We start from the raw sequence: 120,436 nt of genomic DNA on the forward strand, positions 1-120,436 counted from the left end.
GGAGCCCTGAGACATCTGCTCTGAAGCTAAGAACCTCCCTCCCCCTTTGACACTGCCTCCTTCCTTTTACCTTTCTCCACCTTCCTTGTCCTCTCGCTCTCTCTCATCACTGTCAAAGTATTAAGATCAGTGCTGTCTGTCATTCCCACCTTCCCTTACTGTCATGTACCATTCCTCCCGTCGAGTCTTACACAAGGAGCTTAGAGCTTGATGGGACTGAATCCGATGTGCCATCAGATCATCGAGCTGCAGAGGCGCCTTTGAAAACTATCCCAATTGCTCAGTGGTGGAACTCATTAGTGCAAAGGTGCAGCTGAATGATTTCTGTGTTAAAGCATCATATCATCACTTCAGTTAAACTGAAATAAAATATATTTAGTTAACTTAGACAAGGATATTGAATAAAGAGGAAGAGGCACAAAAGATATTTTTAAATCAAACTTCACACATATGGGATATTATTTTATATATAGATTATATTTCATTATATTTTTGTGTTTATTTTCTTATGATATTTCCAAATTCAAAACTGTACTTCTGAGAAAGTTTTCTCTCCTTTGTGTTCGTGTTCTGGCTGGCAGAAACGATGCCACCATGCTCTCTGTCTTTCATTTCCCACATGTCTGTAATTGGCTTTGAGAGCAACACCTGATCTTAGGAGACAATCCTGCATCCTGCATTTATAGCGCAACAATAAAGCCTTCTGACACATGTTAATCTGGCCTGACACACACACAGAAGTCCTGGATCACAATATAGCAGATACAATGATAGGAAGCTCTCCTCCACATTTTGCCAAAGGGGAGCAATGATATTCTCTAAAGCACTGAAGCGTGCGTGTGTCTGTGTGTGCTCACGCAAGCTTCAAGTCAGGTCAAACTTCACACGTGAGATCTGTAAGCTTCACTAGCCAAGGTGAGTTCAAATGATGCGACCTATTCTGGTAAGTAGCCTGACTGCCTGTCTCTAAAGCAGCTCCGCCTCTGCCTCTACACTTGACTCCGTAACTGACAGCTGTAGTGGAAGAACATTTTTGCATTCACTGATCTGATTTTTTTTTTTTTTTTTTTGAAACAAGTCCATTTCACCTCCTTGGACAACAATTTTTGGAAAATTTTTCCCAGTGGGAATAAAGCCAACCAGACCTGTCTATTGTTTCCCACCTCTCACTGCTCTTATCCAATTAAAAGAGCACTTCCTCAATAGAGTGGACTGCTGACTTTACCTCACGAGCAAAAATGTTGCCCTCAGTGAATTAGTTGGTCCTCATGACCACTATAAAGGAGAAGTTAAATACCTTTAGCAAACTGCAGTACGCTTTTTTTTTTTATACCAAACTTTTCCACAAACCTGAACTAGACATTGACATTGACATTAAAAAAGGAAAATTACAAATTGTGACGGAATGATTTTGATAAAAAAAAAGGTTTTGTTTTTTGTATGTGATATGCACATACTGTATACATAATTACTGTACATATACTGTTATTTCCACTCAATCTTCTCTTACATGCAGCCCATTTCCACTTAATTTAAGTTTTTTATTCTGTACTTCTTAAGTCTCTGTAACTTCTATTGCTTTTGGAGCACCTGAAATGAACCAATTTTTCACTGGAGACCAGAATGAACTTACTCTCATTTGTCTTTTGTTTTTGTGACTTATTTGCATTTCCACAATGTAAAATAAGATACTGTCACAACCTCAGATTTTTTGCATAGGTGTTTGGCCTAAGTGAAAATCCTTAATTTGGGCCACAGCTGCTATATTAAGAGCTATGTGAAATCCTGAAAAGACTAAACTCGTTATATAACCAACCAAGATAACCTTTCTCTCCTTCTGGGTAGGCTTTAGTACATCGCCTGCAGAACTTGAAATAAAAATAAGTCTCTTGGCATGCAGAGGAAACCTCAACAGACTTTTGGTAGCTTTGTTGGGTTAACTTTGCAATTACAACAAATAAATAAGATCTGTCACTAAAGGGAGTTACAAAGCAAGAACATTAACATAGGCAAAGGCCTATACATCTGATCCTAATTTCTTCAGCCCATTAGATGCTGTAATATTTTTTAAGGTAAGACGTAGCAGTGAAAGGTAAAAGTGAAAGACGAAACATTCCTCTGTGTCACTGGGATCAGCAGCAGCTTATCAGCTAAAGCACTTACCTGAAATAGCCTGGAAGTTATATACGAGTTAGAGAGAGAGACCCTTTATCTATGAGCAGGGACAACGGCGATAATGGATAGGATCAGCAACGGTGTGAACATATATATATGAAATACATGAAATACATGAAATAATTAAGTAATTCAAGTTGCAAGTGTAGAATATATATAAAAAAAAAAAATAAAAACCCACGACATGAGTTCATATGGACATTGGCGGTAACATAGTGTGTTTTACTATTTCTGTCCATGTTCATTTTGGCTCATTCATTGAATAATGGAGTTCTGTTACATCGTCATGAGGATCGTGATATCAGTGACTGAGATGGCTGTTAATTAGCTTTCTGCTGCTCAACCTCACCAGCCAGCCTGCACAACAATGACACAAGAGGCCTAAAACCTCTGTCAGACAGACAACTTTGGATAATCCTGACTCTCCTCTGACTCTCACAGGCAGAGAGCTAGATTTCTTCCAGCAATTTATTATAACAAAAATGGTAAAACTGCTCAGAGTTCTGTTTTTTGTTTGTTTTTTTTTTGTTTTACATTAATTCAGGAAAAAATATAAATGATAATTTAGTCCAACACCAGCAACCTTTCAAAAGACAGTTGTTCCTGCCTTTCCATGACACTGCAGCAGTCAGAGACAGACTGGCTCCAGTCTCGCAGGCCTGTGATGATATGTATGACAGAGGAACAGCTCTACCTAGTGGTTCAAAAAACACATTACTTAAATATTTGTTAACAGAAGTTACCATTTGTCTTTATGTAGGGGGAAAAAAACTTACAGACAGGAGTCTGTTCAGGGAACGATCTGGTTGCTGAGCTCTGAAATCTGAAATGTGGCCGCTAAACAATGTGATTGAATAGCCCTGCTGTAGACTGTACATAACCCACATCCAAAATTCAATCTTCTTTATTTATTTATTTATTCTTTATGGTAGGGTCTCTGGTGTAAAAAAATGTATTGCTTAAAAAAGGTTTTAAAAAGTCCACTTGAAACTGCATTATAAATTTTCTTTTTCTTTCTTCTTTCTTTTTCTTCTTCTAAGTTTCTATTTTTGCTACCGACTATTTGGTTTCAGTTCACCTTCAGGTGAGCTGAAACTTCCTTAGTCATCACAAGAAAAACAGATGATACATCTGCATTTAGCATCTTGAATTCAGTTTAGATGATCCTAAATAGTTTAAGACCTAAGATTATGATTACACTGATCCCTGAGGTTGTAATACAGTATACACTACTCTAATATTTGTACTTGTATGACTTAGCACCAGGTAAAGGCCAAAGTAAATAGATTTTTGTATACGATTGAAAATTGGCATTTTATTTGAAGGTTTCATGTTTTCAGATCATCATAGATTTTTCAGCATTCTTGACATTTCTTCACATGCTAAGAGCTGTAAGCTAACATATGTCACCCTGAAATAATGGTTAGTGGGCATTTTGATGGTAGAAAATGAGTTATTAAAAAAAACAAGGCTGAGCAACATGTACAAATACAGATCAAACTTGACTGGGTCAATTTGGTACTAGATCGTGGCAGCTTCAGCACTTAGCCCTCTTTCCATAGCTGTCCACCACCGCTGGCACAACACTCTCGTCCTCCTCCACGTCCTCCGTCACGGTCTTACCGACCAGCTGGAAGATGTCCTCAGCTGCCACACCCATTGGATCAGCCACTTTTACTGTCAACATGTCCAGAGTTAGAGCGGTTCCTCTGGGGATCTTGACCTTTGCCACCACGGACTTACCCAGCTGGTACAAAAAGACAGAGCAGAGTAAAGTAAGAAAACAGAAACAATATTTAACTTTTTTGAGTGTTTTTGTGTATTTTCTTGAAGAAAGGAACTTTAACCTTATCGTGGCATGGCTTTTCACAAGGTAACATCTGCTTGAGGGTGCTGCCCAGTGCCCTCTCCACCAACCGGATGGAGCGGACCAGCTCGGCCAGCTCAGAGGGCTCCAGCGAGGCAGCATGGTCACTTCCTTTCCATGTTTTGTCCAAGGTTATATGACGCTCAATGACCTTTGCCCCAAGAGCTACAGCTGCTACTGAAATACTGATTCCAGACTCGTGGCCTGAATACCCGATTGGAATATCAGGAAATTCCTTCTGATATTCCTGTTTTGGGTGAGACAAATGAAAGACTTCATATTTAAGCATGCTCTTGTCTAAGAGTGAGGATCCCGATAAGGTTCAGAAACATTAATAAAACTCAGTGGTCATTGCCGTGATTTTTTAACTGTAAGAGCAACCAACGATGAGTCAAATTTTCATGGATTCAAATTTATACACTAGAATTCAAGTTCAACAAGATTAGGCACTAATTCCAGTTTGGGTCTGATAAAGAAAATTATTTATGAATTGAAAAGTGCTAAAAAGATTATTGTACTTCAATTTTGTTGTAACTCAACAAATATTTTTTCTATTAAAACACTGATTTTTAACTTTATGAATGTAGAGCCATACACATAGCAGGTACTATGTGCTGTGAACATGGTATAGCTGCTCACATGAAGATACACAGAAAAAGGACAGGCCATTGTGATCACTTTCTACAGTGATTAAATTGATTATATAGTTACATAGGTTGAGTATATTTGGTAGGATTTAATTCTTTTGTCCTTACAGTGATCACTCTGAGGTTGACATTTTCAGGCTCCAGGGGGTAGGCGCTGGTGCACTGCAGTATAGCAAAGTTCTCGTTGTGCTCCTTCACTGTCTTGTAGACCTGACGCATTGTCGCCATGGACTGCATCCCACTGGACACCACCATGGGACGTCCTGACACACACAGGACAGAAACGTCATGTCTACCATGTACAGAAAATAAATGCTCTGGGATTAGTTTATTTTTATCTCAGCTCATATATAAAACATGAAGGAAGCACATTGATATGGAAAGGGGAGACCTCTTTGCTTACGGTTGACTGCAACTATTTTTCATTAATATAAAAACAATTTTCATAGGTCTTGAGTCTTCAGTTTAAAATGCATCTAATGGCTCGGTCTCATGTTTGAAACATTTTTGCAGTTATGGCCATTCACGCTCACCCTTTTTTGCTGTCTTCTCCAGGTAGGGGAAGTTGTTGGTGTCTCCAGATCCCACTTTGAAGAAAGGCACATTGAGCTCATGGAGAAACTCCACAGCCATCTAAAAAAAAAACAACAAAAAAAAAAAAACAAACTATGGTTAAAATGAAACTTAAACCTGACTACAACGTCATGAAACCTATTGAGCTTTCTTACCTCGTCCATCCCTGAGGCAGTGAAGAAGATGCCCACCTCCTCTGCATACTTCTGCAGGTCCTTGTATTGCTCATGGCTGAACTCCAGATGACGCTTGTGTTCACCGTAGGTTTTTCCCCAGGAGTGTTTGGTGGTGTAAGGGCGCTCCAAAGCCTGCTTGTTAAATTTGTACTCCAATTCACTCTTCTGGAACTTGGCACAGTCAGCACCACAGTCCTGTGAAAATGGATATAGGTGACTGCAAAAATTGAGTCAAAAATGAATAAAAAAATTATGCATGTTAAGGATCTCCCCTGATTCACAGCATATATTACAGCCCTGGTAGGCTGCACTGCTGTAACACTGAAGTAGAAATAAAAATAAAAATAAAAATAGGGGCATTTCACTCCACAAAGCAGCTGAAGGCTCCATAACTGTTTCTTTTCTGTAGCCCTGAAAACATACTGTCGTTTTGATGAAAGGGTAAATTAAACAAACTGGTTCATTCATGTTGTTGAACTGAAACAGGAATGTACACAATCCATATAAATACCACATTAAATCCATATCAAATCAGACACCAAACTCCATTAAAAAATCTGTCAATTTATCATCGTCCACCAGAACTCTGTATCCGACGAAAGAAACTCCTTCAGAGCCAAACTACACACAACTGGGACACAGAATGGAGCATTGCGAAGTATTAATTCAAACTTGGAGCCCAAGAAAGACAAAATAAACCAGAGTACATTTTACTCCAATTAATGACTCGGAGGAGAAACTTGTGGCGGCCAAGATGTTAAATTTGTCATTTTTAAAGGGGAGTTCAGCGGGCGGTCCTGGCTGTCACACACCCCTCTGTGTGCAAACTCTGTGTGCAAACCAAGAAGGAAAACATCCAAAATGAAGCAAAATGTTGTCGCTCACTGTGCGGTTTCAAACCTTTGCCATCTTGATCATTTTCTTGGCAATCTCTATGTCTCCCTGATGGTTTTGTCCAATTTCGGCAATGATGAAGCACGGATGGTTTCCTCCGATCATCCTCCCGGGACACAGCTCAAACTTTAAAGGCATTTTGTTCACACAAAAGTAAACCAGGAACGAGCCGTAAAAAAGTGACTTTCCACACGACCGGCCGAGCAGCAACACCGTGACGAGCTGTTCCTGTTCAGACCAGACCGGAACCACAGGTGGGGTTCACATCCGGGACATCGGACGACTTTCGGAAGGAAACGAGTCAGCGAAGAAATGAGAAGATTTGGTGTCTTAAAATTGAAATGAGTCCCCAAATTTTGTGAGGAACACAAGTTACACATAGGTAATGTGAAACCTCCTTATGTACAAAAACGACGCAAAAATATATACAACATACGACTTCTCCCCGGCAATCGACCAATCATCCACCGGGAGCTGAGCAGCATCCACCAATCAGGTGATGGCTAAGGCACACACTTATTTACACGAAGAGAGATTGGAAAAGGCAACACAACACAACACAACACACACACACACACACACAAATACACTGTACATATTCAAATGTATGACAATTTTATTAGGGTTTACTGTTTGGGAAATTAAGCATGGACTGATGATGGTCGCAGGTTTCATACGTGGGCTGTGGTACATTGCTCAGTTTGAACATGGTGAACAGAAAGCAAACAGTGCAGGCAAGAAAATAGAGCTGAGCAGCTCATGAACAGCTCCCATTCAGGTGCACTGCTCTGTTCAAGTAGGCCTTCAGATGTGTTTCCCTTTGTTTCACCTTCACACACATGCCCCTCCCTTATTTTCTCACTCTGAAAATATGTTGTGCATTTCCCAGTTCCCAGTTCCCTTTCACCAGTTTTATCTTGATTTGTCTATCTAGCCCTTTTTTGGTTTCTCATTCTTCTTTGCCTTTCTCCCTCAACTTTTGTAGGGGATCCTTAATCTATCATGTTGGCCAAGATGCTGTCGTCCGCGTCCACGTCCACTTTGAGTTTCTTTCCCACCAGTTGCTGTATATTCTCTGGAGGGATTCCCTTTGGTTCGCCAACCTTCACTGCAAACATGTCCAGACTCAATACCACTCCACTTCTGATGGCCACCTTGGCCACCACCGACTTCCCTAACTGGAACCAGAAGAGGGAGGAAATGAATGAAAGCATTGTTACGTTAGTGAACAAACAGGTTGAACAATGTGGGCTGTACAGATTGGGCATGTTTGATTTTAATCTGATGCGACAGAACAATCACCAAATATTGAAAGCAGTGTGTATTATTTTACTATGAGTAAAATCATAAAAACTCCTGTGTTGGTCTTTTGGTGGGAGATAACCTTGAATAGTTTGCAAAGGCAATTTTTTGATCATTTTTAATCATGGTTATAACTAAAATTTGGTTACACTAAAGTTGAGGGACTTCCAAAAGCCAGTGTAAAAAAAAAAAAAAACAAAAAACAAAAAGAAGAATTTAGAATGACAGTAGTGAATAAACTTCACAAAGAAACACCAAAATATAAAGTTTAACTGACCCATTGTGTGCAAAATCTGGCAGCGAGCCCAGTTATTATACAGTCAGGTGATTGTAATTTTTTAAAATAGATTTTTCTATCAATGCAAAGCAAGTCGGCTCAGAAACAAACTGGACATGAACTGAAGGGAAAAAAACTTACCTTATCATGGCAGTTCTTCTCGCAGGGTAACATCTGCTTGACAGGGGATCCCATCGCCGTTTCCACCAGTCGGATGGCTCGGACCAGCTCTGCCAGCTCTGAGGGCTCCAGGGACGCCTCATGGTCATTTCCCTTCCAAGTCTTGTCCAGCGTCACGTGGCGTTCCACCACCTTTGCCCCCATCGCCACCGCGGCCACAGTGATATGGACCCCCTGCTCATGTCCAGAATATCCGATGGGAATGTCTGGGAACTCCCTCTGGTATTCCTTTACAAAAGAAAGAAAGAGTGAAAGTCTACGAGCCCACAATGCTTGTAGTGCGTGTTGTCACATGTCTATATCTCTCTCTAAATATAAATACCAACAGTGGTGCTGTATTGAATTGAGAAGATGACTTTTCATTTTTGTCAGTTGAGTATGAGGAAGTTGTCTGAAATTAAATGCAGAAGATACAATAAAACCATTCCCACACCTACTACAGCTCCTCACAGCTGATGAGAGACTGCGATGGAGAGTCGAAAAGTGATCGAGACACAAGACTCATCAAGATATAACTAATAATCTGTGATCATTTAAGTTATTGATGGGCTTATTTAGCGCATGTTTAAGATGTCTGGATTTAGAAGTCTTTGACTGCTACAAGATGAATAGTCTGACTGGTTGTAATGGGTCATTGTTATGTGTTGAGCTTTTAGGCTAATTGTTCAGAGATCAGAAATCAGACGGGCTGTACAAAGTCAAGTGAACAAAAATGACTATTTCCAACTGGAAAGGCTGATCTACAATAGTGATATACAGAAAAACGGAAAAATCATCATTTCTATGCATACATCAGTGCTGAGTTATTTTAGTCCTCTCCAAACAGGGAAGGTTTGTGGACATGGGAGGAGACTCTTACAGTGATCACTCTGAGGTTGACATCTTTGGGGTCCAGGGGGTAGGCGCTGGTGCACTGCAATAAAGTAAAGGTCTGGTTGTGCTCCTTCACTGTCCTGTAGACCTGACGTATTGTCTCCATGGACTGCATCCCGGTGGACACCACCATGGGACGTCCTGACAAACGCAGATCGGTGCAATGACAGTGTCAGAGTGGGACATGATATGTCTCACTGAACGAACAGCTTCACGTGTTTGTGTCTGTGGCTCAGACATGATGGGAGGAGAACTTTCAAACCTGACATGAGTATTTACATTTCTATTTTTTTCCACAAACTGCCCAGTTGCTTCATGACAGAGTTTCTTGAGGTGAATTTCTTACCTTTTTTGGCAGTTTCACCCAGATAGTGGAAGTTGTTGGCATCACAGGAGGCAACCTTGAAGAAAGGCACATCCAGCTCATGGAGAAACTCCACAGCCATCTAAATGAACAGAGTTAAGGCAGAAAGTCGCCATATTTATTCTGCCAAAATTCATAGGTTAAATAAAGTCTTGTTTCTTGTTATCAGCTTCCGGCTGTTTCCTATTTCATCTTCAAGGAACACAACAACGTGAATGGATTAACGTGGAGTCGCCATGACTGGACTGTGAATGAATACATGTTACCTCGTCCATGCCAGAGGCCGTGAGGAAGATGCCAATCTCTGACGCATACTTTTTCAGCTCCCTGTACTGATCATGGCTGAACTCCAAGTGGCGCTTGTGTTCACCGTAGGTTTTTCCCCAGGAGTGTTTTGAGTTGTAGGGACGCTCCAAAGCTCGCTTGCTGAATTTGTGTTCCAGTTCACTTTTTTGGAATTTAGCACAGTCAGCACCGCATTCCTGAGAAAATAGGAGAGATTTTGAGTGATTGATCTTTACAGCATAAAAATGCCCTATCTGCTTTACAGACTTTCACTTTTTAATTCACCTTTGCCATCTTGATCATTTTCTTGGCAATCTCTATGTCTCCCTGGTGGTTTTGTCCAATTTCGGCAATGATGAAGCACGGATGGTTTCCTCCGATCATCCTGCCGGGACACAGCTCAAATTGCAGAGACATGCTGGTGATACAGGTGAAGAGATGAGTGAAGAGCTAACCAAACCCACCAGGTGACGGTTGACTAATGACACGAAAATACAGGAAACAAGTGATAGTGATTTGAGATAAAATGCGCCTTTCACAATAAACCTGATGGTGCAGACACAGGCCATCCAATAGGGGTTCTGCTTGGCCACCGATCTTTCACTAAGCCCGCCCCCCTTTCTGACTGTTGTTTTGCCTGGCTGTTTAAGGTTTGGTCGGAAAATTTACAATCAGCACAAGCCCGGTGCCCAGAAAGGAAAAAATAAGAAGAAAAATAAGGGTTTAGAAGTTTCATAAACAAATATTTAATAAAGGTGGTGACGGTGAAGCTGGGAAACATAGAGCAAGGTAAGAAACATATTAAAAAAAGGCAGACTAGTGAAAGAATATAATAAAATGCCTCTTCTTCCAGACAAAAGCCTTTGGCCACGGGCACCTGTGTAGTGATACAGGCACCAAACATACCATTTTGTACACCACAACACAGCATAATTTGTTAAGAAAACCAAAGGCAGCACACTTCAAGTTATTGGATAAATAACTTAAGGCAAATTAACAAGTCATCCTGTATGATAGCAGAAGCTACAGAGTAGTTAACATCCTAACAAAGCGTGAACAGAGTTCAGAGTTCACCATTGTGTATTTATGACACAGGGTTGGGAACCGGACCCGGATCCATTTTGCACTCAAGTGACTGCAGTGATATCACGGCCAACTATGTGAGTGCATGGAGTGGATCTTCCCACTGCTATCAGATCATGAGTGTCCGTCAGGTGGAACAGAGACAATGAGCTAAAAGGAAGACAGAAAACAGTTGAAGTGTATTTAGTGCAGTGCAGTTATCACTGGAGGTAGCACATCCGCTATGATGAAACTGTGGAGCTGGTGCAGGTTTTTTCAGGCTGTCTGACAGTCTATTTTAGGAGATGTTTCATCAGCCTATTACCTCATGATTGTACTGTGTAACTGTTACATCATAGTATTTGTATTGGTAAGATATCGCCTGTGTTTTCCGCATTCTCTTGGTCAATGAAACAAATGCATCAAAATTTAACGTCTTTTCCTGCCGCTCATTTTGAACTCCCACCTGTTTCCAGGATTTCTGTGTGGGTGTGCTAGCGGCTGACACATCACGAGGTACTAGCAGTAAACTTTGCTGTCCATTAATGTTATCACAAGGAGAGGACTGATACTGTCAGGACATTAAGGGCTAAAACTTAAGACATCTGCAGCTTTTGTAGAACCAAACTTAAATTATTGAGTACCAAGTGTGAATGAACTGAATTTAAGAACCTAAATCATGTTGTCAAAGTTTGAAAGTTGCAGTTGCAGAGCCGAGCCACCCGCTCCCACTCCGTACCGGGGTTGTTCTCATCCAGATCTGAGATCATGGCCTCTTCAGCTGCCCTACATTTACCAGGGAAAAGGAGAAGGAAAGACACAAAACAGAATAGTCAGTGGGGGGAGAGTTCAGGTAAACATTGAGAAATGTACAGCCATAAGGAAGTCTTCTGCTAATCCCCAACAACGCCAAATTCTCGTAACACCTCCTGAGAGAATTGACTTGGTTATGGCTGGTTGTGACTCATTTGCCCAATAAATCATAAAGATATGTAAATAATTCTCCAAATTACAACTCGAGACAGATACATGCTGTGTATTATCTTTTCTTGGTGGATATTTGTTGGTTCAGCAGAGTCTACCTCAGGACAGGATAGTTCAATATTGACACAAACAGACATCCATCCATCTTTATGCTCAAAGAAACAAGCTAAACCTGACCCTAACTGTGCTTACATATTACTATACAGTCACCTGGATCCTCTCTGCAACAGGAAAGGACAGAACATACAATGGGATCCTCTAGTCTGACACCACTTTGGCAAGTGGTGTCAGATTTTTGGACCCCACTGTAAAAATCCCAAGAGGAAAAAATGTAGCTCAAAAAACCATTCACTTGGACTTGCAGCACTACATGACCTTAGTCATGCATTCCGCTGCAGCTGGAAAAGCAGACTACCTGACGGTGTGCCAAAGAATGGATTTAGTTTTATTTTGTGCGTGGAACAGATTAAATATAATCCTTCAATAGTCAGGTGTGGTTTTTTTTAAATTTCAAAATGAACACAGAAGCCATTTATACTACATGACTCACCACATACTTCTAATCAAAACATAAAAATGAAGATAAGACAGAACTTTAAAAATAAATAAATAAAAATGCATCAGTGCAACTACCACAAGACTTTTGAAATGCAAGCTACAGATTTATGGCTGAACAAATGTTAAGACCTCATCCCACCCAGCTTGAAAAACATTGTAATAACTCCACTGCCATCAATTATTTCTACCTGAAGGTTTTCTAGTGCCCACCCCACCTGGAGGCACAAACTCAGCTGCTAACTACGACACAGTACACAAAGCAAAATGGGGGATGAGAAGCGTGTGAACATTCACTGTCACAACCAACTACAAACACACAAGGGACTAAAAAGGACCACAACATCACAGAAGACACATTCTACCAAAGCACTATCTTGGCAGTGGATTTAGGCGTTGGACTAGTACACTGGGTGCCTTTAGTAGATAGTTAAAGCATAACTGTCTGGAACACAAATTAACTAATGTGAACAAAGTTCACCTTGAAGCGTTTGTGTATTTATCACATGACCAGGGTGGGGAACCTGAATCAATTTTTTTTTTTTTTCTTTTTCTTTGAACCGGTTCCATCACCTTTGGGTTGGCAGTTGGCATGAACCAAATTAGATTTTTGCCAACTGTGAAATTCTTCTTTCATTTGGGTGTGCCCGTGCACTCAAGTGACTGTGGTGACGTCACACAAGTCAGTCGAGTGGATCCACCCACTGGGTTAAATTTTTTCTTGGCCTGTAACTACAATATTGACAATATCCCGATAAAAATGTCATAGTTTCACCGCCAGGCCTTCCTTTCATGGTCTCTTATTTTCAAACATAACTTTTAACCTCATGAATATCAAATACGGAATAACAGGGACATACCGTTTAAGCACAAATCCCTTTTAATTGAATACTGGCTTAATAACATCATATATGTTGCTCAATTATTTAATAGTGTGCGTCGTCTCTACTCCTATAATGAGTTTCTAGAAGAGTACAATATCCCTGTGTCACCTGGAGACTATGCAAAAGTATTTGGAGCAATCTCTCCTGGTGTTTGCATGTTATTCAGATCTCAACCAAGAGTGGAAACCCGAAAATTACACCTGTTATCCTTGACTGACATGACAATTGGTAAGATTTGCTTGTCCTGCAATCACAGTAAGAATAATGAACTGATTAGGCCCTTGTTTAAAAGGGATGTCATTACAGTTCCATATGTGGTCTCATATTGGAATAAATTCGTGGAGCACACTGACTTAAAGAAGGTCTGGCTCTCACCCAAACGATACCTGTTGACTAACAAAGTCAGATAAATTTCCTTTAAAATAATTCATAGGCTTTACTCCAATGATCATATTGTAAAGAAATTCAAATGAGACACTGATGTGAAATGCACTTTATGTTCTGTGAATGTTGAAACAGTTAGTCATTTATTTTGGCACTGCCCCATTGTCCAAAGCTATTGGATCGATATACAATCGATATTCAAGCAGTACATTGAATCCATACAACCTTCCCTTAATCAAAAGGCAATCAAAACCATGGATATCTGTAAACATTTTGGCATTTTCCTGTAAGACTCTTATTCCCCCAGGCAAATTATGTCTTATTGTGCTTCTCTGTTTTATGTTGAAGATCTGCAATTTTAATATCTTTGCATAGTGTGACACTTTTATGTCCAAGATATGCAAACTTGCAATCTATGCTAATACAACAGACCCTAGTTTGAGGTCTGTGGACAGATTAAATTTGTTCTGCAAAAAACAGAAAAATTACGAGACAGGCAACAGGTAATGTTTCCTTCGCTCGCTTCTGTTACACTTTAATTATACATTTATATTTTAAATACATCTTCCAGATTTCTCCTCATAAACTCTGCCAGTTCACATAAGCATAATACAATTTCTTATCAAATAATAATGATCTCGACACTGTATGTGTTCTGTTACTCTTCATATACAAATGAAATAAAAATGCAAAATCTTTTGGAACCCGCATAACACATCAGATCCTCGACGCTGCCAAGCTCCTCCTGTAGGGGGCAGTGTCCCTTTATGAGTGTTCCCCCGAGAGCCGACTCCGGTATAGCTTCACTTCCGGTTAACACGTTCAGCAGACACACATGAACACAAACAGACTGCAGCTGTCACAAACGAGTCCCGAGTTTTGTCCTGAAAAGCCGTGAAGGCGGCGAAGACAACCCCCATCCCCCTTCATGTGAAGCTGTTGAACGAGCATTTCTATATTTGGTTATTAACGTGATATAACTTGGCCTATCTGGCTGTATTCCGATGTATTTCTGTTACTTTTGTGCACGTTAAGTTTCAGTTTAATGCTTTAGAAAGGTCGCTAGCTCTTATGCTAATGCTAAGGCGGTTTGTTCATTGTGCATTGCTGTTATATTTAGCTCATGCTAATATGCTCATGTAATGTTTAAAGATGCATTTCTTTTATCTTTTATGTCACTTGAAGTCTTCATTTGCCATTAAGGTGTGGTATATTTTATTTTTTGGTTGGAATTGCACTATTGAGTGTAAAAATTGTGATTAGTTTGATAAATTGTATAAATATAAAAATATTATTAAAAGAAATATTAGAAATATGGGTAAAATTAGATAAAAACTGGTTATTTAGTTTAGAGTTTTAAAAGGATTCATAAATGATGTATTGTTTTCAAAATAGCACTGTTAAAAATGGAAATTCATGAGTAATTGATTACATTTATGGCTAAAACTTATTGTTATTCAGTTTGATGTATTTGAATGTATTTCCTTGATTCTTGGTAGTATATTTCATGCACAAAACTGAGAAAGATGTTGGGATCTCATGAGAAACATATGATTAGATGAAGAACCTTACTCTGCACTTTCTGTGTAGGCAGTTTTTTAGTTTTTTGTTACTCTGACGTTCCAACAGAGAAATAGAGGAATTACTTATTTGGCGAATCCAGCCCATTGATTCCACGAAAGACACAACATAGATGGCGAGCCAGCCCTGCGGTTCTGAGAGAGAGTGAGAGAGTTGGAGACAGGGTGCTTGTACACATTCTGAGCAGATAAGATAAACACACTCTTCACCTACCCAGTCAGTCGGCGCAGATCATTGAATGATTGAGTGACACGAACACTGAACACATACAGTTGGATTCCTCCTTTCTTTCTGAACTGAACCAAGGCATCGAGTGCAGAGCTCATTCAGTTATTTCCTCATTATTTTATTTTATTTATTATTTCTTTGGCGCTTCATTTTGTTAAATAAAAAGGGCAGCTAAGCTGTCAATGTCATTGTTTATGTACCGGCATTAAAGTGTCGCCTGTTCAACGAAAACACCATCCACTCCTTTTTGTGAGTAATTACATGGTTTAACTCCTATCGGACCTAGAGTGATCTAAGTATTGTTTAACCTAAAAAAAAAAAAAAAAGGACAAAACGTGCTGCAATTCGGTTTGTTACTTACAGATTGACTGCACTATTTAGTTTTCAGGTAGCTGACTGATGGATACGATTCCACATCTAACATAAAGCTATATAACATTTGATTACTTTTCAAAGAAGAAAATAACAGCTAGCACTATCCATTTAGAAGAAACATTACATAAATCCTGCTAAGCTAACTCTCCTATAGAAGAAGTGAGATTCTGACTAAACGACGCTCAAAAGAAACTACTTAAACCTCTTGACAAATAAAACACATGCAGAGCTGTACATATACATAGCCTCTATGATTTATATATGTGGTTTTACGAGATAGTAACCTGCAAAGAACAGAAAAATGATGACAGGCAACAGGTAATGTGCTTCCTTTGCTCGCTTCCGTTCAACTGCGAGAGTTGAATACCATCCTCATCAAACCGACTCACTACAGAGGTGATGCCACCTTGTGGTGAAAACTAGGAATGTCCTCCAAATATCCATTACCTTAAGATTAAATGAAAAAAGTGTCTGCTGTCACGATAAACACATCAAAACTGAAACAATTAAACCATACAATGTGATCACAACTTCATGGGTGTCCTACTAATATTAAATAAAGTTCAGGTTTTTTATTTTGGTGTGGGGGGTGGATCTTCCCACTGCTCTCAGATCATGAGTGTCCGTCAGGTGGAACAGAGACAATGAGCTAAATGGAAGACAGAAAACAGCTGAAGTGTATTTAGTGCAATGCAGTTATCACTGGAGGTAGCACATCTGCTATGATGAAACTTTGGAGCTGGTGCAGGTTTTTTCAGGCTGTCTGACAGTCTGTTTTAGGAGATGTTTCATCAGCCTACTACCTCATGATTGTACTGTGTAACTGTTACAACATAGTAAAATTTTATTAGGGTTTACTGTTTGGGAAATTAAACATGGACTGATGATAATAGCAGGTTCCATACGTGGGCTGTGGTACATTGTTTGAACATGGTGAACAGAAAGCAAACAGTGCAGGCAAGAAAATAGAGCTGAGCAGCTCATGAACAGCTCCCATTCAGGTGCACTGCTCTGTTCAAGTAGGCCTTCAGATGTGTTTCCCTTTGTTTCACCTTCACACACATGCCCCTCCCTTATTTTCTCACTCTGAAAATATGTTGTGCATTTCCCAGTTCCCAGTTCCCTTTCACCAGTTTTATCTTGATTTGTCTATCTAGCCCTTTTTTGGTTTCTCGTTCTTCTTTGCCTTTCTCCCTCAACTTTTGTAGGGGATCCTTAATCTATCATGTTGGCCAAGATGCTGTCGTCCGCGTCCACGTCCACTTTGAGTTTCTTTCCCACCAGTTGCTGTATATTCTCTGGAGGGATTCCCTTTGGTTCGCCAACCTTCACTGCAAACATGTCCAGACTCAATACCACTCCACTTCTGATGGCCACCTTGGCCACCACCGACTTCCCTAACTGGAACCAGAAGAGGGAGGAAATGAATGAAAGCATTGTTACGTTAGTGAACAAACAGGTTGAACAATGTGGGCTGTACAGATTGGGCATGTTTGATTTTAATCTGATGCGACAGAACAATCACCAAATATTGAAAGCAGTGTGTATTATTTTACTATGAGTAAAATCATAAAAACTCCTGTGTTGGTCTTTTGGTGGGAGATAACCTTGAATAGTTTGCAAAGGCAATTTCTTGATCATTTTTAATCATGGTTATAACTAAAATTTGGTTACACTAAAGTTGAGGGACTTCCAAAAGCCAGTGTAAAAAAAAAAAAAAAAAACAAAAAGAAGAATTTAGAATGACAGTAGTGAATAAACTTCACAAAGAAACACCAAAATATAAAGTTTAACTGACCCATTGTGTGCAAAATCTGGCAGCGAGCCCAGTTATTATACAGTCAGGTGATTGTAATTTTTTAAAATAGATTTTTCTATCAATGCAAAGCAGGTCGGCTCAGAAAAAAACTGGACATGAACTGAAGGGAAAAAAACTTACCTTATCATGGCAGTTCTTCTCGCAGGGTAACATCTGCTTGACAGGGGATCCCATCGCCGTTTCCACCAGTCGGATGGCTCGGACCAGCTCTGCCAGCTCTGAGGGCTCCAGGGACGCCTCATGGTCATTTCCCTTCCAAGTCTTGTCCAGCGTCACGTGGCGTTCCACCACCTTTGCCCCCATCGCCACCGCGGCCACAGTGATATGGACCCCCTGCTCATGTCCAGAATATCCGATGGGAATGTCTGGGAACTCCCTCTGGTATTCCTTTACAAAAGAGAGAAAGAGTGAAAGTCTACGAGCCCACAATGCTTGTAGTGCGTGTTGTCACATGTCTATATCTCTCTAAATATAAATACCAACAGTGGTGCTGTATTGAATTGAGAAGATGACTTTTCATTTTTGTCAGTTGAGTATGAGGAAGTTGTCTGAAATTAAATGCAGAAGATACAATAAAACCATTCCCACACCTACTACAGCTCCTCACAGCTGATGAGAGACTGCGATGGAGAGTCGAAAAGTGATCGAGACACAAGACTCATCAAGATATAACTAATAATCTATGATCATTTAAGTTATTGATGGGCTTATTTAGCGCATGTTTAAGATGTCTGGATTTAGAAGTCTTTACTACAAGATGAATAGTCTGACTGGTTGTAATGGGTCATTGTTATGTGTTGAGCTTTTAGGCTAATTGTTCAGAGATCAGAAATCAGACGGGCTGTACAAAGTCAAATGAACAAAAATGACTATTTCCAACTGGAAAGGCTGATCTACAATACTGATCTACAGAAAAACGGAAAAATCATCATTTCTATGCATACATTAGTTATTTTAGTCCTCTCCAAACAGGGAAGGTTTGTGGACATGGGAGGAGACTCTTACAGTGATCACTCTGAGGTTGACATCTTTGGGGTCCAGGGGGTAGGCGCTGGTGCACTGCAATAAAGTAAAGGTCTGGTTGTGCTCCTTCACTGTCCTGTAGACCTGACGTATTGTCTCCATGGACTGCATCCCGGTGGACACCACCATGGGACGTCCTGACAAACGCAGATCGGTGCAATGACAGTGTCAGAGTGGGACATGATATGTCTCACTGAACGAACATCTTCACGTGTTTGTGTCTGTGGCTCAGACATGATGGGAGGAGAACTTTCAAACCTGACATGAGTATTTACATTTCTATTTTTTTCCACAAACTGCCAAGTTGCTTCATGACAGAGTTTCTTGAGGTGAATTTCTTACCTTTTTTGGCAGTTTCACCCAGATAGTGGAAGTTGTTGGCATCACAGGAGGCAACCTTCATCCTGCCGGGACACAGCTCAAATTGCAGAGACGTGCTGGTGATACAGGTGAAGAGATGAGTGAAGAGCTAACCAACCTCACCAGGTGACAGTTGACTAATGACACGAAAATAGATGAAAAAGAGTGACCACAAAAGTATAATATGATACTTCAATAAGATGTTAAGAGAACAATCCATCACTTTTCAACATATTTCCCTTCAGAAATTTTGGTCATGTGCGAAATTTTTATCTTTGGCCAACCACAAGCTTAAAAACCAAAGAATTTAATTTTATATTCTATTGCATATCAAAACATTTCCCCAGACACTAAACATGAGAAGTTGTAGGGAATGTGGACAAACAAAAGCACAGATATCATGCATATTTTTGTTTTATATAACACCACACGCAGAAAAGAAACACAATATGCAATATCATAGTACAAGATATACAGTACGATTTTGACTTTAGCTTCGTTGGAAGTTGAAAACCCATTACACTATCATCGCATCTATCTTTTACAAATGACACCCATGATAGCTTAAAGCACCAGTAACCGTCACACCATCTCTCTGATTATCTCAGCACAGGAAAAGACACAGCTCATGTAGACATATTGTTTTATGGCATTTTACAATTGTGTATCGATATAACAAAACATTTAGCATTCACTGGCAGCCATCTGGAGAATGTGACTCAGTTCTGTATTCAAATTACATTTAAAAAAAAAAATAAAAAAATGTCCCAACATGTACATGTTATTGCCTGTTCAAGTTCCATCATTTTGATAACTCCAATGAGCTGCCAATGAATACCTTTACTGAGCCTGAACTTCGCAGCATCAGACAAACACACAAAAAGCACACTGTATGCTGCCCAACAATAAATAAACTATCACATATTTGTCATTCACTGGACATCAGTCTGAAGAACGACAGGGCAACGAATTTCATTTCACACTTTTTACTGATATTGAAATCAAATGGACAATGAACACGCATGGTCAAGCAACAGCTGGCTGATTTTTTTTACTTGTCTTTAAAACCACAACTGTCTAATTTCAGTGACATAAATGTTTTATATACTGTATATATATTGCCTTCTGTATATGTACAAAGGTACACACATCAATTACAGTCATTCTCACACACACACATACATACACGTACACACACACACACACACACACACACACACACACACACACACACACACAGCTGAGGTTGAAACATATTCAAACGGGTCACAATTTATGTAATGACTGGACTTTGTTCACTTCCTGACTGTGGAGGGAGAGAGGCTTTTCAAAAGGAAATGCATAGATTGGAAAATTTAACACAAAATGCCACAAGCAGGCTCTACACAGTTCAAAGGACGTACACTGATTTTGGAGTTGTCTTAGAATTTGGTCCTTTAAAAAAAAAAATTATCCGGAGAAAAGTAAAAAAAAAACAACACTTTTCTTTATAAGGATGGGAAAACATGAGGTTGTATGTTAGAGGGCAAAACGTGAAGAAATCCATTTAACACCAATCAACCCCTGAAGTTCAATGAAAGATTAATTAGATTGACAGGTTAAAAGTTAAGAGTACAGCATGGTGGTAATGACATTGTCTGCCGGCCATGAGAAGCAGGTTGTAGTGTAGCCATCGGCCCAAACAAACATCAACCCTTCCCTTTGAGTGTCCCAACTCACCACCCTTACACAAGTGTTACACACGACCACAGACCATGAGACCTGGAGAAGATTTAATTGGCCTTGAAATCAGGTAAAAACCTTCTAGGAGGCAGAAAATGGTGAGCTGGTGCTTCAAGGTTAATCTCTACAGCCCTGTCAGGGGGAGCTTTATGGGGACAGGACCACTGGCTATAACTTTCCATTGGGGGGAGAAAATACACAGGGCTGTTTATGGCAAACAGATTTAGACAGACAAGGTACAAGTGTCCTTGTCTTTAAAATACATTGGTGGGACATCGGTGGTTGGTTGGGTTGGTTGGTTGGTGATGGAAGATTCGGAATGAGACCAAGCCTTGGGTGGCCTAGCGGACAAGTGGGGACTGCTTCAGGGAGATGAGGACGGAGCGCATGCGGGACACATCTTTGGCCTGCTTGCTGGACTTGGGATTGAAGTCGCAGAGCCGAGCCACCCGCTCCCACTCCGTACCGGGGTTGTTCTCATCCAGATCTGAGATCATGGCCTCTTCAGCTGCCCTACATTTACCAGGGAAAAGGAGAAGGAAAGACACAAAACAGAATAGTCAGTGGGGGGAGAGTTCAGGTAAACATTAAGAAATGTACAGCCATAAGGAAGTCTTCTGCTAATCCCCAACAACACCAAATTCTCGTAGCACCTCCTGAGAGAATTGACTTGGCTCATTTGCCCAAAAAAAAAAAAAAAAAAATCACGAAGATATGCAAATAATTCTCCACATTGCAACTCGAGACAGATACAAGCTGTGTATTATCTTTTCTTGGTGGATATTTGTTGGTTCAGCAGAGTCTACCTCAGGACAGGATAGTTCAATATTGACACAAACAGACATCCATCCATCTTTATGCTCAAAGAAACAAGCTAAACCTGACCCTAACTGTGCTTACACATTACTATACAGTCACCTGGATCCTCTCTGCAACAGGAAAGGACAGAACATACAATGGGATCCCCTAGTCTGACACCACTTTGGCAAGTGGTGTCAGATTTTTGGACCCCACTGTAAAAATCCCAAGAGGAAAAAATGTAGCTCAAAAAATAACTAAAGTCTGATAATTTCTTTTGGTTGGTTAAAAAGACAGTTCTGTAGAGAACTGACGGAGGGCAGTTTGTACAATGTAATGTTCTCTTTCCTCAACAAGACCCAAGTTTAGGGATGAAAAGCTTGTCCTTGATTTAAGAAAAGAACAAAAATGACTAGTGACATTTTTTTTTGTTATGATTGTTTTGTTTTTTCAACCAAGCCCAAAAGAACAGTAAGCACTACATGACCTTAGTCATGCATTCCGCTGCAGCTGGAAAAGCAGACTACCTGACGGTGTGCCAAAGAATGGATTTAGTTTTATTTTGTGTGTGGAACAGATTAAATATAATCCTTCAATAGTCAGGTGTGGTTTTTTTAAATTTCAAAATGAACACAGAAGCCATTTATACTACATGACTCACCACATACCTCAATCAAAACATAAAAATGAAGATAAGACAGAACTTTAAAAATAAATAAATAAAAATGCATCAGTGCAACTACCACAAGACTTTTGAAATGCAAGCTACAGATTTATGGCTGAACAAATGTTAAGACCTCATCCCACCCAGCTTGAAAAACATTGTAATAACTCCACTGCCATCAATTATTTCTACCTGAAGGTTTTCTAGTGCCCACCCCACCTGGAGGCACAAACTCAGCTGCTAACTACGACACAGTACACAAAGCAAAATGGGGGATGAGAAGCGTGTGAACATTCACTGTCACAACCAACTACAAACACACAAGGGACTAAAAAGGACCACAACATCACAGAAGACACATTCTACCAAAGCACTATCTTGGCAGTGGATTTAGGCGTTGGACTAGTAAACTGGGTGCCTTTAGTAGATAGTTAAAGCATAACTGTCTGGAACACACATACAAGTAAATATATATACACAAACACACACACACAAATAACTATCTATCGCCTGTCAAAAATAAGAGTATTTGGAGGTTCTGGTGTTTCATATTTTTACTTAACTGGTCTAGGCGGTAGCAAGGATGGTTAATGTGTGTGCTTTAAGGTGCATAGGAAAAGAAAACAGGGAGAAACAGTTTCACAAGTCAGAATTCAGAAGAGAGAGAGAGAGAGGGGAGGGGATGAAATGAAAGACAACAAAAATGGGCTAAACGCAGATGTTGAAAGCAAGCATGCAAAAGCAACATTTTCTTCACACTTTTTTTCATCACTGTTTTTACAGAAAAAAATATGTGCACTGCCTTTGGTTTGGTGAGAATGATATACACAGTCCACTGCCATATTTCTGTCAGTTCAATACAAAAGGATGTTGCAACCATGTGCATCATTTATAATACTTGAAAATTATTTTCAAATAGGTTGGGTGAAATAGAAACAGTCTAATTTCACAAATATTGTAATCAGTAAAGGGCAAAGATGCCTATCTGTATGCAGTTTTTTCACTCCTTTACCGTGTCTATTATGGTAAATATCATGTCCAGCTCCCACTCAATATAAAGAGTCAACAGTTTGTGCAGAGCTGCACTCTTTTCTGTCTCTCTCGCACTTGTTTTGTTTGTTTGTTTTTTTTTTTTAAACAACTTTTGTGTGGGAAGTGGTATTTATGCCTTTTGGGCACATTAGTTCTTAATAAATGGTTAAAACTGAGGCCAGGCAGTCTGCCATCAGAGCCTCAAAACAAACAGGATAAGTAAGTGGTAGGATTCTATGTAATTTCCATGATGGCATGACGGAGAATGAAAGGTAAATTGTTTAACTTAGGGAAATCCCCAATAGGAACGAATAAAAAGTTGCTAATGGGTTGCATTGAGGTGCATATGTTAAAAAAAGCAGATTAATGAAAGAACATAATAAAATGTCTCTTTTCCCAGACAAAAGCCTTTTACCATGGGCACCTGTGTAGTGATACAGGCACCAAACATGATACCATTTTGTACACCACAATGCAGCCTAATGCACAGACCACGTAATTTGTTAACAAAACCAAAGGCAGCACACTTCAGGTTATTGGATAAATAGCTTAAGGCAAATTAACAAGTCATCCTGTATGACAGCAGAAGCTACAGGGCAGCTAACATCCTACCAAAGCGTGAACAAAGTTCACCTTGAAGCAACTGTGTATTTATGCCATGACCAGTGGTGCGAGCAGTAAACTTTGCTGACCATGTTAATGTTATCACAAGGAGAGGACTGAGACTGTCAGGACATTAAGTGCTAAAACTTAAGACACTTGCAGCAAAATGATTTAGTACTAACTGTAAATGCACTGAATTTAAAAACCTAAATTATTATCAAAGTTTGAAAGCTATGGTTTTGAGGAGGTTAATTTAAGTTTCTGGCTTCAGTGCAGAAGTTGCACAAACTAGCTGTGACTGGGAATGTGGAAAATTATTTAGGTGAGTATTTAGGAAGCTTGACTTGTAGAGAAAAGAAACCATCAGCAAGATGACTGAGCAGGGAAATCAGACCTTAATTTGCAAGCAGCTACAAAAAAAGTTTAGGAGATGCTGATGCAAACACCACATCGGCTTATAAACACACAATTGCTTCAAATAAATTCTATAAGCATTAAAATCTCCTACTACTAATTGATAGATTAATTTTGTAAAAGTTATAAATATAAATAGCATTAAAAGGAAACAAAAACACTTTGTGAGATTTTATACAATTAATGTAAGCAAGTGATAAAAGTTGGAAACTTCTGAAATGTTCTTGCAGAATGTGTTGCTTATGAGATGAAGGGAAATGATATGCAAGTGAAAAAGTATAAGAAATCAACACAGGCACAGTGGTGAGGGAATAAACTTGACTGAAGAGCTTGGCAGTGAGTGTGTTACAGCATGCAGTCAATCTTTTTACTGAAATATTCTGATGGGGCTTCTGCTCACAACATGCAAACATCTGGGGTGAAAATGACTAACATTTGTTTTTTTTTGTTTTTTTTTTTTTTGGGGGGGGGGGGGGGGTTAATAATTAATATAAAAATTTAAACAATTACAAGATAGATGAGAAGAGAATGATTATCAACCCAAGCTGTTAAATGTGAATATTAAAGATGGGATTAAAACACAAGAGTAGGTTACTAATTCCTAACTAACTAATGGCAGGAAGATGTAATGAATGATCAGATGCTGGGGGATGATGATAATGATGATGAATAAAGGAAACTAAAATAAAAGATAAAATGGAAGAGGAGGATGTTAGTTGGAGCAACATACACATAACCAATGAGCTCAGAGAAGGGCTGCTTGTAGAAGTCTTCATCCAGCACCCTGGACAAACATCCGTCCAAACGACAGAGCAGCAAGTAGGAAGGAGAGAAAAGATACAGCAGTAAAGGGGAGAATAAGATGGAAACACAAGCATTATAGGTTACCACATAATATTCTGAGGCATTTCAGAGGTTAGGGGATGGTGCCAGTCGATTGTTAGCGCCCCTGATATTAATTACACAGTAACATGACACCATTAGTGCTTTGGATTTAAGAGAAATTATGAGTGATGAACTTAAAATGTTATCAAATTAAAACTTTCCAGCTTCCGAACTTAGTTAACCAACTGAATTGTGACTGCGCAGTATGCTGGAGCTATTGATAATTACAGTTTTATTTACCTGAGAAAACATCTGCTAATCCTTGATTCATATCAACTGAATAGTGCTGGGTATCATTTTGTTTGACTTATGGCAAGCCAATATGTTAAATATTTATAAATGCAGTTAATTTCCAGGAGATAGGAGAGAAGGGAATCTGTACTTTCCATAAGTGTGAAAGGTACAAATATTCAAGTAATCAAGTGACTGAATGATCAAAAGTAGTTTAAGAGAAAAAACATCCATATTATAAAATGAGAGAGCAGGAACAGTCTTCTTGCTAACAGACACAGAAGGTCACCAGATGAACAGACTTGTGGCTACTGTTAGTTTATTATTAATGGGGCAGCAGGGCTATATTACAGCGCAGGTGAAAAAGAGCATGAGCTTTTCTAATTCAACTACTTGGGGCCATGATATTGGTGGCTGCTGGAGGATAAACAGGTACCAACCATCTGGTTGTTAGTACATGTTAACTACCATGAGAGAAAACAATACATAACTATACTGGGGTGCTGTTATTTTAAACTTGTTAAGACTAATGTGCTGCATTTACACTTCAGCAAAGTAACAAACCACACTTATTTAAGGACTAATGGCATTTTAACCATGAGAGTTGTGCAAAATAGTTTTAAAAACTGAAATTATACTTTATTTAGTCCAATTTTTAACAAAATAACATTTCCCAAGCCAGCATGGAACAACAAAATTAACCCACAGCCTACCGAAAAAGCCTGTTGATTGTCTGCAACAATATGAATATATGATGAAGGAATTTCCCGTGTAAGGATTGAGGGTGGCTCAAACAGCACAATATGAGGTATGTGCATTCTTTTTTCTTTCCAAAATGACTTGTTACTTCCCAATTTTAATTCTATACACATTAGCATCACTTTTAGGCTATTATTAGATATATTGTTTCTTTTCACATGACAAAGATGACAACAGATCTCTCCCACCATATTTGTAAATTAACTAGCTGCCATTTTTTGACCTACATTGGCTTTTTAAAAAAAGTTCATTGACATGGTTGGGATTGGTGGAGAGTCAGTATAGCTTCAATCAATTCCATTCCAACAGGTTAGAAGATGTTTATGTTTTATTGGAAACAAAAATAACTGAGGACACATCAAGCAAATGTAACAATTTAATTCCTCTTTCTGAAACTATCTGGATTTTTAGGATGGATTATGAAGTCAGTCAGAAGTCAGTGCTTCGATGAATAAATTACAGAGAGATTAATCTCAAGTAATTGGATAAGGGCTTTTCCAATCCTAAGAGGTGACAAAAGGCATTTTCAAACTGGCAGATGTTTTTCATTGTGACTAATGGAATGTTTTTAATGAACTTGTAAGATATTGTTTTCTACTATTTTGCCTCTACTTTGCCTTTTTAAGGAGATACATTAAAGCAACCACCATGTTTGTTGGCAAAACTTTTGACTCCAGCCTGCTTCCTTGTCGAAAGCATGTGTTGCGTAACATTAATGAGGATGTAATTGACAGAAGTATGTGCGCAGGGACAAGAACATCCTTTCAATTTTACAATTTTTTTTTTTTTTTTTTTACACAGAAAAGGATCATCATGAACTATAAGATGACTGTACCTGTTATTGGTTTTGGTTTTCTCCAGCTGCTCATTCTGCCTGGCATGCCACTCCTCCAGCTCGACTTTGGCCTTCTCCTTCCACTCTGACTCCTGCTGGCGAGAGTTGGCGTCTGGAGAAGGATATGAACAAGGAGAGGAATGATGGGAAAGCAAGGGGGCAGGTGTGTGAGTTATGGGAGGAAAAATTTGCCATTTATTGTTTGGCTTGGCAGCATGTCTGTTTGCTGATTGTGTTTTATATGGACACAATGCTAGATTTGAATCTCCAACACATGGCACAATATAACCTTTACTTCTTCAGATTTTCAGTGAGAAGAGTTCATCTTGTCCTCTATAATAATCCACTTACCTAGCAACTCCAGCCTCTCTCTTTGCTCCTCCCTCCACTTACGCAGGCTTTCAGGTTCGGCTTGCAGTCGGTCTGCATTAGAAATTGCTGCATAAGCATCTGATGGACCGTTGCTCTCCTGAGAAACAAGGACAATGATGATAATCAGATGGAGGAAACCAATTTCTCAATGACATTTACAATTGTGGTGTAGAGAGAGTCCCTAATCCTAAATTGTACAATAATTCATCTTTCCAACTACTGCAAGGGCATTAGGAATGCGCTATTTTAGTCAGCCTCATGCACATGCAGTATATGCCCATAAAGTTTAGCTATGATGTTTGAGTGGCTTTTTGAAAACCAAATCTAGTACACTAAGTTATATCATCTTAGTTTCTCTCACAGCTACAAAAGGATTCCTGACAGTGCAAAAGGCAACAATTTTGCAATGACAGCACAGGAAAAGGAAGTTGGTGCAAGTTAGCAGCCAGATATTCAAACATCTGAGGTTAGCACAAATATCAAAATGCTTGGGTTCAAGAACTTTTGTTTAAATACTACACACAATTTTCATAAATTTGTTCAATGAGAAATCTTAAGGATTGACCCACAAAGTGTGTGGAAAATACTGGAGCACATGTCAAGATCCCATTGGCAAGTCTACTGTACACTGAACTTGTCAAGTCACTTACAGGAAAGTTCTAGTTTATTATAACTTTACTCTCATGTAGGTTATTGTCAAAGTAATTCAAATGTATAAAATGTCACATGAGGAGGAGACAGAGGTGCGGTGAAGGTTTGCCAATGTATGAATAAAACGTATAGTAAAAAAACTAATGTAAAACATTACCCCATGAAAGTCTCCATTGACAGCTCCATCTAAAGGGAGAGAGACAAGGAATATAACTGTTAGAAATTAAGCAGACAAGTAAAACCACAAAGTAAATAATTAAATGCATTTAGGAAAAAAAAAAAAAAAGCACAACATCATTGCATAGACTAGGCTTTGACTGAATGGGGGTGCCTTACTCTTACTAAGTCATCAAGATCTCCAGACACACAAACCTCGTAATGTCATATGTCAGCATTTCGGGCCAGCTACAATTGCTAAATCATAGCTCGGCTACAGCTTCAAGGAAACGAGTAGTGGACAAAGGTCATAAAGCTCCGTCAGCTTCCTCCGCAGGCCTTAAGGTTTGCTGGCAAACACAACTGGAGCTAAACGTCGCTGTCAGCAATGAATGGCACGGCCGAGCACCGAAGTTATCACACGTCTTCATTCATTAAAAACACGCGAGCGGAAGCTCTATAGCCGAAAGAAGATTAGTTTCGGTGTTGGTGGCTATTTGTCTTTATTAATTCATTAATTAATTTATTTATTTAGGATAACGTTGGATTGCGTCAACGGTAGCTATGTCCACTTTGCTAATCCGTTAGCGAGCTAACAGAAAGACCGTAAAACCTCAAAGACCACTCGCGACCAAATCACCTACTACCGAAAGCTTCAGCCTGAAGTAACAGCTAGCCATTTCGGGGTAATGCAGTTTAGCTGGACATATACTGAAGCAGACACCCACCGTTAGACTCTCCCAGAGACGAGGGGACCTCTCCGCTGTCCAAGATGCTGAAGCCCTCGTCGTTTTCAATCCCGGCGATTTCGCTCTCCTGCTGGGCCAAGAAGGCGGCCGCCGGGTCCTCCTCCGAGCCCACACCGTTCCCAGCGGCCGGAGCGTTCAGCATGTCAAAATCATCCATGTTGAGCGAGTTTGAAGGAGGATAAATATGAAAGAGGGAGCAGGTGTAGCGGCTGGCCGAAACCGATTAGCTCGACTGGAAGAAGGACAACGAGGAAAAAAAATGCAGACGTTGGTGAAGCGGAAGCAGACGAAGAGCCAATCACAAGCCAGAATGGGTGACTGATAGCAAAGAAGGCCAATCACAAAGCGGCTGCTTCAAAAGTGGACCAATCAAGTGCTTGACTCCGCCTGCATACGGGTCCCATGACCCGCTACGTGCTGTCACAATTGGAGGAAAAGTCCGCAGTGAGCGACGAGGCGAGATTCAGCTGCTGCACTTTCAACGACATAATCATCACATCCTTGTTCTAGTTCCATATTAATATATATCTGACTAAGTCATCATATACTTAATTAAGTTAAGAGCATAAGGTATCCTCCCAACTGTTTTAGTGTAGGCTGTGGCACAGCTCCCCACGCTTCCATGCTGTCATAATAGGAGTAGTGTTTCGTGCCAATGTCCACGATTAAGTTGACATAAAATGGTTTTAGTGCGAAAACTAAAAAATTTAATTTTGACATGTGACTTCTGATGAGCACTAGCCAAGTCTCCTGTTTTCTCTCTGCAAACTTGAACACTAGAGCTCAGCCTTCACTATATAGACATGGTGTTTAATTATTAACTAGAATTGTCTCAAAGAGCTCAAGTGACAAGAGGCAAGCACCTCAACTGTCAACTGTCTCAGTAGTACAATAGCATTTTAAACTACAACTACCACAATCACAAAATTTGAAAGTCAACTTACTCTGAGGCAAAAACCAGTGCAGCTAACTCTGAGAACCACAGGAGCAATAATATGCATCTAAGTGCAATTCACACATTATTTCACTTAGAGTTGATTGGTCTTCTGAATGTATTGTATATGTCGGTTAAATGATTTCGCTGCATTGTAATCGATGCCGAGCAGCACAGCAAGCGGTTAAAGATACATTAATAACTGACGGGGATTGCTGATTAAAAAGGCAAACAATAAAACAACCGATTGACACTCGTGTCATCTTTTGCTACATCACGTTTTTATGGTAGTTGTATTTCAGGGGTAGACATTCACGTCATTAAAATAACTGATCACCAAATAAAAAGAAAATTTTGTATCCACCAATTACAATCTTCAAGATGTTTATGGGGTGCAATACAAAGTTTTGAATGAACTCAACTAGTAATAGACCGATTAAAAAAAGAAAACAGTAGCAGGGAACACAAGTAGACGATTCAGATATTACAACGTTAGTGTAGTGCTGGCGCTGGATCCAATGCAATTTCATCCCTGCTGACCGCCAGAGGCGGTGTACCACTGTACATTCCCCTTCGCGCATGCGCAGTTCGATTATGAACACCGACCTGTGACCTCTGGGTGACCCGGAGGAGATCATATCTTCCGGTGTCACCTGAGGCTCGTTTCCTTTCTTTCCTCTCGCGCGCAGGTTGCTTTTGGAAGCACTGAGCCGCATTCGGCCCGCCTCACTACAGCTACCTTATTCCGTCGCTAGTAGTTCCGCGATCGTTGTCGGTCGGAGCTGCGACGGCGGTATCTTTGTTCAATTAGTTGTGTTGGGCTCGTGTGGACACCCTGACGCTCTCTCGTATACTCTTAGTTCTTTGCAGTTTACTCTGTTCTGCTTATTAACTTCCTGTCAGTGACGATGGCGTTCGCGCATCCTTCTCACGGCATATAATTTAGTTGCTGGAGCAGACGTTCTCTGCTCGCTTACCGAGGTGCCCAACATGGATTCTGTTAGCGGTAGCTTATAGCTTCATCCGCGGATGAGTGTGGTTTGTCAACCTCTGTTGGAACAGTCTGCGTGCGCCCTGCCTGTCCCCAGCATACGGTTGCTTTTTGTTAATTGTAGCATCAGCACGCCAATTAAGTTAATCTGTTAATTAAACTTGAGAACCCTGATTGGGTTAGGGCCACAGTCCAATGGCTTCTTTTTGTATCAGCTTGTGCTGCTAATTAATTAGTTTGGGCTTCTGCTAGTATAGGAAGTGCATGCACTCCCTGCCTTCAGCATGTGGTTCCCACACTTGAACTGTCCATCGCGTTTGCGCTCAGGTTGTCCAAGGAGTGACTGCTGATCTTGATTGGGTCCATTGTCTGGTACAGGTGGCGTACGCGCCCCCTTCCCCCCCGGGTCCTGGCTCGGAACATCTTGGACCCTTCCCTCATCAGGGATTTGCACTGGGACGATCCTGATCAACCGGGAGGGACATCAGTGATGTCTTTTTGATCTCTCTCTCTCTCTTTCTCGCCTGTCTTTGCAGTTCCTGACACACCCACCGACAATCACCTTCATTCGCTGCACCTGATTTGCTCCACCCATCTTCCCACCTAAGGCCCATTCCCCTATCATATAAATTCCAACTGGCGGGGTGAATCTGGCACCCCGATCCACGACATCTCCAACTGTGTGTCTGGTGGCTGGAGGACCCAAGCCACCGCTGCTGAGCTTCTGTGCAGACCCTGTCAGATGCACCATAATGAACGCAAGAGTGCCGTAGACTCGTCTCCATTATGAGAATAGATGGACTGGTGTACAAGTCGTGATGAGAACTCCGTGTGCTGCTCTGTGCCAACTGTCCTTGACTTCATCCAGTTCCTCCTGGATGAGGGTCGTTCTCCTTCAATGCTAAAAGTGTACGTGGCAGCGATATCATGTTGACATGTAAGGGTTGACAATAGCACAGTAGGGACCCGCATTCTTGTGTCCCGCTTTTTGAAGGGGGCTCAGAGATTGCATCCTCCGAGGGTCACGAGAACTCCACCATGGGATCTTCCACTAGTGCTGGCTGCACTACGCCAGCCACCAATTGAGCTCTTGGCACGAGCGGAGCTGAAGTTGATAACCTGTAAGACTGCATTCCTCCTGGCCATTTCTTCTGCAAAGCGTGTCCGTAAGCTGCACACCCTGTCTCAGTGACTCATGCTGAAGGTGGAAATCAGATGGCTCATGGGTCACTCTATGGCTGAACACAGCGTTCCTTCCTAAGGTTCTGTCCCGCGCTCACCTCAACCAGCCTATTCGGCTTGCGCAGGAGATGGAAGGGACAAACCTCAACTATTGTACCCACCCCACTTTGGGTTTATCAATAAACATACATTTTACGTATAGTCTGAGGCTGTTAATAACAGATGTTACTTTGAGATGCAATGCATTCAGCTACATGTTTTCAGTGTAAAATAAAAAATAAGCAGAAATTAAATATCCAACATTGTATGTCACAGTCTGTAGAAACAATAGAGATTAAGTATATCTCTGAAAAGGCATAGGCTAAATATGTTCCATTGGAGATCTCCATAAACTCTGATACTGAAAAAGTAAAAGCTTTTGTCCCAATATTCACAAGCAGGCACCCATCATAGTCAGCCTGTATATATTTTATACAGATTTTATCATGTATTTCAAAAATCTCCCAGAGCATCAACTTCCCTAGCTGGTTCATGCACAATTTCCTTTACCAACACTTTAAATAATGAAAACAGAAACATGTAAATGTAACAGTCATCAGCAATAAAAAATAGAAATAAAAGTGAGAAAGCAAGCATTTGTGGAGAACAGAGAGGAACAGGAGCTTGTCTCAGCAATATATTTGGTCACATCTGAAACAAGCTTTAATTTTTCCCAACAGACTTTCCCGTTAATCCCACATAAATAATGTGGTTGAATCCTGTCCTGTGCAGGTTTGCTTTGTAGTTTACTGTAAAGCATACAGTATGTTTCATCTAAAATGGTCTGGGGCTTCATTAAAATCTGCCAATGATGGTTTCAGAAAGTAGCGGAGTTTCTGTTCATTCAATGGACACAATTTCATACGTGAAGTTATTGCAGTTTGGCTATAATCGGCTCAACATCTGACCAAGAGAAGATATGATTCTCACAAGCGTGACATTTTCTGGCCATTATTAAAACTGCACTAATTTAGGTTGTAATCTATCCGGAAAAATACTTGAAAAATATTCATCTTGATATCCTTAGGCATCTATCCGAGCAGCACAGGTATAACGTTCAGTTCAGATTTGCAGTCAATATTGCCTCCTGGTTGTATAGTCTAAGACCATGCTAGCAGCCCCAAGTAACGCTGGTTCTTCCAAATCTGACGTGACAACTTTGATACTTTGGGCAGAGAAGAGGGCTCTCTCATTGATGATCTTTTGCACTGGGTCCTGATAGTAAGAGGCCAGGACTCCAGACAGAATAACCAGCGAGGGGTTCATTGTGTGCAGGATATTGACGACACCCACGCCCAAAGCTGTGTAAGCTGCAGTGGGAGAGATGAACACATAAACATTTATTTTGTCCTGATGTCTTCATAGCAGATTTCATGACCCTGCCACTACAAACAAATTGTAAGCATAGATACAATAGTAAGTATGTTTGCAAAACTTTTGCCCAGAATGAGTAAGATCTGTGTGAAGCCAAAACTATTAGATTACAATGAAATAAAACACACTCAGTTGCCTGAATTCTAAACAGAAGTGTCTGTGTCTGGTGTGTGCTCTGACCCCTGTTCAGAATGGCATCAGCTTTGGAGTTCCCCAGTCTAGCTGCGTTGATGAGGTGAGCAGCAGTGATTGGCTCTGAAAGCTTCATATCCATCCCTTCTACCTTGAGCAGGTCCTCTGAGAGAAACATCAACACACAAGTCACATTAAACAGCTTCAAATATGTGAATGAAAATGTATTAGAAAACATATGAGAAATCCACTTTAAAAACTATTCTTCATGCTTATGTAATATAATTTAAGACCAGTTCAACACCAACATGTTCATAACAACAACAACAAGAACAACACTGCCACAACCTGCTGCTACTTGATATCTAATTTAAGGGCTTTTGAGTTTTAATCCCACTCACATGCCTCTTTACTTTGGAGATGCCTGCACTACTTGTGTCTATAATATAGATGGGGTTGACAAACACGTTTACATGCATAGTTAAACTGAGCTATGGTTATAGCTCGATAAAGCCATGTCATCGCACATGTGTCCTTGTCCTAGTATACAGGCACGGGAGTGAAATCGATTCATTTGTTGAAATCATGTCGCCTCCTGCTATGATAGGTGGCGGTATGCACTCTTTCGACTTGTGCGTAATGGGTCACTTCCGATTGACCTATGACATCACAGACCATAACAGAGGTGGAAAGAAACAAAGACCGATGAGCTAGCAAGTTAGCAATTCAAAGGTAAACTGGCACAATGATGGACAGCCACCTTGTAAATTTGTACATAACTTCACCATGTTAGCCGGCTGCTTTTGTGTGACCTTGTCCGTTTGTGTTTATATTTTAAATGCCGTCCAACTTCTAGGTCATAGGTTCCAGTCTGATTGTTCGTATACATGCAGCAGTAGATCAACCTTCAATCGTGTTATCTGGGTGTGTCAGTCCCATAATTTTCACTTCAATTTCAGCCGAGCTGACATGTTTACATGTACTTTAAAAGGGTTAGGGTAAGCTATCATTCTTTTTTTAGGTGTCACATAAACGTGCTTAATGTGTAGACGGCAAACTTTTCTCATCTTTGACTGCTGTAGGTTTAATTGAATCTCAACACTTTCAATGCTGATTCATCCACACTTAAACCGACACTTACCGTCGTGCAGTCGTTTGGCCTCTCTTTGCAGGGCCATGCCAGATGCGTACGCCTCTAAACATCCACGACTACCACACGAACATTCTGGGCCATCTAATGAAACCATGATGTGACCCAGCTCTGCAGCGCAGAAGGTACTGCCATGGATCAGCTCACTGTTATGGATAATCCCCCCTCCAATACCTGCAGTCAGAGTCACAATATTTACTGCCTTACACTGTCAGACGATAGACGATAATTTGTCAATTGAAGCAGAAACAGCACAGCAAATTCAACAGGAGTAACAGATTGATGTTTTCTAGGCAATTTTTTTGTTTCAGAAGTTTGATCTGCCAATTCCAATAGACATTGCAATCTTCATGCTACAATATTAAGTTTGTTGTTCTGATTGCTTTTGTCAGTGTTCTTCCATGGATAATTTTGGCCCTGCAGGTACAGAAAATAGTTTGCTTTGTTTCCTCTTGCCATGTCTGTATTATGCACATGGTCTGTACTATTATCAGACGGATGATAGCCAATCACAACAAAAACATGCCTTTTGCCAATCAGTGGATCAATTAAAAAATGTTCTAAAAGCACAATCTTAAAAAAAAAAAAAAATAATAAATCTAAACACTTCTGAAATCCTGCCCCATCACCTGTTCCTGTGATGATCGTCACAAAGTTCTCCACTCCTTTGCCATGACCAAACTTCCTCTCAGCTAATGCAGCACAGTTTCCATCGTTGTCAACCCACACAGGTAAGTGCAGGGCACCTGAAATTGGTGTCCTCAAGTCTATGGAGGACCATTCCTGGATCAGCTTTGTTGAATGCAGGACCACACCTTCTTGTGGGTTTACACGCCCGCCAGTGGAGACTCCTGAGTGACACATTGTGACAGAGCTATGAAACACTGCTATTATGACTGAAGACCTTATATTAGAAGTGTGTGTATGTTTGTCTTTACGTACCAACACCGAGTATTCTACAATTGAAGGTAATGGCATCTCGCATAGCATCCAAACACATCTTTACTATGAGCTGCATTCTGGCCTCAAATGTCTTTGGATTGGGCTGAGTATACTTCTCTACTATCTTACCCTGTACAGAGACAGAAGAGGGGATTGACAAATACAATAATAAAATACTGCATGATTACCCAAAGGGCTGGTAAGGATGGGTAATTGAAGATTAAAAATATATTTAAAGACAATTCGGATCAAAATCAATAACATCTGCACACTGATCAAATGAAACAGACTGATGAATCACAAAGTGAAAAAATATCTTCATGAGTAGATCCACCTATCATCCTAACAAATACACATCCTACCTTCATGGAGATGATAGCCACTCTGAGGTTGGTCCCTCCAAGGTCGACAGAGAGGGCAGACTGCGTTTCTAGTATGTGGTCAATGTCCTGAGAGATGGAATCTCTCACCGTGGGGAAACAGAATGTTTTCTGAAGGGGGTCGTCCAGGTCAATGGCACGCAGAAACTTGAGAATACGAGGCACAGCGTTCCCATCACCATAAATGTTAGAGCTGAATGGAAACAGAAACAAACACTATTATTCATCATGAACAAAAAAGGCAATTAGATCATTTGTCATTAAATTATGTATCAAGCTCTTTAAGATGTAAAAAAAATAGATTGCTTCAGAGTAGAAAAGGTTTATACAAACTAAACCAAAGTTTCTTTAGACAAGGCTGTGAAGACCCAAAAAGAAATCAAACTAAACCGGCAATAACAACAACTCAAAGAAGTAGAGGTGTGCTTCCTCACCTTCTCTTTTTAGTGTGAAATCATGATAGACACATGACCACCTAATTATCACCGGGGGTCATTAACAATAATAAGCAGAGCAAAAACAATGCAGAAAAAAATAGACAAAAAACAAACAAACAAAAAAAAAAGTAAAAGAGAAACACTCCAGGACAAATGGCCAAGACCAGAATCCTGTTGAGACAAAGAAGCCCATGTACCAGGGGTATCTCTTTCCAAACTGCAGCTCCAGAGCATGGTAGATCTTATTGTGAGTATCGGCATCTCTGACATGAAGAACATTTTCACCTGGCAGAGAATGAATTACGTTATAACAAATACAGTTATTAAAACAATCAACCTGAGACAGATTTAATTTAACAGAAATGTATTTGCTTTCTATTGCAGAAATTTATCTTGACACCTTAGAAGCACTGATGTCTCCACAGTGATTTTTGAACAATAAGCTGTGTCTTGTGATGAAACCCAACCTATTATCATGGTGAAGGCAGGTTAACAGTTACATATTCATTTGCCTTACCTGTCTCTCTCCCAGTTTGCCTTGTTCCCAGGTTAATGACGGGTGTGCCGAAGGCCCCGGCCTCTCGCACACCACAACTGCTGTTTCCAATCATGCAGCCCGCGTGGCAGACCAGCTGGATGAACTGTTCGAAGGGAATGTGCTTCACAGCTCGGAAATTCGGATGCTGCTCAATGCCCTTTTTCCGCATTACGCGCACCATCTCCTTACTACCTGTTTACACAAGAACTGCTCAGTGATCCACTCTAGTGTTTAATCAGATCTGACCTTTAAAGAACGTCATCCTAATGATATTACTACAGACAAAACACTTATGTATGAGAAAACAAAACCTTAAAAACACAAGTGGGAAGAGTCCCTAAATGGACTAACCGGCATCAATGTTAGGAAAGAGGATGAGGGTCTTCTTGTTAAAGGAGAGTAGGGCATCCAGCATTAGTCCATAGATCTTAATGGAGTGCTGGATGTCTGTGGTGACAGGGTGCTGTAAAGCCACAATATAATCTTGCGCCTGCACCGAGTCACCTGCAACCCAAACAAACACACTAAACATCACATACACGAATACACTAATTTCTCACATTATATTTCTGTCCAGTGAGTGCATCCCTGAACACCTACCAATCCAGGCCTTGATAATATCCTTATAGTCCTCCTTGTGGTGAGTTGACAGCAGCTTATCATATGAGGGGCAGCCAGTCAGCAAAATGCGAGAGTGGTCCTCGCACATGGCAATTAGGTACTGCTCTGCCCTGCGTGTGCAGCAGGCATGGTAATGGGCCAGTTTACTTATGGCATGGCGGATTGAGTCATCGATTGTTCCACTCATCTGGGAAAAGAGGCACGGGTGAAGAGATATGTTGTGAATTTTTTTGTCTTGTGGTAAAAATTATGACAAAATTATATTGATGATAAAATTATCACTGTGTGAGAGCAAATAAAAAAATAACAGAACTTGTCTGTCATGAGGCAGACATTACCAAATGAACAAGCCTCCTTACCTCTCCCCCTTCCAAGTGTAGTATTCTTATGTTCATGAGCGCTGCAGCCGTAGCCAGAGCAAGTGCATCAAAACGATCACCATGGACAATCAGGATGTCAGGGCGCAGCCTTTGTAGGACATCAGGGAGCTTAACCAACGCTAGCCCAACACTCTCCACCATGGCTGCCTCGTCCTCTCCTCTCACAATGGTGTGCAGTTTTGAGCCAATGTCAAAGTCATCCTGCTCAATCATTCGAAAAGTATTTCTGCAGCACGACAAAGTAAGACAAAACCCTGAATAAATCATTAATCCAGATAACATCACTGTTTTAGGACGTCTGCAACAAACTTTTTTTCCCCTGTGGAAAAATGCTAGTGAACCAGGTACTCTTACCCATAGTCATCGATGAGATGTGACCCAAGCACTACAACTTCAAGTTCAAACTCCTCAGGGTGGGATTTGAGCCCAAACATGATGGGGGCGAGCTTGGAGTAGTCTGCTCTGTTGCATGTTGCCACAGCCACTCTCAGCCTTCTCTTACACTGCAAACACAGAAGCCATTTCTTGAATTGATTGTTGTCATACTCAACAAAAAAATGTGCCCCACTCTCCACTTGATGGCTGATAAAAATGACTCACAACAAACATCATTTTATATAAGAAGGTGTTCTATATGTATTTCTGTAACTTAACTAGTTAACTAGTTAACCTAACCTAACCCTAACCCTTATCACATAATCCTATAAAGTACAGGAAGAAAAACAAAAACCAGACAAACCTGATTTAGCGCCAACACCTTTTCTCGAACCGTCCCTTCTCTGCCCCTTTGCATTTTCAGATAGTAAAGTTCCTAGAACACAAGGAGGAGGCAGTAAGACACAGAGAAGAGACTGTAAAACATAATATTATTCATTACCATTCCAATCAAAACCGAACCACATCTCATACTCACTTGGGTCTTCCAAATATTCAGAGGCTGAAGCATGAAAACACAACAGAACTATGCTAAAAATGTTTTGTATTTCACATATAGATCACATGCCGTCTGAGAGTTTAGGAACATGCTGCAGGACACTGCTTTGCATGGCAAGGCAAGGTTACACGTTTACATTCTGGTAACATGACAACAGAAATATTTGTTGGAAAGGAACATTTTTCACTATAACTTTTTACTATTAAAATTATTTTATTTAGTTTTACCAATTGTTGCAAATGAATGAATATTGCTGAAAATATACCAGAGCCAGCCAAAAGGCTGCATTTCATTTGTAGATCAAATGCTACAAAATCAGCCCCAAAAATTGATGTAAAAGATTTGGCGGTGGAGAAAAAGGCAGTGGTAAGCATGTCACTATCAGCTCTGACCATCTTTCCAGCTACCGGGGTAAAAAACTGTCTCAGTGGTGGTCTTTTGTATGTCTTGTATGATATCCACTTCAACAGAGTGCTTCAGGCAAAGGTGGCGCAAAGCACAGGTGCTATTACTAACTTTGTTACTAACTGTCTAAACAGCAGTTCCAGCAATTATTGATTTAGCCCCTGATAGGTGAATGCCCGATGTCACAATATGTCCCTTACATACATTGGTAACTAAGGTCTCAGTGATGATTTAAAAGAGTCCTCTACATTTTGTCTTGTTGAGATCTACTGCTGTAAACGCTTCATCAAAACTCCACGCCCATTTGAGCACTTAAAGTCCACTTATAAATACTGTAAATTTGCCCAATGTCAAAGCTAGAAAAACTGAACTATTGTATGTATTATGTACATATTCAAGCCAGTGTGGTAAACTATGATGACTTCAAATTTCTGAGTGGATAGAAAGCTTGGGGGAAAAAAAAGGAAAAAAGAAAAAGATATTGCTCAAGTGAGCTGTGTTTCAGCTCTGGGAATAGGAACCAAGAGGTCATAGACATCGGAATGAACAAATAGGGTTAAAAAAAAAAACAAACAAAAAAAAAAAAACAGGGTGCCTGCTGTGGCACAAATTCCATCATGTTCTTCATGACAGGATCTATTGTTAACTACAATCCATGCTGCTCGCAATACTGTCACAAGATCATATGAGGAGTAAAAGAGCAAAGGCACAGCTTGCTAATGTATGCTTCCCTTATCTGAAAATTCAAATGAGTTCAGCTGCAAAAAAGATTCTGCGGCAGGGTACCAAATACAATGTAGCAATGTAATTTCAGCATTGACACTTTATAAAGCACATCACGTAAATTTCCAAGCTACCCAAAACATTCCAATGCTGAGGGCCAAAATGCTGTGATGATTGGTAAACACAGGCAACAACCCTTGTTGAAATTAAATGGTATCACCCAATAATCCGAAATGCTCATGCTTCACAGTGAGCTGTGGGCAGAATTTCAGTCATTTCATTTCATTGTTTTCTCAATTAATTTTTTTAAGTATCTTGTGCTATTGAGTTAATTAATAACCCAGAGAAAGTGCTGCTATTTAGTCCTGTTGAATCATTTCATTTCTTAGTTGTCTCTGATGTTAATGCTGCTAATCAGCTTCCTCATCATTACTTTAGTTCCTGTAATCATCCCACTTATAATTATACACCTAAAACTGCAAATGAGTTACAGAAAGGCTAGGACGGCATTAAACAGAATGAAAAATAGCTATTGCTTTGCACTATGACGACAGCAGACCTGTAAAGACATAGCATCACCACGTGAATGCTAACTCATCTGAGTCTATCGTATCTGTGCCATATACAAAAAAAAACAAACTCTTGATGTCTATCCTGTGTTTCACACCTAATCTCATTGGGCAAACTGTGACATCTACTCAAGCATGATAACTTAGCATCAGCAGCCAGCGTAATGGTATGGGGGGTGGGTACGCATGCAGAAAGCAAAGATAAGGATGACATCGCAATGGAGGCAGGGATACTGAACACACAGAATAAAGAGAGGAAAGATGGACAGGGGTGAGAAAGAAAGGATAGGAAAACAAAGGCAAAAAAATATGAGAGAGGGGGAAAAAAAGGCTGACTCACATGAGGGTTTGTACACAAGAAACCCGTATACTTTTCCATCCCACGTCTCTGTGGATTGCCCCTTTTCCAATCGTTCTCTCTCTCTCTCTATTTTTTTTTCTTTCTTTAGCCCAGCCGCAACAAAGGGAGGGCATTCATGAGCAGCAAGCAGCAGCGGAAGGAAGAAAGGAAGAGAGAGCGGTAGACTGACAGAGACTATAGCTGGGGGAGGAGCTGCATGAGATCGAGGTGGGCTGGTTAGGATTAAAGCCTGTTGGCTGTATACAAAAGAAAGAATGTGTGGCATCATGCCAACAGTAGCTGAAGGAGTTTCACAGTAGTCACACTATCATATACAACCTCCATGTATCTCTGACTACATCTTCTTCTGAAATGACAGATTGGACACAATACGCTTGAGAACATAGAAAATATTTGACAAATTCAATTGACTTAGTATATGCTAAACTTGGTGCTGTGGTGGTGCATCTATCTCTACTGCACCTTAATTTAGTTTCAGAAGCAGTGAGAACAGGAAACAGTCTTGTGTGACAACTATGAGAAATAAACGCAATGCAAAGCATTATGGAGTTAGAGAAGCATAAAATTCATAAAAATCATAAAAACAATATGTACTAATCTATTTTATTTTCCACTTAAACATCTAGACGTCAGGAAGGTGATGAAGATTAAAATTAGATGTAAATAAAATCAGGAAGACTGGAAGATGTAACAATGCTACTAATGCTAGGTCGCTATGGCTACATGAGAACAGCATGGCTTATATTGTGAAAGTAAAGGTGTCCAGTGTATTTGCATCCAGCCCTCTTTTCTTTGCACAAATCTAGCCTTTATGGAAGAGTGGATGAAAGCCAATGTTAAAAGAAAACCAAAGTCCCATTTGAAGTTTGCCAGAGGACATGTGGAAGAAGGTGCTCTGGTCAGATGAGACCAAAATTGAACTTTTTGGCCTAAATGCAAAAAGCTATGTGTGGTGGAAAACTAACACTGCACATCACTCTGAACACACCATCCCCACTGTCAAACATGGTGGTGGCAACATCATGCTCTGGCGGTGCATCTCTTCAGCAGGGACAGGGAAGATGGTCAGAGTTAATGGGAAGATGGATGGAGAAATCTTGGAAGAAAACATGCTTGAGTATGCAAAAGACTTGAGACTGGGGCGGAGGTTCATCTTCCAGCAGGACAAACATAAAGCCAGGGTTACAATGGAATGGTTTAAAACAAAATATATACATGTGTTAGAAAGGCCCAGGCAAAGTCCAGAACTAAATCCAATTGAGAATCTGTGGCAAGATCTGAAAATTGCCATTCACAAACGCTCTCTATCTGATCTGACTGAGCTTGAGCTGTTTTGAAGAAGAAAGCAAAAATTCCTGTCTCTGGATGTGCAAAGCTGGTAGAGACATTCCCTAAAGGCGGTTCCACAAACTATTGACCTAGGGAAGCTGAATACTGCACACTGCACTTAAAAAAACTTAAAAAAATAAAATAAATAAACGTTAAAAAAAAAAAAAAATTGAAATTCATGTATAATTTTCTTTGTACTTCACAATTGTGTGCCACTTTGTCTTGCCACTTTTGCAGGCCACTGTATCATTTCAAAGTTTCAGAAGTCCAAATGGGACTTTGGTTTTCTCTAAATAAACTGTTATCAAGGCTCTATGTTTACTTAAGAAGTTCAGGGACCTGCAGGCCCCTGCCTGTCTAAGGTGAAATTTCTATATTCTTTTCTCAAATTAATTCATTTCAGAGAAGCAAAATCAGCAAGAAAAGCCCAAAACAATAAAAAGAAGCCATGAAAGCCTTAAAACATGATGACTGTTTCCATGTCTGAGGGGGAAATTCTTGTGAAGTGGTTGTGTTAGGCCATCAGTGTTGCCCAGAGGGCATGGAGTTTATGATCACTTTTCAAAGGTGCCAATATCTGTCTCTCAGAGAACAGTACTTTAGTTTCTTCCTTGGTCCACTTGTTTAATTCGTGAATGATTCGTTAATTTTACTCTGGAGTAACAAATCATTTCTGTGGGTGATTTGTTCTTTTTTTCATGGTCCACGCATGCGCACCACAGGCTCAGATTCATTCGCGAACAGGTCTTTCTGCCACATAGTCTCAGTGTAGGAATGCCTGATTCGTTCATAACTCAGAAGTAAGGGTCTTCAGGTCTGAGTTTGTCATTGACTTGTCCCATGGCTGCAGTGTTACCAGCCTGAGCATTCCCCTTTAAGGAGGTAGCCTTGTGGGTAGTGCGTGTGTATGCTTGTGGAGAAGTGTGTTGGTCCCTCTCTCCGGTGAATGGTGTGAGTAACACCAGCTGTAGCCACTGAAAGCTTTATAGTCAGTGTGATCAAACTCATAAAAGTACTGTGTTGTGATATTCGAAGGAAGAAAATAGCTGAATAAAGCTGGTCCATGTGTTCAACTACTTCGCCTCTCCTCTTCCGTGTGTGCGAAATTAGCCTGGTTAGCCTGCTAGTTACGATGGTTACCAGCGTCAACAAGCCAAGCCAAGCCAATGCTTATTACTGGTTAGGAGAGCTATCCGACATTACCACGAAAGTTAAAGTTAGCTATGTAGCTATGGGATGGATGTTTAATTTGCCTCTCCGTTGGAACAAATTCAAAAACTACGGGTCTTCAGTGACCAGGTAGGCTAAAGTGAATAGCTATTATAGAATGAGAATTTTTCAATGATAGCAGAGCGCTCTGCTACCGGCAAATGAAGAAATCAGTAATTTCAACTTCAGTATGCTGTGGCCCAAAAGGGTGCTCAATAGTTTAATAAAAGCAAACTTGTGTACTTTATGCCAAGTGAAGCAAACCATGTTGCTCTTTAGTGTTTGAAAGCTGTGCTTTTTCAGACATTATTTAAATGTCAGCTACAGCACCAAACTGGTTCCTATGATTGAAATGAAAAAATTACTTGAAAAAAGATTTGTTCATTTTACTGGACAAGAGACCTGAGGCAGCAAGAAGCTGAACTGAACTACCCATCACTAGAAACTGCTGCTTTTCTTTGACTTGGATGGTTAATTGTATGTTTTGGCTTGCTGGCCTGTTGAAACAGTGATTATCAGATTATTCATAATCTTTTAATAATGGCCAAACCTACTGTGTTGTAACACTGACAGTTTGTACATTCATTCGAGTATTAGCACACATTCTGTACATTGTTTGAGGGACGGGGAATGTTCATAACAGCTTAATAAGCTTTCTTTATACAGGAAACTAACTAGGCGCACATCTCATTGTTAGTATGGTTGTGCCATACTAAAGTGAATACTTTCTTACCTTATGAAGACGTGTTTGCGATAATATCTGCCATCCTGAAAACGAATTACCTTACACTGTGTCATATCAAGGCGGGATACAATTTCATCTAAAGCTGTTTAAATGAAAAAACTTTGGGTTATCTCTGTGACTGGTGACCTGCAGGGTCTGATTGTATATATAAATATTTAGACATGAGAATCAGCTTGGGTCCCCATCTCATTAAAGATGAAGAGATTATGCTGATATCGCCCGTTGACAGACTCAGTACAGCAAATAGAAATGTGTACTGGAAGTTCATGTTGTGGCATCACTTACAACAGACAGACTGCTGCTTGATGTTACATTTGGCAGTTAGCTAGCTTCAGCTAAATCACTTAAAAACATTAAATATATACCTGTAAACTCACCCCCTCCTCAACTAGTGGTTGCAACGCAAAGGGATATTTCAGATTAGCCAAACGTCTGTTGGTTAAATCTTTATTTACACACTTCCACACACACACACACACACACACACACACACACACACACACACACACACACACACACACACACACACAAACAAACAAACAAACAAACAAACAAACAAACAAACACACACAAACAAACACACACACACACACAGTGTTTTGTTGGCAGATTTTGGGACACGCTGCTCAGGTCACCCATTCGATACAGTCAGCTAATGTTAGCTGGGAAATAACACCCGAAACGGCCAAGTTAGCTCAACTTCTCAGGCTCCTCCATAGCTAGCATCTTATAAGCACTGTCCCGGATTCACACGGAGAAAAAAGGTTACCTTGAATTATCCAGAGATGCTTTTCTCAGCAGTTACGATCGACCAGCGATACGATACGATCAGCTCTTTGCTTTCTTACTCTTCAGGTTTCATCAGTCACCGACAGCTGAAATAGAGGAATCACCCAGCAAAGTTTCCGCAGGACCACTACGGCAACACCGGATGTGCGTTGTGTGGCGCCTTGACAATAAAAGCTAACACAGACGAAAAGAAAAATGCATTTAAAAAATGATATTGGTCGTTTTTCGTATATCCTAAGTCACAGTGCTCTTGCATATTTTCCACCGATCTTCAATGAGTAATTAAACTGTAGATATCACTCATCTAGTGCGGGCATACGGACACCAAACCCTCTTTCAAGTTGTCATCGTCGTCATCAAGGCTTTATTTTCGAAAGCGAAAACAGAAGTGATGCGGCATTATGTTTAGCCCGACTTTATGCCACTTCTCGGCTACGTCGGGAAACCTGGCAACGACGCCGAATACCACGAAAATGCGCATTTCCCATTCATGTAAATGGCAACGTGGCCTCTTGTGGACTCCACTTTAAAGGAGAAAGTCACGATATTCATACATTTGCATGTTAAGTACAGATAAAAGATCTTAGCTGTCTCTACTCTATGTCAACAATAGCCTATCATTTTAAGAATGGCTAAATGTTCACAAATGAAGAATAATAAATTATTATTCTAAATGTGTTTAAAAGCAGTGTGTAATCTCTATCTGGATATGGTATGAACACATGAACGCATGTATTGTGTCTGAAAACAAGTATCCTCTCCGAAGGTTATACTCATTTGACCTTGATAGGCAGGTTTAACAGCATCCATTTTGTCTAAGACAACAATCTGTCACAGAGAAACACATTAATCCAGGCTGAAAAGGAGTTTCACAATGTAGCCACAAAGCAGTGGTAGAAGTAGGAGCATTTTGTGTCAGTTTAGGCCCCCATGATGCCTGCTGCTATTTTATAACTGTGCTGCATTGCAGGGCTACTTCCCCCCAAAAACATGACTTGGGTTTGATAAGAACTGACAGCTTCATGGTGGTTTGGAGTCCTGAGAGGTGGCTGGATGGAGGAGGTTTGGGCTTGTGTTTGTGTTAAGAAAAAAAAGAAGTGTCGTGAAAGAATTAACTTAAAGTTACTATTCGTTTGAGGCTGGTGCTGAGAAAGAAAGAAAGAGGAGACTGTTGACAGACCAATAGTTAAGTGTGTGTGGAGGTGAACAGAGATGGGTGGGGTGTCCTGTATATTTTGGTGTGTGTCCAAATGTTTCCTATCCTCATAGTCATAAAAGACTGCTATTTATTCCTGGGCGTGTGTGAGTGCATGTGTGATGGGAGGAGAGATAGTCTTTTGTCAGAGCCTTTACTTTTAACTATCACACAGCATCACAAGACTACTGCCAACTGTCTGCTGCCTGCTGACATGCTCAGTTATTGTAAACTACAAGCCCTGTTAAGTTATTTAGATTGTATGACAACATTTACATTCGTAAACATAAGGAACGAATTTAGTGGCAGTTCATAAAGACACATCTACAGTATTACAATCTGAAATGATATGGTTTTGTGTTTTTGTTTTTTCCCTTTGATAATTCATGTTCATTACACAATGATAACATTGGGGTTAGACCCCAGTAGTCCATCAACTGATGAATAGACTGACAAGTATAACGAGTTTGAATGGCATGCAACCCTAACCCTCAACCCTTCCAAATGATAATAAGCTATTCTTACGTGTTTTGATAAAAAAAAACAAACAAAGAAACATGGATCATAACAACAGTGAGTCTACGCTGATAAGGCTCAGAAACAACTTCTCTAAATATTTGCTTCATATTTGTACTTAGATAATAACAAATTTATTTTACTTTTTGTAACTTGTATAAAATAAGATCCAAAAATATATACTGTTACTATGTGTCACTAATCCTGAGAACAAAAGCAAGAAGAAACTCCTCAACAGCTCTAAGCGGCCCTCCCTGCTGTATAATTGTCATGTGATGCAGGATACAAAGAAGACATTTCTTTCTCTCTCTCTCTCTCTCTCTCTCTCTCTCACACACACACACACACACACACACAACTGAATGTTGCAGCAGGATAAAGAATATCCCAGAATTAGTTTTTTCTCCTAACCAGATTTGGGTGCAGTGAGCATCTTGTTACTCCTGCTCAGCGTGACCTTTTTAGACCTTTTACTGGTCATGCTGTCTCTCTTTTTTTAATCACCATTCTTGAGTTAGCATGTCCCTGCTGAAGATAAACCCCAAAAAGACTCACTTAAAGGAGCAGCCAATACTGGAAGTTCAAATTGTCTCTTTCTCTTGTTTTTCTTGGGAGATTTGGTGTCTCTGTCTCTTTTTCATCATCATATTCACCTGAAAAACACCAGGAGGAACAATTATGTTACACTGCCTTAAGTAGAGTGGAAGGATGATGATGCTGGGGCTGGTTGATATGATAGTGTTTATCCTTATTTCCTTTTTATCATATGTACTGTATAAATATGAATATATTTTATATGCTCTCTGACACTTTCAAGCATTTTCAGAGGTGACTAGCAGATCCAGTGACCCTACATAGCACAACTGTGACTGCCTCACTCATTTTATTGAATCAATTAGATGGACAAAGAAATGTGATCCTCCAGGGAGGAATATTAAATCTGGTAAAGACAATTGAGTCTATGTCAGTCAGTCAGTCTATGTCAGCCAGTCAAGAAGAATGCAGTTTTTCTTCATGTGAGTCTTTAACACTATATATATATATATATATATATATATATATAAACACTATATATATATATATATATATATAAGTCAATAAAATATGAATGTCCTCTGACAGACTATTTGTTTTTCTGTGGGTTGTTTTTGCTTCAAAGGTGTAGGACAAGAGTGAGAACATCACTGGGTTGGTTATGAAGATATGAAACTGAGTTGAAATTAGCATTATGTTTAATTCAGACTTTCACTTCTCTGGCATTGTCACTTATGTCACTTCTCTGATTCTCAATCATTCAGAGTATTGTATTCATTGCAGAGTGGAGTTTCTTCATCATTTAATGAGGAAAAAATATTCATAAATGATTTACAACTCAGACTGTTATTATACATAGTAACTCTGGGAATTCCCTGCATGACCAAACATACCATGTAAAAAATTCTTTGCACTTTTCTATGTTGTCCACTGAGGGGCAGCAGCATAGCCAAAAAGCTTATTTCATTGCCATCATCATGACTGCAATGCAAGCCAAGGTCTCTTTCAAGGACACATATCATATCTGCAAAGTCACATGTTAAGCAGAGAGCGGCTGTATGGGCGTTTTCAGTCGGAGCAAACACAGTTATTCAGATCGAGAGAAACGCTTTCGGCATAGATACTCACTGAATGCCTCTAAATGTGACAATAATTCCTACTCAGCTGTAGTTGCAGATATGTGAGGATGAAACTTTGAATGAGAGCAAAGGGAAATTAGCAGCATATGAATAATAAAATTGTGGACAAAAGGATTTTTTTTTGTGCCTGTGATGGATGATTGGTAGATGCAATGGCTGCCACCTGTTCTGCTGTAAATACGGTTTTCCTCTAATTCAGTAGTAATATTTTCCCTGTGCTGTTTATAATTAAAAGTCTTTCTGCTATTCTGAATGAGCATGTGTAGTTTTGTATGCTAGAAAGTGTGCAGGCTGTGAGAGTTGGCAGAGCCGACAGAACTCCCTCAGCCTTACCCTTTTATACCCATCAAATATGCATGGCCCCTGTGTGTGCATATACTACATAATGTATTCACAGATTTCCACTGCGCTGGAAAGCAGGCTTCATCAGCAATTTGTGTGTGTGTGTGTGTGTGTGTGCACGTGCCTCTCGAGGACAAGACAGAAAATAATCAATACACACTGATTTGTGCTGTTCTTCGAGTAGAAGAAGAAGGAAGTAATTTAACAGTTTCAAAGGAGACGCAGAGAGAGGTACTGGGTGGCATGTCAAATATGTATGTGTGTGTGTGTGTGTGTGTGTGTGTGTGTGAGCCTGTATTTTACAGAAAATCTAAGCCATGATCGCAATACACTCTTTTTTCTTCCTGTTTTAACTGTGTCCAATATACTTGCAGTGTATAAAGGAGACTTTTCCAGCAGTCCAATCCAACCAGAGGCAGACACACACACGCACACACGCGCACACACTCACGCAGGCACACCCTTTCTCACTGGACATGAGCCATGGGTGCTTACTGTAAGGCTGCTCAGTCAGCACAATATAATCACCAATGGGATGGATGCATGTGTGTAGCTGTGTTCTTGTATGTGTTTGGGGGTGGGGGGGTGACGTAAAATAAAAGTTAATAGGATGACTGGCTCATAAAACTACTAACTATGACCCATGGAGTATTGATCACTGCACCAAGACCTGCTTTAATCAGCACACACACACACTCACAAAGGGACACCTGCTCCAGTTCCCTATATTGCTGATGCAGAGTCTCCTTCAGTGTGAAAATTCACCGTTAATGAAACAGTAAAGCGATTGATGGATTAATCTTTTCATTAATCACACTTTGAAGCTCTCACTGCTTCAGAAAGAACTCTAGAAAGATATTTAGCACATTATTATTATTATTATTATTATTATTATTATTGTGACTCTGAGGAACATGTGTGCTAATGTGACTGGTTTGCCCAGCCAAGTTGGACATCAGAGGGTTTTCTAATTTAAGGAACACCGTTTTCAGCCAAATACTCTCAGCTATTAATTAATATGACTTCACAGATAAATACACACACAAACAAACTCGCCTTTGTCTTGTTTATGCGCTTTATCGTGCTTGTTGGCTGTTTCTTCGATGAGCCAATGCTGATAAAAGTGCACACATGTATACACATATACATATGCATGAAAGTATAAAGACAGATGACACAGACACACACACACACACACACACACACACTGTGAAGTAGGCTCTCTAAAAGCTGGGGGTGGTAAATTTCATATCTCATGCATCGCTCTCCATTCTGGCTCTTCTTCATCATCATGTTTTCTCTTCTCACCTTACTCAGAAGTATGTTCAGCTCTGCAGTCAGTCCAGGTTTTCTACTCTGACTTCGATTCAAACGATATCAGTTTGGGCACTTCAGGTGTGCCTTTAACACAGGCGCAAACAAGCTTTGAAGTCCAGTCGGATTTGTGTCCACCATAGAGCCATGAAAAGACTTGGATTCGGCGGGTGCCAAGCTCAAACTCAATCGAACAGTTTGACTGTAGAGAAACCTTGTTCAAATATCAATATGTACAATATTTTACTCTGTGAAAAAAAAAATATGCAAAGCCTTCCACTGTTCAGCACCCTATGTATTCAATAGCATACAGTAATCCAGACATAGAGATTTGCTTTCTGACATTTACCCGAAGGGCAGAACCTGCCAGAGGTGCCCTGCAAGAATCTGCCTCCAGTGCACTTTGTCTCCTCAGTTAAAGATGAGACTTTACTTCTATTTGTGCTTCTTTTGTTTCTCTTTGGGAGGGGACGCAGCTGAATAGGGAGTATCAATACATAACAATATGCTAATGTCAGCATTCACAGCAGCATGTGAGCTCACTCTGACCCCACTGTCATTTTAAATTCTTGACACATCCTCAGATATTGTCATTTGAGCTGCTTAAATCTGATGAGCTGAAGTGGCGAGTCATTAATGGTTGTGAGCCACATACTCATCTAATTTTCACTCTGTGTCTCTATTTTATTGTGTCCAACTAAAATTGCAACAGAGTATGTTATTAGAGTTGCATCCAAGGGCATTCCCCTCTGCTGCCTGACAACAGTTTGACCACAATAACTTTCTTAAAATTCTCGAGTCCTTCTTCAGACAAGCATAGAAGACAAGGTTATTTTGTTTTCAGTCGAAGTAGCTTCCCCTGACCCCATTACAGTTACTAGGGCAGAGCTGCATAACACTATTGCAGAGCTAAATACTTAGTTATAGGTTTTATTGAGATGTGTCTACAATCTGCCCCGAGAAATCCAAATCTCTACTATTGCTCTCTGCTGCACTACCTTTATGCTGATATTTGGTTTTGTAGTAGGCGTTAATCCAGCTCCCACCGTCCTGTCACGTTCTTCTCTTCACTGCATTGCTCCGTGACAGTTCTACTGCACTAGCTTTCTAGGACATGATGCGCTCCACTCTGGATGCTTTCCAAGTGTTTTTGTAGAGGCGAGTGGGGGGCCCAGCCTCCTGCAGCATTTTATTCCTATTTCAGACAGGTACAGGGGAAGATGTAGAGGCAGCAAGAGGATTCGCACTCCTCACATGCTGCAGTCGAAGGATGTGGACAGCTACTGGGCCACGATGGCACAGTGAGGACACAAACTTCCCACCCCAGTCATGTATTCAACTGACAGACGGCACAATGGTTACTGTTCTCATACACCTGCTGCACTGTAGCCATGCTGCGAGAGTGTCCCCAAGCTGCAGCCTCCATTTCCTTTTGTTCCACTTATCAAGGGCAAGTGAGGAAATCCAGTTAAGCATATGCTGTAACCTCAAAGTCTTTCACTTGTTTATGTCATCCTCTATCTTTTACACACAAGCCAGCATTGTCTCCTCACACTGGAGTGTTTCCAGTTGTCACACTGAGCTGCTTCCTTCACCACTCCTTCATTGTGCTGTTGGACCTCAGGGAGGAAATGATCTCTTGACACCACAATATGTCCTGCTCTGATGTCACACCTGAATTAAAACATTGTGAGTCCAGCAATGATTATATGCATGAGTAATTAAAGGAGGAGTCAATCTATAGATTACGTTTGGATTAAACATTTTAAAAGATAATAACATCAACTCATTCCTAGGTAAACATTTGGGAGGACAACTGTGTGTATGGGCAGTGGCCAGTTGTGGAGTGATAATGGTTCTCATTATTATTGCAAGGATATAATGCAAACTCATCTCTATTGGCCCAGGTATATTCAAATACATGGGACAAAATGCGCACCCATAAAAGAATCCTGCGGACAAATTGTATTGCTGTGGCATGGAAAGAAAAAACATGATATCGCTTGTACAATGAAAGTTATTTATAAATGGAAAAATATGTAGTTCAATCTACATGAATGGCTGGTCTAAATGTGTTGTGAAAAAACTAAATCTAATCTAGCACAAATTGCTCTTGATGGATTATGGCTGTCTCCACATGAACATATTTTGCAATATTGTTAAATTTTCCAGGTTTAAGAGCATCTAAATGAGAATAAATGACTACACAGAAAGAATAGCTTCTTTGGAGATTATGTTGCCATTTATTCCGCAGGCACAAGAAGATCTCATTTAAAATGTTCTGTCTTCTATACAACAATAAAGGACCACAAATTATGAATTTGCAAAGCTTCTTTTTTTTTTAAGTAGCCACGACACAAAGGACAGCATTCATTGTAATGTTATAAGTGAGACTCTACATAAAGGGTTCCACATATTTATTCAGATTTACATTTCTTTTTTGTGTGTGTGCATTTGCTCCAGGATAGAAAATTGGAGTAGGATATTAGCTTTTTAGTTGCTGCACTAATAGTTCTCAATACTGGCCTTTTTTGTAATATTGCACTAGCAACTGGTTTCAACTGTGCTGTATGGACACTTCATTACAATGTTTTGGAAAATTTATATCAACAGATTTAAGAATATTGATTGCCTCCAAAACATAGTTTTATAAGTGTGTCTAAGAGCAGATATGTATTTTCTGCCTATTTTTTTTCTCAGGGTGAAGGTTAATTAGCCAGAAAAATAACTCTCACACGTTGATATAAATAACCTTCTCCTGCCATCTGTTTTCAATATATGTATCATATGTACATATGTTACATATCGCAGTTTTCTTAAATTGGTCACTGTGAAACTGGGAATGTATCCTTAGAAACTGAAAGCAGAGCAAAATGAATATAGTAGTATTCAACACTCTGGTTTGTCTTCACTTTCTTTTAAAGTGAGAAATAACCCATGTCTTAACTTATAGAATCCAGTTGTATTGGAAGAGGACTGCAGTTAAATTAGCAGCTGTGATGGAAGGAGCAAACGAAGGAATCTGAGGAAGCAATGGAATTAAGTTTTATTTAAATAAATTATGGGCAGATCAAGGACTAACACAGAGGAGGCAGGACCAGTGAAGCTAAAGATGGAGCAGATTTCAGTTAGATTAAACATATGCAAGTGAGTCTTTTATATCAGATTATTCACTTTTAAATAGAACATTATAGAAGTGACCAACACCCCGATTATATTCAGGTCCTTCCGCTGTGCCTGGGTGATGGATATTTAGTTTTATTTGTGCCAACTCTCCTGTGGCTCTGCACCACACACTGACACACACACCTGTGGTTGTTAGGAGATGAAAGATAAATCTGAAAAGTCTTTAAAGGCATCTAGATAATCTGCTGTTCTGTATGATATACAGGCTATATACCCTCAACAAGTCTTTCAGCCTTTCAAGTCAGTCAGTCCTCCCACTGCATGAAACCGTGAAGCTGCGATGCCTTTACGCATTGCAGCAGTGTACACCTCCCTCTGTCTGGGATTTCAGAGGTCCTCTACGGGTTGATGGACACACACACACACACACACACACAATTACATGCAATCCCTCCTCCTCCTCTTACTCTATCTTTTCTTCCCTTTGCCTCCTACTTTCCCTCTTTCACTGTCTCTGGGGATCTCAGAGTGCAGCAGGAATGATGGACAGCAGACTAATATCCAACGCTAACAACTCCTCCCCTCTGACTTCACAGAATAGCCTGACAGAGGCCACTGTGCCCTTCAGACGGATGAATATGACCCACTACGGTGTGGAGGAAATTGTTGGCGATGTTAAAGCTTAAAAGCACTGGAATAAATTTGGGAAGAAATGAGATGTGGAATGGTGAATATTGCAATCTGCACATTAAAATATAAATACCATGCCTCTGTGTTAAAGGGAAAGTCACATCTCAGGCACATCACATCTTGTTCACCTCCCAATGCACAGATTCAAAGGGGAGTTTCATTCACAGAGGTCAGACAGGCACTGTCAAAAAGGGTTGAATTAACAGAGCACTGCAGCTCTTATTACAAAACATGACACCACATGAATTCATAAATGCATCACAAAATTTGGTTCTGTTTTTTTTTTTTTTTTTTTTTCCAAAGATGTGAGCATCATCATGCAGATGATGTCTTCATCATCATGCAGATCGTTGTAGCTATGTTTAATAACAGGCAGGAGAGGATGAATTTGATGTGGAAAGATGTGCTATTTTGGGACAGTAACTATGTGGAAACTTGCTTGAGTCTGCAGGGGGATAGGGCGAGAGCAGGGATGTCATAAAGGTTTATCAAAGAACCTCCTATTACAGATGTAAAATCTCAGCAATAATTTCTTCCCACAGCTGACCTATCTCCAACATACAAAAATCTTCATGTCTCCTGGAACATATTATTTCCCCTTTGGTTAATACTTAAACATGAAAAACATGAAACGTGTAAATTCTGATGGGTCAGCAGGCACTCATGGTTTAGAATAGACTACTCAGCAGTTCATACACTGAAGTGCATCACCAAAATAGTTATTTTGATTTTTATTCTATTGTGTGCGATTATTTTAACCCCACTAGTTTTGTTTCAAAGACATTCCTTTGTAGACACAACGAGCAATGGCTACCAAGCCTGCAGCATCCAGTGATGAATCCAGGATTCATCTGCAGGGGAGGCACCTAAACACAATTTGTAATCAACATAATAATGTAAAAAAAAAAAAAAAAAAAAAAAAATGACAAATATGCCAAAGTAAAATAATAAACATAGTAAGCAATTTACAGTGTAACCAGTTAACTGTGTTGGCAAAAAGCTGAAGTTTATAAGTGATGAATTGACTGATACTTAAAAATACCTTAGACCCAGCGGCATAACCACTGGATCTAGTTAAATTAGATTTGTTTGTTTTTCAATTCATTTAATGAAAAAACGAACAAAAAATGTTTGGTTGTGGCTCTGCCATATGTAAGAACAAAACCAGCACATTTTTACAAACAACCTCTCTGGAAAAGACAATGCAACAATAATTGCTTTGCCTGTTATTACTTCTGGATTGCTGCTTCCAACTTCAACGCAAACATCGCAGGAATTTCTAAATGTTACAAGAGCAGATGTGCATTGAGTACGTATGGGAAGTAAAAATAGAAAATCCTTTGGCTCCAACTAATCAGACTCTATCAGGGTCAGATTTAGTGAATACTGTCACTGCATTAATCCCATTTAGTAAAGGTTAGTCTGTTTCCAAATATACGTTCTTTAGCTAGAATTTTTATGTGTATTATATAATACAAACTCATATAACTCATGCAATCTCATTCTGCTGGCTTTGCACTTTATATGACAAAGAAAGAGCTATGCAGCGTTATGTAAACCACTACATGCCTTCAGTCGTTGATAAATCAGGAGTCAGAGGGGGTATAGGGGCCATAAGGGAGGGTTACTGCTGGCCTTCGTTATTCATCAGCGCCACAAACATGTGCTTAACATATGATAAAATATAATAATTAATACATATAGTGCAGATATGGTACAAACATTATCTGGGAAGTTGCTGAAAATAATAGTACACAGATAGCATAAATATCAATACAGCAAATAGGTTTTATGTAATGCTACCAATAGTAGGTAACCCTGAATGGATGCTCTCAAAGGCGAGTGAGAGGATTTGCAGACACCTGAATTGCTGCCTTTTTGCTCCATTCTGCCTCAAGAAATAGAACTCAAGAAAGAAATAGCACAGCAGCATTAAGTTTGTGTCTTGTGACATAATACACCTTTCATTTGACTGCAGCTATGACTAAAGGCAGAAGTTCAGCATTCAATACTGCGCCCTACTTCAACATCAGCTCTTCCTCTTTGTCCTCCCTGCAACAGCTTCGCAAGTTCAGATGTGGGGAAATAGTTCCATGATGGCCCTCCAAAAATTCTTCTGTTGCACTAATTAGACTTTAACATAGAGTACAGTGATTTGGATAAAAGACCTCTGGTCTTTAGGGCAGCACAGCGGCGTAGTGCTGCTGCCCCACAATAAGAATGCCGTGGGTTCGGCTCCCAGCCTGGGGCCTTTCTCTGTGGAGTTTGCAGTTTCTCCGGTCTCCAGTTTCCTCCCACCATCCAAAGACATCATGTTTGGGTTAACTGGTGACTTTAAACTGTCCATAGGTCTAAATGTGAGTGGTTGGTGGTCTCTGTCTGTCTCTGTGTGTTGGCCCTGTGATGGACTGGTGACCTGTCCAGGGTTTACCCCGCCCTCACCCAGTGTGAGCTAGAATTGGCTCCAACACCCCTAGAAACGGAAAAGTGGTAGAAGATGGATGGACAGACTTCTGGTCTTTATAATGACTGCTTTATGAGGTATTAAATGATTTAATTCATCATATATGCTGTTGTTCCTGTATTTTCAATTTTTTTATAGAAAATGTGTGGAGGATGGTGCTTATCATAATGTTTTAATAGTTCACTCAGTCCGTCAGTCAGCACACCATTTGGCTGATGCTAAAAACAGAGCTTTTGTGCTTTCTTTTTAAGGCCAGTTACAAAGTGTTAGCATGCCAACCATGCACAGTGACATAATACATGCTAAACTTCAACACTGTCTATGTGAGGATGTTAGTGAAATGAAGTTACTTCTATGGCTTGTCTTGAATTACTGAACTAAGTAGAACTGTGTACATTGTCACCGGTGATCTTAACTTTGTTTGTGGCGCTCATGTCTCTCACTGTGCACCTAACAGAAATACCTTGATCAGAAGAAGAAAATCAGCCCCACAGTGTTTTTCATTTGACAGCCCTGCTATGTTAATTTGCCCTTTTTGGAATGGCACGCAGTCCCTGTGGGGCTCTGCCATACATATTTTGGTATAAAATGCTAATGTGGTCGTCAAATAGCATTCATTAAAATACTTTGTGTGTTTTGCAGGCTGCAACACCATTATTGTAGTCAGAGTCTCTTCAGTTAACTGCTGTTATGCTATGACAGCATAGATTGGTAACTTTTTTCTATTTTGGCACATACTCATGGTGAGTCATTACTTGGACACAAACCACACGCTAACATGCAGAATACTGAGAACAAATTAAAATTATCAAAGAAAAATAAAATGCATAAATCACACTTCACAAAGAGAGAGCACAGTACAGGGTCTCGGATTACCACCTAGCTGTTTGCATATTGTGATATTCAAAGTGTGAAGTCTCTGCAGAAACCCAAAGTGAAATGTCAAAATAACAGAAGTTTACATTCATAGAAAATGCCTTGTGTAAAAGCTTTGGCCTATTTTAACGCAACATTGGTGCTAGATATCAGGTTAGACTTTTCAAAAGTGGATATTGGTCCAGAATGAAAACTTGTTACCTTCAAACTAAGAGAGTAAATTGCAAATCACATGGATAGATTAAAAAAAAAATAAAAAAAAAAATATATATATATATATATATGACAGTCATGTTGGTGGACAGTTAGACGACAACAATGTGTGGATGTATGTGTGTGTGTGTGTGTGAGAGAGAGCATGCATGCTGCTGTTGTTTTGAAGCCTTCTAGGCTATAAACAAGGTGATGGATGCTTGTCCCAGCGGATGCTGACTGGACACAGCGTCCCATGTCTGGATTAATTGATGGAGGATGGAGCAGTCTAAGCTCCCCTGTGTGTGCTCTTCCTCAACCTGTCTGCCTCACTCTCTGTGTGAAGTGTAACAATGTTACTATGTTGAAGCTAGAGTGGGTTTATTTTTGTGCTATAGGTCCAGTACAGTATCACACACAAGGTGAGGTTCATTGTCTTTGTCCTGCATGTTTGCCCTCCATCTGCTTACTCTGTTTGTGCTTGCTTTGTAAGTAGGTCATTGTTTGCTAACCACAGCACCATGTCGTTGGCAAAAACACCTTGATATGGTAATAGCTTATCAGGTTTTTTTTGTTGTTGTTGTCGTTGTTTTTGTTTTTGTTTTTACTTTTTTGGTCCCTTGTTGTCATTCGTCAGTTACAGCTTCAACATTTGATTTCAATCGTAGTTTTGATTGCTTTTAGCAGTGTCAATTAGTTGTTATAACACTTCATGATCGGATGTCTTTTCGGCCATTTATTGTTGTGGGAAACCAAAGGAAGGGCTCCAAAAACGTATGTATAGCTGCAGGGAAATCAATAGGCACACTTACAACCCCCCAACATTTACTATAGTTATAAGAATCTGGGAGTTTTTACTAACATCCATTCGGGTGAAAGAGTCAGCTAACACTATTACTGATTTTGTAGAGCTGTAGCCTCAGCTGAGACTTTTCTATCAGGCCAAAAAATATATTTTTGAGGGAATCTTGAGATTTTGCATTACAGTTACACCCTTGCAGCTGCAGTATGGATAAAAAGGTTTTGAAATATATTAAAGGTCTGATTATCTGCGAGAAACCTGCACTCCCTCTTATAATCACTCTGGCTAACAGCTTTTGAGCCTTGATTGTCACTTCAGATTTTAGAAAGGGGGTTTTCAAGGCAATTTGGAGGTGATGGGCTTTCAAAGAGGTATTTGTACTTTACATTATTCCCTGACTGACAAAAGAACCACTTTTAATGGAGCTGTGTATGGAAATAAGTAAGAACCGCCAGAAACAAGCAGAGGAATGGAAGAAACAAATGAAATGCAAATTTTATAAAACACTTGTCTTGTTTCCAAAACAGCCAATGGCAGGATGTACTGCTAAACCAACCAGGTCAGCAACAAACAGACACACAGGTGGATTCATTTTATCAGCTGGTGGTGGAGACCAAGCCAGAGTTAACAAGAGAGTGAAAATTAGGCTCTGGAAACATGACTCCAAATGAACACTTGCTTCTCTCTGCGCCTGTAACTGTTTGCTAACACAAACACTACAACAATAGGCTACATATTATTATACTGGCAACCTGTTCTGCAGGTGAAAATATCAAATCAGGATCCTTTAAATCTTCGCATTACATGTAATTAAAACAAACAAACAAACAAAAACACGTTAATATAAACAAATACATGCCTGTAAGATTCTCATTTAATACTGCACATCGTCCTTTGATATAAATACTAAGTTGTCACCTATATGTGCACGCTGGGAGCCGCTGGACTACTTTTTGAAAATGTTGAATTTGGTGGCTGGTGAACGTTTGCAAACTAAAAAAGAGGCTCCACCGGGGTGATGTTACATTGATGTGATCCCTCCCCCCCCCTCTCTCCCTCTGCATGCTCTCATCTCCTCCTGCAGGGAATACAGCCTCTTCCTCCGCCGCTGCAGCCCGACTCTGACACAACCGGCATGTCTGCAAGCTGAGAGCCAAACCTTTCCTTCCCTTCAGACGCACAACTTGTCTTTTCTCTCCCTGCCGCAGAAGGCGGAAAATAAAGGCGGTTGTAGCCTTGTGACGAGGCTCTCTCTGTTTTTGTTTTTTTCTTTGCTAAGGGATAGAGGACTTGGAGGAGGATCTGAAACAAGGTAAACGATGCTCCAACAGACCTAAGATAAGCGATGCTTTACTGTACGGGACAGGATGGAGATGGTTGGTGCACTTGGTGAAAGACGCCGACGCTGATCAAAAATGTTTCGTTTTTTTTTTTTTTTTTGTTGTTGTTTGTTTCTTCAAAGAAAAGAAATCCAGCCAATTGTACGTGTAACGTTTTGACTTGTGAATACAGTGATTGTGCATGCAGAGCTCTGGCGGTATTCCAGAAATACGTTTAACAGCATTGAGACTGCACCGAAATGCTGCACCGCGCCAGAAGCAGCGAGTTGATAGTATAAAGGGGTTCATGTGAGGGGAAAGTGATGCTGCTGCAGATGATGAGGAGGATGGCGATGATGATGCTGGTGATGGAGAGGAAGGGAACCAGGAAATGATTTGAGGACTGAAGACGGCTGGTGCAGATTCGATTTTGGAGCGAATGAAAATGACACACACACACACACACACACACATATATATATATATATATATATATATATATATACATGAAAGCTTCAAGCTTCAAATTTCTGTTTTGCAGAAGGAAAATGCTAAAATGCAGTAAAACTGTTTTTCTGGGAGAAAGAGTAAAATTAAGTTTCTTTTTTTTTGGCAACTCCCGGTGAAATATCACCGACTTATTAAAAGCTGAATGATATCATAAGATACGTATTAACTCCTTAACATGAAGTCTCTAAACTCACTATTAAGCACTGCAGGCACTAAGCCCCAGCAGCAATGTCATAGAAACACGGCAATATTCACCTTAAGTTATAAATTGATTTTTGAGCAGTCCCGAGTCACTATAAATCCCAAGTTGTAAACTTGCATATAAGAGCCACAGATACACTGTAAAACATGGTAGGAAAGCAGATCTTTGAAAGCTTTATCTTGTCATCGGAAGGCGCTTCCAGATTTTGTGAGGTAATGCTCCCTAAGGATCATGTACTGACACAAAACGTGTCTTCATTCGCACATCGCTGACCTTGTCTTTGCTCCTTCCTTCCTTTTATTTTTTCCTTTTATCTAATTCTGTGATTCATTTCCATAAGGACACATCACAGGCAGTCAGCCAACGTCAGCATAAATCCACATAAGATGGAGTGCAGTTGTAAATCCAAGGTGCAGGTCCTTTAACAAAACTCAGGACATGGAGTGGTAGTGGAGGCCAAAGCCATTTTAACCCAGTTTAGTTCATTTTCTTGGTGGTTGAAAATGCAAATGAATACCACCCAGGATGGAGAATTAATGTGACTTAAAGTATATGAAGATATTGACATTATTGGACTTTTTTTTTTTTTTTTTCGGTGCGTGTGTATGCCCTTTCCCAAATGAGAATCTCCATCGTCACTGTGTTGTCCGAATGAAGCGTTATCATTGTCATCCCCCATCCCATTAAGCGTGTATATATAAAACCCACTGGAGTGAAACAGCATGTCCTAACAGTGGTATTCATGCAGTCACAGCTTGTGTATTCTCTGTCCCCTGGCTGCAGGTCTGTCCCTGATAACGTGACCAGTGAAGGAAGAGAACACAGAATTGCTTCATCATGAATTTTGTAATGAAAGCTGCGCTCGGAGGTGAGTAGTCTGTTGGGCTGGAGGTTGATTTAACAGCACTGCAGTGTAAAGGATTTAGAGGGATTTTTAGCAGCAATACAGCTCTAGTAGTGGCCCGGTAGTTATATGGGCACTGCAAAGTGATAATCCATCCTGCACCAAACTACTGACTTCAAACAGCGGCTACGCATTCAATCTTTCTTTATTACCGTCTCCATCTTTTCAAAACCTCTCAGGGCAGGGCATGACATTAAAAAACATGTGGCCACTCAGGATTATTGAAACCTGTTCACTGTTTGTTGCTCTGCATCTGCTGCCTCCATGCCTGAGTAGGAAAGGACCATTGCTGATGAAATAGGACACGACCAGCAGCACCAATAGTTAGCGTACACCTATCGGAGTAGGAATGTGCAGAAAATGTCACCTTCTCGGGACGGCAATGGCTTTTCTTCACTCTTCCATCCTTGTCCTGTCTATAGTTTCTAGGCGTGGCGAAGGCAGATTTTTTTCCTAATTCTTCATAAAAGTTACTGCATCATGGGGTGTTTATGTGAGATCATTAACCAAATCAAATTTTTTGCCAAGAACTATAATTAACATTTTGTTGTTCACAAGACTTTTGTCCTTTAAAGCCTTCAGGTATTATCCTTCTGAGTATTATCTTAGCTATTATTTGTCCCCTAATTAGTCTTCATTATAGCCCTGTAATTCATTCTCCTTGGCAGTTATAGCTTTAAGGGGAGAGGCAGGAAAGCAGCACCAGCAGTTGTACCGTAGCAGCCGCACACACATGCTGGTCAGTCGTGACAGTGATGGCGAGCCGTGGTTGTCCAGGTTACTGAAGTGTTTTGTGGTTACAGTTGGGATGTAGAGTTGAAGCAGAGCCCCTGCTCCTCATTGGGATGCGGAGGATGTGAGCGCTGCCTCGTTCTGAAAAAGCTGCTGTGCCTTGTGTCTGCGCCATGAATTCTTAAATCAACTGCATTGCACTGGATGCTGGCTTTACTCCGCAGAAGTCAAGCAGCACTCTGCCAGTGGACTTTGGGAATACATTTGACAGTGTGGGTGTTTGCTTGTGTGAGTGCGAGTCTGTGTTCTGCCTGCACCGGAGAGATGTTTTATAGATACAGGGCAGCGAGTGTGTGGTAAACTGTATCTCCAGGCAGGATAAATAATGGAGGCTGCACACGCCTACTTTATTTTTGTGTGTGATGGAACAGTGCGCAAGTGGAAAAGATCATTCTTATGATGTACAGGTATATGTGTGCAATAAACAATGCTGTCAAAGCATTTCTACATTTGTTGTAATAGTCCTTTGGTTCTGGTCCAAATTGAATGACTTGGACACAGTGACCTCTTTCCACAGAAATGTCTGCAAAAACACTTTGCCGATCACCAAAGCTCTCCTGGGAAAAAAATCCAATAATGAAAGAAATCAATTAGCCAGGTAATTAATCTGCTGAGCCATCACCCTTGTTGCCAGAGGCTGCAGTCTATACATCAATGTGAGTGAAATATTCTTTCATCAATTAAGCTGCATCATTGGGTGTCCACAGGGTTTTGCGGTTTAAGCCAAATCATGTCCCCAGTTTGATTCTCGTTGAAAACAAGATACACGTCAGTCTCCTCTGTCCCTTCCCAAGTTTCAGGCCTGGCTTCATCGTCAACTATCAAATACAGGCAAAATAAATGGAGCAAATGTTCCCCTGTTTCAAACTTACAAAGGGGATAATCATGATTGTATTAGCTGCACCAGGAACATGGTTCACATGGTTTAAATGGTGCTTCAGACTTTTTTCTACCAATATTAGTGCATACATGAGGGAAATCAATGTTATAGATAATATAAGATAATAAGTTACTAGATTCTAGATGAAGTGTAGCATCGGATATGAATTATTTTGGATGCTTTAATATTCAGTCTTTATAAATTAATGACACACAATGCTTCTTTCTTCTTCACTGCAGGGGCTCCAACCAACAGTGTGATATAGAGAGAGCAACTCTCTCCAGTACTTTACTGGCGATTTGTGTTAGAGCACAGATCACTATGATACTATGGGTTGAAAGAAGACACAAAACTTCTAATTTGACACGAGACTTGGTCTGACATAAAATTTTGGAGTCGGGCACTTACATGAACCTTCATAAAAAAATAAATCAAGAGATCTGATTGGCTCAGAGGTGTTATATAATAAACATATATAACGACAATGACATTGGATTTCTTCAAACAGAACGGTATCACTCTCTGACTGAGACGGTGGACAACATAAAAAGAAAAACAAAAGTGGTAGCTAGCAGGTATTTAACAAGACTGGAAATGTAAGCTAAAAATGGACACCATGGGAACAACATTTGGCACTAATGAAAGAGCAAGTAGACAAACGGAAAAAAAAACAACCCAAAGTGATTAAATAAAAATGTATGGTAGCTTGTTTCACTGTTGCATAGCAACCACCATGCAGTATGTGCAGCCAGCCAGGAGGACCTACCCTTATATTTCTTAAAAAAATTATATTCATGAAGTAACTATAACAATTTTATAAAAGCAGTACCTAACTGCAGCTGGTGACATGCACTTATATCATATGAGGGGGTCATTGGACCAAACAGCACCCCTTATCATATCCTGTCATCAGCTCTGACCTAACTGATTATATATTATCCCAGTTTGATAATTTGTTCGTTTGAGTAAGACAATCCGGTCAAAATTTCAGTTCATCCAGTTCATGAAATAACTGCAAAACTGATTACATCAGCATCTGCTTCATCAGACTTTTTGAGTGTTGATGCACTGATATCCCATTTACAATGAATTGAGTTGTAAAGTGTGAAATAGTTTGAAGTTTGAAAGTTTGAAACAGACATTTTAACTAGATAAAACACATTTCTGGAAACCTGTGAAATTACTCTTTAGAGCTGCATTTTTGTGCAATGCACATTTGTGTGTTTGTAATATGTAACAATGTCACATATTAAAAACAGCATTATGGCAGCCATAGAACTAAAGTAAAATAAACTGGTTGGCTACGGAAAGTTGAGAGAAATGTGCTGTTAAAAAAATTCTAAATATAATATAAATAAAATAAAAAAATGAATGAACTTTCTGCTGCACAAGTTACAATAATACATACACAGCACACCTCATGTTTATAATATTCGTAACATTGGCATGCATGAAAAACTATTAATGTGCGAGTTCACCATTGTGTTCTGTTCAACCAGCTACATGATCTGTATCCGTACTCGTAAGGGGCGGGACTTAAATAGGAAGTGGGCGTGGTTCACACAAAAGTTTAATTTTTTATGCTGAAACTGATATGGGTTGGTCAGAAGTTGCTATGTTTACTGTAAGCCTCAATATATTTTATTTACATCTTAATTTGTATTACACCAAAGTAAGATGAGCGAGCCGACCGGGAAATAAACGTGAAGAAACAGCGAGAATGAGAAACATGCATGAAGCATCGCTTCTGTTACGAATCAGGTCTTTACCACATAACCCAATAAAATGGGAAACGTTTTGGTTAAGAAAAGCTATTTTATAATGATGATGTAGTAGTGTGGATGTATCTTAACTTTTTAGCGCTATCAGGTTAAATGATCTTACCGGGGACTCCATCAGGTAGATGTAAATATCCGGCCGTTCAGGGGGATCACTTCTCCATGAAAATGAAGGCAAACAGAAGGGACAGTGAGAAAGACCCACTGATGTGAGTTTTTCAAAGTACAGCTAACGTGTTGAAATAATCCTCTGCCTTGTTGAAATAATGTTTTAAACTAACCACAGGACAGTGTTTCTTAAATTGTGCCGCTGATTGAGTCATCTTCCGGTGGGCGTGGCTTTAGGAGTATGACGCGTGGCGCTCTGTCCTATCACAGGCGCCTTGAGGAGTTTCCTTCAGCCCAGCAGGATGTTGAATCGGAGAAACTCGTTTGATGTTCATGCTCGTCAAACCTGCTACATCGATACCGGATACTCGTTTCAGCCGAGTATCCGGCTCAACCCTATGAAATACTATTCCTTTCTGTTGGAGAAGACTTCTGTGTAAACAGAGTTACTCCTGAGTATTTCATCAGTATTGTTGACACAGGACTTTATCTCTGAAAAGAGATCACCAGTGTCTATTGTAATTAAATGTTGCTTAAATATTTATTTGGTTCGACAATGGTTTTTATTTTATTTTATTTACTTCCTGACGTGAATGACGCCGGTTAAACAGAATCCAGCGCTCGAGCCTTTGAGAAGCATGTGACCCGAGGCTCTCTTTTAATTTGTTTGAATTAGATTCAATATGCATCAAGAAACGTCAGCAGAGAATCAGCGATCAGTATCGTCTCGTGTGTTTTTTTAATTGTTATTATTATTTTATTTTTATCTATATGAATCGACAATTAATTCCCAGATTTAGTATATTCTCGAATATCTGAAAGGAAATAATATAAATTACAGACGGAATAATAGACATGTTCATGTTTTTCTTCCTCATGTTTAAAACAAACTGAACCCAAACCATGAAAAAAAAAAAAAAAAAAAAAAATACAAAAGAACAGTGGTCTTGTTAAAATGTTACACCCCGAATTTTTGTACACTTTTCTTTGTTCACTACTGCTTCACTAAAAGTTATGACCAATGAACCATTGTTGGACGCTCACATTTTTCAAAATAAAAGGCCCAAAATATTATTTTCTACCTTCTTTTTTTCCAGATTGTAACAAACTTGTACAGAACCGTGACTTCTGTGTACCGTTGCACCCTTGAAAATGCCAAGTTAATTGCACCTTCTCAAAAATGTTTTGCCCCTGCTGCCACTGTTTTACACCAAAAGCCATTAGAGGGCTTCTTCATCAGCCGCTGCATGAACAACGAGTTAGCAGTGTGAGCTATTTGATCTTAAAACTGAAATTAACTTCTGCATTTTTGGTTTAAAACCATTCGCAGCCTTCATAAAATCCAGAGCTGTGACCAGTCCACTGGAGCTGAATCTGAACCTTGGGCTAACGGGCAAAATTCCTTCTTGAGATAATGAACGTTTTCCTCTCATTATTCCTTCAGTTTCAGCACAAAATCAACTTTTTCACATTGCTCTCCTCTCAAGCCCTCTTGCTTTTGGGTTAGTTTCTGCCCCCATGCCTGCACACACAGCTCTTGCTGATGATATTGCCCAGAGCACCCTCTATTAGCAAATGTTAACATGCTAAAATGTGAAATCAGCATGTTAGTATTGCCACTGCGAGCATGTTAATACGCTGCCATTAGCATTTAGCTCAAAGCACAGTCACAGAGTACATACACGCATCTCTGCAAAGGTCTAGACTCTAGACCACTGACACTGTACACACTATAGATACAGACCATGTTTGTCAGTACATAAATGTTGTATTACTGTGTCTGTTTTTTGGATTACTCTTCTACCACTTGTGTTTACTCAAATGAAATAATTTTTTTCAATGTGCAAAGATCAGTAACTTCTTAAAAGATTAAAAACAGAATAAATTCAGATGGAAAATAAATAGATCAGATTATATGACATGTTGTGACCTTGCTCTTTTCTATACAGTGATTTTGTTGGTTTTATTTGAATTTGGATTTGCCTCTCTGTCGCTGTTTTGCTGAGTGATGAGTGTCTGGATGAGAGTGAACCAGAGGACACTGCCAGCTCATTAAATACTTCTCCAGTGCTACTCCGGATCTTGATACTTGATCGAAAACAGCTGCAATGATTCAGCATCAAATCTAGGCCCTTATGTCTACTGTTACTGTAGAAGTCTGACATCCAATGTTGCAGGTGAAAGAAAAGATGGAGAAAAACCCAAATTTCTTCTATATATTATTTTGGTGTAATTACAATAATAGTCCATAATTTCAAATGAATTTGTCATATATTGATTCCAAGGTCAACAATAAAATATTAAAGTCAAAATCATGTAATTTCATACATCATGTTTCAACTATGATGTGTGAAATCTCAAGCTGTGTATTCAGGGGGCAGCACAGCAGAGTGGTTAGCGCTGTTGCCTTTCAACAAGAAGGTTGCATGTTGAGGTTAACTGGTGACTCTAAATTGTCCGTTGTTTCTGAGTGTGAGTGTGGGTGTGCGTGTGAATGGTTGTTGGTCTCTGTCTGTCTCTGTGTGTTGACACTGTGACCTGGAAATGGATGAGCAGTAGAAGATGAATGAATGTTTTTGTAGGTTTAAGCTGTTAAATCTTAAATCTGTTTTGTCCAATATGCAGCTCCAGTAAGTAAGAATGTTTCATCACAGAAGTAACCTCCTGGAGTTTTCATATAGTGATGATGGTCTAATCCATACCAGTGTCAAATTGATAAATGTTTTTGGTGTGCTACTTTGATATCACTACTTTCCAGTTAAAGGTTAAATCACTGGAAACACAACATTGGTCATCACATGTAATTTGCAAACATAATCATTCTTTACTATTGCTAATATTTTATCATGTTAAGATTTCCAATTCCAGTTTTAATAACATGCTGTAAGCAATCCCTCACTAGTTGGCTATCCTATCCAACAGAATATAATGCTGTGATTAGGAATTATTACTGAAGAAAGTCAACTTGTAGGTGAAGAAGTTTTGAAATTAGAATATGCTGGACCTTTGGAGACATGAAACAAGCCCTGCAACAGCTTTTCCTCCAAACTTAAGCTCAGTCTAAGAAGACAGACAAACCTTGACTGCATTAGCGGAAACGCCAGCAGTGCAGCCTATTCAATCCTTTCACGTCTGTCTCATGTTTCATTAGCAATTGTATTGTTTGCCAGAGTGGGAAACCAATGTGCCACAGGAATTAAGAATTTGTTCTCTAACGTCAATAAAACATGAATTTGACTTATGAATAATTTAGTTGATATTTAGTGCTCTAAGTAGCTCAAGTTATTAAGTCATGTTTAGTTTTGGACTATCAGTACTGTCTAATGTCTCAGGATAAAATGTGTTCTGTTCCATTGTTTACCTTTTTTTGAGCAAAAATTTACTTGTGGTTATAATAATAATAATCATTATTATTAATATTATATAAAGCACATTTGACCTGAATGAAGAAGGGAGAGCATCTTATTTTGGAAGGCTAAATGAAGGTGCAGACATGAATAGGATTACTGAGTCATCCTTTCTCTAGGCTGACACTAGAAGTGGTAAAATGCATGTGCTGTCTGAATAAGACACTAAGAACAGTGTTCTGGGCTGACGATGCTTAAAATAACTTTTGACAGTGAATGGCCATGTCCTGACTAAAGCTTACTGACAGATTCAAAGGAAAAAACAAAACTTATTGAATTTTTAATCCTTTCTGAAACAGCGACAATTGAAATTGCCAGTACAAACCCAATGTCTTGTTTATATTGCAAAGCAACACAATTATGCTTCTAAAAGGCATTATTAAAGTTTGTTATCGCTCCAACGAAAAAAGACATTAAAGAACCGTGAACAAGCCTTCATGACAGTGACATCAGCCTCTAAGTCACTTTGAGTTGAGCCAATCTAATTTGTTCTGCATGCTGAACAAATCAATAGGGCCAAAAACGTAAAATCTGTAACACAAAACTGTTTTCCCAAGTTTGAGAAACATAAGCAGACTTCTGTTTAAGGACATTAAAAACACCATCACCAAACGAATATGACACATTTCATAAAATGCAGCAAAACGAGTAAAGCCTTTGTTGTGCCAATTGTCCATCATTTTAGCAAAGGTACACTAACAGTAATCTTGGTTGCGACCATTACAAGATACACAATCTTTAGTTTTAACATTAATGTTCTATTTCAGGTGAAATAAACAGAACACACCTCGAAATCTTCTTACCTCACCTGGATAGTCCTTCAGATACAGATTACCCCATTTAGCAGCACTCTAATATGCCTGGTTGAGGCCGTCAGATCTTTATTGCTTGATTGGCCAACAAGGTTATCGTCGGAAAACAAACACCCACACACACAATGCCAATGGACTTGACTTGACTTGACACAATACATTTCTTGGTCCATTTCCTTGAAACCCCTACCCTACCCCAAGTCATGTCTCAAACATTGTGCCCATCTCATTGTTCCCCACAAAAGGGTCAGACCCCACAAGCATAGAAACACACACACACACTCTCTCCATCTTGTGTGTTACTCCAGCAAATCAAATTCAGTTTATCAAACTGACCTTGAGCTTCAAAGCAAGGTGTGTGTCTGCACTTATCTGACAGTGCGCCCATATTCGATGAAAAAGGCACTTAACCATCTAAGTCATGATGCTAAGAAAGACTGGCACGGAAAAGGTAAAGTAGGCAGAGTACAGCAGAACTATAATCTGTATTTAACCATTTTTATGAATAATTAAAAAAAAAAGAAATCCACAGATGTGTTCTATATTCCCTGAAAGTGAAAAAGTGTGATCTTTTTGTTATCTGCTGCAGTTAAAAGACACTCGTCTTGAGCGATTTGCTTCATTTTTTCTGAATTGAAGTAATCAATGCAATTCTGTGAGACGGCTTTGCTGGTATCTTTTTCATAAACATTTTCCAATCCAAAAAAAATAAAAAAATGTATTTACACAACCTGTATTTGGGGCAATTTTCATTTTGTTTTTGTTAACTCAAGCCCCAGTTTTGAGGAAAGCTTTCTCTGATGCCTTATGCAATGCCTCGGGGGAAAATTTTAAGGTGATTCAAAGCAGAACTGCCACCAATTAGAGAATAAAGAAGTGGATCAACAGTGAGCACTTCCTGCTCCTTCTCGATTAGTTTCTCCTTAGCCTCATTTTTCTGTACCCATTTTTCTTCTGTAAAGTAAGCTGTGCTCAGACAATGGCTCTTTTGTCTTGAAGGCCAAACCTATATCTTTCTCATCCATCCAATTTCCCACCACACTTTGAATTTAGAGAAGGATTTGCCTGAGAACCTTGAGTGGGAAAAAAAAGTGGATAAGTACTATTTATCTGATGCTGTCAAAAGTTCAAGCTCTGGGAGAGTTAGCCTGGGGTAGCCTTCTTTCCTGCTTTGCCAGAAGACATTGGATTTAACAAAGATTCAGAACGTCCAGAAGGAAAAGGATTACGTAGAAAACACACAGAACAAAACCAAACTAACAAACGTTAGTATCGTATCGCGTTTTATCATGATGTCTCGGCAACAACTTGGGCACAGAGGTCCACTTGGACTCGAGGACAAATGGATGAGATTCTGGAACACTATTTAATTATTATTCAAGACTACATAGCTATTCTAAGTCCATTTACCATGAATTGTTTTTTTTTTTTTCAGAGAAAGACAAAGTTTATACTCCACTATGTGAAACAGGGATGCAATTTAGATTTTTTTGTGTGTGGGATAAACGATCTTAATGAAATCCCTGTAGGCTCAGGAATAACATTGCGTTGGCATTTTAGTTTGTAAGTCTAATTCAACAGAGATCGCTATAAACTGGATTGCTTAATGGAGGAGCCTTCCTCTCCGTACTGATGTTGACACATACATTATAATGTTGTTCTGCAAAGCCTAACAATGCAAGCTAAAGGCCAACCTGTCAGCGTTCCATCACAGACTTTAGCTTGTTTGTCCATTGAACAAATTTGCCGGGCTGAAGTGTAAAGACACGTTAATGAAAAACAGTGAAAGCACAGGTCAGTGCAGCTCATGTGATCGCTGAGATCTTAATGGAATTATTCTGCTGTATCTCTAACAAATGGCTCACAAAGTAGGAGCCGGTGTCATAGCTCAATATAACTCAAGGCTTGGTCTCCCAGGATCCTCCTTTTTACATTTGAACAAAGACAATCTCAGTGCACTAATAAGATTTTGAGAAACCAGACCAACTTTGTCTCGGTTTGGCTCAGTGTTGTTGAAGAGGTACTGGAGGGCGTTTTCCTTTTTCCTAGGCCATGCATGCTAAGGGAATCATTTCACAATGAGTTTTAGCTGGATGTGAGTAATTGCTCCATTTACATGAGTCAATAGCAGTGTTTGCATGGCCTTTATTAACGGGCATAATTCAGGTACTGGGTTGTATGATGATCCCACATCCTGCTTGTCAGATAATCTGTCTGCTGAGGATACCAGTGCATGTAAACATGAAGCTGAATTTGGCTTCTCATAGAAGGTCTTTGCTCTGTAAATCACAAGTAAACACATGAAGAATAAAACTATTTATTGAACACTGAGTCCAGCTATAATTCGCGCTTAAGTGCTGGCTATGACAGGAAACGAACTTGTATGCAACCCGTTTCATAGCAACACAGTGAAAATACACATTTCAGTACAACGTCGTAATGTGGTAAAATTGCATGTAAAGACTGCAGAGAAACACTTAAAGTGGGTATGAGCCACTATCTAGTGGTGATGTACTGTAAATGTTAGCATTAATGCTAAATGCCACTGGATATTTTGGATACACGTATTTTTTTATCAGTAAATACAGGGACATGAATGTATATTTGAGCATGTACATAACCATATGATACTTGTCTGCCTGAAATACACCACTCAGATGTTTATATCCTCATGTGTATATAGGAACAGGGGTTGTATATGCTTCAGTTCGCACGCTCTCTCTTTTTCAGTCACGCATACACACACACTAATAAGGAGCAAAGATATTGTATCATGGTTAGACAGATATTGCTCTGTCAGCCTCTCTGTACTTGTTATCAAATCTGATACAGTCCTATTTCAGTTTACTCTGGTTTTGTTCACTATTTTCTTCTCATCTGGCTCTGTCTTTCTCAGTTAGATCTAAGTGTTGCTGTTTTTTTTTTTTCTTTTCTTAAATTTTGGTACAGGGGAATAATTTTAACCCCTTTGCTTTGATATAATTTTTTTCCAGAGAGCCCTCCTGTTTGTTTTTAAAGGTGGCCATCTTGTCTCTTCATCACTTGGGTGTACAGTTTTAGCCTGACGTTTCAAGCAATACAATTATTTGTGCCTTCACTGGTATTGATCTGGAAAGATCAATACTGCTCTTACGTCTGTATGAAATAATAGCCAGCAGAAAGTTGTCTGAGATACCAAACTCTACCAATGAGCCCAAGCAAGAGTCTGACATGATGCAAAAAGACTGCAGCATGTTCTTTTCACACTTAAGATTTCATATTGATTAAATTTTATGCTAATCTGGCATTTTTGCATATGAGTCAGGCTGCAGGTTCCCACTTTTATGGCCAAAGAAAAACAATTTCTTATCTAACTTTTAGCAAGACAGACAATAAATATGGTTCCCCAAATTTATAGATATATATAACATTTCTCATGTAGGCCAAACAAGTGCTTTTTTTTCTGCTTTACCTTCAGGTGGTGTCCAATAGAACTAACGCATAGAAGACAGTATAGTATAAAAAAATATAAAAATGTAGAACTATAAGTGGCCAAAAGAGCTCTCCACCCTCCTTTGGACTGCAGTTGCCAGATGTTTTTGTTTCCTTGTTCCCCTTCATTGCTCTTACACTCATCCCTTCCCTCCCAATCTTTTCTTCTCCTCCATCTCTCTCATCTTTTATCCCTCCCCATTTTGCTGCAGTTCACTTTTATTATGCTGATGAGTCAAAATACCAAAGATACCGGGGGCAGCTGCAGACTAAGGGAGTACTCTGTCTTTGTCTCTGTTGCTTTCCTTCTCTCCTTAGATGCCCCTTTGCTGCCTCTAAATACTTCCCTCCTCCTCCCATCTTCTCTTTCCCATCCCTCTCTTTCTTCATCACGCTTTCCTTCACACCTAATTTCTTCTCTTCCCCCCTTCTTCCCCCTTCCCTTCACTTTGTCACTTTCCTCTCACCGTTCTCTCCTCTTCGTCTTTTAGCTGTCACACTCTCCTCCTTTTCTCTCTCTGGTCCCACAAAAAATGCTGGGTAATCCTACTAACTGGAACAGCTCAGCTAATTGGACTCAATCGTTTCTGACAGATTCTCTTCCTCTCCTCATGCTTGCCTTGTTTTCCTAAATATGTCTTGTTTTCTTTTTTTTGCTGATTACTGACTCCCTATCTTCCCTACCCTTCTTTTTCCATTTTTCTTTGCTGCCCCCTCACTACTGTTCTGCTCCAGTCTTTGCCCAATTCATCCAGACCACTGGCTTTTGTTCTTCATCTGTCTTCCTCCCTCTTCTCTTGATGCGTAGTGACAGGTTTTACACTCTCCCCTTCCTCTTTTTGCAGCACTCAGCATTTCTCTACCTTGGCATCATGATGCACGATTTTATGGGATGTATCATTCCTATAGGAACAGTAAGCAGAACACACAAAGGGGTATTACATATAAACAACAAATTCATGCTGCAGCCTTCCTGTCATCTGTCATCAGCCTTTATCCCGTCTTCTTGTAACAAACAGACCACACATAAAGCTTCTGTCTATCTGCTTTTCTGCCCAGGTGTGTCTCAGTGTAAGCAACGTTTGGTGGGTTTTGTGGTATTTTTATTCAATTATTTTGGAACAGAAACAGGCTACTTATCTCTCTTCTTCCATAAGCTGGCACTTTACCTATATGTGTAATAATATAACAATCAGCAAACGAATGTTAAACGTCCTGCAAAAGCCTCTGAAACGACTAAGTACAAACAATAAAACACTACAAAACAAAGTTGTTCTTTTATATTACATAGAGCAGGTAGAAAAGTTGAATAAATACCATGAGAGAATATATAAACATACAGGACTGATACTTCCGTCAAAGTAAACTTGTGTATGGACTATGAAATCAGAAAGCTGAGTGCTTTGAGCTGCGTGATAAAAAGCGTGTCTCTGATGGTTTAAATGGTATTTCACAGGCTCTTCCACCCTGGCAGGACAACAGTCCTGTGAAGAATAACAGAACTTAGTGAAGTATAGAGACAATAGAGTAAACTGGCACAAAATGACAGATTTTAGCCTGAACTTTGTGTTCTGGCTATTTGTTTTGTTGTTTTTTTTTTCTCATAGTTTTACAGACTCGTCTGATGGTTTAACATCTCATTACTCCTCAAGCTGTTGTTATGTCTTATGTCTCATTTTCCCTCAGGAGGGCCTCCTGATGTGGGCAAGATGTTGGGAGGGGAGGAGAAAGAGGAGGACCCCGATGCAGCAAAGAAGGAGGAGGAGCGACAGGAGGCACTGAGGCAGCAGGAGGAGGAGAGGAAGGACAAATATGCCAAGATGGAGGCTGAGAGGGAGAGGATGAGGCAAGGCATCAGAGATAAGGTAGACTAAGGCAAAGACAGACAGAAGGCTTTTGACTACCTTACCATAAGAAGCACATTTAATAATACACAATTAATGAAAAGATACTTACTGTTACTTCCATGCATCCATCCATCTCCATTCACTTATCCGGGGTCGGGTTGGGGGGGTAGCAGCTTCAACAGGGAGCCCCAGACTTCCCTTTTCCCAGCCACATCCACCAGCTCTGACTGAGGGATCCCGAGGCGTTCCCAGGCCAGAGTGGAGATATAATCTCTCCACCTGGTCCTCGGTCTGCCCCGAGGCCTCCTCCCAGCTGAATGTGCCTGGAACACCTCCCAAAGGAGGCGCCCATGAGGCATCCTTGTTAGATGCCCGAACCACCTCAACTGGCTCCTCTCAATGCAAAGGAGCAGCTGCTACTACTCTGAGCTCCTCACCCTGTCTCTAAGCCACCGGTCTGAGGAAGCTCATTTCGACTGCTTGTACTCGTGACCACATTCTTTTGGTCATGATCCAGTTCTCATGACCACAGGTGTGGGTAGGAACGAAGATTGACCTAAAGATCGAGATTTTCGCTTTTGGGCTCACCACTCTCTTCATTACAGTGCTTGGATTCTCTGGCCAGTCTCACACTCCAAGGTCCCCCCACTTGTGAACAAGACGAGGTACTTGAAATCCTTCACTTTGGGTAGGGACTCATTCCCAACTAAGTATGACTGTATGACTGAGTATGCCAATCCGTCAGTTTCCTGCGGAGAACCATGGCATCTGATTTTGAGGTGCTGATCCTCATTACAGCCACTTCATGCTCGGCTGCAAACCTGTCCTGATGGTGCTGACAGCACCACATTGTCCGCAAAAAGCAGTACTCCTGGACTGCTACCTCTCTCCTCCATGACTACGCCTAGAAATCCTAACCTTGAAGATCACGAACAAGATCAGCGGCATGGTGCACAGTTCCAGAGCCTCAGTTGTGCGTTGAGGCAAGCCCCACCAGATCCAACTGGTAGCGCTCCATCTCCCGCACCAGCTCCGGCTCCTTCCACCACAGAGAGGTGACGCTCCATGTCCTGAGGGCCAGCCTATGCTACCAGGGTCCGGACGTCGAGACCCCCCATCACCTGCGAGTGCACCTAACTCCACCAGTCTTCTCTGTGGTGGGGTGGGCCTACAGGGTGGAGGAGCAGTTGCCACGCAACTCTTTCTTGGCACCCTAACCCAGGCACTTGCACAAGGGCTCCCCATCTGGGCCTGACTCCAGGTGGACCATTCTTTGTGTGGCCCCTTGCCTGAGACCAATTTACCATGGGCAGCACTACCAGGAGCATAAAGCTCCAGACAACATAGGTCCCAGGTTCACAGGGACCTCTCCACCACAAAAAGGTCATGGTCCCCAGAGAGGTCTTACTGTTATGACTGTTATATTTCAAAAAGTTTATCAGATCCACGTTTGAGGATTTTGGATGCAGTCATGATCCCGTGTTAGTGGATCTTCTAATGGCTTTACATCTTGGCTGCATGACAGCAACACAATTTTTCCCTGACTTGTATTTTAAATAGGCTGTTATCGCACTGTGATTGTTTGCTTTAATGTTATTTTTATCTTTTTGTGAAGTTTTAAAATAGATCAGTGGATGATCAGGAAGTAGCTGAACAGAACTGAGAGATGGAGCAAGCGATAGATGAACAGAAAGGAGGAGCCATTCTTAACAGAATGGTCACAGAGATGGTCGGTTTAGAAATGAAAACTGCAAGTCCCAATGATCTGAAAACGATTCTGTGCTTGACTCTACACTAATGTTTGAAATGCTATGTGCAGTATGTGTTATGAAGGTGACTTTGTACCAGTATCATGAGTATCTTGTTCTATAAAGATGACAGGATGTGACGCTTCTGCTGAGGTAATGGCTGGTAAGGGTGAAGTGTAGGACTGTTCACTGAAGGACAAGCAGTCTGTGGGTCAGGTGGTTCCAAGGACAACACTGTGAATCAATGAGATGAAAAGCAGCACTCCTCCCTTGGCTCCTACCATCCTCTGTTCTTCTTAAGTCCTCCCAGAAGAGAACAAAGAGCAAAGAACAGCTCCCAAAGTGCTTGTTACTGAAAGGTCTCTGTCAGCTGCTTCCGCCACTTTATCCCATCGCAGCAGATAACTGCAGGAAATGCCCATATTATGAAGCCTGCACATGTTCAAGCCACAGTATGACAGATGATCGAGCAAAGAGGGAATCACATTCATAAACGTGGCCCGCCCTGGTTCGGGGAAATATACTGAAATGTTTCTGCTACAGTTCACCTTTCTTCAGTGCAGTTTTGTTGGGGGGAAAAAAAAGGATCCAGTGATGATGTGTCCAACAAACACATACCGCAACTTTATGCACTGTCATAGTGTGACCTCTGTAAAACAACATCTACATCATCTGCAGTGTTAATGGCATCCATTTCCAAATACCGCACTGCTGACAGGACACAGACAGGAAAAAGAGAGAGGCAAAGACGATGTAAAGGGTTTGCAGCTGCTGCAAATAAACCTGATAAATGGAAAATTCTCTGATGGATGGTTGACATTCAGTGTTAATTATTATAGATGATGAGTGTATGTGCAATATAATGCACTCATGTTATGCCAGTTATTGTTCCTGCTATCGTTATTGGTTCACAACAATACACAATAATGGAATAAATGTATTTATATCTCATCTGGTTAAAGGTTTACAATGATCTAATGATTGCGTAAGGAAAAAGTGATTTCCGCAAGTGTCTTGTGATGATTCTGAAAGTTGCAGTACCAACATAGTCCAACTCCATTGCTGGGGCTTTAGTCAGTCGGGGCATTTGGGGGACACTGTGAAGTTAACAAGCATTTCCACGCAACAGACAACAGTTGGTGTTGTCCATCCAAGTGCCCCTTCCCCTCAAAATGCCCATTTTATGCATCATAATGATTCAAATAAGATGGCTGTGGTGTCGAGATTTTTCACTGCCGTAACTTTATCATGTTTCTAATTCTGGCTTTGACCACCAGTATGGCTTGAAAAAGCGCGAGGAGGCCGAGGCCGAGGCAGCAGCCGCTGCAGAGGAGCCTGCCGCCGGCAGCTTGACCCGACCCAAGAAGGCCGTGCCGGCCGGCTGCGGTGATGACGAGGAAGAGGAGAGCATCATGGACACAGTGATGAAATACCTGCCAGGTCCACTGCAAGACATGCTGAAGAAGTAGATTAGCCAGCTAGCTAATGCTAACATTATCCAGTTTAGTTCATGGGCTGCATTCACAGGGCTGGCTTATGTCAGGGGTTTTTTTTCCCATCCACAGGTGAAGTGATGAAAACTAAGTTAAAACACAAACGTGGTCTTTGGGCGTTGGGAAAAATCACAGTTTTAATGGTGGGGAGATGAATCAGATGTGAACCAGCAGTGTGAATTTCTGCCATTAGACTAAGCTAGGGTGACCCATGGGCCAGGTGAGCGTTGACCTGACTGATGTTATCATTAGCTATGTGACACTAATGAAGCTGACAGCAAGCAGAGGGGCTAAAGACACAATGTTTGATAGTTTAGCCTTCTAGTCTGTCAAGTTTTAAACTCCCTTTTCTCTCCTCTGCCATTGCTGCGGAGCTCTCTTGCAGCACTGATAAAATAATCTCCTTGTCCACTACGCTGTTCACTCAATTTGTACATAAATAAATGAATAAATGAGAAGGTGGGAAAACAATCATAAAATACTATATGAAATTATTATACTAACTGTGTGTCTGTCTCTAAAATAAAAAAAGTGATAACTTGATAAGCCATATTTTAAAACGGAAATTTAAAGACAATTGTTGTGTGCTGCCAAAGCTACTGTTTTGTGTTCGACCATGTCTGAAATTTATGTAAAACCTTTTGCACACAATGTGACACATTCTCTGTAAAACCTGTCTATCCAGCCCACACTTCTGCAGTGCTCAGTATCAAAGTGCGATAACATTCATGTAGTGTAGTGTTTAAAAATGTTCCTATGCCCCCCTGTTCAGTGCGTCTCCTTCTCACGTCTTGCATGCCATTTGTCTAGACAAGTTTGTTGTGTGAATATGTACCAACTCACCCCTCCCCCACCCCCACCTACACCCCAATCCCCTACTTGAACCTTTTATCCTCTTCTTTATCATGCAAAAAATATTAAGGCAATAACTCCTAAGTTTGAGTGTGTTTTCACAACCATGTCAATATAATTATATAATAGCAGTAATAAAAAAAATGATATGTATGCATTCAGGAAATTTTATTTACAGGTTTGCAGGGTTTTTCTTTCTTTTTTTTGTCATTTCTTTGTTTGGATGAAGAATGACCTTATAGCCGAAACCTTAACTTTTCAGCCATAAAACAAAAACTTACAGTATATATACTCATATTATCAGGATCTACTACTAGGGAGAGAACTCTGAAAGAAATTGTATGAATAGATAAAAATACGTGTTAATGATATTCAAACTATACAAAGCAACATTAACTATTAACGTGGACATGCAAGTCTGGATTTCAGCTCATGTGAAGATTTCTGACAAAGACAGAACAAGATCACTTATCCACCGATACACACAAACAGACACACACTAATGTGAATACCGTAGTTTGGCTACTGATTCAGTGCACAACAGTCTTTTAAAAGATGACATGACGAGATGCTTGATTCAGTTCTAGTTACTGTTGTTTTAGAAGTGACAGCGAGTCGTTGAATGCTACGAGCAATAAAGGATTATCATGTATATTTCTGCCTGAGATTCAATAAAAACTTAAAACCTTGGTCACAGATATCAAATGTGTTGTCTTCTTTTCTTACTGATGTGGGGGCCATGAACAGGTTGACGCTTGTATGTACAGACTCCTGATACTGTGTAGTTGAGCAGAGCCAACATTAATGATAAGACCTGTGTAATAAACAGCAGTACAGCAGCCTGCTGTGTAAAGGCGTATTGACATTCTGAATAAATCACTCTTAAACTATTCACAAATCTTAAGCATTAGTGATTTAGTAGTTGCATTGTGTGATTACTTTAAGTTAAATCAGCAGAGTGAATCCAATCCAAAAAGTCTAATGTTTTACATTTAATAGCTCCTCTTCACTATAAACCACCCACCAACCTGCTGTAGCCAGCAATTACTGAGCAAAAACTTTGGTGTTTCATACGATGCGTCGTTTTGCACAGCAAAGGAGCTGATACCAGCACTTGTACACGGAAAACATAGATAGGGGATCATCACACTAAAAGTAAGAGAAAATAAAAAAAGATGTAATACAGTGCTATGCGGTTACAAGAGACTGCTGAACAGATGCAGTGTGTCTCTTCCATTTAGCCACTGAGAGTCACTGTTGTCTCAAAATGGGAAGGAAAAAATTTCAATTTAGCCGCAAGACCACTGGAAATGTTTATTTTCAAGCTTTATTTATCCCATAAACAAAAATTCAACCAAAGACAGTGAACTATCTAAAAAAAAAACACAGATTCAGGCACTTAAATATCAGAGAACACTGGACGGAGGGAAAATTAAAGGACACACAGGGACTGAGTCCTCGTCTCCCTTTGGCTCTCAGCTTACTGCTCTGCTCACCGGTGTACAAATGTTTACATCCAATAATAAGCATTTGTTCACCCACAGTGCTGAAGAAAAAGTAACAAAGCAGTGATGCTCAAAAAACGTACAATAAATGGGGTGTCTAACCCTTAAACATGCTGTCAGACTTTTTAAGTTTAGTTTTTGTTTTGTTTTTTTTGTTTTCCTTTAATCTCTGTCAGTATCACCAGTAATCAGGCACAGTTGATACAGAAACATGGAGGGTGGGAGTAGTTTCACCTTCAGGATAACTCTTAGTTTACCCTTTTTCCTTATGCTGTAAAAACAGACACGATTCATCGTGCAAAAAAAAAAAAAGTGCTAATAATTTCTGGTGATTCTGACTGGGTGCTGTAGCCTGTGGTTAGACAGTAGCTAGACCTTACTTCTCAATTCTCTGTTGATGTTAAACAGAGTAAATCCCATAAAGTGCTGCCAAATAATACAGCAGTCTTTCTCATTTACACCATAGAGCTGGGCATATCAGTTAGTAACATAGACATAAACACTGTTGTACCATTAAGTGCATTTCCATCCATATGAACTCTTAACAGATATAAGATCTGATAAGAAGGGTGATAACACAATTCAGATAAGAAACAAACATCTGAAACTACAAATTGACATTCCCTTATTTAAATACAGTGGATCAGCATAATCTGACAATATAACAGAAATTAGAGGTTTCCTGTGTTTTCCAATCTGTGTCTAACACCCATTACTGAAATCGTTCAAACCTGAATAGAGGCGTTCAATCGAAACCTGTAATAAACATAAAGTCAACAGTACAAACCAGTTCGTATAATAGCAAGCTTTTTTTTTTTTTTAGCTCCAGTAAATAAAAATAAACAAACACAAACCATCAACAAAACAGACCTGGCAGAAAGTGTAATAGTAGCAGAAATCCATTCAAATACTTGGCATTCATATTAAGTTACTTCTATATATGAAATTGTGTTAGCAGGACATTCTACAGTTGGTTTTTGACTTGAATTGGGAGCTATCATTCCCAGCTAGTAGGTTTTCTCTGCAGACTGCGAACGTGAAGTTAGTGTAACAGTACAAAGTGCAATTAGCGTGTACATTTTCATTTACAGCAAAATTTTACACCATTTATTACACTATCCAGCACAATCAACCCAAGTTTAGTCAAGTATCTAAATGTTTTTCTGACTCTTTCCCAGGTCTGTGAAAAATAAATATCATCGGTATAGCAACAAATCTCACAGTAGCCAGGTTGATACATCTTTCTGTTACTGAAGAATCTGTATAGCTTACTATCTGAGGACAATGAATCACTGAAATACTGTTTAGAGTGAACAGGAAAGGGGTTATAACATCAACATCAGATTTTTAATGTTGTGTCAGAATATGTTTAGCTTTTGCTTCTTTTTTTTTCCAAATTGATTGGTGAAAACACTATATGTGTTGACTATGAAGCGACCTCAGACACTGTTGGTAACAGTAATGACAGCACAAATCATTTACAGCATAATAATAATTATAATAATTAGAATGAATTCAACACAATAGGAATACAGATTTCTAAAAGTGCCCCGTCACCCTTCAAATGGGCCCTCATTCAAAGCCAGACCTCCGGCCCTTCTATTGTGGAATCAAGACCTTTTATAAGATATTACAGGATTCAAAAAGGTAATAAGCAATACCTGGTTAGTTATTAGATATCCAAGCTTAAAAAAAACAAAACAAAAATAACAGTCCCATTTCTTGTGAACGGGTGACAGTGCTGACAATGTTCCGATTGGATCCTCTAATATCACCTAAAAAGGTCTAAAAGGCTGTAAGAGTTCGGAAATGTTTTCTAAACATCCGAACCTGACGTGGTAGTAGTGGTTTGCTACGCTGAAGAAGAGAGGAGGTTCCATAAAGATGACAGGGGTCAAAGGGGAAACAGGGAAATCAACGCAGCCCTGCTTTTTACACATTCGTCCGGCACTTAGGAAAGATGGGTCCTCCCTCAAGCCTTCTCTTTCTTACTGTAGATGGATAAAAGGAGTGGGGGAGAGCAGGAAGGGCAAAAGATGAAGAAAGAGGTGAGAAGATGAGAGGAAAGAAAAGAAAAAAGGAAAGGGAGACAGAAAAATTAGACCAACAGAATCCAGGCAGGGTTGTCATCATCATAATCTTTAGCTAAAGCAAAGACCTTGTTTACATGACATAAAGCAAAAGAAAGCTGTCAAAGTCGCAACACTTACAAGCAGTGGCTGCATTAGAACATGGCTCAAGGAAGAGCTCTTAAAAGAAAACAAGAACAAGACATATAGGTAGGAAGGTGATAAGGCCAGAGGTCTGGGGACAGACAGATGCAAGACCTGCATCCCTCCTTTGAGACTTTTGTTCCGAAACTCTTTTTCCATTGTTTTGTAATTCTCTGTAGTAGTTTTCTGTCTCGGTACAGTCATTTTGAGATTCTTGTTATATTGTTTGTGATCACTTTTGGTCTTTCAACTGAGCTCTGTTGGTCCAGGGACCCTCTGCTCACTGGGCCCAGCAGGCCTTTGTCTGATTGGCCTATTTAATGATCTATTATCTATGATCTGGAGGCGCACTCGCCTGGTTTGCGCCGTCTGCCCAGTTGGTGATATATTTTTGGATTGCAGCAATGTTTAGAAGGAGACAGTGCAGCACAGAGGTTGAACAAAGAAGGCGTAATATCTCCAGATAATAAGGGAACAGTAAAAATCCCAGATCAGGACGCAGCAAAAGGCCAAAGGGGCAGATACAGTGTAGACATGCTGCAGCCAAAGAGGTATTATAGGAAACCCAGCGTGTGAAAACCAGGAAGATTTCTGCAGATTCATAGTGCAGCCAAAAGAAGAGTACTCCTAGATCCATTTCAGATAAGCAAACGTTTCATCCAGTTTTCAAACACATAAGAGAGATACAGAGGATACTGTTCTGAGATCAGTATCTTGTGCAGTTGTACCTGTGCTTGTGCCTCTCGTCTTGTATCATATTTTTTTGTTCACTTCATGTAATCCTTAGTGAAGTTTAATTTTATGTATTTCAAATTTACAGAAATGCCAAGTTCAATTTCTTTTAAGAGAGTAGTCTAGATGTTTTTGATAACATGTCCTATTTACCTGTTCTGGAATTCTTGGACATCAAAATATGTGGTTTGTTGCCTTTCTGAACAGAAGTTCCTATAAAATTATTGTCAAAAACCTTTGGTGACATAATCTCTGCTCTGACTACAGCAGGGACCAAAGAGCAGCAGCTAATTTTGGGAGCTGCTCTCAGTGGCCTTTGCAAAGAGATGACTAGAAGAGGAAAAGAAAGAAGGTGACGATAGATGCTGTGGAGAGGCGACAGAAACTCTCAGAGGATTATGACAAGAGGTGGCAGCAGTTTGTGGTCTGGACAAGAACCAGGAAGATGTTGGCAGAAGAAGGACAAGGCCAAGTGGCCAAATAGTGTTGTGTTTGTGTTCTTTTCTTTTCTTGTCTTTTTACTTTGTCTTGGACTTGAATTTTTTTCCAAAGGCCCTCTCCAGCTCAGGGACAGACAGAGTGAGGGTGAAGGAGCCGTCCGACTCTGACCTGATGACTCGTGCTTCAAAATGACGAAGAGGGCAAAATAATGACAAATTATATACACGTGCAAAAAAAAAAAAAAACAATCCTGTAGAAAAAAAGACAGCCAGCTCAATCCCCACACCTTTCCTCATTCTCGAAGCTGCTTCTCATTGCAAATTCATTCACACAGAAACTCACTCAAAAACATGATGTAGAGGATTTTCAAAATTGCCTGGATTTAGATAAAAGGCAAGAATACAGGTAAAAAAAAAAAGGACAGCCATAAGTCATATTACATGAAAATGTGACAGGAGACGAGTGTGCTGACACTAATGGCCAGGACCTTCGGATTTTGTAACTCACCATGTCTGCCATTGTGAGAGTGGAATTTTTCTTTGTTTTGGATATGAAAAAAGAGCATTAAATAAATAAGAAAAGTCAAAACGGAGATCCCGAATAGCTTATGCCATGTGCAAGAAACATTTCCTTCATTTGCTCCCCCCTTCTCAGTCTTTTCTTAGTGCTGATGTCATAACTTAGGAAGGAACTGTTTTGACTGGCTGAGGCTTTCTAGTGGATGATATCACTGTGATTATTCTATTATAGGCTGAATAAAGTACAATTTAAGGAGATATAGTGAGGATAGGGTCAGCACTGACGCACATAAGAACTATCACTGCCAAACGCATGACTATTGAAAGAATATGACTTATGTAACCGACTGAAGCCCATGGAGATGAATCAGTAATCAAATACAATATGTCCTGAAAATGTTATCAGCTTGGGTCCAGCCAAAGGACTTTTGTCATGTTCCCAATTCTGTGTGAGCTCATGTGGTCGTTAGCAAAGCTCTGAACCACATCTGCACTCTGAAATCTGAAATGTGTGTGTGTGTCTGTAACCCACCCAGGTCGTTGTTATTCATCATGGCGTTGGAGCCTCGGAGGCGGGGGCCCTGCTGAGTGAAATGGTAACCGAACTTTAACAGCGTGGTGTTTTTCTCCAGCATGCTGGCAATCTCCATCTCCACCTTGTTGCCTAATGGTTGGCTCTGAATGAGGGAGGAATAGAGGAGAAACAGGAGGAGAGGCATTAAAAGTATGTTAAAAAAAGGGAGACTTGTGTTTGAGTGATGGGAGTATTGAGTTAAAGGAAAGATTTAAAAAAAAAAAAACAACACAAAATGAACTTTATAGTTGATACTGATAACAGAGTGATCTGGTATCACAGGAAAAACTGGTGGGGGTAATTGCTTTTTTAGGTTCAGTTTATTAAGATTTTGATTAATAAATGAATGGAGCCAAAACATATACAAGAGAGAGAGATAAAAAATGTACAAAAAAAAAAAAAAAAAAGAAAAAAGCAAGCAAAATGTGAATCAGAGATGTGCAACTATCCAGTATGACACATCACAAGGCAATCTAGGGAGGATTAGACTGAAGTGGCAAAGATGCCCTGTTTACACAACCTGACACACACATACACACACACATTTTGGTACATGATAAATGTGTGTCTGTGTGTGAGTCTGCGTGTGCCATGTGCAAGCTAAGTGAATGTCCACGTCTTTGTGTGTTGGTACCTGATTGTCTATCTTCAGCTCCAGTAGCGTGGTGTTATTCTGCAGCGACTCAATGAGGGACAAGATTCCAGCCCCAGTGATGAAGTTGGACTCAACATTTAGGCTCTTCAGCGTCGTGTTCACCTTTAACATTTCTGCCAGCGCCTGCGGAAATGTGCAGCACATAACAAAGCTGCATTCTCTCATTGATTTTCCATAATCTGATAATAATCCCGCTGTTGGTTTGCCAAAATGAAGGTTACAACACCACAAAGGGTCTCTGTGATATTCTTCATGCATAGGAAAAAAGCAGGAAGTGGCTGAGGGACTATGTAGTTAGAAAGATCTAAATCCATTTACATACGGATTTTTTCTTCTTCTTTTTTTTTGTCAGTTTCATTAGAACTTGGATGATCTACTTCAGACAAATGTAGCAATAAGATGTGACTCACAAACGCTACAGGGTCATTGCTTCTGGTTCCTACGATACTGAGCCGCTCTACCACAGTGTTCTTCACCAGAGCCTCAGCGTACGCCTTCAGAGTCGGGATGGGGATGTTCTACGGATTGAGAGTCGCGTACATCATCAAATATTTCAGGAAATTCATTGAGCACATTCAAATGCAATATTGTGAAATAAGAAGATCATATTATATTTTTTACCAAAGCTTTTTTAAATTTCTTGTCAAAATATTTGTCGTTTAATTTGTTGTTTAAATATGACAACTATATTTTATGTACAAAGCCTGTTTTGTTTTATTTTTTGGAAAACACAAAAACTTGACATTTTTTGTATAATGAAGTTTAGCTTCTTCAAATTAATGCATGGCAAATGTAAGCAATAACAAGCCTCAAGCCTCTTTTATTAAAACAGCTCTTTTTTTTTTTTTTTATTCCTGTCAAAGCAAGAGTCAATACAACTTGGAGATGTAGATGCACTAAGAGGCTCATGTCAGAGATCTCACACACACTCACCTTTATGTTGTTGAGATTGACCTCAACTAGGTCAGGGTCGTTCCTCTTTATTCTCAGCAGGGTCTCTTCTACATCAGTGGAGTTGGGCTCTTCGTCAGGGACTGGTTTATACTGGGTGCACTGGATCACACCTGGGATGGGATTCAACACAGACTGCTGAGAGACAGATCCATGTTGGACAGGGTCTAATATGAGAAAGCCTTAAGAGTCTCTTTCCCTCATGGCACATGTCTGCCAATTTCTAAATGTGCTTCAGTCAACACTACAAACAGTATCCGCTGAACTGATTGGTCTGTTCACACGTCTGCCAACAGTAACTGTGTCTCTCTACATATTCAGAACAGTGCAATGCTTTCCCACACTCAGTGGGATGTTGTAATCATGGGGCAAACTTTCTCAGGCCATGCCAGCCCGTCAGAGCAAAGCATAACATACCACACCACCGTTATGCATGTTTTAACCCAGAAAACCATCTTGTGCGTCTATAGTTCACTCTATAAGTGTGCTGGACGTTTTTAAAACGATGCCAGTCATGTCATTGGTTTCCATGTCTTTCATATGGTATGAAAATAAAGATAAATGAAGATTTAAACTTTGCCCAACACAAGTAATCCATCAATGTGAACACGATTGTTTATACTCAATATGGTCCAGAAGTATCAATCTTAAATTATTCCAAGAAAAATAGCACTCGACGTGTTAATCGGGAGAGATTATTCTCAGACCAACTGAATTCCTCTTTGGGATCAACAAAGTTGTCTGAGTCTGAATTTGGATCAGATAAGCTATATAGTTTATAAGTATGTATTGATTAGTACGTATTATTTACAAGCAATTTAGCAAAATCTAATCAGAAACGAGCAAATTCCTCTGCCAAGTTGTCAATTTTATCCATTCATTCATCTTCAACAGCTTATCTGTTTCCGGTTTGTGGGCAATGCCACTCCCCACTCACACTGGGTGAGGGGGGTGGGGTCACCCTGGACAGGTCAGCAGTCCATCACAGGGCCAACAAACAGAGACAGACAGAGACCAACAACCACTCACACTCAGACCTACGGACACTTTAGAGTCACCAGGTAACCCAAACATGATGTCTTTGGACGGTGGGAGGAAACCAGACAGTACAGACAGTACAGACATGCTTTATGCACTATCCTGCATATCAATATTAAAGAAAAGCAAACATTTCAGGAGTGGGAAGTTTAAAGCTGGATCTCTTTTTGAGAAGCATCACATTTGGAAGTGAGATATTTGGTCTCTGTTTAGAGGAGAATTTATGGGAGGAGCCACAAAGACAAACAACGGCTCACTGATATGCGTGTGTATGTGTGTCTGTGCCATGGGAGCATGCAAATAATATCATACAACTGTTTACATTGTGCAGTGTAGGAGGGATACACAGATGTCCTGGAGGAGCTATAGGACAACATATGACGGTCTGTATATGCTTAGTTTTATCTGCTTCTCTAGCTGTATTTGTGCATGGATGAAGCACAACTAAAAAAGACTGAGCCTATTATCTTTGGTAAAATAAACCAACATCTTGCCAAGATGAGCTCATTTTGCTTGACTCCAATCCAAGCAATCTCCAACTTTAACATTTTTCTGGAGTGAGGGGATATTTCCCTCAAAGTAGCCAGGTGATCTGCTGTGTTTCAAGGTACTTTTACTTCTTCTTTTCTTTTTTTTTTTTTATTTGTAAATCCCTGCACAAAATTTATTTGTGTTTGAATCAAGTGATGACATGCACCTGGCAGATTTCTCCAAATGATAACTGAGCACTATACAGTAGGTAGGTGTGTGTGTGTGTGTGTGTGTGTGTGTGTGTGTGTGTTTGATTTACTGTTAAGGCCTTGCTTGTTGACTATGGTGCTGCTGGCCAGGGCTTCGTAGTATTGCTGGTTACTCATCAGGGTGTGCATTCCCAGGATGGCTGGAAGACACATTGAAGATGGGGAGAACAAAGGGAATAAACAGAGGGTCAGATAACAGAGACAGAGATGATGAAAAGGAGGTTCAGCTGTGCAGTGGACCACCATGCTAATACAGAGAGCACAAAAGCGTTGCAATGCGAAACAAATGCAGTTTTAACAATCAAGCAGGTGTATTCTGTCAGTTGGAACACTAACTGCACCAGAGGGATTACAACCAAAACTACCACTACCCTCTATATCACATCAATACAGGACGTCAAGGCCTGTGAAGTCACCCATCGAGGAACTGTCCTGGCAGCAGTGAATCTGAAATATGTTTTTGGTTAGAGGATGCAATATAAAATATGCGACGCGATTTAGAGCAAATTATTGACTCATCCGCTTGTCAGAGCGATCGAGAGCCAGACTGAACAGACTGTGTTTACACAGACATAAACAGTCAGAGAACACAACCTACCATGCTCCTCTCGGTAGAGGCGTGGGTTGGTGACAGATGATGATAAAGGTGACTTTGGAAGTGCATAAAACTAACTCATCACAAGGTAGCATATAAAGGCTTTCTCCTTCTGTTATTATCATCCATGATTTTGGTGTGTTTTAAAAGGGGATTGATTATTTATTAAGATGTCAGGACCCCAGAGTGCCGGCGGGTGATTGGTTTAGAGCGCGTCCTTGGTTCGAATTCGGCCAGGGGACCGGCAGTTGTCAGTCAAAGACACAGAATGGCACCAAGAAGAAAAAATAATCGCCACGCATGCGTAGTTGCAGGCATCGGACCTGCTGTGACCTGTGCTTTTGCCAAATGTCTTTTTTAACACAAGCTCACGACATGGACATGACAGAGGAGCAGAATTGTTCCATGCAGGAATTTTGTGCAGTCTACATATACCCTGGATGGTGTTCAGCTAGTGAACAGAGAGATCCAGCATGGATGGAGGAGGTGGAGGGGCTGATGGAGTGATGATGGGGAAGGATGGAGTGAAGGTTGAAGGACTGCTAGAGACATGGAGAAGAGTTAGATTGAGGAAAAGTTGATTAAAAAAGGGTGAGTTAAAAGGTGAGATGGTGCGTTGGAACTGATGAGTGTGAAGGAGATGCAGATGAAGAACCTGAACGTGTTGCGAATTCAGCATAATTCAGGTTTGTGTTCTTTTCTCTTTTATTCTCATTAATTGCATTTGTATAGATGAAATAAAAAAGAAATACATTTGCACAACATAGAAAAGCAGATGAAATTATATTCAGAAAAAAATATTAAAACAAAAAGCAGGATTTGATGCCTAAAATTGATTTATGATATAAATGGGGAAAAAAAAAATGGAGAAACCTGAAACCAATAAGTTGAATGGATAAAGAATATATCATTGTGAGAGGTTGAGCGTAAGTGTGTGTGTTTTACCTGCAATATCACACAGCTCAGCATCAGAAGCACTGGCAAGGGCTTCCTCCAGCTCTGGCTCCAGAGTCACGTTCTCTATGATGGGGTCCACTCTCTTCTTAGGTACCCACGCTTTCCCTGAAACATTGGTCCATTTAAGAATCACGGATTACATGATACTAAATCTGATCACAGTATTAGTTGCAGACAATTTGGGTTCCCCATCCTTCGTGGACTCTGCTAAGGTGGAAGATGGTCAAACACTGCTGACCACGCAGGAAGAAGGTGTCATCGTGGATGTTGACAGGAAATATGTACAAGTTAGAACCAGCGGCATGACAAACCATGACTTATAACTCGTGGCCATGACCTTTCAATTTCATTTAGGCCAAACTGAGGCGAGTCAACGCTCTTGTGTAATGTTTTTGGATGATGGTGTTTTTGTTTTTTTGTTTTGTTTTAACCCATTAACCTCTTTCAAGTCCAACAACATCTCAGGGACCGTCCAGCATGCCCTCTCCTAAGCTCACATGCTTGGATAATTCAGTTATCTTTAATAATTGTGGAAACCAAACAATGTTGACATTTGATTTCTTGTTCATTTGTTCACTCTGTAAAAACAGTCCCTTGAGCCAGCTTTTATCTAAATCGATTCACGATAAGCGAAAGCAAGTTCTCACCTCTCTTCTCCCCAGTGAAGGGCACCAGGTCTTCTCTGTCTGGATGCTCCTTAGCTTGTTTCTCCAGATGGGCCAGAAGATTGTCTCTCTGAAACGCTCCCGTAGGAGCTTTCTTAGTCTGGTCCTTCTGCCTCATCCCAGCTGGCAACAATGCATTCTACACAAACACGGGAATTTGCAGATTTTAAAGGACTGGCACTAACTACTGGAGGGAAACAATAAACATTGCTCTGAATTTGTGTGACTTTGTTCTTTCTCCATTGGTCATCAAATCTTTTAATACGTTAAAACCTCAGTGCAGGACAATAAACGCCAGATTTGTCCAGAACCAGTAACACTTCTGGGTAAAACTGATCACGTTTCATTTTGAGCAACACTCTGCTGATTGAAATGTAAGATGCCTCTCTTGGTTGAGGTCAACCTTTTACCTGCTTCCTTCTGAAGAATTTACAGTTAAATCTAAAATGAAAATCTAACCCATACTACCTGGTGTATCCACCATAATGCAGGTGGGCCAACAAGACAATAAATGGGCTAATAAAAAGACAATTTCAGAAAACTTTCGGTTATTCATTAACAATACCATTAAAATATGCTTTGAACATTGATATGGCACTATTTGCATTTATGATTTTTACAATGAAGAATTTGGGAATTTTTGTATGAGTGAGCCAACAAAACTACAACACAAAGTGTTACAGTATAAGAGCAAAGGGTGTCAGGTGTAGAGACTCCCCCCGTCAGTTCGTGTCACTACTGCAGACCCACGGAGAACTGAGAGGTTTCCCAGGGCTTTGGTGCAGGGCGAGTTATTTTCAACCTAAAGCAACATTCTGAAACCGAGGACTACTTAAGGCTTCATATCTTATCTGACCTGTCAGCATGTAGAAGAATCTCTGTCCAGCCTCCCTTTCTGTCTGCTTTCAGTCCGTGAGGGTTTAATCACAGTGTTTCCAAAGAGGCAAAGGATTTTCAAAGTTCATTTTCAAATTTCCAGGTTATCAAACAGTTTATGTAGCTCACATTTTCACACTCGTTTGGTTTCTGTGGATCTCATTCAGCATTCCGCAGTACAAAAATATTCATGTGACTTACAGCAGTATTAATAGTAAAGCTGCGGGTCAGTCACACCACCAAGCTTTTTGTGTCGCACATTTCTATCAGCTGCAGATAACAGGCCCTCTTCTCAGCTTCAGCAAGTTCTTTTTATCAACATGAGTCTATATTGGTCTCCTTTTCCTTTTAATTACACATCCCTTACTACTTTCTTCCTGTATTTCCCCTGCCGGCTGTTTCTCATTAGGAACGCTTTAACCATCTACGGTATAAACACACAACTATAATGGGTATACTACATGTGTGTGAGCTCAAGTCTGAGATCGACCATAAATTGTCACACACCACTGTCATATCCTCACCTTAAAGAGCCGATCCAGTCCACTGGTCAGCAAACAGTTGGTTATTTACACATCCAGCAGATACAGAGCAAAATTTGCACTTTATGTGTCTAATAGTCACTTTTTTCCCCCCAGATTTGTCTCTGCCAACTCCAAAACACAGAAACAATGTCATAAGAAAACTCTTGTGGGCCATGTAAGCTACATAGTGAGTGGTAAGAAGGTAAAATGGTGGGTAATAATATTAATTAATGCAGCTTTACACAAGTTACTTGTGTGAGTTTGAGATATTAATGTTTTTACTTTTCATTATTTAAGAAGTGTTACCAGGCAGGCTAAATGTGATTCGTATAAATTTATTGTAGATTAGGACATTAGGGAAGGAATCAAAAATCTCAGACGTCGTGTGAGAAACACCAGGACTTGACAGAGGTGTCTTGGTAGATGTTAACAGTCCTAATTGTCAGTGTAAATACATGACTGGGACTGAAAACACAAAATGTTCTCTGGATGAGTGACAGTAAATTAATCTCTCTACAGTCATAGTGCAGCTGGGAGGCATGACGTTTTTGTGCCCAGCATGATGAAGCCTTCTCCGTGGCTTATAGGAATTGATGTGGGAGGCCTTGATGAAAGGTTACACTGCGCCTCAAAGAAAGGCGACACTTCACTGTTGTGTAACAGGTTACCCTCATAAACAGGCACAAACAAGGCAAGTATGCACACACTGCCTCTCTCAGTTTATATCATGGAGCTCCTCTGGTCACTCAGTGCCGACATTAGTCTTGCTGACGCACAGACACCAACACACACACACACACACACACACAGATGCTTGTGCAGATTCCCTTCCAGTCATCCCCTTGGCATTGAAGGGGAATTCAGACACTTTGTGAGCTGTTTAACGTTCATAAGAAAGCTAATCCAGCAGCTGTCACCACCCACATTAAAGGGTGAGGTTTTCACAGTGGACTCGATTTCACTCATAGACTGAGTATAAAAGTGGATGTAAACTCCAGGGCTGTAAAGTGAAGTCACTGCGGAAACACCTTAAACATGCATTTTATCTGAGGACCATCAGAGCGCGACTCCACAGGTACTGAAGTCTATGAGAAGATACAACATGATGTTCATTATCGGCCCATCTCGCAGATATAGACCATGAGTCAGGATACACATTAGGCCATAGCTGACCTGTGACTGACCTATGGTACCACAACTGGTGACCTGCCTGGCAATCAGAGCAGGCCAGAGCTACCTCTCACTCTGCCTAGAACACTGACTCTGGCAAATATGGTTCCTTCTGGTCAAAAAAATAAAATCAATAATTTAGTTTATTTAGATAGACAATTCCTTCCTTGTTTAACTGCAGCCAACCCACTATACACCTTCAAATGTTCCGTGTCTTAATCTAAACTCAACACCATCTTTAGTTTGATTATAATAAAAGGAAAACCTCCAAGCAGCCTAACAGCCACACTGCATGTCTCTGGATCAGCTGGTTCTGGCTCCGTAGCCCAGCAGCTGCCACCGAAATAAAACTATAGAAACCATTATTTACATTACAGCCATCTACTCACTCACAGTTAGACTGGCTTGAAAACACAAAATCGACAGCTAACATCAATTCAAACTGAAACGCAAGCACATGTGCCTGTAGTGATATACAGTGGACGGCTGTATATTATTTAAAGGGGCTGTGTTGAGCTTTTAATTCCAGACAATGACAGAAACAGCTTGTCATGGACTCCACATTATAAACTTACGTCAGGATCCAGCTCCTCCAATTCATCCTCTAACCGCTGCAGCTCTTCCTCCGAGAGTTTCTTCAGCAGCTCGTCCTCGTCTATGTCCCTGTACTTCTCCATCTCCTTCCTCAACACCGACATGATGGACAGCTCACCTGAAAACACAAATGAGGGTAGCTCAACATGAAATGCACACAAACTCCTGCAAACACCTCTGAAGGACGTTTGGATGTATTTTACATAAAAGCAGATTATAATCAATGAGCAAATAACATCAAGGCTAAATGGTGAGTGTCAAATACAATATGTTAAGGTAATAATTTCATATTTACATTTCTTGTGCTTAAACCTGCTTTAAATGATAAAAGTAGCAGTTAAGTTAAAGCTTTCCTGCTGAAAGAGAAGGTTAAATATATATATTCAACCTCGAATGACCTGAATGAGAACCTATACGCGTCCTTACTTCGATCATTGTTATCTCTCTTTATCTTGGAATCACTGTGCAGGGTTTATATTTGTGGGATGTGGCTGGGATATGAGACTCAGGGCTGCCAAGGTAAGTCTATACTGTACACACACATGAAGGGATTTGAGAGGCATGCAATGGTTCCCTTACCTCAATAACTCCTTCACACGAAAGACGAAATGTGGATCAGGAGCCCTGAACACCCTGGATCTTGAGAAAAAGGAAAAATATCCGTGGATGGATACAACTGGTAAGAAAACAGCTAAATAATGAATGTTGGAACAACAAGAGATAACAAGAGAAATAAAAACTGGCTGGCAGATGACAAAACAGTAAAAACACTTTAATCAAGCATCACTCAATGTTGCTCCTTGCCATAAAAACTTGACTGTACTCACCTTGATGACCCCCGCAGCTCAGGGATTAAAATAATACCAAAGGCAGCCGAGTGCCTGTAGCTCTCCTGGGAAAGTGATAGAGACCTGGAGGAGGCAGGAGCAGAGCATTAGGAGAGAGTAATAGCTCTCACAATTAGAGGGCAGTTTGTCTTTTGAAAGCAGCTCTGCGTTGAACCATATTGCTCGTGGCAGGATGTAACCTTTATGTACCACTTGATGCTCTTTTCACTGTTGCAAGATTCATTTTACATTGTTAAAATTTTTTTTTTTTTTTTTTAAATAATTCACTTCTGAAACAAGTAAAATGGCACTGCTGTTCCCAGTTGGGTGCAATTTAGGGTAAAGCATTTAGGTGGCAAAAAAAAACTTTTTTTTTTTTTTTTTTGACCTCTTAAGAACAAAGAAATAAAAAAAAAGGCTTCAGGTTAGACGCTTTAATAATGCTGCTCAGACCAACTGAATCTCAAACCCTAATAGCTTATGAAGGTGTCATGAAATTATGTTTGACAAGAAATAAATAGATACGAAAGATTTGGAGTGACTGACTGCGATGAGATAAGCTGCCATTAACAGTCCAGAGGAATGTGATTTGCTTCAGTGAGCTCAATGGACATTTTCTGCGACAAAAGCAGCACAAGTTTTCACCCATTCATGTCTCATTTTGTCAGTCAAATCTAACTCGTTGTTGCATGTCAATGCTGACAATGCTGAGCGGTCTGCAGCTCTGCCTTTCCTGTAGAAGCACTCTGCAGTAAAGTGGAAAAGCCAGCCCTAATTAACCAAATATCTGGTCCGAAAATGTCTGTTTCTCGTGCTTTCTGGCTCACATGGCAGCATGGACACACTTTGGTATTGTTTACCCATCTTCAGCTCCACAACATGGCAGGTCCAAGTCTTGGCAAGACCAGATGAGTGATGATGGATGAGCTGCAGCGGAACATTTCTGGGTTATGACACCAACTGCTTTGGCATACGTGCTGCCTGGAAGCCCGGGTTCCTTGCAACTCTGGGTCAGAGTTTGAGTGATGGATCCCCACATGACAATACTAATAATAACTTCATTGATCATGGTGATCAACTCAGGAAGACAGGAAAAGGGTAAAGTTGTAAGTTTGGAATCCAACTAAAGTGATTAAAAATGTGAGTGCAAATGATTCTTTTTGATCCCAGGAATATCAGCAAGTGTGTTTTGGCTAACCTCCTAAAAGGTTGGGTCAAGTGTGCTGTTCTTTTACTCTGTTTTCTCTAAGCCCCGTGACAGGACAAGTTTCCAAAACTAAAGATGAAGAACTGGGCTGAACTCCAAATAACGCTGCATGTCTGCTGGAAGATACTGACCTGCTCTGCTCTGTGATATCAAACAGATCCATGGCTGTATTTGTAATGTTGCTACAAGCTTCTGCTTCATTAGAGGACGTTCACTGAGCAGGAAGAAAGAACAACCAGAGATAACCTGAGTCTCAATGTACCCTGTTTAGTCATACTTGACTAAACAGGGTCAACACTTGACTTGACCCTGGCCTGTACGATCCTCCGGCCTCTAAGAATAGCGGCATTGATGTGGGACCATTCATCAAGACGGACGAGTGCAAAAACCATGAAAGCGATGTTACATAGCATCTGTCCGAACAAGTGCTCAGCCTTTTATCATTTTAATATTAAAAACAGGATCAAAACTCTAACATATTTGAAATCACAATTACGCAATGCAACCTCCTGTGCAGAGCAAATTGCTTAGATGATCAGATTCAGTGGCAATTTTTTTTAAATGTTTCTGCTGAATTTTAAATACAAACCAAATGAAGCTGCAACATTTTCAGCTATGAAATACACATAAATGAACTCAGACGTGCACTCAGAGTGGGCCACGCTAAATGTCTTCAAAAAGATCATTCTGTTGCAAAAAAAAATAAATAAATTAACTGTATGATATGTATGATGAACTATATAATGACATAGTTTGGGGGTCTGAACCAACTAAGTCTTTTATACTAATAGACACAAAAAAAACATAATAAACATAATCTTTTATCTCCTCACATTGTGCATTTTGAATTCTGCATGGCAATCACATTGTTAGAATTCCCCCAGTCTCAGAAACAGCCCAGTGGGGAAACAGCTGAGAGCAACTGTTCCTTCTCCTATCTGCCACATGTCATAACGCCGATGGCTGAGACAACCTGTGTTTTTCTCTGCTGTGCGGTGCTACGGTAAGGGTAGCCAGTTGCTTTGTAGCAACAAAATGCAGATACACACATACTACAGTCCCCAAGTCGTTGCCATTTACTTTGCATCACATATGAAGTTGGGGGTCTAGTTAAGTGATAATCAAAACAATCTTTCTCTTATTCAAGGTTTTGTTTTTTTCCTTTCTGGATGCTGAAATTTGACCATATTTCATCTTTCTGACATCACTAAAGCCATCAGTGACAGGCTGCTGTGCTGTTAGTGGTATATCATGATCTGTATAATCAGAGACCCGGCAGCTCTCTTGCTGCCTCAGATCTGGGGTCAGGGTCAGGCCATTTGTGCATTCTACAGAGGTCAAAATGCTTCCAGGTTAGCTCCTTATGTGATACGTTGCTAAACCCAAGCAAGACAAATCAAGTATTAAATGCGTTATCCATGTTTTAGATAGCGAAGCCCTGTGTGAGACTGGCACAGCTGCTGAGAGATGAGTAAACATCTCTCACCAGCGAAAGAACACGCAGGGCTCTGAGAGGAAAACCCCCCGACTTACAGAGCAGCAAAGGTTATAAGGCTCCATTTAATGTTGTGGTGCATGTAGGTCACAGAGAACTGACAAACCAGCCGACAGCTGTTGCCCCTCACAGCACTATTTGATTGATATCCTGATTACGCAAGATGCTGATATCTACACTTGTTAGAATTTTTTTTATGCCATAAACTGCTGTAAGGCAACACATTTCAGCTCATTGGTCAAAACATGCCACAGCTTTAGCCAGCAAAACTACTTTTTTTTTTTTTTGGGTTGGATTTGAAACAACCAGATGATGCAGGAGATGAGTGAGAAATTATTAAGACATGCCATCACTATCATTAATTTAAGGTTATAGGCCTGTGCTGAGTTTTTACTTTTAGGACATGCACTCCTTAGTTGAAGAGGAAACATAAGAGCCTTTAAAACATCGTCCAAGAAGAGAGAAGACAGTAAGAGTGGGGTGATGTATATGTAGACCTCCCTTTATTCTCCCTGACCTCACTGAACTTTATTTTGAAGTAATTGTGAAACTGTGCTCCTGCTCATTATTTGACTTTAGATATGCAATCTCCACTCTTTTGACTATGCAATATAATTTTTTTGCATTTATTTCCGTACCTCCTCCGACGCTATTTATAGCCGGACGGTCCCGCCGGGTGACAGCAACGAATACTTTGACCAGATATGGTTTCCTTCGGAGCCGCCTGGAGTCGCTCTGCCAGCCCCGCTCTGCTGCAGGCGCGCCGCCCGGGAAAGCGCCGACCGCTCGGCTAGACTGCACCGGCCATGTCCCGCAGATAATCCCGAGTTCAGCTGCTTTCAGCCCGATCGCAGAGTGTCCTCCCCCCGGACCGGTCCTGCTCGGCTCTGGGCGCGTTAGTGGAGGCTGAAGCTCATCTCCCGCAAAGGGCAAAGTATAGTTGTGGGGAGAGATCCTCCCCCTCCGCCCCCCCTCCCCCCTCCACACACACACGGCTTGGCCTGTCACTCCAGTGATGTCATGAAGTAAGTTCGAGTCCTTTATCGGACGCGCTCATTTGGATAAACCGCTGGAGCTTCTGCTTCAACATCTAACTTCATTGGAGCTAAACTTAAAGACCCTGTTAAGGCCATGTTGCATATTAATATTATATATTTATATAATATAATATAATATTAATATTGAGTCTTGTTTGAATATTGTGTAATTGTAAAAAAATAAATAAATAAAAAAAATAAAAAATCTAAATATTGTAATTTATCTCAGTATTTCATAAGTTTCCATTTTTAGCAGAACTAATGGCATTTCATTTGTTGTAAAGTTTGTATTTTAAGTAATGTTCTCAAATGGCATCGACTTGTATATCTGCAGTATCTGTGCTCCATTAGTCTGTCCTGCTCTGGTAAGATTCTGGGTGAAGCAGTATGCTGAAGGTCGGTCTTCAGACCCAAGGCCAGCTCCGTCATCTTTTTGTTTAGTTCCTTAGTTTTCCAGGGATATAGGCTGCTGAAAAGTTAGCTACTGTAGGACTCCATTTACATTTTACTCCTGCCTCTCCTTTTTTCATGTGCCTTCTTGAGTCAGACTCTTCTGACTCGATCCTAAAGTCTCATCCTGCAGAGGATTTAGTCACAGTCCCAAGCAGCCTCAGCAGACAGCACCAGCTCTGTTTGCACCTTCCAGCCAACAACAACTCTTAAAGACATGGACAAGTTATTTTTGTTCAGAAAATTTTAGTGAGTCAGAGTTTGAAGGGATTCACTCCATACAGTGCTTAGATTTCATGTTCACGTATTCAAAAATGTTCTGACTCCATGTCAATGTTTGGACCACATTTGATTAGAAAACAGATTTGAAACTAAAAGCAGAGACTATAATATCATAAGATATTCTGCTGAGGTAATGAATCAACTAAGAAGTTATTTTAAACAACCAGTGGTTTTCCCTGGATGGCCATTTGGTAGAATGCAGGTTTAAGTCTCTTGCATATTTTATCAAAAATCTACAACAATTTTTTTTGGTCTACAGGCCGAGCTTGTGCCAGGTTAGTTTCTGATGTAATGATTTATGGTTAATTAAACAATCCTCATATTGTAAACAGTCAGGTAGAGAGGCGAAAAGAGGCCTTTTCGTTCAACCTGTTTTTAATTCACTGGCAGATCATTTGTGCACACAAAACTTTCACTCACCATTCAATCTAGTTGGGCTCCACGTTTTAATAAAATTATAATAGCTTTTCATGTCGAAACACTAGACTTATTCCAACTTCTTCTTTAGTCAAGTAACACAAAATATCAACCAAGGTGTTCCAAGTGTAAACAATTAAACAGAAGAACGCAATGAAATCACTTAAGTTGGGTCTGTGTTGAAAAAGTGTATATTCACAAAAACTTGCAAAATTAGACACACTATTGCATGCATACCATATCACAACCAAAGGATACTCAGTTGGGGGTAAATTATGTATAAAAGAAAGCATGTGACACAACTTCAAGGTTTAGAATATTTTAACAGTAGCATTAACCATGTATTTCCCCAAATGCTGAATTCAGTGCTCAAATTCAGAAAAAAAATAATAATCTCAGTTTCAAAAAACATTTGGTCCAAAAATGAAGCAAACCTTTTTGAAAAGTCTGTGATTGGCAGAAAGATCCAGAGCAGTGACAAATAGCCACCATGCCTTATGGGGCATGCTAGGCAGCTGAAAACAGGTCACTGCCAATGTTGGCCAAAATGCTGTGAATCCAAAGGTCCTTGTCCTCCAAAGTGGTGTCCACCAGGTAAACTGTTAACTGGGGTTGCCATGGCTCACCTTTGATTTCTGATTTATCCTGCACACTCTCCACGTAAGCTACCAGTGCTCGCTTCTCCACATGGTTTCTGAACAACATGGCAGCTTCCTCTGACCAGGTGTGCTGTGTCACACCTGGAAAACAAAGGAGGAAGATAAATAACTGGTATATGGAAAGATACTCAGCTAAATGTGCATCAATCAACTATCCTGGTCAACTTAATAGCAGTATATCCACAATAAAACTTTGACTGGAATCGGAATTAATGGTGTTATCCCTCACATAAAAAAATAAATCATAAATAAATGTTTTAAAAAAAGCAGCAAGCTGTAATTGGATAACTTTAGTCAAACCCACCTGCCAGTTCTGCAGTGAGGGCCTGAAAGGGCAGTTGGCGGAATTCCTCTATCAAAGGCCTGATGGCATGACTATGGACCAGCTCATGTTTGCCATGGTCCAGCTCGTAGACCGACACCAAACTATTGGCCATAATCCCTTTCACCTGAACACGGTGCCAACTGAGTGGAGACAGTGTATAGTTAGTTTAACCATCAAACAACAGCAGTCTGTTGTTCTTAAATTTTGCCAGTTTCTTAACAACAATACAAAGCATTGTTTGGTGGGGGGGGGGGGGGGGGGTTGTAATTGCATACTTCTTGTCAATTCTAGCAGCATAGACATTTCCTTTTTGGATGTCGACAGTTGTGTTGGTCTTCCAAGTCTGGTTATAATAGAGGATCATCTCCCCCATCAGCACCACCAGCTTATGTAGGTCCTGCCACGGCTGCAGCACAAAGTAACCTGGGTGGCAGGCAACTGGAACAAACACATCTATATTCTGACCAGGCTGAAAGAAGACAAGGACAATGAGGTCAACATCACATGTCCTGAAGCTACAGTTACATGCACACATCAGAAAGTAAGTAACTAATAAACTGTAAAAATGCACTCAACTGTCATACATATAAAGTACATGAAAAACATACAGCAGAGTTACATTCAACTCTTAAGACTTCATAGCATACTAACACAAAAAAAAATTAAAGGCAAACCACAGTCTCACTAAAGAGCAAGCATCTTAAAAGGGAGCTCAATGAACTTTTTCTTAAAGGCAAACATTCAAACAAAAGCATGACGAATTATGAAAATTTTCATGACATTTAGTTGCATGTGAACAATCAGATGTTTCCCATCTATTTTCCTGATATGTTAAGCAAGGCCCTAGGAAAAGCGTACCCCCTTTCACACACCTGGGGAAGCTTTAGTGAGGGAGGCATTGGAAGTGGCTGGTTTCCAGTTTCAGTGGTATCTGGGAGAGACTGGTCTTCTGCTCTTTGACAAGGCGGGGATGAGGCGAAAACAACAGGGGTTGGGACTGGGCTGCTCAGAGTTAACTTCTCCACCAGAGCACTGAGACCTAGGTAATTGGAACACGAACACGCGCACGCGCACACGCACACACACACACACACACACACACACACACACACACGTAAACCAGTGAACATACAACAAACTTAGAGGTTTCGTGTAATCTCCAAGCCAGTATGCTTAACAGAACAGGTTGTTTAGCAAAACTTTTTAATAAGTGTGGTATTTCTTTATCATTACCTGTATCCACACTGCTGTTATTGCTTTTGACCATGGTGTTCTGTGTTGTGATTTTCTGCCACAAATCAGATTGAGCCAGCTCATAGTTGATGCTCTTCTCCAGTTCCTGGCTGGAGGAACCAATGAAGAGGTACATATGGACCAGCCAATCCCCTTTGTGCTGGTCTAATTTTAAGATCTGACAAAGAAACACACGCATAAAGTCAGAGAGACCTTGAGGTCGGTATGACTGTTTCACACGCCGGTGACAAAGCTAACCCATAACCTGAGCCATTAAAATGCCGCCTGTAAACATTCCTCTGTACCAGGGAGCCCTTTAATAAGGCCTTATTTGTAAGTTACATTTGGATTGTAGAAGAAGTTTAACTGAGCTGTGTGCTTCTCTTTACGTTACAAATGTTACCTTCATTTTACAATCTCGAGAGCCAAGGACAGCCTCCTTCACCCACTGAACAGCCTTTGGGTTCCAGTCTCCCTCTGGATATTTCACATCAGCCAGGCAAAATCTGATAGCCTAAACATATACCATTATTGTTAGAAAAAAAACTAAATTCAATGAATTTTTCTGATCATGCCTTTAAGTGTAGGTTGCAAGAAAGAAATGAGCAAAGATGCTACAATCAGAACTCGACTGGTTGGATGCACCCCACTGCTAGCCAAAAAAAAAAAAAAAAAAAAAAAACTGACCTGTGGTGGGATGATGACAAAGTCTTTGAGCAAAAGAGGGGGAATCTCCCTCAGATCAGTCACCTCTACCGTTGCTGTGATTCCCAAGTCAATGAAGAGAATCTCCATTACTCTATTACTGTAAATGGTGGTGATCTGGGGGGGAAGAAGAAATGCAGCCAGTGTCCAAAATAATAATCCTTTCAGAAAATGTTCTGTTAAGATCTTGAGCTTACTTCCACTCGTGACCACTTTCCGTTGTGGCGTGCTAAACAGAACTTGCCACTGAAGGGTCTGGACACCAGGCACTCAGATGTCATCTACGAGAGAAGTTACAGAGGAAAAGAAAATAGGGTTTGAATATTATTACTAACGCAGCAGTTATGGATAGAGCTGTAACAATTCCAAATGTTGTTACACAATGTTGTTACAGAAATAATTACGACTAACAATATAATTGTCTCTTTAAAATATTTCTTTCATTATCCAAGTCCAATAATCATAACTATTTGTAAAACTATGTGTCAAAATAGTCGTCACCACTTCTTGATTGCATTTTTTCCCCAACTGTATCTCCCTTGTCATTTTAGTTGATATGAACGTGTATATGGACAAGTGCCAACAACTAACTAACCTCACTGGACTTGCAATGCCAGCTGTGCTTAACATTCGCTGTATATTTTGTCTGCCAGCTGAACGACTCGACTTATGCCCAGCTGCCGGGAGGGGTCGTCCACTGATCAATAATTGTGCAAACTCTGAGGGGTGTTGATTTTTGAGATGTTGTCACAAATTGGTTGTGCTAGCATTGTTTACCGCAACCATTTTCTTACATAGTAGGCAAATCGCCTCTCCCCTCTGATTTGGCTTGAAACCAAAATAATCCCACAACTGCGAAGTTGTACTACAGTTAGAAACAATCTCCATCTCGTGTCTTGTTTTCCAAATTCAGTGTCAAAATGATGCTATAGCTGAAAGCAGGATGAGAGTCTAGTCCCTCTCCAAATAACCGATCATCCAATCATAATTTAGCTGAAACTGGTTGGACTTGCAGACTCGCCACATTATGACAGGACCAGCTGTTAAGTGTCAAGTGACACTTTTTCTTTCTTTATTTCCAACACCAGACAAAAACTCTAGTGAAAGCCAAATGTGTACCACCTTAATGTGATTGGCATTTCTCAATACTGCTTCTCACGAAACTACCCAATTCTCTTTGAGTTGTTAACGTTAGAAAGCCAATTTGACTTCACAACTGTAAATCAATGCGTGTGATGTGTCCTCCGATGGGACAGTTACTGTTCCAGCTCGCTGCAGGATGCACACGGACACTGGAAACATGTTTGAAGGACGTGAACAAAAGTGTTACGATGCTTTGACCGATCTCATGAAATTAAACCCCACCATCCCCCTAAAAAATGTTTTAAGTTGCCGTTACACAAAGAAACCAATTCAAAATAAACCACAGTTATTTAATTATGAAATGTGTTACAGGCCTAGTTATGGGAAGCACAAATTTTGTGAATCCCTGGACCCAAAAAAAAAAAAAAAAACCCAACCATCTGTACATCAAAGCGAGTCAGCATTGACTGTTGAGATTTCAAAGTCATTGAATAGAACTACGCAGACAGGGCCATCTTTAATCAGCAATCACAAACCACCATCTGACAACCAAACATATCCAATGTGTATCTGACATGTCAGCTCCATTTGGGTGCTTTCAGGGAGAATTTTGGCATTGGCTCTTTATTACATCAGGAGATAATGACGTCACTTAGGTACTACTGTAATAAATTCAGTATTGAATTGGGAATCAAAGGGATGCTTTAAACCTTTGTCTAGCCAGACCCCACAATCAGGCATAAGACAAAACTGTATTTTTTCAGCAAAAAAAGTGATATCTATTTTAGCACCATATATTGGGGCATGGCATCAACTGCAACATGTGTGAAACCTTGCAGTGACATGCAACAACAGTACTGTGTGTGATTTTAAGTGGGTTTACACTTCATCTAAATAATTTAAAACCCATCCATGCTTTTCACATCTCAACCAGTACTCCAACATTGTTTACCCGACTTAATCTGTTCGGGACTTATCTCAAAAAAAAAAAAAAAAAAAAAGTTGTAAATGCCAAAATAACTAAACAGCCCCTCTGAGCAGCAATTTAGATTTTCACAAGAGAACACAAAATGTTCTGTAACCCTGTAAGGGCTTGGGCAAGTGTGAGGTATTTGTCATTTCTGAAGTCTCTACCTGGGACATGAAAAAGGCCTCTGTTTTTTCCAGTAACTTGCTGAGTCTTGCTATTCCTCTGGAGGGCAGCTGGCAGTGGATGATGCCATCTGTACTCACATTTGTAACACACACATCCTGATAGGTGGCATTTATCTACAGGCAACAGAAAGGGTAAAGTAAGGTACAACAAGGTAGACTGATAAAACAATTAGATGCCACAGAGCTGACAAGCTGCTGGTTCACTTCCAAATAAATGAAAATCTGCATAATCTGGCTACAGTGGCACAGCACTGACTGAATAGTACAATAGCACCACTTAGTGGAAATCCTGATATAATTATAAAAACCTGCCACATCAGTTTGTTGGCCTAAAAAGGATTCTCTCTTTGGTCTCATTGATGTCCAAAAACTTACAGTCAGCGGGTTGTTCATTGTCTTGTCTTGCAGCGTCTTGAGGCAGACAGAGTTGATGTTAATGTCATCATCCTCTGTAGTGTCATATAACACTGCCACAGGCATCTCAGTCTGTTCCAATGGCTCCAAGCTCTCCATGAGCATTATCTTCCCAACTGCAAGCTTTTCGAGTGAGGAAAGAACCGATGGATGTGAGCTGAAAGACTCTAAACCTGAAAAGAGCATGATTGAGAAAAACTGGAGTAAAAACGAAAGTGACTCAGGACAATTAATGAATGCTTACATAGTTTGGCAAATGTGAATGTAAAGTTAATCACTTGTATGTACCTGCAAGTATGACATTAGTAGCCTGGAGGGGCAGAGTCAGGAAATTCTCTTGCAGCTCAAACAGACTATTCTGACTTGTCTCCACAGAAAACCCATAGTCAACATAATATACCTGGTGAGCAGACGGACACACAGCTCTTTCTTAGTTGTGGCTACAAGATGTCTTTCTCCAAAAAACATAAGACAATTAAAGTGCTGCACCTGCCATAGTTGCTGTGACTTACCTTGACCTTATGAGTCGCCTTAACCTCCATGACCTGAGCTCGGGCCATCTCCTCTCCATCCTCCCCTCTGATTGCTACCAACTGACCAACAACAAGCTTAGATGGATGCTGTTGAAGGGCGCCTTGACTGTAGAAGGAGCACATTGCATTCTCCATGGCCTCCTGGGCATTGGAGTAGTTCTCCCCTACATACCTGAACAGAGAGAATAACCCTTGCTCCAACTTTTTCAAACTATGTATGACAGGCTTTAAAACACTGAACTGGATATTTCCTCCACAAACTATATGCATGACATGTGATTGGATTTTGCCAAATGACTGATGATACGAGACAAACTGTGATTATCACTTTGCATCTAATTTGTAGTAGTTGTGCTGTGTGTGTTTTGTATGTTAGCTGCCTGGAGCCACACACAGAGCTGACAACATAACACATACATGTTTTTAATTCAATCTGACCTGGACAGATCATTATCTGATCATTTTGAAGATTTAGTGATAAACAATACCCATCAACAATGACTAAAGTATGTCTTACCTTACAGTAACAGCATTGGTGCTCTTAGCATCAATAACCAGCACAGAGGGATACTGCTCTGAGGGATGGCTCAAACAGGGAGGAATAACAGGACTGATGACCTGAAGGTCAGAGGGTAGGGGTTGACTTCTGCAGTGTGGGCTTTCTTGGTCATCATTGGCCTCCATGTCTGCTCTGTTGGAGTTATACAGGATGGCCTGAACACAGTAAAAACATTGACAGATACAAATATTTAAAGACAAATTGATTTGCTGGAAAGACATCCCTGAGCAATTAAATGAAACAGTAGAGTAGTGAATTTGATAACTGTGAGTGTAAGAACATTTATTTCCCAAGGCAAATTCATAGTAATGTCATGACCTACCTTGTACTTTGTTTTAGCACTATTACACACAGTCCCATTTCTCTTACCTTGTTCTTGTTACCCGGAATGGGGTATTCCACAGTGCATATATCCAGCAGGAGAGACAAATTGTTCAAAATCTCCTCAGGAAATGACATCTTGTATGTGTCCATAAACAGTTCAGGCAAAGCATGTGCCCACAGCCCAAGACTGTACTTGGACAGAAGCTCCTTTATTCTCTGGCGCACTTCATCTGACACAGTTACAGCAGAAGATTTGGGGCCAGTATCAGAGTTTGGGGAAAAAGTGACCTTCAAAAGTGGTAAAATGTCAGAGCTAGGTTGGATAGAGGTAGGCACTGCTGAAGTATTCTGGTTGTACGTGCTTGTATTCAAGGTGGGATCACCTTGACATTTGTCATGGGCTCTGTCTGCAAAACTGTCACGTGGGGGCAGTTGGGGAGCAAGAGCTGGGTCGTGCAAAGGGTCATGGAAAAGGCTTTGCTTGGGTGCTCGGGCAGCAGGTTGTGGAGGAAAAGAGGTTGGCATAGCCCAGGGGCTTTTAGAAGAAACTGTAGATTTAACAGTTGGGGAAGAGGAAAGAGGGAATTGTTTTTCAGGTGTCAGGGGACATGAAGAAACTTGCATGTTGTTAGGGCTCATACTAGAGGGTGATGTTGGAGGGGACTTTGTGCTACTTTGGGGGACAGTAGAGAGCTTGGGGGACAAAGGAGGGTAGACCAACCGGTCAACTCGATTGTTGCAATGAGGTTCCTCTACCTAAGAAGAGCAAAAGACAGGGAAAGATATATATCTCAATCTCACTTAAAAATTCAAAATGGATTCCTGAATCAATCCACTTCCAATCATTCAACTGTCAAAATAAGCAGCCATGATATATATATACATATATGTATATATATATATATATTTTTTTTTTTTGCTTCAGTTAATAACATTTAGCCCAACATTTGAATTGGGAGTGACTCCATGTTGTATAAAGAAAATGCAACACAATTTGAAGAATTAACCTATTTATATAAACTACAGGTCTACACACCCTAAACACAATAGGAGTGGACACTTTAACAACAACAGGATGGTAATGATGCTGATTTTGTTTCAAAGTGGAAAAATGACTGCCATACCATACAGACATGTGTCCACTTTTCCAGGTCTGCGAGCACTTGAGGGGGAAGCTTCTGACCAAACATTTCATTGTAGACAGCTGGTAATTTCAGCATCCACAGTCCACTGGAATACTTCTCCAGAAGTTTAGTTATTCTGCTCTGAACCAGCACCATATTATTCTCATTTGACTGCATGGGAACATAGTAAGGTATTACTCAAGGCTGTATATTTAATATAAATAAATATACACATAAAGCAGAGAGATATTTTTCTGTACCTGCAATTGGTTGGGTGTGATGGTTTTTTCAGGGAGCTTCTCTGTGAAAAACAGAGCACAGGAAGAAAGAAACTGAAACTTTGGGAGATGCCAGTGGCCCAAAAAGCTGAAGAAATTATTGAGCAACACGACCACGTCCTGTCCACTGAATTCACAGTAACACCATAAGGTCAGTGGTTCCTAGCTCCACACCAGAAAACAAACCACTACTCGAAGACACAGTTGAGAGCCAGTTAACACATACGTAAATGTATTTAGAGGTCAAGCATGTATTTTAATTGTTTTGGCTTTATTCATTTTAATGAAGATTAGTGTAAAATATGCCATTCAGAATACTTCTCCCCAAAACTACTACATGGGTTTGCAAATTGTGCAATTATGAAAGTCCTTATTTCAAAATCCAAAGATTCTGTGAAATAAATGAGGGTACACATATACATACCTTGAGGTATGTGGCTCTTTGCCAAACTCTTCTCTTCCCTGTTGGCAACGTAGGAATCTTTTGAGTACATTGTGATTTTCAGAGGAACATTGTCATTAAATCCAAATATATTAATGCATTTCTAAATATAAGTATAAGGCATTCTGAGTTTATTGAAGGATTTATTTCAATATAAGATTCATAATCCTGTTTTGGAAGATTTTGGTGGGAATCTGAAATAAACCTACCGTGTCAACAAAATAAGCAGTTATCACACACACACACACACACACACACACACACACACACACACACACACACACACACACACACACACACACACACACACACACACACACACACACACACACACACACACACACACACACACACACACACACACCTTTAGCAAAGGAGAGTTTAAGTTGGTAATTTTTTTTACATTTGTCTGAGTTCATTTACCTTTTGGGGTGAACACTTTGTTTCACAACTGGTCGAGAAACTGGTTGCCGGTGTTCGACTGGTGTGATCGAGCTTAATCTTTGATCTAACTGCCTGATGTTTGGACAGAGCAAAAATTTTGGTTTATTGATTTCAATTTTGAAGACAAAAGGTATTAGAAATAATAAAACAAACATAATTCTTATGATTATATTTTTTATTTGAAAGCAGCCGTATTCTATTGTCATAATGTTTTTAATAATAAATTAGAACACGTATTTTCTACCTGTAGTCCCCTGATGCACTGAAGCCTCTGTAGCCACCATGGGACCGAGAGTGATTTGCCAGCCATTTGGAAGTACTGGGAGCTGAAGGCTGGCGGAGACAAGATCTTGGCCTTACTAGTTGAGAAGAATGATAAGTAAGTTTGGATGATGCAAGGTGAAACACAGATCAATTAATAATAATGAACAACGAAGAATCTCTGAGAAGGCTTTTGGAGGTGGCTTTGCATTTTTATTAGAGAAGCTAGTCTATTATTTCTGCTGCTACTCTTTTCATGAGAAATTTGCAGATATTAAGTAAAAAAGTCAGTTGTAAAAAGTGTGACCTACTATTGAGCATGTAAGGGTTTGAAGGTTTGAATCTCATCTTGCAGTTAATGACTTGTGAGTGACCACGTTGCTTGGAGCTCTTCTGTCTGGCCACCAGCTCAGCAATGTGGGCAGTCTCTTGGCACACTGAAGCAAAGCATTTCAACTGCAGAAGAGATTCATTATTCCACTCACAAATGCATACGATACCAGGGAACACTCACAACAAAGGTTAGGATTTGACTAATTTGCTGAACTGGAAACAACATCCTTGCTTTTCTTCACTTTGAGCTGATGCTATTTGACTCAAGGCCTTGTTTAAAAACAACAACAAAATATCAGATTAACCCTCACCTCTCCATTCCTGTAATCCAAACGCACCACAGATGGGATACTTTTAAGATATTCATCCAGTTTTGAGTAACCCAGCTCCTTTAACGGGATGCTCTCCCCGCACAGTGACCGATACTCAGACTGTAGGTTGTTGATGGATATACCTGCCTTGCTGGCCTGAAGTACAGACCGCAACATTTTCTTGATGGACTCAGTGTCTGGCATCCTTGTAAACACACATGGAAATAGAAACAATGCAGAAATAGGAATGGTCAATCAAAAGGCAATTCTTGTTTAATCATTGAGTTGTGTTAGATTTCTTCAAATAATCAGCCCAGTGGATAAAAAATGTGTTCCATATGACTCAGAGATATACCAAGACGAAAACTGAAAACAATAACAAACCAGCTAACTGCATCCATACTGTAGGAGGCCTTCAGATGACGTTTTACACCTAGCAAACCTGAGGACATAAATATAAAAGACTAGTTTCGAAAAGGGGTTTTGAGTGGTGTTTCTTCTCGCTTTCTCGTTTACTTTAATTCTGTGTTTTGCCTTTTAAAAACAAGCAGTGCAGCACATAATATTGTTTGTGCCGTAAATGATGAGGCGTAAAACAATCCACTTCGACACATCTTAGCCAACTCTCAAACATTGAATTCATCTTTCTAGTAGGGGGTGGGCGATATATATGGCATGAGATATTGTTGTCACAGTTATTTTGAGGATGCAAATTTGACATTATCGAGCTTTACTACTGCCTCGAAAAGAAAACAAAGCATAAAGGAGCGGTGAAATGCGGGGATCAGAAGCCAATCAGTGGGCAGGAATCTGTCATGTGACTCTCGTATGCCCCAAGTAAGCCAATCAGCAGACGCGCAGTTTGTTGGTACACGTCACCATCTTGGAAATGGTTCGACTGACGTCGGTCAAATTAACGTTTTAAGCGAAATATGCCGGAAAGCGGTGGCCATTAAGAAGCAGTTCAGCCAGTAATCTGGTCCAACGCTGGCCATACAATGTTGTTGGGTAACGTTTTGCAGGAGGACTTAATATATGTTGCTGTGGATGTTTTGCAATAGATGCAGAAACACTTTATGAATAAAAAGTCATTGCATTCAAACGCTGTGCCTATCCATAGATTCAATGGTGATCAAGAGGAGGTTGAGAGCGTTTATGTTTAAAAAGAAACAATATAGTCAGTTATCGCAAAAAAAAAAAAAAAAAAAAAAAAATCGGGATTTTTTTTTTTGTATCGCCCACCCCTTGTTTCCAGGCAACAGCGCACGACATACAATGATAATGATAAAAGTGCGTGAAAATTCAGCAGGCCATGAAACGTAAACCTCAGAGCTCACAGGGCCTGTCCGACCTCAATTACCCAGCAACAATATGGACGTCGACTAACTGCTGGCACGTGGTGGTTCATATGCTGCTAATATTAAAAAGAGAGAGAGGGAAAAAAAAGAGAGAAGTTTTCTCTTTTCAGGCAGACAAAGTCAGAACAACATTTTTGACGGGCAGCCAACATTGGCTCGATGGATGTTGCATTACGTTGGGCCGTTCCTGCGGTAAAGTTAGCTTACTGTGAGCCGGATGCGTTCCTCTCTCCGTGGCTGGACCGAAGATCTGCGCAGACACGCCCACAAGGTCAAAAGGCCAAGAAGTCACAGCCACGTATTTTTTTTTAATGTCGAAAGTGTGGTGCTTTTAAGGACAACCTGGAAATTCAACCCTTTTGACCTTTTCATGCCGGATAGATACTGACAAAGCGAACGTGGATGTGCATATAAAAAGCTTTTCAAAACATTGATTAATATCCCCTTAATTTACTCAAGATACGTTTTTATTGAAGTAGTGAATATAAGTGTTGGAAGGGGAGCAGCACCATGTTTACGGCTATGTTCACTGTGAACTAAAAGCTATTTAAAGGGGTTTACATTGGATAGGCATACCATTAATTACCATTACCATTTGCAGGATTTCAACAAAATGAACCTCATTGCAAAGTGAACAGGCTAGTTTCATACACCTATGTGTTCTGCAATTATGTGCAAAGGTTTAAATTGAACAATGATTATGTCTATGTACAGTACAACTGTTTCAACCTGACTAAAATCTGGCTTTTTCAGTGGATGTGCTGATTTTAACCATCCATTGGCTGGCCTGCAGGGCACAAAGTAGGGGGGAACTCTCCAGACAAGAGTTAATAAAAACTAGGTATTATAGAAAACAATACAATCAGTAAAGCCTGAATTTTACAGACAATCAATCTGTAGTACTGACTGTTACAGTGAGATTTCAATAGGTAAATAACTTGAGATGAATGCTACCACTGACCTAGAAATTGACTACATAAATATCAGGCTATCAGGCTTTTTCATCCTGGTCTCAGGTCAAATTTTGTATTGTGCACATATGAAATAAAATGCACTGACTTCAAAGAAGACCAAAGGAAAACATGAGGGTAATCCCTTTACCAGAAATACATTTTTTGTTTTTTACATTCTAAACCATAAACAAACCAATTTGTGGACATGTTTCTTTAACAATCCTCTGCTGGCGTGACTGTGATCTCCGGTAGTGACTGTAGTGCCAATTGGCGACTTTGGGTTCGAGAGGCCAACAGCCAAGCTTGCACTGCAATGTCTGACTGTGAAAATGATAATGGCTGTAGTGATGAAGCTGAGGAGATGTTGTGCTTTCGGAGCGGAATCAGATGAGGGTTTCTTATTAAAGTATGAAACAACATCCAGCGCCTCCTGGCCCGGGTATTCCCGAGATGTTCTGCAAGTAAGATAAGAGTCAATGAACTGGAAATGAAGAAATAGAAACTAGCATGCATCATGGTGTGTATACACACACACACACACACACTACTGACCAGATAGTGGGTTGTTAAATGTGGAGTAAGCAGATGCTGTGTGTGTCGCCATCTTGTTGGAGATTAGCAGTTGGCAGAAACACACCATGACTGGATTGTTATGATAGTGGTCAGCAAAGATCATCCCAATCCAAGTATTGTAGCCTGGAACCAACAGGAAGTACTGTCAGATCTACTCAGCACAACACTGAATTTACACTATTTGGCTTATTTTATTGTTATTTTGTTTATCTATTTGAGTTTAATAAATGTATCCAAATTTATATTGTTAATGCATAAGAGTTACATACCAGAAACATTTCATATGCCTGACCTTCAAGATCAACAACAGTGATGAAGTTTGTTAGCGCTGATATGAAGATAACACTAATAAACCAGCATTTTTAAGCGTGTTACTGCAGACTGGTTTATATTCACATTCTCTGACCTATTTCTACAAGCTCACTTTCCCCGCTGCAGACCGCAAATCAACATAGCAGTACAAAGCATTTACCGACTCTGTTCTGGTCTTGAGAAACACAGTGTTCTGATGCTTTATGAATACTGCCATCACGTGGCAGATGGGTTTACAGTTGAATTTACACTCACCAGCATCAAAGTGTTCGTATCCTCTCTGCATGATGGTTCGGTCTATGCGAGACACAAGCCATGTTCCTACAACCACACTACACAGCAACCTCAAGATGCAGTTGCTGATCCCCATCACCACATTGTAAAAGAAGAAGAAGTAGTTGAAGCAGTGGAAGGCCTTCCTGGGGAGCAGAGAGTGGAGGATATATATATATATAGGTATTGCCAACACCATGAAATAATGTTCTCAACATGTCCACATTACACAGATAATAATTTATTGATTTTACTGTACATGGTCAGCTGCCCTTTTCAATGGATTCGGTGTTTGCTCTCAAATAGAACAGAGTTCAGCACAGTATCCATCTGATGTTTTTATGGCCCACACTTAACGCCTGCACTGATATTCACCTACCTGTTATTGATAGCTAGAGGTTTTTCTTTATCTGTAGGAGACAGTTTGTCCTGGAGGAAAAAGACCTGAACCAGAACTATTTGGAAAATCACCAGGCCAACCACTATACCAATGGTCAAGCTGAAAAACACAAGAGAGAAGTAAAGACAAATTGGTCACTGCATATGTCGGTCTAATCGCCCACTCATATCTCCTTATGTAATCACAACCACAGAGAGTTAAAAGCCTTACACAATGATTCCCAGGTTATAGAGCATTGTCAGGACTTTTCCATGCTGAATAGGAAGAACCAGCAAATAAACGAAAGCCAGAGCAAACAAGAAGTGGACAAAATGGACAATCAGATAGCCTAAGAAATAAAAGAAAAGCACAAAGGACTAATGCCATCAGTTAACATTCTTCCCACTTTGTTTTCCCTTAAACTGCAGAAGAATGAATGTACAATTACAAGTGATGAGAGACAAATTTGTGTAAAGGTGCATCGTCAGACCAAATGAGATGGTTCGGTCAAATGTTTCACTGCATCCGTTTTCTAGAATAAATGAAAGGAACCTGCTGTATTTTAGGCTGAAACTGCCTCTATGATATTTACTGTACATTTCCCATTAATATTGTGATAAAACAATCTGTTAAATTACAAGAATGACAAGATATTACTTATTTTTTTCTTTGAACTTTGGTCAACAGTAGATAACATTGTTTTTCTCTCAAGACTTAAATTGCAAGGCACTAAGGGAGGATGTCCTGGCATTGTTCACATCAGCTGCTTTTTTTTTTTTGTTTTTTGTTTTCTTTTTTGTTTTTTTTGGTGTGTTTTGTTTTGCCAGTTCTTTGATGAAAGGCTCACCCCACAGTGTAAATGCGATTTGCCATCCTGTGTATCTTGCAATGGAAGCCTGTGTAAATAAAAGAGAAAATGTGCGTATTTATGGGGTCGATAGTAAGTTTAAATCAAATATCTGCGATAATAATAGATAGACAAAAAAGAGAAGACACAAACATTCACAGATGAACACAGAAATACTCCAGTGTGCAGAGGATGAGCATTTATATTTGTAAAACATGCATGTTCATTTAAAATCTTCAGACAGGCAACCGTGTGCTTGTTAATAGCCACAACCTGTTCACCACTGTGGGAGCCTTGTTAAAGTGATTGAGAAACAGAACCAGACTGTGATAATTGCGTAATCATAATCATGCATTTTGCCGAGCTTGGGGGATGATGCAGCCACATAGTTTGTAATAAGTGGCCTCGAAATTTCCATACACACTGACACGCTTCCTAACCTGCAAGCACAATGTTGCGCTCGTGGAAGCTGATTCTAAGTGTTTAGGTCCAAGCTGAAATCTGATTCGCTCTGAAATCATCTGCTATCTGCTGCGTGCAGAGTGTGTGTGCTACTTACTACACTGACAGCAGACTTGGGGTTGTGAAACCTCTCAGGAAGAAAACCCTTCTGGCCCTTCCACAGTCTCTTCAAGTGTTTCCTATGGCATCAGTATACCATGTGATAAATGCTAGAAACTTAGACAGATAATTTACCATTTTTTTTAACACTTCCTATTCTTTGAAACGTTTCACATTCATATTTTTTTCCAATTAGTACACTTTCTAGCTGTGTGTTATATAATTTTTAGGATCTCTTACCTGTAACAAGCCAATACATGGAATGTGTAAGCAACAGAGTTGAGACTAGCAAAGATGGTGGTAGCTAGCCATGACTCTAGAAAAATAGAAAAATAGCAACACTTTTATCATGAAGTCTTAGCCATCATAAATATCAAATGCGAGATAATTTGAACTTTTTTCTCTTCTGAGGCAGGACAGATTTGATGTAAACCATTTGATGGAGCGGGTGGGTGGGGAAGGGGACTCACTTCTTGCCACATCAATGAATTCCTCCAGCTCCGGTATCATGGATCCCAGAGCTTCAGTCTGGTTACAAGATGTAACCAGATATTCGAGTGTATTCTTCCACTTTTCTACTTGGTCAAAAGCAGCACTACTGAGACTATAGTCTGCTAGAGTCATCTAGTGAAATGGCACAGGGATAAATGAATACACCTGTAACTGCAGAACATGCACAGCTGGCACAGCATTTCCTGAAGCTAAACTCAAAGTTGAGAAGTTTGGTTTTAAAGAATTACAAGAGTTTACTGTGTAAAGGCCTATGAGCGATATAATGACAGTGCCAATGATCCTGCTAGGGAACTTGAAGTAGGGGTCCCACTCATACACCCGCCTCTGGAACCAGCTGAGTGGTCTGCTGTAACACAGAAAGGTAAAGGCCACTGTATGCGCTGTAGATGTCCTTATGTATGGCTGAATTCTGGCAGTGTGACTGTGGCATCTTTAGTGTTACATATGTAGCATATTCTTTGTGACAAAAACCTGCATTGATCTTTGGATGGAGAAGCTCATCAGCACATCGCTTTTCAAATCAGGAAACATTAACAGTGAAGTACTACAATGTGTTTGAATGGCCCATCAAAACGACATTTCTCATACTGATCAACAAGTTTCATCGAAGATGAAACACAAATTCTTTTTGCAATAGAAATGCTCATAATTAATGTCAAACAATTTGAAATTTTCATAAGTGACAGTCTCCAGCAGTGTAAAGAACACTGGAAGGATTGCGATTGGATGCACCTCCTACCTGTGTGTGGGTGCTTTCCTAAGGAGTCTCTTAACATGCTGCACTTGGTGTAGCTCATTCATCTCATCAGGATCCTGGCAGCAGATTTAAATATTCAGAAAATTCAGCGAATAAATGTTATGCAATCACTGCCAACGCAAAAAAAAAAAGTGCATAGGGGGAAAAAAAAAACATGGAACAGACAACAAATTTTATCAGCAAATGTTACTTATGAATAAATCTTTCAATAAATTCTGTGTAAATGAATAAGTAAGGTGAAAAAAAAAACAAAAAACGAATAGATTTCACTAACCTCTGGTTCTAGTTTCAGATACATTCGAAGAGCTTTAACCAGGATGTACACAAATCGACCCAAGAGGAAGACGAGGGAGAGGATGCAGGGCCACTGGGCAATTATCTTCTGGTATTTACCCAAAATCTTTAAAATCACACACACAAAATCATCTGTTCATTTATTCATTTATTTGTTTTTTTTAGAAAGATACACTGTAACATGCACATTGCACTTCCATCAGCTTTCATTGTTTTAGTGCTCACCTACCTTACCATCAGGACAGGTGAATGTATTCCAGACTGAAGTTATGATCCTAAAAACAAATACCAAGTCACATAAAGTCAGCCACATATACATCCACTCGTTATGACCATCATGCATATCATTCATATAACTTTGACCTGTTTTGTTGTTACTATGCGGGACCAACAAGTAAAATGGAAAAGAGACCTTTTAGTAATTTTGCACCACTTACTGGTGATGTTGTATTAATTCATTTAATGTGTGATATATATTGCATGTCTGAACTTAGGAAATGAATAAATGTTCACCAGGCCAATGAGTAGAGTATTCCCAGCACAGCACCGACTTCTCTGAAAGGTGTGGACAGACAGGCAAATAAAGGGAAGTACACCAGGCCCACTTCTAAAGCTCCGACCAGGAACACTATCGCTGAGGAGGCCGATCAGGAAACATTAGTCTGTGTACTTACTCTATAAGTATGCTAAAGATGCTTGGATAGCAACAGTAAAGTGAATACCTCGGGCCCAGCTCGGCACTGTGAAGGGAATGTAACTTTCAGAGAAGAGCAGCAGGATGCTGCAGGACACAGATCCAAAGGCAAAGCCATAGGACCACCGATTACTGAGGCTGCCTATAGTATCCAAAGGCCTGGGCACATCAGGGACAGCAAGTCAAGCACAAACAAAGCTATGCTGCTGAGGAGTTTGTAATCTCCACATATTTACTGCTGCTGGTGCCGACTTACACCACAATGCCAAAGCGTCCTCGCAGGAATGGCAGTCTGTCATCGATGGCCATTCTCTGGGCTCTTTTCTGGAGGAATGAGAGCACCCCTATGATCACCACCTGGAAGAAGGCAAATACACACCTCATATAGAAATCAGCACATGAACTTGTTGACAGACAGCTGTCCATTCCAGACTGAAGCGTACTCTGAGTCAAACAACGCCATGCTCCTTTCAGTGTATGGTAACTTGAACAAAAAGCCACTTCTCATAGTCAGACTGTGCGTCACATTAAGACGAGTGCATTTTTAACAAGTTAAGTGTTAAGTTATTTTTTATGCTCATCTTGCAGGTCAAACCTACTGATGGTATGAGTGACAGGTGAAGGAAGAGATCCTCAGAGATTCCATTTTTACAGTCCTGAATGTTGGAGAGCCTAAAGAGAGAGGGACAACACGAGCATGATGAAACGCAACGCTGTTTAAAGGAATCAAAGCAGATAAAGAGGGGGACAAAATGGAACCGAGTACAAATGAATGGAATGTAAGCGAGACCACACGAAGATCATGACCTGACCTGAACCAAATTAAACAACTCAAGAGATAAAAACTCAACGGATCACACATCAACATTTAAACCGATGAATGAGTGTTTATGAAAACGTTTCTGTGATGCATTCGCTGGTCCTCTGTCCAGCCTGTCTAGGCTCAGGTTCAGTTTGGCTACTCTGTCTTGATCTTAAAGTGCTGGAAAGAGTTTGTTGATCGCAACAATAACAGACCCGCTGACAGCTGAAGGGAACTCGTAATGATAGAAACTGTAAACAGAGCATTTACAGCGTGTACTTACACATGCTCCACTCCGCTTCTTATCATCCTTGATAGGTCGGTGCAAAGAAGCCTGAAAAGCCGTGTTTCTGCTCTACTCTAACGATAAGGGAAGTGACTTTAGATGGATTCCTCTTATCCATTTCCTGGTTTCAACCATGTGACTCATAAACTTGACCTTTGACCTCTGGATGCAAACATTGTTTCATGTCCTTTCTACTTGTGTGTTTGACTTTCTTTCTTTTTCCCAAGGAGAAGAAAGAGATGCTGTTTTTGCCAACAGTTGTATTCACACTTACTCACTCACCCATTTGTCGATGTCTCAAACACACACAGGCAGACACAGACCCACACACACACATTGTTCACTACTGTGTTACTTAGTCCAAGGAGTGCAAACAATTACTTTGTCAACAGGGATAACCATCCGATCATTCACCTCCTGCTTCCATATTAGAAAGGAATGCCCCTCTGACTCTGTCCCGTGTTTTCTTTTACTTTCCCCTGACATCAGCCGCATTTTAGAACTTTTTTTTCTTGCATATCAGTTCTGTTTACTGAATTTTGGATTTGATGATTAAAAAAAGATCATTCCACAAAGTTGTTGCTTACTCCTGATTGACATTTATTACTCATGGCATTTAAAGGCAAAGGGCATTTGTGATGCTGCTGTCCTTTCGGGAAACAGAGGAAACATTTTTGGATCCTTGGTGGGTCACTTTGGAAGTTTCATCTCCACACACGCAGCTCAGCAGCTTTCCTCTTTGGCGATCAAAATGTCCATCTTGGTTCGTCTGCAGAGAGAAAATTGACCTGGCTGTGATTCAAACACGTTTGCAAAGCTCAGTGTGGGTGATGGGGCCAAAGCCAAAAGGCTCCTCCGGGAAATGCCACCTCATAAGAGCTTATTGTGTGCAAAAAATCCAATAGAGGGATAAAGAGGTGAAAGCCACCATTAATGCTTTTTAGCCACAGAATCAGCATGACTTTTATTTAAATCTCACCATCTACCTAATGGACTGACACCATTTGGTTCAGACAGCCACCATCCCCTCATGATTAAGTATAATAACTGCTGGAGTCCCCTCACTTTTTGTCTGTGACCTGTATATTTTAGTCTGAAATATTTTTTTGAACAAACTAATGGCATTGCCGCCAGCTTCAGCTGTTCTGTGTAGACTAGACTTTTAGCACTGCTGTGCAGGGAGGTAGACAGCTGTCACAGGGTTACTGTAGAATAAAACACTTGAGGTATCAGGTATTAGTAAGTGCACATATTTGACAAAAGAAATGTAATCAGCTATATCGACTTGTTATGCCACACTTCATTAGCTTTGACTGAAACGTCTAATAAATTGTTTTGCAAGTATTTTTCTTCTTCTGCAATGAAAACAAGAAGTATCGGGTGCATCTAATTTGGTCGCAAAACCTCTGATTTCTTGCTTCTACCCCGGGAAAGTAAGACACAAAAACATGCTAAGTCTGAGAAATATTCCAGTCATGTGAGTCAGCTGCTGTTGCGGGCTGGTCAGAGTTCAGCTCTATGACAGATTTTTCACCACCAGATGGCGAACAGACACTTGTTGGAGGATGTGTGAAGGCCATGAGAGAGGAACAGCTGTGTGTACTCACTGTCTCTGTGCACACAAGGTGCACTCGTTGGCATAAGTGTTTCCATCGCTGCCGCACACAGGAGCAAGGTTCAGAGGACACGCAACAATCTCATCCATGTTGGGACAAGAAGGCTGACAGACAGTAAAGCATATTCTTATGTGAGTTTTGGGGTTAAGACACACACACACACACACACACACACTGCTATGCACACAGTGCGTACTTGGAAGATTTTTCAGTTAAAGATATGTGTGTCACCTTTCTCATGGCTTCCAACTTCTCTGCTTCTGGAAAGGAAGTAGACGACTCATAAAACCATAAATGTATAAATAATTAACCTCATATGTCATAAACCACCCACTTCATGCAAAAATGTACCATTGCTGAGCTAAAGTGACAACACTCATGCAGCCCGTGTGATTTACATGAACATATGCGGGGCTGTCAGCATACCATCCAACATATTTTGAAGTGTATTAGCGTCTGTGTTGTAATAATGACATGACGTCACACGTGATACCCCTAAATAACTTTTATAGCACGTATGCAAACATGCATGATTGACATTAATGTCATGACTGACATTTTAGAAACTCTGCAAAGTTCAGTATATGGTATCTAAACATGAGAAAGAAATCAACAGCTGTCGATACACAAAACTAGAATTCAGGATGCAAAAGTACTTCAAATCAGGTGTTACCTGCAGCCACGCAAACAAGCAGAAGTCCCAGGATAACAGCTCTGCCCGTCATGATGTCGCTGGATGAATAATTCAGAGTGACAGAAACCTCTGAGAGTTTTTGTTTTTACTGGCAAGGCAACTGTGTGTGCGCACGTGGGAACAGAGCAGGTGAAAATGGACACACAATCGCATGCACAATCTAGAAACTCATAGTCATCAGCACACATTAACACACACATGCGCACAACCTAACATACAGTAAACATATCCTTTGTTCTGTCAGTAGCTACAAACTTCCATTTGATGGGCCCATGTGATCTTCTTTGTGTCTGGCACAAAACTACTACAGAATAAAACCATTGAAAAAGGAGCCATCGTTTAAAACGTACGAATTTTTTTATTTATTAATGTAAAGAGTAACTATACACAATGGGTAACAGACTCAAACTGTTTTAATACTTACAAATGTAAACAAATAATAATATAGAGCACAAGTAGAGAAAAAAAATCACCACCTTTATAATGTTCTGCATTTCTCACTACTGTCACTACTGTTTTACTCATTTCACTCAATTCTCTCAAATCACCTGTGTTTCTTCAGTCCCTATTTCCAGTTTGAAGCAAATGCAGCGGTGTGATTTCAATTTTTCTGAAACTTTCTGTGTTCCAGTGCAGACATTGCTTTGTTGTTTTTTTTTTTT

General features: G+C 40.2%; 10 protein-coding genes across 17 annotated transcripts; 1 reads left to right on the plus strand and 9 right to left on the minus strand.

Moving 5' to 3' along the window:
• Positions 1 to 2,997: 2,997 nt before the first annotated feature.
• Positions 2,998 to 6,470, minus strand: LOC115041491 (sialic acid synthase-like). Its single transcript, XM_029498967.1, has 6 exons — positions 6,339 to 6,470; positions 5,418 to 5,633; positions 5,223 to 5,322; positions 4,798 to 4,952; positions 4,023 to 4,289; positions 2,998 to 3,922 (listed from the first exon to the last, which is right to left on the minus strand). Exons 1-6 carry the CDS (start codon positions 6,468 to 6,470, stop codon positions 3,713 to 3,715), a joined length of 1,080 nt encoding a protein of 359 aa, XP_029354827.1. The 3' UTR covers positions 2,998 to 3,712.
• Positions 6,471 to 6,930: 460 nt separating this feature from the next.
• On the minus strand, positions 6,931 to 10,118 carry LOC115043598 (sialic acid synthase-like). Its single transcript, XM_029502204.1, has 6 exons — positions 9,899 to 10,118; positions 9,595 to 9,810; positions 9,311 to 9,410; positions 8,951 to 9,105; positions 8,053 to 8,319; positions 6,931 to 7,510 (listed from the first exon to the last, which is right to left on the minus strand). The coding sequence occupies exons 1-6, from the start codon at positions 10,028 to 10,030 to the stop codon at positions 7,325 to 7,327; spliced, it is 1,056 nt and encodes a 351-aa protein (XP_029358064.1). The 5' UTR covers positions 10,031 to 10,118; the 3' UTR covers positions 6,931 to 7,324.
• Positions 10,119 to 16,558: 6,440 nt separating this feature from the next.
• On the minus strand, positions 16,559 to 18,911 carry LOC115039212 (sialic acid synthase-like). Its single transcript, XM_029497288.1, has 4 exons — positions 18,851 to 18,911; positions 18,491 to 18,645; positions 17,606 to 17,872; positions 16,559 to 17,067 (listed from the first exon to the last, which is right to left on the minus strand). The coding sequence occupies exons 1-4, from the start codon at positions 18,909 to 18,911 to the stop codon at positions 16,882 to 16,884; spliced, it is 669 nt and encodes a 222-aa protein (XP_029353148.1). The 3' UTR covers positions 16,559 to 16,881.
• A 993-nt stretch (positions 18,912 to 19,904) lies between these two features.
• Positions 19,905 to 29,001, minus strand: clta (clathrin, light chain A). 5 transcript variants are annotated; one of them, XM_029499920.1, is made up of 6 exons: positions 28,692 to 29,001; positions 27,992 to 28,014; positions 27,163 to 27,280; positions 26,812 to 26,923; positions 24,832 to 24,885; positions 19,905 to 21,103 (listed from the first exon to the last, which is right to left on the minus strand). In XM_029499920.1, exons 1-6 carry the CDS (start codon positions 28,894 to 28,896, stop codon positions 20,932 to 20,934), a joined length of 684 nt encoding a protein of 227 aa, XP_029355780.1. In that variant the 5' UTR covers positions 28,897 to 29,001; the 3' UTR covers positions 19,905 to 20,931. The 5 variants fall into 5 exon arrangements, with proteins under 5 accessions (XP_029355780.1, XP_029355789.1, XP_029355798.1 ...); XM_029499929.1 differs by lacking the exon at positions 24,832 to 24,885 and having other exon boundaries at positions 27,992 to 28,047; positions 28,719 to 28,997; XM_029499938.1 differs by lacking the exon at positions 24,832 to 24,885 and having other exon boundaries at positions 28,692 to 28,997.
• A 2,994-nt stretch (positions 29,002 to 31,995) lies between these two features.
• gne (glucosamine (UDP-N-acetyl)-2-epimerase/N-acetylmannosamine kinase) lies at positions 31,996 to 45,200 on the minus strand. Of its 3 annotated transcripts, none has more exons than XM_029499069.1 (14): positions 44,884 to 45,200; positions 38,579 to 38,650; positions 38,194 to 38,342; positions 37,819 to 38,065; positions 37,439 to 37,646; positions 37,190 to 37,342; positions 36,818 to 37,030; positions 36,498 to 36,585; positions 35,846 to 36,056; positions 35,484 to 35,613; positions 35,171 to 35,392; positions 34,533 to 34,715; positions 33,440 to 33,556; positions 32,960 to 33,195 (listed from the first exon to the last, which is right to left on the minus strand). In XM_029499069.1, the coding sequence occupies exons 2-14, from the start codon at positions 38,630 to 38,632 to the stop codon at positions 32,960 to 32,962; spliced, it is 2,211 nt and encodes a 736-aa protein (XP_029354929.1). In that variant the 5' UTR covers positions 38,633 to 38,650; positions 44,884 to 45,200. The 3 variants fall into 3 exon arrangements, with proteins under 3 accessions (XP_029354921.1, XP_029354929.1, XP_029354911.1); XM_029499051.1 differs by lacking the exon at positions 44,884 to 45,200 and adding an exon at positions 40,811 to 40,977; XM_029499061.1 differs by lacking the exon at positions 44,884 to 45,200 and having other exon boundaries at positions 31,996 to 33,195.
• On the plus strand, positions 40,978 to 78,864 carry cplx2a (complexin 2a). Its single transcript, XM_029499081.1, has 5 exons — positions 40,978 to 41,038; positions 59,178 to 59,405; positions 60,908 to 60,992; positions 73,963 to 74,141; positions 77,149 to 78,864. Exons 3-5 carry the CDS (start codon positions 60,962 to 60,964, stop codon positions 77,338 to 77,340), a joined length of 402 nt encoding a protein of 133 aa, XP_029354941.1. The 5' UTR covers positions 40,978 to 41,038; positions 59,178 to 59,405; positions 60,908 to 60,961; the 3' UTR covers positions 77,341 to 78,864.
• A 992-nt stretch (positions 78,865 to 79,856) lies between these two features.
• tmod1 (tropomodulin 1) lies at positions 79,857 to 97,411 on the minus strand. 2 transcript variants are annotated; one of them, XM_029499691.1, is made up of 13 exons: positions 97,132 to 97,411; positions 93,792 to 93,875; positions 93,544 to 93,603; positions 92,946 to 93,082; positions 89,783 to 89,939; positions 89,124 to 89,240; positions 87,634 to 87,723; positions 85,788 to 85,918; positions 85,265 to 85,372; positions 84,834 to 84,977; positions 84,158 to 84,302; positions 83,189 to 83,288; positions 79,857 to 81,712 (listed from the first exon to the last, which is right to left on the minus strand). In XM_029499691.1, exons 4-13 carry the CDS (start codon positions 93,066 to 93,068, stop codon positions 81,694 to 81,696), a joined length of 1,134 nt encoding a protein of 377 aa, XP_029355551.1. In that variant the 5' UTR covers positions 93,069 to 93,082; positions 93,544 to 93,603; positions 93,792 to 93,875; positions 97,132 to 97,411; the 3' UTR covers positions 79,857 to 81,693. The 2 variants fall into 2 exon arrangements, with proteins under 2 accessions (XP_029355551.1, XP_029355559.1); XM_029499699.1 differs by lacking the exon at positions 83,189 to 83,288.
• A 1,775-nt stretch (positions 97,412 to 99,186) lies between these two features.
• tdrd7a (tudor domain containing 7 a) lies at positions 99,187 to 109,072 on the minus strand. Its single transcript, XM_029509033.1, has 22 exons — positions 108,863 to 109,072; positions 108,530 to 108,674; positions 108,202 to 108,316; positions 107,937 to 108,029; positions 107,511 to 107,533; positions 107,189 to 107,191; positions 107,027 to 107,094; positions 106,794 to 106,955; positions 105,715 to 106,425; positions 105,304 to 105,500; positions 104,766 to 104,958; positions 104,542 to 104,653; positions 104,215 to 104,426; positions 103,819 to 103,953; positions 101,799 to 101,882; positions 101,584 to 101,718; positions 101,300 to 101,410; positions 100,897 to 101,074; positions 100,536 to 100,702; positions 99,939 to 100,132; positions 99,643 to 99,803; positions 99,187 to 99,419 (listed from the first exon to the last, which is right to left on the minus strand). Exons 1-22 carry the CDS (start codon positions 109,064 to 109,066, stop codon positions 99,187 to 99,189), a joined length of 3,636 nt encoding a protein of 1,211 aa, XP_029364893.1. The 5' UTR covers positions 109,067 to 109,072.
• Positions 109,073 to 110,827: 1,755 nt separating this feature from the next.
• stra6l (STRA6-like) lies at positions 110,828 to 117,537 on the minus strand. Its single transcript, XM_029509699.1, has 18 exons — positions 117,462 to 117,537; positions 116,976 to 117,048; positions 116,633 to 116,733; positions 116,405 to 116,535; positions 116,196 to 116,316; positions 115,912 to 115,957; positions 115,663 to 115,788; positions 115,371 to 115,444; positions 114,869 to 114,977; positions 114,589 to 114,742; positions 114,359 to 114,434; positions 114,117 to 114,198; positions 113,558 to 113,606; positions 112,942 to 113,059; positions 112,711 to 112,830; positions 112,314 to 112,477; positions 111,726 to 111,869; positions 110,828 to 111,628 (listed from the first exon to the last, which is right to left on the minus strand). Exons 1-18 carry the CDS (start codon positions 117,485 to 117,487, stop codon positions 111,387 to 111,389), a joined length of 1,956 nt encoding a protein of 651 aa, XP_029365559.1. The 5' UTR covers positions 117,488 to 117,537; the 3' UTR covers positions 110,828 to 111,386.
• A 560-nt stretch (positions 117,538 to 118,097) lies between these two features.
• On the minus strand, positions 118,098 to 119,805 carry spink4 (serine peptidase inhibitor, Kazal type 4). The gene is made up of 4 exons (XM_029510798.1): positions 119,754 to 119,805; positions 119,312 to 119,340; positions 119,072 to 119,184; positions 118,098 to 118,233 (listed from the first exon to the last, which is right to left on the minus strand). Exons 1-4 carry the CDS (start codon positions 119,803 to 119,805, stop codon positions 118,188 to 118,190), a joined length of 240 nt encoding a protein of 79 aa, XP_029366658.1. The 3' UTR covers positions 118,098 to 118,187.
• Positions 119,806 to 120,436: the final 631 nt, after the last annotated feature.

Source organism: Echeneis naucrates, chromosome 1 (assembly GCF_900963305.1).
Source record: "Echeneis naucrates chromosome 1, fEcheNa1.1, whole genome shotgun sequence".
Lineage (NCBI taxonomy): Eukaryota > Metazoa > Chordata > Actinopteri > Carangiformes > Echeneidae > Echeneis > Echeneis naucrates.

What these genes read in the sequence shown, in the direction of transcription:
- tmod1 (XM_029499691.1), bottom strand. Translation starts at nt 93,068, where the DNA reads ATGTCGGTGTTGAGGAAGGAGATGGAGAAGTACAGGGACATAGACGAG. An exon ending in CAACAAGCAAGGCCTTAACA is followed by an intron (nt 85,919 to 87,633) that starts GTAAATCAAACA and finishes ATCCCATCCCAG; the next exon opens with GTGTGATCCAGTGCACCCAG. An exon ending in GATGAATAACAACGACCTGG is followed by an intron (nt 83,289 to 84,157) that starts GTGGGTTACAGA and finishes GTCATTTTGAAG; the next exon opens with CACGAGTCATCAGGTCAGAG.
- LOC115043598 (XM_029502204.1), bottom strand. Translation starts at nt 10,030, where the DNA reads ATGTCTCTGCAATTTGAGCTGTGTCCCGGCAGGATGATCGGAGGAAAC. An exon ending in TCAACCTCAGAGTGATCACT is followed by an intron (nt 8,320 to 8,950) that starts GTAAGAGTCTCC and finishes TCTTTTGTAAAG; the next exon opens with GAATACCAGAGGGAGTTCCC. An exon ending in AGAAGAACTGCCATGATAAG is followed by an intron (nt 7,511 to 8,052) that starts GTAAGTTTTTTT and finishes TTCTGGTTCCAG; the next exon opens with TTAGGGAAGTCGGTGGTGGC.
- tdrd7a (XM_029509033.1), bottom strand. Translation starts at nt 109,066, where the DNA reads ATGCCAGACACTGAGTCCATCAAGAAAATGTTGCGGTCTGTACTTCAG. An exon ending in AAAATATCTCTCTGCTTTAT is followed by an intron (nt 106,956 to 107,026) that starts GTGTATATTTAT and finishes CAGTCAAATGAG; the next exon opens with AATAATATGGTGCTGGTTCA. An exon ending in TACTAATGTCATACTTGCAG is followed by an intron (nt 104,427 to 104,541) that starts GTACATACAAGT and finishes TGCTCTTTTCAG; the next exon opens with GTTTAGAGTCTTTCAGCTCA.
- LOC115039212 (XM_029497288.1), bottom strand. Translation starts at nt 18,911, where the DNA reads ATGAAGGTTGCCTCCTGTGATGCCAACAACTTCCACTATCTGGGTGAA. An exon ending in GGGTGAAACTGCCAAAAAAG is followed by an intron (nt 18,646 to 18,850) that starts GTAAGAAATTCA and finishes TGCGTTTGTCAG; the next exon opens with GACGTCCCATGGTGGTGTCC. An exon ending in AGAAGAACTGCCATGATAAG is followed by an intron (nt 17,068 to 17,605) that starts GTAAGTTTTTTT and finishes TTCTGGTTCCAG; the next exon opens with TTAGGGAAGTCGGTGGTGGC.
- stra6l (XM_029509699.1), bottom strand. Translation starts at nt 117,487, where the DNA reads ATGATAAGAAGCGGAGTGGAGCATGT. An exon ending in AGGAAAGCACCCACACACAG is followed by an intron (nt 114,978 to 115,370) that starts GTAGGAGGTGCA and finishes TCTGTGTTACAG; the next exon opens with CAGACCACTCAGCTGGTTCC. An exon ending in CCTCTAGCTATCAATAACAG is followed by an intron (nt 112,478 to 112,710) that starts GTAGGTGAATAT and finishes TCTGCTCCCCAG; the next exon opens with GAAGGCCTTCCACTGCTTCA.
- spink4 (XM_029510798.1), bottom strand. Translation starts at nt 119,805, where the DNA reads ATGACGGGCAGAGCTGTTATCCTGGGACTTCTGCTTGTTTGCGTGGCT. An exon ending in GCTTGTTTGCGTGGCTGCAG is followed by an intron (nt 119,341 to 119,753) that starts GTAACACCTGAT and finishes CTTCCTTTCCAG; the next exon opens with AAGCAGAGAAGTTGGAAGCC. An exon ending in AGTTGGAAGCCATGAGAAAG is followed by an intron (nt 119,185 to 119,311) that starts GTGACACACATA and finishes ACTGTCTGTCAG; the next exon opens with CCTTCTTGTCCCAACATGGA.
- LOC115041491 (XM_029498967.1), bottom strand. Translation starts at nt 6,470, where the DNA reads ATGCCTTTAAAGTTTGAGCTGTGTCCCGGGAGGATGATCGGAGGAAAC. An exon ending in AAATGATCAAGATGGCAAAG is followed by an intron (nt 5,634 to 6,338) that starts GTTTGAAACCGC and finishes CCATTTTCACAG; the next exon opens with GACTGTGGTGCTGACTGTGC. An exon ending in TCAACCTCAGAGTGATCACT is followed by an intron (nt 4,290 to 4,797) that starts GTAAGGACAAAA and finishes CACCCAAAACAG; the next exon opens with GAATATCAGAAGGAATTTCC.
- clta (XM_029499920.1), bottom strand. Translation starts at nt 28,896, where the DNA reads ATGGATGATTTTGACATGCTGAACGCTCCGGCCGCTGGGAACGGTGTG. An exon ending in TCTGCTTCAGTATATGTCCA is followed by an intron (nt 28,015 to 28,691) that starts GCTAAACTGCAT and finishes CTTTAGATGGAG; the next exon opens with CTGTCAATGGAGACTTTCAT. An exon ending in AGAGAGGCTGGAGTTGCTAG is followed by an intron (nt 26,924 to 27,162) that starts GTAAGTGGATTA and finishes ATCCTTCTCCAG; the next exon opens with ACGCCAACTCTCGCCAGCAG.
- gne (XM_029499051.1), bottom strand. Translation starts at nt 40,849, where the DNA reads ATGGAAAAGTATACGGGTTTCTTGTGTACAAACCCTCAT. An exon ending in TATTATCAAGGCCTGGATTG is followed by an intron (nt 37,343 to 37,438) that starts GTAGGTGTTCAG and finishes TTTGGGTTGCAG; the next exon opens with GTGACTCGGTGCAGGCGCAA. An exon ending in TTGTAGAATACTCGGTGTTG is followed by an intron (nt 35,393 to 35,483) that starts GTACGTAAAGAC and finishes TGTGTCACTCAG; the next exon opens with GAGTCTCCACTGGCGGGCGT.
- cplx2a (XM_029499081.1), top strand. Translation starts at nt 60,962, where the DNA reads ATGAATTTTGTAATGAAAGCTGCGCTCGGAG. An exon ending in AATGAAAGCTGCGCTCGGAG is followed by an intron (nt 60,993 to 73,962) that starts GTGAGTAGTCTG and finishes ATTTTCCCTCAG; the next exon opens with GAGGGCCTCCTGATGTGGGC. An exon ending in GGCAAGGCATCAGAGATAAG is followed by an intron (nt 74,142 to 77,148) that starts GTAGACTAAGGC and finishes TTTGACCACCAG; the next exon opens with TATGGCTTGAAAAAGCGCGA.